Below are 106,011 nucleotides of genomic sequence, written 5' to 3' on the forward strand. Positions count from 1 at the left end.
GCAGCTTTGCATGAGATAAACACATTAGGACACACGTAAGATCAATGCAATTTAATTTTAAAATCCAGCCACAACAGTAAACGCTGATAAATAATATCGGCTAGGATAAGAGCACATTGTCCGGCAAAAGCAAAAAGTCTACAAGGCGCTGGAAAGGGAAGCCCACAGAAGGGTGTCATAGACGGCGTGGGGGGGAGAGTGTCAAAGCTATGAGCCCTTCTCCAGAAGACCAGCCTGTCACACGAGTCACCGCGACGAAGCTTCGGCTGGCAGTGGGAGACGGGCGGGAAGGAAGCATGAAGCGTCGCGATCAGACCAAAGGAGGGTGACAGTCGTAACGCCTCACCGCCGCCGCTCGGCAACCCGTTTCTACCGGCCCCGTCTCCCACACTCAGCCGCCGCCACTCTCCGACTGCCAACATGCAGCTGCAGAGGCGGGTTTCCTAGCCAACCTTTTTTCCGCTGGCGAACCCTCCGCGGGTCGGGTGACTTGCTTGAGTGCTCTGCCTCTGAAGCCGCCAGCAGACAAAAATCGAGGGAGTAGCCCGGCAGAGCGGATGGTGCCGCCGCCGCCGCCCTGTTGCCGGGAAGCCTTTTGTAGCTGGCAGAGGAAAAGCGGGCCGGGCTCTCTGCTGCCGCGACTTGAAGCGCAACGTGTTGCGTTTGGTGATTCTGCAGCTGCTCCTTCTTTCTGCTACAATGTCTGCAGCCGCTGCCCCCTCCCAGTCACCCTCCTCTCCTGGTGCAAAGAGGTCCCCCCCCTTCTGCTGCGGCTGCTGCTTTCAGCTTAGCCAATTCCAGATGTTTAATCGGAGACCTTAAAGGACCTCTAGCAGACGCGACTGCGTCCAGCCGATTCTTTCCTGTGGCGCTTCGCTCCCTTCTCTGTTTGGCTGCGGCTGCAACTCCCCTTCTCTAACTGCTCTGCACCTTGCAGCTGCTGCAGATGGAAAATTCCGTGCAAGCGCCAGAATAATTACTCCAAACAATTCCATCGCTCCTCCCTTATTTTGGGGGGTAGGTGGGTGGTGTGCATTATACGCAGGGGTGCAGCAGGCTCCCTTTTAGACTAAAGGGAAGATGCAACGGGAAGGCCAGTAAACAGCGGCTTTCCATCTGTCTTCAATAATCTCCATTCATTTTGCCGAGTCATCCTTTGGCTCCCTCCTCAGCTTGGGACCAGGAGAGGACCTCCCTCCCCGCAAAAAACTTCAATAAGGTAAAAGGACAACTCTCTCATTCGACACCCCCTCCTTTCTTGTTCTTTCTGTCTTGCAGCTTGCTCCTGATTGGCTTTTACCGAGCAGAACTCCACTTGCATCTTGACTGCCTTTCTTTTCCACCCCTGTCCGCCGCCCCGTTGGGTTGACGCTAGTGGCATTTTCCTGCACGCTCCTTTTGATTGCATCGCCTTGTGCAATTTGGATCGCGCTGCTGGCTGCTCACGCCCCGTTCTCCTTGCATCGCGCCTCTTGCAATTGCCTGGGGAGGGAGCTGGGGAAGGGGAGCGGGTGTGTGGGCAATCTCCTGGCATTGTTGCCGCAGTCTCACTAGGGACTGTGCTCTTGCAAAGGAAGATGGTGCCTGTGCCGCTGTTGAGCCCGGGCCGCGTCCTCCCTGCCTCGGTACACACGTGCGCTCTCATTGGTCTCAGATGTTTTTCTCATCCCCGCAGGCTGGGACCATCCGCGGCTCAGGATCTTTGGCGAGGCGGCGGCGACGGCGAAGCTTTCTCCGCTGGAGGAGCCCGGTGGTGAGTGCCATCCGCCCCGCAGCCGCTTATGCAACACATCATCGAAAACCATCCCGACATGGCAACGGCGCTGCTAGCTGGGGAGAAACTCAAAGAGCTGATCCTGCCCGGGCCGCAGGACGACAAGTCGGGCTCTCTGGCAGCGCTGCTGCTGCAACTCAAGCTCGAGCTGCCTTTCGACCGCGTGGTCACCATCGGCACTGTCCTCATCCCCATCCTGCTGGTCACGCTGGTCTTCACCAAGAACTTTGCCGGTAAGAAGGGCAGCACCCCAGCCCCGCAGAAAGCATCTCCAGTACCTCTCAGTGGGGGAGGATCCAGAGCAGACATGGCACCTTCAAACATTTATGTGGAAGGTCGAAATCTAGCAGTTGGAGCTTTTGCCCATAGCCCTGCCCCAAATTCGGGAACAACTTCACCTATGGAAATTGAGCCTCAGCTGTCAAAACTCCAGGAAGCTGGCTAGGGAGGAGGTGGGGGAGATACACAGGTTTACACACACCCTCCCAGAGTAGTGGGGTGAAGTGGGGCATGATTATTGCAGATAGAAAAGCACTGGGAAACAGTGGCCATAAACAGTCTAAAACTGTGATCCAGTTCAGCTCAGATGTGAGTGGAGCATTGCCAAGGAAGTCCAATACAGATGCACTGGACTTCAGAAGAGGAAATGTCTCAAAAATGAGGGGATTGGTAAAGAGGAAGCTGGGAGGGTTAAATGACTCCAGAAAGCATGGGACTTATTTAAAACCACAATAATAGAAGTTCAGTTGGAAATAGGGATATGCACAGACCAGTTTGAAAGTCCGGTGGTTCAGCCAATTAGAAGTGGGGTGGGGGGATAACTTTAAGGACTGGGGAGGGTGCTCTTACCCTCACCCTGCCATGTTTCCCCTGCTGGTGTTGTGTTAAAAAACAGTCTTGTGGGGCAGCAAGGGTGCCTCCCTGGTGCATGTTAGACTGCAAGTCCTCAGAGTGCACGTCATACACACCAGAGGCGTAACTACTATTAGGCAAGGGGAGGCGGCTGCCTGGGGGCCCCCACGCCTCGAGCCCCCCCCGAGGCAAGTCACATGACTATATATTGTGAAGTGTGTCTGTGTGTATCAGCGAGGGGCCCATTTTAAAATGTTGTCTCTGGGCCCACTCCAGCCTTGTTACGCCCTGATACACGCCCACTGGGTACTTCTGGTCCGACGTGACCGGGGCGGCAAGGAGGTATGCTGCTGCCCCGCAAGACCGCTTTTTAACACAGCACCAGCGGAGGAAACACGGGGGTGGAGCAGGTGTAAGAGCACCTTTTCCAGTCCTTAAAGCTATCCCCTCGCCTCACTTTCAAACCGTCCGTCTCTGGTTCCATTCGCATCCCTAGTTCGAATGTATACCTAGAACATAACAACAGACCTGCTGGCCCAAGGCCCATCTAGTCCAGTATCCTGTTTCGCACAGTGGCCCACCAGATGCCTCTGGAAGCCACAGGCAGGAGTTGAGGGCATGCCCTCCCTCCTGCTGTTACTCCCCTGTAACTGGTACTCAGAAGCATCCTGCCTTTGAGGCTGGAGGTGGTCTTTAGCCCTCCGACTAGTAGCTGTTGATAGACCTCTTCTCCATGAAGTTATCCAAACCCCTCTTAAAGCCATTCAGGTTGTTGGCTGTCACCACTTCTTGTGGCAGAGAATTCCACAAGTTGATTATGTGTTGTGTGCAAAAATACTTTGGTTTGCTGGTCCTAGATTTCCTGGCAATCAATTTCATGGGATGACCCCTGGTTCTAGTGTTACATGAGAGGGAGAAGAATTTCTCTCTGTCCACTTTCTCCACACCAGGCATGATTTTATAGACCTCTATCATGTCTCCCTGCAGTTGTCTTTTTTTCTAAACTAAATAGCCCCAGGTGTTGTAGCCTTGCCTCATAAGAAAGGTGCTCTAGGCCCCTGATCATCTTGGTTTCCTTCTTCTACACCTTTTCCAGCTCTACAATGTCCTTTTTTAGATGTGGTGAGCAGAATTATACCCAGTACTCCAGGTGTGGCTGCACCATTGTTTTGTATAAGGGCATTATATTATTAGCTGTTTTATTTTCAATCCCCTTCCTAATGATCCCTAGCATGGAATAGCCCTTTTTCACAGCTGCCGCACATTTAGTTGACACGTTCAACACGCTGTCCACCACGACCCCCCTCTCCTGGTCAGTCACCGACAGCTCAGATCCCATCAGTGTACACTTGATGTTGGTGTTCTTCGTCCCCATGTGCATCACTTTACACTTGCCAACATTGGACCGCATTTGCCATTTTGTCATCTACTTACCCAGTTTGGAGAGATCCTTTTGAAGCTCCTCACAATCTGTTTTGGATTTCACTACCCGAAAGAGTTTGGTATCATCTGCAAATTTGGCCACCTCGCTGCTTACCCCTACCTCTAGATCACTGATGAGTAAATTAAAAAGCACCAGTCCCGGTTCAGATCCCTGGGGGATCCCACTTCTTACTTTCCTCCATTGTGAAAACTATCCCTACCCTCTGATTCCTGTCCTTCAACCAGTTAGCAATCCACACATGTACTTGTCCCCTTATCCCATGTCTGCTAAGTTTTCTCAGGAGTCTTTGATGAGGAACTGTGTCAAAAGCTACCAAGGAGGGAAGGTCCCCCCAAGATCAGGAGGATGCCAGCGTGGCTAACAAGTAGAGTCAGGGAAGCTATAAAAGGGCAGAAGACTTCCTTCAGAAAATGGAAGTCCTGCCCAAGTAAATAGAACTGAAAGGAATATAAACTCTGCCAAAAGAAATGCAAGAAGTCAATAAGGGATGCAAAAAGAGAGTTTGAGGAGCAGTTTGAGGTGACAAGAGAGGATATGCTAAACTGTATTTTAAAACTAAAAACTAACAAATTGCCAGGGCCAGATAGCATCCACCCAAGAGTTCTGGAATAACTCAAATGTGAAATTGCTGATCTAGCAAAAATATGTAACTTGTCTCAAGAGGTCTTGGGGTAGTGGTGGACAGCTTGTTGAAAGTGTTGACTCACTGTGTGGCAGCTGTGAAAAGGCAGAGTCCATGCTAAGGTTCATTAGGAAGGAGATTGAAAATAAAAATGCTAAAATTATAATTCCCTGATGGTGTGGCCAACCATGGTGTGGCCACATTTGAAGTACTGCATACAGTTCTGGTCACCGCATCTTAAGGATGACATTGTAGAACTGGGAAAGATGCTGAAGAGGGCAACCAAGGTGATCAGGGGCCTGGAGCACCTTCCTTATTAGGCAAGGCTATAGCATCTGCGGCTTTTTAGTTAGGAAGAGAGATGACTGGGGAGACATGATAGAGGTGTATAAAATTATGCATGGGATAAAGAGAGTGGACAGAGATAAATTTTCCCCCCTCTCTCACAACTCTAGAAGCAGTCGTCATCCCATGAGACTTAAGGCCAGGAAATTTAGGACCAACAAAAGGAAGTACTTTTTCATACAATGCATAATTAATCTGTGGAATTCTCTGCCACTGGATGTGGTGATGGCCACCAGCCTGGATGGCTTTAAAAGGGGCTTAGACAAATTCATGGAGAACGGGTCTATCAGTGGCTACAAGTCACCTCCAGCCACCTCCAGCCTCAGGCAAGATGCCTCTAAATACCAGTTGCAGGGGAGCAACAGCAAGAGAGAAGGCATGCCCTCACCTCTTGCTGTGGGCTTCTCAGGGGCATGTGGTGGGCCATTGTGTGAAACGGGATGCTGGACTATATAGGCCTTAGGTCTGATCCATCAGGGCTGTTCTTATGTCACGGAAGTGGTGTCAGGCTGAAATGGTTAGAGAACAAAAACAAAGAGACAAAATACATAGAGATGAAAGTTTGGGCTGTATACAAGTTAGATAGATAGATAGATAGATAGATAGATAGATAGATAGAATAAAAGAGATGTGTCCGAGAAAATGGCTGAGAGCCACTAGCCTGGACATTAGTAGTGTTGCTGTTTAAGAGACTGAACTATGATTCAGGAGGTTGTATCTCATCTTTGCCATTATAGAACTTCCAGACAGGTAGCTGAGCTTGTTGCAGCAAAAACAACAGAGAGAGTGCTGTGATATCTTGAGAACAAACACATTTATTATAGCTTAGCCTTTCATGGACGAGAGCACATTTCATCAAATGCAGTCAATTAAATGAACTTTAATCTATGAAAGTTCATGCTACAATAAATTTGTTAGTCTCTGTCATTAGCACAATAAGTGGCCTGAGATAAATCCACCATTCTCGGTCTCAGTTCCCCCGCCTGCAATATTGGGTTGTTGTACAGACTGCAATAAGATAGCATATGTGAAGTAGCTTAAACAAAGCACTATCTCTGCTATTTTTATTATACTCGTAAGGCTCTTAACAGAATTGCAAAAGACGAGAATGACAACAAGGATAGTTGCAAACTCGAGAGCTTGAAGGGAAGGTGTAGTGTTGGCAAAGTGCCTCTTGGGAAAGTCGGTGAAATTGCTGCCTTGTGTCACTTGGGGGTCACTAGTGTCAAGAGCAGTAATTGTGGGGTGGATATAGTGGGCGTTAGAATGTTTTCCCAAATAACTCTTAGTTTATTCCTTTCCTGAAATCCTTGGTTGTATTATTGTTGCTGCTACTAAGTCTGAGAAGTGGCAACTCTTCTACCCAAGAGGAGAACTTGATAGTTGCTGGAGTATTTTGACACCACTATTCCAAATAAGTGACCCTTGCTCCTGCTCCTCATTCCCTGGGGGAGATTCAGATTGGAGAAAAACTGCATGGAGGGAAATAATTAACCTCCTTTCCCCCAGCACTGCACTCCCAGTCTGAATTGGGGACCCTTGTGGCTTTATTTAGCCTTTTAAAAACCCTGATCTGATCACAGTTCTCCTGCCTTCTTGTCCCTGAGAACTAAGCCTTCATTCTCTGTTGGCTTGATTTTCTTGTGCTGCCCACCTGTTAGTGGCTGATATAAATCGGCCCAGTAACACTGCTTGTGTGCAAGTTTCACAGATGCAAAGAAAGTGCAAATATTACACAAGAGTAGGTCCTTTGGAAATAATGGGTTTGCTCTTTGTAACATTAGCACAGTTTTTGCATCTGCACAACTTACATACATGCAGCGATACTGGGCTGACATACCCTTGCATGGTCTGTCAGCCACTAACTGCCGTCTTCCTGTAATCCAGTGCCATTTCTCTTTTAAGGCCATTCCAATTCATTAATGATCTCATTCATAATTTCTGTTTATCATTGGCATTTTCTTCTTTGGCATTCATAAAGCACTGTAAGAAGTCCCACCATGTTTTGGTTCATTTCATATATCCAAAGACATTCAGATGGAATAGATTGTTCTGATATATAATCAGATGATATCTATGATATATAATCATCGACTTCCTCAAGATCTGTAAATCTTCATGCATTGCTAGAAGTTGCAGGAGCAACCTGGTGTCTAAAAAAGTGTGTGTATCCTGTAGGTAGCAGAAGAAATAAAGCTATGAATGATGCTTACTAGGACATGCCTGCATATAGGAGATCTGCGGCTTCTGGTATCATTTGTTCGGCACATACAGTCCTACTTTATTTCCCCGCTTCAGCTATGCTGCTGTTCCCAAACCCACTGCCAGTAGCTACAGCTAACCATCTCCAGTGCACTAGCAGCCCAATGTGTGGGTATCACTTAAAAAAAAAAAAGATCAAAGGAATGATGTCCTTTGTATTGTTGTTGCAACCCCTTGCTCCTATTCTTGAGACAGAACTATGCATCAGGAAGTTATATGAACATATTAATTTGCTTTACACTGAGTCCAACTAACTGGCCTATCCGGGAGCAGTTGTCTATCTCTATCCTGACTAGTAGCAGTTCTCCATGAAGAGGACTTTCCTAGCCTTATTTGGAGCCTTTCCAGAGTGCCAACTTTAGTGCAGGAGGAAGTGGTCAAATATTGGATGGCTTAGGATGAGAGTAGTCAAGGTGGAAATAAACTGAAATAAACATATTCAGGCATAATTCCTACATAATATAACTCCTAGGGATGCACATGTCAGGTGGTACAGAAATATGATAGATAAAATAAATGAAAAGGGTATTTTTCATAAATTTGAAAAACTTTAACCGCCCTACAAAAAGATGGGGCCATTCATATTCCTATATCTTATGAAGTTTGGCTACAGTTCCTTACGTTTCTTCAAGCAGGGATTGTGCATACTCTCCCTGCTGTCCTTTTGATCTATTTTTGGCCAATGGGGTTGCAGAGGAGATGGGTGCCCTGCCTCTTCCTCCCTATTCGAATGCGCAGGTTGAGAAGGAATAGGTATGTGCGCATGTGTGGTGGAGAACCTAAATTCTTTTAAAACTTTGCTATTTTAAAAATCATAATAAAAGTTTGACTCATTAAAAAATGTTGTGGGTTTTGCACAAGGGTGCCATGTGTTTCTATAGCCAACTACAAGGTTTTTTAACATGGAAATGTTTAAAAAATGGAATATTCAATGGGAAATTAGGGAGAAAATGAAAGTTGGGAAGGACTGGCCATGGAGCTCTGAAACTAGGCATAGTTGTTGCACAGGATATAGGGACTCTGTGTGTGAAATTTGAAGCTGATCAGCCAATTGATTGATATTTTATTATTTTTTAGATGGGGAGGGTATTTCACTTTCTTTCTTCTTCTTTTTCTTTTTTAAATTTTCCCATAGATCTTGCACAAGACTGCAGTCAGCCACCAGGTGGCAGGCTTGTGCAAGATTGGGGAAGTAAAAAAAACCAGAAAAAGTGATGCATCTGTCTTAAAAATGCAATAAAAATCAATCAATTGACCCATCAACTTCAAATTTTATACACAAAGTCCTACTATCCTGTGCTAGAACTGTGCCTAGTTTCAGAGCTCCATGGCCTGCCTTTCCCAAATTATGATTTAAAAAAAAAACTTGTATTGACCTCTATGTTTAAAAAACAAACAACCTTGTAGCTGGCTATAGAGTGCAGCCTTGCACAAGACCCATGGTGAATCATTATTATTTATTTATTTAAATGAGTCAGGCTTTTCAGAATGGAATAATTTTTAAAATTAAAGAAAAAAATAGAAATGAATGAACATAAGTTGACTCTAAAGCACAGGAAACAAGTCTGCCCAGAATGCTATCGTATCAGTAGACACTCGGCAAAGCCTTACCTCCATCTCATCTTGATCTGCTTTATCCGTGGGGTCTTTCCACACATCAGAATCATACTCTGCAGAATGACAGACTGTCCCAGGTAAACATTTTAGAAAGTGCAACTATTTTTGGATGCACGTATTCCGAGTTAAGCTCCAGTTGTAAACCTGAATAATTCTGCTTGCTATATGAACACTACCTTGCTGTCTGAGTACTGAATTTGGGCTAAACCCCACCCTCATATGAACACACCCCAAGCCTCAGCATGCAAAAGTGCTGTAAACGCCCCATGCAGAAAAACTCTTAAGAGATGCCATGGATTGAACCTGAGACCTTCTGCATGCAAAGCATGTGCACGAACAGCTGAACTGCTGCCCATCCCCAGCTTTGAATCTTAGCTCTGTCATTAGCTGACTAGGCAGCCTTATGCAAGCCACTCCCCGAGATTTCAGCCTTTCTGTCTACAATATGAGCATAAGAAGTTTCACGTCTTGTGTAGGGTTTACAAGAAGATGATTACATGAACTTTTTTAACACTTGTAAAGGGCCAGTTCAAACGATACTGACTCCAGCACATGAAAAGAAGGGGGGGTCATGCCGAGAGTGCACCCATTGAGAGCTCCTCCGTGGACATCGCAACATCCTCTTGGTGTGTCTCTTGATGGCATGTGGGGGCTGTTAAGGGCATGTGATGGCCCTTAAACACCCACACACCCACAATAAGTATTTGTTTAGGGGCCATAACATAATAAACACCCCACACACAATTAAGAGTTGTACCGGGAGAGCATCGGGACATCTGTGGAGGATGTCGTGACAAGCGCACTCTTGGCCACCCCCTCCTCCTTCATGTGCACTGAAGCCAGTAATATTTGAACTGGCCCACTGTGTTGTACAAATGCTGAGTATTATTAATAGCACAGATAAACCAGCGGCCACACATGTAATGAAAAGCCAGAAACAACCAATGGACCATGTGAATTCAAAAATTATCTATATAAACATGAAAACTTTAAGAGTAATCAATATAATAAATGAATGATGTATTATTCTAAATGTACATATAATCAATAATGGTTCATACTCGTATATCCAAATTCCGAGGAATGTGCCACAAGCCATCCACAAATACTACACGTAAAAGATGTTTCAATCATAATAAACATGCATATTTCAAGAGGAAATTATACAAGTGCAATGTCCACTGTATGGACTAAATAACAGTGGCCATCCTCCTATATGCAATGAGGTAAACACTTCTCAAACTTCATCTGAAGCTCATGGAGATAACTTTTGATGCAAGTCATATTCCTTTAATATGGGCTTTACTCCTTTTTGGAGTTTAGTGATCTTGTGAAAAGTTTTTGTTCGTTTTTACGAGTTAAGAGATTTTATAGATTGTTGAATGATGGTTACTGATCCCATTGTAGAATATTCTTAGCAGTTTACCTTTGTCTCTGTTTCTTTTCATGAATCTATGTGGGTTGTTGATCTTTGCTCCGATCCCTTGAGTGAATAAGCTTGTTTCCTCAATAAGCTTGTTGCAACTTTGAGAGGAGTATCCGTGTTAGTTGGTTTTAGCAAAAACAGAAGCATGGTAGGGCACCTTCAAGATTCACAAATGTATTATAGATTCTCAAGATTCACACATTTATTGCAGCATAAACTTTTTGGGGAGTAGATGCATCTTACGAGGTGGGTTGTAGCTTATAAAAGCTGACGCTATAATATATTTGTTAATCTTGAAGGTGCCACGAGGCTTCATTTGATGATTTTCAATTAAAATGAAACAAACTTCAAAAACAGGTTTATTATTTTTCTGTTATTGGTGAATTTTTAATCTCTCTTTAGGAGAACCCAGCTCTTATATGAATGCTTTTTGTATGGAGGGTAGATGGGAACAATAGTCAGACACTCTTCCCTAACTATGGAAATTACTTTCTGTGACAAATGCTTTGGCTGTTACAGAAAGCTATATTGAGGCAGTTCAGAAGATAGTATTTTTAGCTGGATTGACCATAACATCCCCATTCAGAGCCTTTAGAATGTGAATCATTACTGTTTCCCATTGAAATCTTCCCATCTGAAGATATGAGTTTGCAATGATTCTGTTGAGTGATTCACATTAATCCTTTGGTATGTTGCTATTGTTGTTTTGGTCCAGTGGAGAGGGCGAGAAGACAAATAAGAGAAGTGAGGTGGGGCATTCCGTTGAACTGATTTCTGTGGGTTTGGTATGGTATGGTATAATATGCAAGCTTCCAAGTTGAAAAATTCTTATATCTCAAAAGGATGCACACTCCTGTGTGCATGAAGATTTATGTGTGCATGAGTAATGAAGATTAAGGCAAAGCTGTCATCTGACACCAAAATCTAGAAGCTAAGAAGCAAAACTTGGCTACATTATTTCTTATCTGTGAAAAGAAACAATACATAAAATATATCAGGATGACCAGGGAATTTCAATAAAATGGGCCAAACCAAACTATTATGCAAATCAGAATAAAATATGACGCTTTAATTTCGTGAATAGGTTTCATGGGGCTGCTTGGGTTGACACAACCACTTTGCAAATGCTCACAGACTTTTGCCCTGCTCCAGTAAACGCAATCTGCTTAGGGAAAATGTGTGTCAGCTGTACAATGCAAAAGCCTGCTTCATGGGGGACAACAGGCCACGTGCAGTTATCCCACAGGGACTGCCAAGCAGCAGCTTGTGTACAAACCTGGGCACTAAGCACCATTTCTCTGTAGGCTACACTACTTGTACATGCAGCTTTCTGCTGCCTCAGAGAATCAGAGTGTCTGTGTGGGGAAAATGGGTACAATCTGGTCAGGGGCGGAGCCACCATTGAGCAATGTAGTTCTGGGCCGTCGCCAATCAGGGGCCGTGCCTGGCGCCCCAGCCACAAACCCTGTGTCTGATGTCAGACACAGAGGGTGCAGCTTTGCTTGCAAACGGGGCCACACACCCCATTTGAGAGCATATACTGGCCAGCACTGCTTTTGCAGCGTGGCTGGGAACTGGTCTCCCTGCCTTTAAAGGCAGGGAGAGCATCCCTGGCGGTACTGTGAACGCGGCGCTGGCTGCTGTTTGCTCTGGGGAGCGGCTTTGCTCGCAAATGGGGCCACACATTTGGGAGCAAATACTACCAGCCAGCCCCGCATTCACAGCGCAGCCAGGAACGCTCTGCCTGCCTTTAAAGGCAGGGCAAGCAGCTCCCGGCCATGCTGCAAAAGCAGTGCTGGCCAGTATTTGCTCTCAAATGGCATGCGGGGCCCCGTTTGCAAGCGAAGCCACACCCCCTGCATTTGATGTTCAGGGGCGGGGGGGGGGGCGCCACGGCGTGAAGCCTCCAGCTGGCTTCCTCCACCACTGAATCTGATTTCAAATATAGCTGCAAAGTCTTGATCCAGAAACCAGCAATGTTGTAGCAATTGCATTTATGCTTGCTAATCTTGATCATCAGCCTCATCATCAAGGTTAAACAGTTGTAAGAGTCCCACTGATTAAGATGTAGGCCAAGCCTCCAAAATTTTTCTTTGGCTCTAGCAGCCTGCCTAAAATGTTAGACTGTCAGACTGTCCTCTGCTCCATGGAGTGGGGGGACTCACCACTCACCTACAGCCATGCCCTCTGCTCCATCGGGTGGGCAAGCAGGCTTGCCACCTTGCTTGCCTTTCGTGGAGGAACAAGGCCTAGACCTCTTGGTTCTGTAAATAAGCCACTGTATTGTAAGTTGTATTGATATTCCCAAATCTCTTCTTGTTGTCAATAAGCCCCTGTATTATTGCACTGATATTCCTAAAATTCTTCTTTTTGTAAACAGGATTGTATGTATAACTTGCCTTGCAAAGAAAACTGGCAGGGTCAAGAGTTCATGCCTGCTGTACCTTAGTTTCACTTGGAGAATATCAGTTTGACAGTTTGGTTTTGGAGAGAAGGGAACTTTGAATTACACCGATTGGGTTGTTTTAAAAACTATTGGAGCAAAATTTGTGTCTATATATAGACGGGTTGTTCAGTGAGGCAAGTTAGTTGAGTTTGGAAACTTTGAGAGGAAGAGTCCTGGAGACAGTCAAGAAGACAGAGTTGAAATGAAGCTGGAGTCTGGGGAGAGAGGCCACAGAACGGAAGAATTGTTGGCATAAAGCTATTAAAATCATTGACAGAGAGGTGTAATCTCTGCAGAGCTGAAATCACACAGAACTGGAAAAGAACAGAATCTGATGCAGAATTAAGGAAAAGCCAGAGTTGCTAAAGGTGGTCATCAAGGACTCTACATTAGGGCTCAGTAAGACTCAGGTTAGTGGATCATTTTTGACCACATTTTGTTTAGTCCTTATGCTCTTTGGTTAATGGGTGGGGGGGGTGCGCGCGCGCGTGTGTGAGTGCATGCTAAACTTGTGAAGCAACTTTTGATTTAAAATTGAACTATTTGCAAAATAAAATTACTTGTTTATCTTTAAAAAGAAAAATTGTAGCTTCTATTTACTTCACTCCACACCTATAGGCCATACCACTCCACCAAAGTTTGTTTTTGCAACAGAAATTTAAAAGACTGTTGTGGTAGATTCAGCCTAGAGCACAAATGTTTACTTGGTGGCAGCAGTTAAACTAGTAATTGTCAGGGAGATCTGTGAGTTGTGTGGGAAGCAGGGCGGATCCTCCACGTATGGTGGCGAGCAGTGGAATACGCAGCTATTCCTCCGCGACCCTGTTTGCTTGCTCACTTCTCCCGGTTGTGTCCATCGATCACCCAGCTCAGGCACTGTGGTCAAATTTCCAAGGATCATGGCTAGCTGATGCCTGGGAAGTGTCAAGCCCTGATGTAGGCACAAGTTTAATTCACCTGCTAAAATCAAGGAGACTTTAAAATGCTTAGCTGACTGAATTGTATTCAAAGCTTGTAATGCAAACATTGACTTCTGTGGCTTGTGTTCTGACAGTGGAATCTGACACTGAACAATAATGTGGAGTGGTTGTTTTTTAAAAACAAAGACAACCAAGAAAACACCACCACATTAATTTATAAGAACCATTCAACTGTCAAAAGAGAGTTAAAAGGCAAACACATTGTGAAAGATCACAAACCACTAAAAGGTGTTTTTAAAAACAAAACAAAAAACACCAATACAAACTTTGTCCAAAATATTCATACATGGCCCACATCACTAGCCACTTCAGAATAAATGAATACATTCAATAATTGCAATTTACTAGCATACATCCTGACGTGTTGTGTTAGTATAAAGGGTAAGGATATAGTGCAGTGATAATGTGCAAAGGAAGAACCTCTGTTCTGTCGGTAGTAGAAGATGTTGACACAGTGCACAACATGTTGCACAACCTTGTATATGTCCCAGAGAAGGACTTCCATTGTTGGTTGTGCAACATCATGGAGCACCACAAACAGCCTAGAGGCATATATCCTTTCACATTAGTGTGACACTAGTCTGGATGTAAGCCACTGAATGCAAATAAATACTCATGGATTTTGAAGCAATCCGTGCAAAATTCCAAATGTATTTAAACCCTGAGGTTTTCTTCAGTAGCTGGTAGTAATATAATGCAAATCTTCACTACTACTTAGAAGTTCATTCAAAACAAATGAATTTGTCTTCACAAATGTTAGAAATTCCTTCAGAACATTGGAGCAGCTAATGGAGCTTTCAGTCTAGAGATATCTCCATTTTTATAGACTTAAACAACTCCATACACTGTCATTAATCATACTGAATAAATCCTTTCCTAGAATATGCCTTTGTCCCCCTCAAGGTTCCCCCCCCACCTTCTCTAATATGGATTGTTAAAAAATTATTTTGACAGCAATAAAAATGCATAACAATATTTAGAACTGAAAGCTTCCACCTACAAAATAAGGGCATTGTTTCTAGAGTGCAACTGGCACTCTATATATTTACGTGTTATTCATAACTTTCAGATAATGGCCTGATTCAGAGATGAGAACAAGTGAGAAGGCATTGTATGACTAATACTATACATGGTTGTACACGTACAGAACTGCAGGTAATAAATGCAGATTGCAGATAAATATTCAAGAGATGGATGAGTAGATATATATAACCATTATGAGCAGGGGGAGCACAGATTTCACTGGTGCACATAAGGGCAAATGGATTTATTTCCGTTTGTATGAGTTCCTGGACTTTCCCATATGCTTTGACATCTGGTACTGATTGATGCACAGAGGTCAAATATCTGAATATGCCTGTTGGGCAGTGGGCTTCAGTGCAGGTTTTTGCATGTGCAGAACAGCTCTCCTGAATGTTCAAGACCTCTTAACATTTATGTAGAGCAAGACCTGATTGGGACAGGTGTCAATAAAAGGAGTAGCAGCATCTTTCCATGCTTGAAGCCCATCTTTGTGTGAGAGAGATTCAGAATTTCCATTTGTGTTTTATGGAGAAAGTTAAAACGTGCTCTTCTTCTCATGTAATTGCTGTGCATTTATCTGAATATGATGAGGAGGGGAGCAAGAATGGTTCCTCTGTGAAGAAGCCTTCTGTTCATACTCTCTTCCAGCAACTGCATGCTTGGCTTTCATGAGAAAGGACTTCTACCATTATTCTCCACACAAATGGAATCTGATGGGCTAAGGTTCCTATGGGAAGGGCCCCTTTCTTGTGAAGGTCCATTGTGTGGCCTCCAGGGAGGACATGGCCACCAGGCATATTAGCATCAAGGTGTGGGGCCAGAAGGAATTGTCTTGCTCTCATCCCCTCATCCACTAAACACATAGAGATGTGTGGTATGTGAGAAGCAGGCTAGAGTCCTCTCTACCATAGAAAGCACAATTAGTGTAACAGAGTTTTAAATCAGTTGTGGGAAATCCAGGTTGAAATCCCAATCTAGCCATGAAGTTCACTGGATGGCCTTGAGAAAGTTGCTTTCTCTCAGTCTAACCTGTTTCATAGGATCATTGTGAGGCTAAAATGCTACTCTGAGCTCCTTGGAAGAAGGGCTGGAAAGAAATGATAAGATTCTGAAGTTTAGACAGTGTAGCAATATGATCATTTTATGTTAGTTTCCCATTTTATTGATGCATTCTGTTTCAAAGATGTGCAATTGTGTATAATCTGAATACTAGTAGGATTTGCTGTGCAAGCCCAATAGTTGCCAATTTAGCAGCAAATGTAGTATCCTAATAATCTGCTTTTTTTTTTTTAAAGAGCAAAATAAAGTGCTTTAAAATCCCACCAATAGAAGGGTTTACTTATTATAGAAGTGAGGGACAAATTTGAGTTTGACACACTTCCAATGACATCATTGAAAACATGACAGGGTCTAAATGCCTCCCTCTTCTTTCCTTACCAGATTAACCTGTCCATGGTGTTATTAATTGAAGGTCTTCTGGAGATACTCCCTCTTGCCACACTGGGACTCTGGGATATGTAGTTTCCAGGATGTCCATACTAAGGACTTTTGGGGGGCCCTGGAGAACTTCATTTTCCAGGATCCTTCATTTTCCAGGATCCCTGGCACCTGCAGTGCTGTAGGACAGTATTGATGATACTAGGGAGGAGTGGAGGTCTTGCAGAGAGACCTCCAGTGAGACTTCCCCATTGATGCCACAAGGTAAATAGGGGGAAAGGGGGCAACTGCAGCAGCAAGGACCCATGAAGCCATTAGTAAACTGCACTCGTAAACTGCAAGGAAGTGGTGAATTTGTAAGTTTCTAAGTTGTAAGTAAACTGCAGGAAGGGGTGAATTTGTAAGTTTGCCATTTTAAGCCTGCATTTCCATTCTTCAGTGCTATCGTTTGTTTTGACTTTAGAGAGAACTTGTTGGGAGAATGAACAGAATTGTAAGGGGCGGGGTTGAAAGAGTAAACCAGGATTTCTGAGCTCAGTGGAGCCAATCATGAGAATTCATATTTCCCAGGCAATCCTGATCAAACTACTGTGGATAAATTGCATTTAACCAGGGCACTTTCCAGATTAGCTGCCGAACAGCAGGAAAATGCTCCTGTTCAGGCAAATCACATTCAAAACGTAAACAGCAGGGGGAGCCGTCTCACTGAAACTAACAACCCCCCAAAACAGCAAATTTCTTATGCTGGATATACAACATCATAACACTATATTGCAGCGATTAAATTCAAAACAAGGCATTGGAAATCTGAATGGCACCCTGCTGTCAGCGTAGGGACTGCTGTGTCACAATGCAGGAAGTGTGGAAGCACACTTCAGAGATACTACGTGACCCTGTTCCAGGGTCTAATCTGGAAAGAACCCTTGATAGAAAGCCAGGATCAGATAATGAGGCTATTCCCACGATCAAGCGAGATCAAGCTAGGGGAGCCTAGCCCGATTTTGCCTGACCGTGAGAACCACTGGGCTTGCAGGCGAGCCTGGTGGCTTCCAGGTGGTTAACCTGCCAAACTACCCCTCCCCTTAAATCGGGTTTGTGGAAACTTATTTTTTTAAATTGTGAGTTGCTCCTGGCTCAGGGGTCTCTCCAGCATGCCCTGCACGCTTGCCCCCAAACTTCTCAGCCCCTGCCGGCTCCGTGACGGAGCCAGCAGTTGTGTGGGGTGGCCACTGTGGCCGCCCAGAGCTGCGGCTCTGCTTGTCTGCGGGGAGAGCGGGCTAAGCTCCCCGTTAACCCCCTCATGGCTCTTCTCACTAATTGTGAGAAGAGCCTCAATATATACTGTCTTTTAACAGGACACGGGAGAAGGCAATGGTAAACCACTCCTGAATTCTACTAAGAAAACCACATGGCTGTGGTCGCCAGGAGTCCACACTGACTCGACAGCACAACCCACACAACAAAAGACACACAACTTTGATTATGGTGATTGCCACATTTGAGGCAGGAAAATGACCCTGGAAGTTTATGTTGAATGACAGCATGCAAACTTAGGGATAGCCAAACAACTTCTACAAACTACTCTATGCTAAGCATACTTTCAAATTGTGCAACAGAAATCTAAAAGAGGGGAGAAAAGTAATAATCTGTAGGAGAGGACACCATTGATAAGGAAAAAATGGATCTGTATCCTACTATTTGTTGACTTCGCTCCTTTTGTCTAGATGCTTGAAATGTACGTTTTTTAAAAATCTGTTAAAAAATATCAGTAGGTAGATTTATTTATTTTATTTATTTTTACATTTATATCCCACTCTTCCTCCAAGGAGCCCAGAGTGGTGTACTATATACTTGGGTTTCTCCTCACAACAACCCTGTGAGGTAGGTTAGGCTGAGAAAGAAGTGACTGGCCCAGAGTCATCCAGCTAGTATCATGGCTGAATGGGGATTCGAACTCAGGTCTCCCCAGTCCTAGTCCAGCACTCTAACCACCACACCTCGCTGTTCAGGTGCCACACTGCTTTATGAAGATATAATGATTGTTCCCTCCAAAGCATAACAAAAGTTACAAGCTCTAAGCAAAAGTCTTGGTTGTGTATTTTTGCTTATTCACTGAGTGTAGAGATGTGAAGGCCTGGAAATAAATGGGAGGTGGGGGGACTCTGGGAATTCTCCCCCCCCCCCGGAAATGTTTCTTTTCCCTCCCTCCAGTTCACCCCCTCCCCCCGGCCTTCACAACTCTAGCTGAATGTAGAATAGGCCTATAGAGAATGTGAAGTGTGGGGTTATGACAGCCCAGCAAAACCCATTGCCTTGTTCTGGTATGGTTGTCAGACCAAACGAGTGGTGACTGGTCATTTGCAGATCCTAGGGATGATGTGGAACACGGAAATACATATCTTCGGCACTACTGAGTCTGGACTACAGCTCCATTATAGGTTCAGTACAGAAACATTAAGGGAAGGTCATAACATACTATTCTGTTTGTTTCATAAGCTGCATAGTTTCTTGGTTTGGGTTTTTTTTAAAAGACTACTATACCATTTTCAGGCAGTTCTCGTCTGTTTTTTGTTTTTTTTAAAACCAGCTGCTTATTGTGTCTTCATTATTTATTTATGGCACCGTTAAGGAATAAATATTCTCTTAACTATTCATCACCTCATGTATTTCAACACAGTTAAAGCCTTGTCATTAGACACAGCCTGTTTATCCAAATCTCCTGATTATTCAGATTCTCTGCATTATCCTGCACATTTATCTATATCAGTGAATTGTTGCAGGCAGATGAATCAAGAGATTTGAATATCCATATGTTGCTGAGGACCACTTGAATGGGATTACACCATTTTATTGGCAAATAAAGAAAGCTTCCATGCTCTGACTAAAGGTATGGGCTATTCAGACGTTACCTCCCTCCCACCCACTTTCCTCCCATCCTCCCATGGAAATAATGCTACACATGCAGACGCACACACACACATTCCACTGAGAGGTCAGGAGCAGGTCGTGGGTTCTTCCTCACTCCTGCTCCCTGCTCTACAGGTTGATGCGAACCTCCAAACTGGGAGATCCTGCCATTATCTGAATGTAGGAGGTCTCTTAGTCTTGGTAATTAAAATCTCTACCCTGGAGTTCTTTAGAAGCCTATGAGCCCCTGGTGGCGCAGTGGTAAAACTGCTGCCCTGTAACCAGAAGGTTACAAGTTCGATCCTGACCAGGGGCTCAGGGTTGACTCAGCCTTCCATCCTTCCGAGGTCGGTAAAATGAGTACCCAGAATGTTGGGGGCAATATGCTAAATCATTGTAAACCGCTTAGAGAGCTCCGGCTATAAAGCGGTATATAAATGTAAGTGCTATTGCTATTGCTATCAGGGGCACCCCAGTGAGTATTAAAATAATGGGCACGCTTCCTTGACTACAGTCCGTACCCAGCAGTGCTGTGCTTCATCCGAATATTGGATGTTTTTCAGGATTCACCTCAAGTCATAAAGAATGAGCCCAGCAGACCTCCGTGGGATTCTGAGCAAACACACAAATCGGCTGTGCACACGAGCAGCCCTACCTAGGTTCGGGCAGACCTACCAAGGTAGGGCTGTTTGTGTGCAGCACCGGGATCAAGGCCAATCCCGGTGCTGCCTCCCTTGGTAACCTGAGTTTCTTACCTGAGCTTTTACCTGGGTTAAAGGGTGTGCCCTTTACCCCAGGTCTGGGGTTGTGTGTAGGCTCGGGCAGCAGGCAGCCCCAAGCCTAGACAGAGCCAGGCTCTTAGAGCACCAGGCTTGAGGGGGAATCCCTGAATGCTCGTGCAGTGCATTGAGGGCTGTCTGGAAGCCGGGACTCATTTTCTTGGCTTCCAACGAACCGCTGCTGGGAGGAGCGCAGATCGTGTAGGTGCACAAAAGTGCAACAGAGGAGTGTACAGATTGTCCGGTGGGGGGAGGTAGGTTCAACTCTGCCTTCCCCCTCCGACTGGACTGCCCTCCCCTCCCCTCCCAGCTACCGATTGTGTGAACACCCTGAATAATATCCCATAACGTTCTGCAGTGATCAAGAATTCTGTGCCAGACCATACCGTGTAGAATAGTCTCTTCCAACCAGGGGTGTTGCTAGGTAATTAATTATTAATTAGCCTCTCCTAACAATAATTACATGCAAGAAGTGGAATAGCGTGAAATAAGTGAACTATGTGACATGAACGGAAGTCATATTTACAATATGACTGTAAATACTAATCCAGAGATATCCAAGTAAGTCTTTTCTCCAAAAGGTTTCTCATTATTGCTGCCCTAATCCTGGATAGTGAAAGTCTTATATTGTTCTCCTTTGGGGGTTGGGAGCAGGGGTGTCATTAGGGAGTGGCCCACGGAGCATGAGCCCCCAATATATTGCTCAGAGCCCCGAACCTCATCAGCCACCTCCCTCCTCCGTGGAAGTGCCTGCACAAAACCTTACCCCTGCTAACTGAGTAGAGACACCTAGCAGAGAGCCAGAGGCGTATCTAGGGAAAGTAGCGCCTAGGGCAAACACTGAAATTGCGCCCCCTATCCAAGCATGTTGACTCCTGGCGACCCCAGAGCCCTGTGGTTGTCTTTGGTAAAATACAGGAGGGGTTTACCATTGCCATCTCCCACGCAGTATGAGATGATGCCTTTCAGCATCTTCCTATATCGCTGCTGCCCAGTATGGGTGTTTGGGAAACATACCAGCAGGGATTCAAACCAGCAACCTCATGCTTGCTGATCATTTCCCTGCTGCACTATTAGGTGGCTAGCAATGAGTAAATCAATAGTGAAGAAAAGTGTGAGGATGCCAGCAGCGACTCTGAGCGGAGCTTATTGCAAATTACAGTATGGATCATGTGGACCCTTTCACAGTCTGCGTTTCTTGCTTAGCTTGTTCATTTAGCTTATTCCCCTTACTGTTTCTGCTAGCAGTTTCCCACCTCTGTCCATTCCTGCCTGAGCTCATGAGGTTTGCAAGGGCAATGATTCATCATGAACCAAATCAGATCAAGGCAGGGTTTCATTTTCCTAGCAGTTCTGACATCTGCATGAAAGGAGAGATGTCATTCTGTCTCCCATGGGAAGTAATTTGGAATTACAGCATTTGAAAGATGCCCTTTAAGAGGCTTATGTGTAGATCCTCGAAAAGGACAGCTTATATAACATTGAGACGTGTGTCCAAAGTGATGATATATTTGACCACCAGCAGAAATTGCACAAGCATACCCCTTTTTCTAACGCAGATCTTCTTTATTTCTCCCAGTTCTTTTAAGAAGTTTGATAAGCCAGTCAATGTACAGTTTAATAAAAATGGCATGCTTTGGCTTTCTCGTTATGTGAAATGACTTGATTATACCTAAGGAAGCTCCTGAATACTGTATTTCTGTATCTCTTAGCAGTCACCTAGCTCAGCCCTCTACCACTCGTCAGCTAGAAAATGAGATGTAATGGAGAAGACAGTAAGTTATATGACTGACGCATCTGTTCAAGCTTTTTGTTTTGATGCCTGATATGTCATCATCTTAGTATAATTTATACTTTCAGCATGTGCAATTTCACATTATTTTCATGGGTTCGGCATCTCCTTATGCACTGCATTGTACAGGTGAAACTCGGAAAATTAGAATATCGTGCAAAAGTCCATTAATTTCAGTAATGCAAATTAAAAGGTGAAACTGATATATGAGACAGACGCATTACATGCAAAGCGAGATAAGTCAAGCCTTAATTTGTTATAATTGTGATGATCATGGCGTACAGCTCATGAAAACCCCAAATCCACAATCTCAGAAAATTAGAATATTACATGGAACCAAGAAGACAAGGATTGTAGAATAGAACAATATCGGACCTCTGAAAAGTATACAGTGTACTGTGCTTGATTGGCCAGCAAACTCGCCTGACCTGACCCCATAGAGAATCTATGGGGCATTGCCAAGAGAAGGATTAGAGACACGAGACCAAACAATGCAGAAGAGCTGAAAGCCGCTAATGAAGCATCCTGGTCTTCCATAACACCTCATCAGTGCCACAGGCTGATAGCATCCATGCCACGCCACATTGAGGCAGTAATTGCTGCAAAAGGGGCCCAAGCCAAGTACTGAATACATACGCATGCTTATACTTTTCAGAGGTCCGATATTGTTCTATTCTACAATCCTTGTCTTCTTGGTTCCATGTAATATTCTAATTTTCTGGGATTGTGGATTTGGGGTTTTCATGAGCTGTATGCCATGATCATTACAATTATAACAAATTAAGGCTTGACTTATCTCGCTTTGCATGTAATGCGTCTGTCTCATATATCAGTTTCACCTTTTAATTTGCATTACTGAAATTAATGGACTTTTGCACGATATTCTAATTTTCCGAGTTTCACCTGTAGGAAGATGCTGAAAGGCATCATCTCATACTGCGTGGGAGGAGGCAATGGTAAACCCCTCCTGTATACTACCAAATAAAATCACAGGGCTCTGTGGGCTCCAGGAGTCGAATTCGACTTGATGGCACACTTTACCTTTACCTTCTTATCCAACCTCAAGCTGCCTAATCCTGTGCATATTTACTCAGAAGTGAAGTCCACTGAATTTCTTATCTCAACTATGTGTGTGTCAGATTGCAGCTTTGTGCACAGCAGATTGAGAGTGAAACACACAGTCACACACATCAGTTTGTGCAGCTTTTGCTGGACTGCACCATTTGAGTCTGAAAGGGGGATGTCACATGATTGACTGCTTCCCCATATTTTAACAAAAAACCCAGCACTCTGTGCATGCAAAGTAAATATGTTTTGGAGGAGGACCCTAGCTTAGCCTGCTCCCTCACATGATAGCTTTGTATATGCAGCAGGTTTCTGAGATATGAGAAAGCATCATCCAAACATTTTGTTAGAGGTGTTCAGCCCAGCAAAAGCAACACTACATGATGGTTTGAGTATCTATCTTCAGAGTAATGCTGAATGTTTCATTTAAAGGAAAATGGTTTGTACTGCTAAAGTATGTCTGAAGATCCTAGATTAAGGATAAAAGCCTGCCCTGCACACACAAACACACACACACACACACACACACACACACACACACACACACCAAATATCAGTGAACATATCATTGCCCACTTTGTTGGAGAGCTTAAAATTAAGCTCCTGATTCAGCTACCTACCTTAATCATGTAGTAAAAATTAAGTGTTTGTGCTTCTCTGAGAGAAGCTTTAAACATGTGTGCACTGATTCAGAGCTCCACATGCATTCCTGTGTGCTTGTGGACATAAGAACATAAGAGCAGCCCTGCTGGATCAGGCTCAAGGCCCATCTAGTCCAGCTTCCTGTTTCACACAGTGGCCCATCAGATGCCTCTGAGAAGCCCACAGGCAGGGAGTGAGGGCTGGCCCCTCTCCTGCTGCTGCCCTACAATTGGTATTTAGCAGCATCTTGCCTCCGAGGCTGGAGGTGGCCCTATAGCCACCAGATTAGTAGCCATTGATAGACCTGGAGGAGGCTTTACAGACAGGGCTTCTACCCCGAATCTCCTTCGAGAGAGAGTGCGCGCATTCACACACCAGCCAAACTTACCCCAAAGTCCCTTCGAGTTCCTTGGACCCACTCCACACACAAATCAGGCTTTGTTTTGCAAATTCTAGCTTATCTAGAGGTATTTCTGGGTGTTTAAAATGCGGCTTTTAAGCTAATTTTTCTGAAAACGAAGGAGCAAATAGGGAGAGGCACTCACATAGAATCATTGGCATGATAAGAGGGATACTCTCTTTACAAATGTAGATGTAGCTCTTTAGTAATCTCTCCCCCACCCCCGCAATTGACTTGAAGGAAAACACGGACACCTGCCACGTGAACTTGCATCAGAAGCAAACCCGAGAGCAGAGAAGATGGGCTGCTTCCCTCAATGCCGTGAGCATACTTCGAAGTGGCGTCACTCAACATTTACCCTGCAGCATGAAGCCATGTGTGAATAACTCCCAGGTGTTCTTATGCAAATAGGTTGCCTGTATTCATAGAGGCAGAGAGAAAGGAGAGCAATGCACACACGCACACGCTTTAATTGAAATGAAAGGGAGCGAACCAGCCCTTGCTGGAGGCTGAGTTCTGTATACATCAAAAAATTAAAGACCAAAGTGGGTGGCTGGTGGTGGATTGGAATGTAGGAACTTGAAAAGTGGCCAGAATTGGTATACTTCATCTCTCTTCTTCAATATCCACACCTCTTTCTACACTAGGATGCTGTATGGCCATCTAGTGAGTATTCCCAACTTCTGTTCTCCAGGCCCTACCCGATATTTTTGTTGTTCCAAAGTAATTGGGCTGGGAAACATTTTGTAGTTATCTAGCAAGTTAAGGATGTGCTTTGGGGGTGTCCCTTGCCATGTTCACTAGGTAAAATACTCTCTTTCCTTTCCTCGGAAATAGCAAAATGGCATTTTTGTATCCGTTATATTGCCATTCTTGGATGCCAGAGACCTGTGAATGAAAAATAAAGTATTAATGTAGTTTAGTTTATTCACATCTAACAGAGTTCTTAAAAACTCTCATTTATTCCTAAATTGTCCTTTGATTCAGTGCTCTGCCTAAATAAGAGAGTGATTGTGGCTAATAGTATGAAGTGTCACAGAATTTAGAAATAATGATTTTCTGATTGGAGGACTATCTGTGAAAGGAGCATGATGTGATCAAAGCAATTCGGAATTGGGGCTCTGCCATTCCAAATGATAGCTGTAGCTTTGATCTATGCTAAAATTAGACTCTGCTCTATACAACTGCTAATTTTTTTAAAGGGCAGGAAGTTGGCTATATCTAGCCTACTTTCTCTACAAAAGAAAAGGTCCATTGGAACATATCATGGGTTTCTTTTTCCCCCTGTGGTTATTTCTTTTTCTTTTTGAACTGTGTCAATGATAGTGAGAAAACACTATCATGAAAAATGAGTTTTCATGTTTTCATTATTAATATAGTCCATTAGACAATACAGCAGGATTGGTCTTTATATGAGCCATGTATAACAACTCCATATAAATAGTGACTGGCATACAAAGCAAGGATACACCAGTGCAGCAAAAGGAGCAGGCTAACAGACCTTCCTAACTGACTGTAACAGGGAAGTGGTGATTTTTAAAGACCTCCCCTTCCCCAGGAAGTCCTATGTGCCACCTGAAAGTATATCCCTGAGGGTTGTACAGCCACTACCTGGGGACGTCTTCAAATATTGCCTCTTCCCCGGTGCACTTAGTTGGGAATTTATATCCTCCCCAAAACTTATGTCTCTGGGCAGCTATGACTAGGAACTCTATGAAGCTAGTGTTAATATGGGATATGTCTTTGCTGCATATGAAGCATTTCAGAGTGGTCCCATGTGGGACAGTTGCAAGCTTTTATTTGCCTTCAAAGCCATCAGATAAAAGTCCAATTCCATTGCTAGCACTTACAATATATGAAATGCAGAGCTGGCTTCAGGGTTTGGGAGCTTTTATCAGCAAAGGGCAGAGAGGATGTGATATACAGATTGAAAGAGTACCCCAAAATTCTCTGCCAGATTATTCCTGCATGCAAGCGAGACAAGCCATATGCCAAATTCTAAATTTGTCCTGGAGTTTATATACAAGATTAGTGTCTGGGTTTTTTTTCCACTGGGGACAATAATAAGCATAGATAAGATTAAGGGGACCATGCACTGTGTGGTATGTCTTGTTTGAAGGTTCTGCCTAGCTTCCTTAGACTTCCCCAGAGGGTCTCACAGCCCTGATCAACGGCTCAATTTTGACACCTTCTATAGCCAGCTATGTTGAAATGGTAACTGTGTGATGGGCTGTTTAAGGTTTGAAACCAGGTCAGTCTGCTAATAAGGTGTAGTGAGGTGGCTGCCTCGGGTGGCAGAGTGGAGGAGGTGGCAGAGTAACCATCCATGCCACCTCCAGCTGCCTGTCTTGCTGACCATCTTATGGGCAGGTGGTCCTCCCTACTTGCCAACAGCAATAGTGCCCCTCCTGCTACTGCTGCACCACCACTCTTCCTCTTCTTGCTTTTTCATAGGATCATAGGAAGCTGCCTTATATCGAGTCAGGCCATTGGTCTATCTAGCTCAATATTGTCTACATAGATTGGCAGCAGCTTCTCCAAGGTTGCAAGCAGGAATCTCTCTCAGCCCCAGCCACGGAGGGAAATTGGAACCTTCTGCATATAAGCATGCAGATTCTCTTCCCAGAATGGCCCCATGCCCTAATCTTACAGTGCTCACACATGTAGTCTCCTATTCAAATGCAAACCAGGGTGGACCTTGCTTAGAAAAGGAGACAATTCATACTTGCTACCACAAGACATGCTCTCCTGCCTGTCCACTCAGCAGAGCAGAATGAGGCATGGGGTCCTCCACATTCTTCCTTCTACTCCAATTCCCACCTCCTACCTTTTCAAAGGCAGGGAGTGGGATGAGGAGAGTGGCAGTGGCAGCAGCATGGGCATTGGGGATCAGCAGTAATCGTTGCACAGGAAATTGGCTTGTGTCATGGGTACGGTTGGAAAAGGGGAGGAATTGGTTGTACTGCATTCCTTGTACTGAAGGAATAGAGGGTAACTGCTCTCCATGCAACTTCAGGGAGGAGGGTGCCTTGAGCAAGACCTGGTTTGAAAGAATGTTATTTGTCATCTAGACCAAGATGGATTCCTTGATCCTGAACACCATCTATTTTAGATAAACTCATTTCCATGAACTCTGCTTAGGATCAGAGGACTGAGGTCTGCATTTAGCTGCACATGTTGTGTTAGAATATTTTCTCAGGAAAACTGTGTTCAAAACAGAAGATATTGGCCTACATAATAAGGAAAATTACTCAGAGTAGTCTCATTGAAGTTAAAAGGGACTAATTTCAATGGGACTTCTCTGAGTAATTTTCTTCAGGTTAGCCACTATTATTAACGGAATGTAATATGGGTACAGGTGAGCCTCGTTATCTGTCAGGATTCTATTCCCACCATTTTCTGCAGATAACAAGACCTTAAGTCAATGGTAATTTTGCCCCTGGAGGGCAAGGGTGGGGGTGGCAATTAAAAAAGCAGAAATTGGAGAAATAACGTACCACGCCATGCTCTGCAGGTCTTCATCTGTCCAGCAATGTCCCCCCAGACCCTCAATTGCCAATATTATCTGTGAAAAACCACAGTGGGTGGGGGGTAGGAAAGAGCCACAAAATAGCTCAGATCTGCAAAATGGTGGCTGAACTTTAACCCTTTTAAAACCCACTTATACCAAGGCTGGGTGCACATGGCCTGACAGCGGATACATGAAACCTCAGGTGCCTGTACCACATATAATGAGGTCCACTTGTACCCATTTAAATAAGGAACATATTTAGAATAAGTAGTACCACAAGTTACTCTTGGAGATTTTATCCCAAACTAGTTTGTATGCACAAAGCTTTGATAGTATAAGAACATGAACAACCACATGATCTATTGATTGAAATAGCATTTGCCATGTGAGTCTGCACATAGCACACTGGCCCTGCTAACTGAGCAAAGAGACACTTTTAAAAGTGGTAATTCTCTTAAATTTAGCAGGGGGAAAGCGACTGACCCTATCCAACCCCAGCACAGCATCCTTCCAGTAGCTGTTGCTGGTATCTGCCTTATGTTTCTTTTTAGCTTGTGAGCCCTTTGGGGACAGGGGACCATCTTAATCAATTATGTATTCTTTATTTTTCTATGTAAACAGCTTTGAGAATTTTGGTTGAAGAGCGGTATATAAATATTCTTATTCTTCATTGCCGTAGTCTACGTATCTCAGACATGACATTGTTTTGAGCATGGGGTCCTGCTTTGAGTCTGGACTCCAATTTTGATTCAGCAAAAGCAAAATCCAGGGAAAGCTGATCAAAGCAAATAAAAGGTAGATGAGTTAACAGTTCAGAGGTTGAATCCAGAGGTGTTCACAATTCAAATGTGAACCAATAGCTAAGAGATGCATGCAAGAGTATTAGATGTTGGAAGCTTAGGCTGGGAGCATGGAAGAGAGCTGACAAGAGAAGGATGTGTGAATTTCAAGGGGAAATCAAGGCAACAGGCAAAGCTAGATAAGATTTAAGGGTACAGACAGCAGAAAGCAGCATTGTTTGCTCAGACAAAGCCAGCCTTCGGATGTAACCCAGCCGTTCTACTTCCCCCTCCCGCCACTCTCCCATTAGGATCCAGACGTTCAGGAGAGCTCCCTCTCTGCAGGCTCACTGACTGCAAGGAGGAGGGGGAGTTGGCTACCTAGGCCTCTTTCTTTACTGAAGGCCAGCCCCAGCAGCCAGAGTGAGGGAAGAGCTTCCTCCCTCAACTCCAGCTGCAGAGCAACCAGACTACAGTCCCAGCGTTCAGTCACTGACACTGTGGAAGCAGAGGTCCAGGCAGAGGACCTCACTACAAACTGAAGGTACAAATCTCTGTTGCGGGAGGAAAACGGGTCCATTTTGCAGCGCAACTGCAGTTGCCCGCATTCGGACGTACTGAAAATGAATCCGGAGGTCCCTTCACCTCCGACTTCGTGTTACGTGCGAATGCAGCCAAAGTCTTACTGACTGACCACACCCTTGCTTGGATCCTAGCTGGCTGAGAAGCTTCTCCAAAAGTGTAGCCTCCATAAGCCCTGCCTTTGCACATAAGTGGCTGAGTACTAAGTAGATACCTAGATATGACACCAAAGTCCTCAGTTCGTTCATAGCACACTATTATTATTATTATTATTATTATTATTATTATTATTATTATTATTATTATTATTCAAGGATGCCCAAAATTTTGGTCACCGTGGCTAATGGGTTTGCTGTTCTTTAGCAGACAAATATGGGGAAAGCAGATGTAATTGTTGTGTGACAACAAATACAAGTTTTATTGAAACTGTTTTAACCTATTATAATTTATTTTCCAGAAAGAAGACAATGCAAGAGTTTTGTTTTGTTTCATTTTAAATCTGTTCACAGGAACAATGGAATACCTACTTTTTGTTCAGTAAATGATCAAGTAATTCACATGTTGTGTTTTTTTAAAAAATAAAAAATGAATTGTGTGCCTAGCATAAAAGAGTGCTTAGAGCTTTCTTTCTGACCTTATGTCTGTAACCTTGTGGTTACATATGTGCACAGTCCAACAGGTGTGTGCTCTTACACAAATCTCATTTTAGTGGGGCTTATACATGAAAGGCTTCAGATGGATTGGAAACAATGCACACTATTACATTATTTCCTTGTGTATGAGGCCTGTTCATGTACAATAGCTCTCTCTGTTAGCCCAAACTAACTGTGTACTTTTTCATTTTCCATGCTGAGGTCTATTGTCAAGCTCAAAGTTCCAGACTCTCAGTATTACGTGTTGCCATAAAATATGCTTAAAAATGAATAATGAATGCCTACTTCCTATGAGTCTTTGCCATGTAAATGATGAAGCTCTGCCCAGAGGAGCTCCATATGTAGGGGCAAACTATTTACCAAATGCCGATGATAGATGCTGATGTTCACAAAATATTTCATAAACAAATCTTGTCCTTTCCTGACATCCATGTATAGCCTGCCATACATTTTCTTGCTTTACATTTTCAAGGATTTCTCACTTGGAATGATGTAGGACATCAAGAGTAATTAATATACTATAGATAGCCTGTATTCTCCCATATATGTGTTTACAGGAAAGTTTACTCAAATAATTTGAAGGGTTTGGGGGCCAAATTGAAATCTCTCTACACGCATGAGTGTTCCTCTAAAACTCAGGGATGTCCTATGAAGCCATTGCACATTTCGTGTGTATAGCAGAATTGTATAGATGTTATGAATTCTCAATTAACAAAATGGAGTGGGAGATTTATTTTTTTAAAAAAAATTCTTAATACCAGAATCTCACAATTTCATCGGGGATGGGCAAAGTATTCCATAACGAGTGGCCAAATTGACAATACACTTATTGAGGCTGTTCCCGGAAATGTTTGTGGGGTGGGGCTGGGCAAGGGGAAAGCAGGGCTGAACCTACCTTCCTGCCAGATGATCACGGATGCACTATATGGTGCACGCCTTGTGCGCCCACACGTTCAGATATCCGGACTCCAGATATCCCTTAAGGCACTGCATGAGGAGCACAGTGCACTGGGGGATCTGCTCTCAAGCTGGGTGCTCTAGGTGGCAGGTTCTGTGTCTGCTCGGGCTGCCTGCAGCCTGAGTAAACACATGACCCCAGACCTGGGTAAAAGGGCAGGCTCGCACCCGTACCCAGGTAAAAGCCTGAGTAAAAAAACTCGGGCTACCCAGGGAGGCAGTGCTGGGATCATCCCCAATCCTGGCACTTCACACCCAGGTAGGGCTGTTCAAGTTTGGGTAGAGCTGCTCATGTGAACAGCTTCAGTGTGTGATTACATTTTTAAAAAAATGCAAACAGCCACAAAGGTGCCTAATCCAGATCAAGTTTTCAGGGGTGGGGATTTTAACTGTTTAGCCCTACATAGTTCCAGTCCAGATTGTGATGGACCTGTGGCTGCTATTTGCCCTAGGGGGGAAACTGATCTTCACAAAACCAGTATCCTATCAGCCAAACGTACTGGCCCAGTTCCCATGATCCAACAAGCCACATGACTGGGACAAACATTCAGCCTGTGTGCTCCCTCCCCTTTCCTCTTCCCAGAGCTGTTAAGAAAGAATGCTGACTTGTTTAACCACAGCTCCGATTGTCATCTGAACCTGGAATGACTTGTGTAGTGAACTGGGCCAGTATATTTGGCAGGTAGAATGTTGGTATTTCTCTCCTTTAAAATAATCTTCCAGATCATTCCCGTGACTTGATATGTATTAAATGAATGGCTCATACATGCAGTGGGCTGCTAGATGATCCCATGAGCCACTTTGCTTTCAGATCAAGTGATTCTTACAAAACACTGTAGACGTGATATGATTTTGACTGAGCCTGAGTCGGGGTATATGATCATAATCCAAGCAAGCTTGATCATCTTGGTATATGCACACACACCCCAAAGACTACTAGTGTTATTTTAGGAACTCCTTGTCAGAATCCAGTAAATAATTTAGCCCATGTACTGCATTCAGCAAAGAAGCATCCTTGAGCTGTAATGAATAGAGAATAGTCTTATCTAACTGATATCCAGCTCCAGAAAACATCACTTAACCAGTAATATTTCTTCCTATTCAATTTAGAAAACACTTTCAGAGCAAACATTGCAAAATCTTTTCTTGTACATATTCAGAGGCAATAATTATTCATAGTGCAAAGTGCGGTTGCTACCAAGAGAACTATATTCACATTGAAATCAATTGGTTAGATACCCAAATGAAACAAAAGACTTCAACCCCAAACAATCAGTATATACAACTGGCAAACTGCCTATAATTTGTACTGATAGGGGAAGTGAATTTTGGAGGGAGGGGTTTTTCTGTTGCAAGGATTGTGGGTGAGCTGCGTTGTCTCCCGTTTACTCTGTCTAGGGATGTGCAAAACCGGTTCAAGCTCAAACTGGACTGGCCATCCAAAAGGGGAGCTGGTCCAAGTTATAGCCAAACTAGGCCCAGTTTGGATCTAACTGGTTTAGCTCGCTTCAACCAGTTCTACATGCTTGCAAAGGGGAATCCAGTAAGGATTCTTCTTTGCAAGCAAGAGGGGGATCCCTATACTGCATGGGAGGAGGCAATGGTAAAGCTGTCCTGTATTCTACCACAGACAACCACAGGGCTCTGTGGTCTCCAGAAGTTGACACCGACCCGACGGCACACTTTACCTTTTACATTTAGCAAGTTATCTGTATGTACCATGAACTCAGTCAAGAAAGATAAGAGTGGGTTGGAGCTTTTCGTCTCCACCTGGAGAAATTTTTATCTTAAAAACTAGCAGGGAATCCAATTCCAGCATAAGCAGACAAGAATCAATATGCCAGAGGCAGAAGGACTGGCTGATGGGGAAGTACTGGATTAGGCAGATGAGGCAAGCCAAGGCTGTGTTGCTACTCAATGATTTGGGTTGCTCCAGTTGAGAAACTAAGCCTAGAGCAACTGTTATACAGAGCTAGCCAGGCCTCTATTGGTTCCTCAGGTTACCTGGGCTGAAAAGCGGCAAGAGTGCTCTTTTTCATGTGGAGGAGCCCTCATTTACTAAATAGCAGTGCTGTCCTATTTGTGCGCTTTCCATGGTTTATTGTGATGTATTGAAAGATTGTGACCAAGGGCTGGTTCAAACCAACAGCAGCCCCAAGTATCACATTGGGGCTGCTGCAAGAATGCACCCACCCTGATGTCATTAAAGGATGTGCCGACGCATTCTCAGCACATCCTTTAATAATGCCTGAGGGGTTTGTAGCACGTGTAGTGATTCGGATGATCACCTTCACACACAGTTAAAAGATACACTGAGAACACATTGGCACATTCTTTTTTTGACATCAGGGTGAGTGCATTCTTGACGTGTCCAGCCCTTCATCACATGTATGTTTGTGCAAATTGACCCCATAACAATTTTTGTATATGTTTCTGATACGCTTGATTCAATTTCATCATGGAATATTCAAACTAATAGATTTCTTGTGTTTACATAATGATGTGAAAGGACAGATTTAACGTTATAAAAATGCATCAGCTCTGTGTATTTGATGCGATTTAAAATATGCTTTAGATAAAAATTGATATAGTTTGTGAAATATTTATTTTGCAGAGCTCCTTTTGTAGGTTAAATGCACAGCAGTGACTTTTCTCTCTGTTATGCAGAGGAGCCAATATACTGTTACACACCCCACAACTTCACCCGTGACCAAGCCTTGTATGCCAGAGGATACTGTTGGACAGAACTAAAAGATGCCTTGCCAGGAGTAAATGCCAGCCATTGGCCCTCCTTGTTTGAGCATAAGTTCCTTCCATATGCCCTGCTGGCTTTTGCTGGCATTATGTACATTCCGGCACTTGGCTGGGAATTCCTAGCCTCCACCAGACTGACTTCTGAACTTAACTTTTTGCTCCAGGAGATAGATAACTGCTACCACCGAGCAGCTGAAGGCCGCGCACCAAAAATAGAAAAGCAAATCCAGTCCAAAGGCCCTGGGATTACCGAACGAGAGAGAAGAGAAATAATTGAGAATGCCGAAAAGGAAAAGAGCCCAGAGCAAAATTTATTTGAAAAATACCTGGAACGGAGAGGGCGGAGTAATTTCTTAGCCAAACTTTACCTTGCACGACATTTGTTCATCATATTTTTAAGTATCATCCCAATCACGTACTTGTCCACCTATTACGCTACACAAAAGCAAAATGAGTTTACATGTGCTCTGGGAGAACCTCCTGACAAAACCAGCAATTCTAAACTGCTCATCAGAGTGAACTGCAAGCTGCCGTCAGTTCAGCTACAGCGCATAATTGCTGGGGTAGACATTGTCCTCCTCTGCTTCATGAACCTGATTATTCTCATCAATTTAATTCACCTCTTCATAGTCCGCAAATCCAACTTCATCTTTGATAAACTGAACAAGGTTGGCATAAAGACTAAAAAGCAATGGCAGAAGTCTCAGTTCTGTGATATCAATATTTTGGCTATGTTTTGCAATGAAAATCGAGACCACATCAAGTCACTAAACCGCCTGGATTTTATTACCAATGAGAGTGACCTGATGTATGACAATGTGGTGCGCCAGCTGCTTGCGGCGCTCGCCCAGTCGAATCATGACGTTACACCAACAGTGCGTGATTCTGGGATACAAACTATAGATCCCAGCATTGATCCTGCGGAAATTGACCCTAATGAACCACTGATCATTAAACGACCTCGGAAGAAAATGAAATGGATCACAAGCAGCAATCCTCTTCCTCAGCCATTCAAAGAGCAGCTAGCTATTATGAAGGTTGAAAATAACAAGCCTGAGAAGCCTAAGCCAGTACGTCGGAAAACGGCAGCAGACAGTCTGGCTGCACCCTTGCTAGAGTCCAGTTCAAAGAGCTCTCAGCCATCATCAGCCCACAAAATTGAACCTAGCACCTTGCATAGCACAGGTGGTGAGAAGAAGCATACACGGCACTTTTCCTTAGACGTTCATCCATATATACTTAGCAGTAAAAAACCCAAGCCAGAGATCCAGCCCATTACCTCTATGGCAACATCCAAAAGCCAAGGAAGTGGATTTCTAAACCAAGATGAGAAAGTCATAGTACATGTCGCCTCTTCTCTCAAAGGTACAGTGATAATGTCATTTACATGTTCAATTGTTGTAAAGCTAAATGCAGAATGGGCCTACAAAACTGCTATCCACGTTCTAATTCTTTCCACGTGTAGTCTGGTCTCATAGAGACATGGTTGCTGTTTCCACATGCTGGAATCTCACACCACCGCAGTAACGTCTGTGTTCAGAAACACAGGTTGGCGAAGTCAGTAGAGAAAGATGTTACCACGGAGTCATGAGATTCATTCCAACCATGTGGAAGTGGCAACCACATCACAGGGGTCTATAGAATCCAAGCCTGTGATTTGTCAACAGGACTTCTGCAGAAGTTAAGGGTCATGGTCTTAGTTAAGCCATTACAATTGTGGCGTGTTTTTAGAATGTCTAAATTATTAACTGACAGAGTTTCAGAATATGATCGCATCAGTAGGAGCTGAGGAGGAGTTGCAGCAGATCCATATAGAGATTGGGAGTTAACCAGAGCTTCTTCATCTGATACAATGTGCAGGTGCCTCCAATTACAATTTTCAGTAAATCCTCAGGTTTCTAGTTTTTATATATTTTGCCACATATGCCAAGAAAGTTAGAATAATAATTTAAAAGTATCTGTGTAGTATTTGTTCTCTCACAAGATCAAATGCTGATACTGAGGACTGTTTATTTTCCCAAACGCATGTTCTTACCAGGTTTGTATCTTTGTAACCTGAAAGTCATGTATGATTGTAACTTCCAACTAATCAGATAGATGGGTTAGACTTGCTCTCATTAAAGTGTCATTTTGGAGGTTGGACAAATTGGCTCTGAAAGTTAACTAAAAATACCTAGTAATTAAGTTTCAACAATGTGCATCTTCCGCTCATTTCCTCATATACTGTACATCTTAGGACCAATTCAAATGTCCAATGTTTGAGATAGTTCAGGTGAGACTAGAGTAGCCTTTTTGTTTTCTTTCTTTTTTAATCACTTTCCGGGTCCCCACATGAAAGTTATGCCCTATGTAAAAGATGTAGCACTTCAGAGAGAAAGCTTAATAACCAGTCTTATTTGTTTGGCAACCTTTGACATGGAGTATAGTTTTCATGGGGTTGGTGGGGGTGGTTTTTTGAGACAAACAGGTGATACCTTTCAGAGTAATTGAGGTGGTAGAATCCTGTGGAAGGATTGTACCACCCCAGGCAGAAATCATTTGAACTGACCTTTTAAAGTGTGTTTTGGGGCAACTGACATGAACAAATATTACAATCGTGTGAATTAATTAAATTAATTCTTAGAGCATCTAAAGAAAGCAAGAATTGCAAATTGCTGAACCCCCTTTTTATTGTCATTCATTGATTACTGTCTGAGTGTACTGATGTATTAAATCTCAAGGGACTGCAACACAGAATAAAAGAAATGCCCCACAATTGTTTTGTATGTATGTCCCTTCTTGCAACTGTTACATAGATCTGCATGGGTAACACAAAAAAGGTAATGCTGTTCAAAATAAGAAAAGGGGGAGACCCTACCAATTTATTGGAGTGATTGTTTAGTCTTATAGCACTATGGTCAATATATAGAAGCAAGGAGAGCAGATACACGACTGATTTGTTTATCTGCTTTTCATGTTTCTGGAATAATATCCAAAAGGGGCACTCCCACAGCTCTTGTAGTCAGCTGTTACATCAGAAGTTCATAAAGCAGATGTGCAAGTCATATGTTTGCTTTCCCCAGTTTAATGTAATATTCCAAACCATACTCAGTCATCTTCCAGCATCACCCAGAATGCATCTATAGTACAAATTCATATCAGTTTTATACCAATTTGTCATAGTTTCCCCAAAGAGTTCAGTGAATAGTAATTTGATTGTGCAGAGAATTTTGTGTTGGAGATTCCCCACTCTACCCCTGCCCTGTTGGAGATGTGGTTCCTGATGGCATCAACTCTTAAAACCAGCAACCCTATTGTCCACTAAGGGCACTAGGAGTAGAGGTAGTGAGCAAGGGAATCCCTTCTCTGACTACGCTTTCTCTACTCTACTTCCCTTTTGTTAGACTGATAGTCTCAGGTTTCATTCTCTCACTTGGAGAGAGAGACTTCCGTCTTCTCCACTTTCCCCACTTCCTGTATGTAGCTAGCAATGAGGCATGCTAGGTCTTATCTATCTCCCAGATGGTTTTCCTAAATAAACTACTTTATTTGGAATTTTAACTCCATTGCTGAGTTCAGACATAGCACGAAACCAGAGGTTAGTGAACCCACTTTCAAACTGAAACATGCCACAGACATTCTTTAGACCACGGCCTGCCAACCTCCAGTTGCAAGAGAGGGGAACCCCTCCCTGCTACCTGGCTGCCGAGGCCACTCACAGCAAACTCCGCAGCCAGACTGTGGGCAAAGCGTCAGCACATCAGTGGAGTGGCCACAATTGGCCACTATTTCGAAGGCATGCCAAATAGGGGTGTGCACAAAAACAGTTTTCCCAGTTCAATTTGGACTGGACTCATACCAAACCAGGCATGTTCAGTTTTATCATGTCCCCAACCCCCACCGAGCACACCCCTGGCTTGACTTGAATTTGGTTTGAGGGTTTTACATTAAACATAATTTGGGGGGGGGGGGGCGGATTTTAACACTCATGTCTGGGTCGGTGGCAGCGGCCACGGGGTGGGTGGGTGGGTGTCTTCCATGTCCCCCTCCCCCCACAGCCTTCTCCCATTCTAAAAAGGGCTGGTTTGACCCGGCCCTTCCTCCAATGGTGGCGGCCATTTTGGAGGTTGCCACACAGGCCCAAAGGGCCTCTGCGTGGACTTGATGTGTACTTGATGCAATTCACATTCCCTGTGAAGCCTTGTGTGCACCCAAAGGAGATTTTGATGGTCCACATGCCATGGACTGGCCGCATGCATGGTCAGGGGAGACACTAGGACAGACTTTAAAACTCATTCAATATTACCAGTTTTGGTCTGGCGTAGTGCTGTATGCAGATCTGCCGGCATGGGGGTTCATGGAAGAGGGGAGCCCCGCTTTCCAGAGAACCCGGCACAGCAAGGTTGCCATTTCAGAGCAGGGGTGCACATGTCCACATGGCCGGGAAGACTGGCAAGCGACAAGCTTTGATAGCAACTTGGTAGCAGTTGCCAAGAGTTGGAGAACAGTCGCAGACATACCTGTCCCCACAACATGACTCATTATTGAGTCCCAATGTTACTCTCGTGAGAGAGAGGTCCCAGTAAGATCTTGCGTGGCAATTCTCTCTCCTCTCCTCTGATGTTTCTTCTCATTAGTTCTGTAGGGGTTTCCCCATGGCCTTACACTCTCATGATTAAGCAGTATACCCCTGGGTCGGGAGGCTCTGTCTTCACAACAGTTATGAAGACTGGAGCACTACTGACCCTGGTGACCGGCCTTGCTCATGAGTAAGCCTAGGGAGTGTAAAACCCTCAAAGGAGAAGGGGCTGGGCCCCCCTTCCCCAACCTTTCTGTGAAAAAAAGTAGAACTTGGCTGCTTCAGAATTCCTGCTTGGGACTACCTTTTAAACCCAACCCTGTGCACACACACACCCCAACCATTTGCTCCCCTCCTGGTATTGCCATGGTGTGCCTTGCTCGTGTTGCTTGCTGACAGCTGACTATCCCTCTCATAAGATGGCCAGTCTACTTGGGAGGACTGAGGGGTGTTTATTCCAGGTCTCCCTTTGGGCTGCATGCTCACATTTTTAGCTAATCCCTTCATCGGGGTTGCTGCTTGCATGGGGCCCACAACTCTCAATGGCAAAAGATTGTACTTGAGTGCTGCAACCTCCCCCTTCCCCGTGAAGCCTTGTGTTTCACTCATAGGGGATTTTGATGCCCCATGTGTAAGAGCCTGGCCACATGCACAGATGGGGAAAACTGGGTTCTGGGATGAACCTTTAAACCCATTCAAAATTCCCAGGTCTGGCCTGGCATTGCACTGTATATTATTATTATTATTATTATTATTATTATTATTATTTTACATTTATATCCCACTCTTCCTCCAAGGAGCCCAGAGTGGTGCACTACATACTTAAGTTTCTCCTCACAACAACCCTGTGAAGTAGGTTAGGCTGAGAGAGAAGTGACTGGCCCAGAGTCACCCAGCTAGTATCATGGCTGAATGGGGATTTGAACTCGGGTCTCCCTGGTCCTAGTCCAGCACTCTAACCACAACACCATGCTGACTGTCTGTATGCAGATGTGCTGACATGGGGATCCATGGGAGAGGGGAGTCCCGCTTTACAGCAACCCTGGGACAGCAGGGTCACCATTTTGGGGCACAGGCAAGGGTACACATATCCACATGGTCAGACAGGCTGGCAGGGGGCACACTTTGACATCTACTTGGCGGCAGTAGCCAAGACTTAGAAAACAGTCACTGAGATAACCATCCCCATGGCTTTCCTCCATAGAGCATTCTGGCTCAATATCAAGCCCCGATGGCCTGGCACTTTCATGAGAGCATGGTCTATGGGAGAATTGAGCAAAGTCAGTGCGTATGAGCATACCACCTAGTACATTTGTGCCTATTCCTCATAGACAGCTATTCTCATGAGCAAGCCTAGGGACTGTTAACCCCCAAGGGGAAGGGGCTGGACCCCCCTTCCCCAACCTTTCTTTAAAAAAAAAAAAAAAAAGAACTCAGCTGCTCTGAATCCTTGCTTGCCTGGCAGGGAGGAGCAAGGGACAGAGTGGGAAGAGGGAATGCCCATTGAGGGGATAACAAGGTTGCAATGGTATGTGGTGGTGTCCCTGTTGCTGGGCAACTCCATAGCTGCATAGGTGACAGTAAGGGTGGGGCTAGTTCTCTGAGAGGTGGGCAGCAAGAACTGCTGCTGGCATAGAGCAGCCATGCCCCTGGGTGGTTCTATGATGCTGCCTCTATGACAGGTTTGAAAATCGGCATGAAACCATGGTTATGGTGGCGTCCAGAGTCAGATGTAACACTTTGGTGGCCAAACTGGAGGTCTCGGTGGTGAACCTTTGTGCTAACTGAAGGTTCAATTTTGTGTTTGGTGAGGGAAACTGGAGGTTGCTTTTGCTGCAAAACTGTGATTTCACCCATTCGGATGTATTGGAGTTCCACCTCTGCCCCGTTTAACTCCAGTTTTGTGTATGTCTGAACTCAGCCCATGTCTCCAGACAATATTAATTAGCAGTGTTCCATTACCTGTGCATTTCTGCTGTAGTTGGGGCAGATAAAGAAATATCTCCTCCTGAGCTCTCTAACAGGGTTATGCTCAGGATTGGGAATGAACTCAAAGGCAGAGTAAGTGGAAAACCTGCTTGACTGGAAAGGAGTTCAAGAGAAATGCCAGGGAACATTTTTTGCCATGGAGACTGCAGCACAGGGACAGGCAGCGATCCCAAGGCTGGATGGATTTAATTTTGAAACATGATCATTCAGGATGGAGTCCATTCTCATGGCTGAAGGACTGGAAAATGTCCTGGAGGAGGACAAACCTGAAGCAGCTGGAGAAAAAGCAGCATAGGATGCCAAAAATAGAAAAGTCTACGGATTCATCTGCTTACACGTGAGTGACTCAATTATTGTTCATTTGAGAAAGACCAGGATATCTAAAGAAGCTTGGGAGATACACCTGTATGCTAGAAAGACAACTAATACTAGCATTGATCTGATTGTGAGACTATACAATATGAGGCTGAAAGAAGGAAATAATTTAACTGAGCATGTTAATCAAATTCTGCACATTTCAAGAAGGTGTAAAAGAGGAGAAGTAAAAACCCCAGATCAAATAATTATTGGATTTATTTTGAATAGTCTGCCAGAAAAATTTCAAGTGAAACATTGTGTTATGGAATCAAGGAAGCAGATTGATTTGGATTTTTTTTTTTAATTTCAAGACTTCAGGATTTTTATATGAGAGTTGCAGCTTCTAGTGAGCTCTCTGACCAAGAATCAGGTTACAGCTTTTCAGACCAAACAAAACAGCAAAGTGTGTTGGGTGTGTAGGAAGCCACCATTTGCAAGCAAATTCTTCTCAGAACAAAGGCCCTGGTCACATGCTGAAAGAAATTCCAAGAGGGATGACTCTTCACCCAGAATCTCTCCAAACCAGAAACACAGAGCTAAAAGAGATTCAAAGGAAACAGCAGAAAAGGGATATGGGGTGTTCTCAGAAAATTTCCAGACTGTTGAATCTGCTGAAAGTGATTAAGATGATTGCAGAAATGACTGTGGGAATCTAATTGTTGATAGTGTTGCAACTGCAAATCTGATTAAAGACAGTGAGCTGGACTTAAATTACAAATCCCCAATAAGCCTAGTAGATGGTAGAGAGATCACTGCAGAGGGCAGAGGGAAAGCAAAAAAAATAAAAAAGATGCAAGCTGAAGGGAAGGAGCATAATCTTAAGAACTGAGGGAACTCTTTATGTCCCTGCACTTGAAAGCTGTTTCATTTCAGTAAGATATGCCACACAGAGTAGAATATGCCACACAGAGTAGAATCAAGTAGAATTCACAGGTGATGATTACAGAGACAAACAAGAGAGAAAGCCAATGTTGCAAAGGAATGTCTGCATAAATAATGTGGACATTGTACCAGAGAAAATTTGGTCATAGAGAAGTTAAAATAATTTCTCAGAATGAGAAGTGGGGTTAGCAAGAGGCTTGCAAGTTGAGCCCTGAAAAGATAATGACTCATAATGTGTATGCTGTTTGGGAAGAAAGGGAACTAAAAGCTTTCATCAGAATACAGAGAAAGAGTCACAGTGCTCCCTGGAATTGATTTGTAGTGACGTCTGTGGACCAATGCAAGTTGAATCATCACGAGGAAGAAGATATTTCTTGACTTTCATTGATGACTACTACAGATACACTTTTACTTTTATACTAAAAGAGAAAAGTCAAGTTCTGGAGATATTTAAGGAGATTGTTCCAATAGTGAGCAACAAGTTTGGTAGAAAACCTCAGAGACTAAGAAGTGATAATGGGGTTCACGTCAAAAGAAATGGCTAATTACCTAAGGGAACAAGGCATTCAACATGAATGCACAGTGCCTTACACCCCACAACAGAATGGCATAGCAGAAAGACTCATTCCCTATTAGAGATGACAAGGTGCATGTTGCAGGATTTAGGATTAGCAAGCAAATTTGGGGGAGAAAGAGTCATGACTGCCAGTTACCTACAGAACAGACAAAGCAAAAGATGCACCTCCTTTTGAATTATGGCATGCGAACAAACCCAACTTGGGACATATCAGAATGTTTGAATCAAAAGCATATAATATATTCCTAACGCGAAAAGAAATAAAATGAACTGCAGATGTGAAGAAGGAATACTCTCTGGACATACACTAGGAGGAAAAAGATACAGAATCCTTGATGTGGCCACTGGAACAGTGAGGATACACACTGTAGTGTACTTTGATGAAAGACAAGGGCCAATCACAAGTGAAGTGTCAGAAATTGGACCAGAGATCCAGATGGAATAGGAACTAAAAATAGACGAAATTCCCATAAGCCTGGAGCTAACCAGTGAACCAGAAGCAGAAGGGGAAATGGAAGTTGAGCCACTACTCACAAAGACCCATCAAAGGGTCATCCAGGATACTCCCCTAAATGGCCAGAAAGGAAGAGACCCAGAAAAGACTGTCAACACATTAAGCATGTTGAAAGACTGCCAACATATGAAGCTGTAAGTTAGAGAAAAGCTGCAGAAGGAGAGATAGAATCTCTACACAAGAATAAAACTTGGACACTTGTGGAACTGTTTATTGGAAGAAAGTCAATAGGATACAAATGGGTCTTCAAAACCAAATACAATGTAGAAGGAGACACTGAGCACTACAAAATGAGATTAATAGCCAAGGGATACTCTCAAAATATGGTGAAGACTATGATTGGACATTTGAACCTGTCCTGAAGCAAACTTCAGTAAGAACACTTCTGAGCATAGCAGCAGCAAGAAAGATTCAAGTTGGTCACCTGCATTTCTGCATGGAGAAATAAAGACATCCACATGGAGCAGCCACCAGCATTTGAAGAATCAGATGTTACTCAAGGAGGGGATCACGGAAGGAAAAGCTGACCCCTGCCTATACTCAAGATTCAAAAATGATAGATGGACTTACATTTTGACTTATGTTGATGACTGGATTATTTGCTATGAAAAGAAAGAAGACAGTCAAGCGATTGTGGAGCACCTGAACAAAGAAATAGAAGTGAAAGAACTAGGAATAACAGATAATAGATAATTTCCTATTATCTTGGCATTCAAATAGATAAGAGGATGTAATCAGAAACAGAAGATAAAGGATCTCCTAGAATGCCCTGAAACTGACAGAAGCCAAAGAGGGCAGTACACCAATGGAGAAAAACTTCCTGAAACAAGATCAGGACAGTGAGCAATTGCCAGACAATACAGTGGTCCCTCGACTTACGTATTTAATCCATTCCGAACGCACGTTCGGAGGTTGAAATTTTCGTAAGTCGAAGTGCGCACCACGGAAGTCTGGAAACATTCGTAAGTCGAGGAAACCGCATCTAAAAATTCGTAGGTCGAGTAAGCTGAATCTAAACCGGCAACTACTTCCGGTCTTTTTTGTCGCTCGTAACTCGAAAACATCGGATGTCGAGTAGTTCGTAGGTCGAGGGATTACTGTAGTCTATACAGAAGAGCAATTGGGACACAACAGTCACATGGCCAGACATAGCTGCAGCAGTGGGAATTCTGAGCAGAAGAGTAAGTGCACCAACCAAGAATGACTGGATCATAATCAAAAGTCTGGAAAGATACCTGAAGGGTACAGCACACTTCATACCAGCAAGCAGCAACCCCAGACTAGTGAGATACATGGACGCAGATTGGGCCGAGGACAGAACCGATCATAAGTACACAAGAGGACACCTCTTTTTCTGTGGAGGTGGAGCCATCAGTTGGACTAGCTGGAAGCAGTCAGTTGTTGTGCTTTCATCCACAGAAGCAAAGTACATATCAGCTGGCCAAGCGTGTCAAGAAGCCACATTGCTACATGAGTTACTGTTAGACTTTGGAATTGATGAGCTAAAGCCAACTGAGATGTTTGATGACAACCAAGGGTGCATCCAACTCTCTCTGATGAAAAAGACTATGTCTTGAACAAAACACATAAATGCACAGTACCAGTATGTTCAAGAGGCACAAGAGAATGGGCTACTTAAGCTGAAGTACTACCCAACTCAAGATATGGTAGCAGATGGGCCAACCAAACGGCTACCAGATCCAGCTTCTTTGAGAGAAGATGGGAGTTGTAGATTGGTGCACAGGATGATGAGAAGGGGTGCTGGAGATGCAGCTGCTGCATGACATCAACTCTTAGCACCAGCAACCCTATTGACCACTAGGGGCATTAGGGGTAGAGACAGCCAGTAAGGGCATTCCCTCTTACCATGCTTTATCTACTTTCCCTTTGTTAGATTGATAGTCTCAGGTTTCATTCTCTCACCTGGAGCGAGGGAGATGTCATTCTTCTCCCGTTTCCCCACTTCCTGTATGTAGCTAGCAGTGAGGCATGATAGGTCTTACCTATTTCCCTGACGGATTTCCTAAATAAATTACTTTATTTGGAACTTTAACTCCATGTCTCCCGACAGTATTAATTATCTGTGCTCCCTGACCTGTGCATTTCCACTATAGCTGGAGCAGATAAAGAAATCTCCCTTCCTGAGCTCTCTAGCACGTCCCAGTACTACAGATCCTAGAGTTCCTTGGGGAGAGTGAAATCATAGTTAAAACAATTTAATACTCTAATGCTGATGTTTCCTTCAAGCTTTCATGGAAGGATTTGTGTCCATAATTAAATAGTTTACTCCTAAATAATCTCATTGGCTGCAGTGAAGCTATTTTGATATAAGTCAGACGTTACCAACCTGTGGTACTCCAGATGTTGTTAAATTACAACTCCCATCTACAATTTATTGTGGCTGGGAATGATGGGAGTTGTATTTCAGCAACATCTGAAGTACCACAGGTTGGGAACTCCAATAAAAGTAGCGTGAGGACTTCTTTACTTCAAATGCATATTCTGGCTCTAGCTAGGTTTACACTTATTTAATTTGTTAAACTGAAAGGTGGTATCAGCCACTGAATATCTTGCCACTCATTCTCTGACAGTCTCCACAAAGAATTCTAGATAAATTTAGTGGAATGCCATTTGCATATAAGAACAGCTCTGGTGAATGAGGCCCAAGGCCTATCTAGTCCAGCATCCTGTTTCACTCATTGGCCCACCAGATGCCTCTGAGAAGCCCACAGGCAAAAAGTGAGGGCATGCCTCTTTCTTGCTGTTGCTCCCCTGCAACTGGTATTTAGAGGCATCTTGCCTCTGAGGCTGGAGGTGGCCTATAGCCACCAGACTAGTAGCCATTGATAGATTTGTTCTCCACAAATTTATCTAAGCCCCTTTTAAAGCCATCCAAGCTATTGGCCATCACCACATCCCATGACAAGGAATTCCATAGATTAATTATGTGCTGTGTGAAAAAATACTTCCTTTTATTGGTCCTAAATTTCCTGGCCTTCATTTTCATGGGATGACCCCTGCTTCTAATGTTGTGAGAGAGGGAGAAAAATTTCTTTCTGTCCATTCTCTCTCTATTCCATGCATAATTTTATACACCTCGGTCATGTCTCCCTGTAGCCACTTCTTTTCTAAACTAAAAAGCCCCAGATGCTATAGCCTTTCCTCATAAGGAAGGTAGGTGCTCCAGGTCTGATCATCTTAGTTGCCCTCTTCTGCATCTTTTCCAGTTCTACAATGTCCTTCTTAGGATATGGTGACAAGAAGTGTACGCAGTACTCCAAATGTGGCTACACCATAGATTTGTATATGGCATTATAATATTAGCATATTTGTTTTCAATGCCCTTCCTATTGATCCCTAGCATGGCATTTGCCTTTTTCATCGCTGCCATGCACTAAGTTGACACTTTCAGTGAGCTGTCCACCACGACCTCAATATCTCTTTCCTGGTCAGTCACTGACAGCTCAACCCCATCAGTGCATCTATGAATTTTGGGGTGGGTGGGGGCAATGTGCATCACTTTACATTTGCTTACATTGAACCGCTTCTGCCACTTTGTCACCCGTTCCCCCAATTTGGAGAGATTATTTTGGAACTTCTCACAATCTGTTGTGGATTTCACTATCCTAAATAGTTGAGTGTCATCTTCAAATTTGGCCACTTCGCTGCTTACCCCAACTTCTGTGTCATTTATGACTGTGTTAAAGAGCACTGGTCCCAATACAGATAGCAATAGCAATAGCACTTACATTTATATACCGCTCTATAGCCGGAGCTCTCTAAGCGGTTTACAATGATTTAGCATATTGCCCCCAACATTCTGGGTACTCATTTTACCGACCTCGGAAGGATGGAAGGCTGAGTCAACCTTGAGCCCCTGGTCAGGATTGAACTTGTAACCTTCTGGTTACAGGGCGGCAGTTTTACCACTGCGCCACCAGGGGCTCTTTACCACTGCGCCACCAGGGGCTCCCTGGGGGACCCCACTTCTTCCCTCCATTGTGAAAACCATCCATTTATTCTTACCCTCTGTTTCCTCTCCTTCGACCAGTTACAAATCCACACATGAACCTGTCCCCTTATCCCATGACTGCTAAGTTTTATTTTGATATTGAAACAATTGTCCTCCGAGTCCAGAAGAGCAATAGTCCTCAATCTGTGCTTTCTCTTAGTCTCTCAGGGCTAGATCATATATTTGCTTTTTATGAGGCATTGCCTATATCCATGTTTCCAGAAGCTACTACAGATGCTCCTGGTACAAGAGCCACCACCAGTGCCCACTCATCATCACACGGCCTTGCTTTTGTCTAGCTGGAGGGAATGAGTAAGTCACTGCTCCTGCTTTCCTTTCTTGTTATTTCAGACACCAGCTGCTTTTTCTTGCTCTTTGCTCTCTCAAATGCAAGCAAGAGTAGTCAGCGCTGAAAAGAACATGGAAGGAAAACAGACAGGTCAGTGACTTGTTCCCTCTAACAAGAAAAAGTGAGTCACCAATGTAGGGATGTGCATGAGCGTGTTCAGCTTTCTATTCTTAGAACGCCGAACAGGTTCGGAACCTCTACATTCAAACCAGTTCAAACAAGGGGCAAGGTGGCTTTAAGGACGGGGGAGGGTGCTCTCCCCCCTTCCCCCCGCTGTTGCACTTCCCCCTCCGGCGCGCTGTTTGTAAATAGTTTGGCGGGCTGGCAGCATACCCCCTTGCCACCCCATTGTTTTCCTGACAAGAAATGACCAGAAGTATTGTTTGCGTGTTGCAGGCAGGAGGGCGCACATTGTGCATGTGATATGTGCACACGCGTGACACACGCATGCACACACAGCACTTTTGGTCACTTCTGGTCAGGAAAACAATGGAGCGGCAAGGAGGTACGCTGCCACCCTGCCGAACTATTTATACACAGAGTGCCAGAGGGGGAAGCACGGTGATGGTGGGAGTGCACCTTCCCATGTCCTTAAAGCCACCTCCGCCCCACCATTGGCTCGAAGAGAGCCAGTTCCGTGCACATCCCTACACCAATTTGAGGATGAGTGAGCACTGGTTGCTTTCTCCTTTCTGAGAATGCAGGGCAAGGCGAAGGCTAGAAGGAGACTTTTCAGAGTCTGCATGATTACTATGCATCTGTGATGGCCATTGAAACCAGTAGCTGCTTCAGGGGTGTAGAGACTTTGAGAAGCTAATTTGTGAGTTAGGAAGGTACAACACAGCATACATAGAAGTTCTGCCCACCTATGTCAAAGTGCCCATCCATGTAGGGTGTTGTGACTTTATGAGACGAACCAATCAAACATACATGGTACAGAACTGATCGTGTGGCAGGCAGTAGAGGAAGTGACTAGGTTAGATAATGATTTAATCTAAGCTTTTAATATGTTTTTCTTTCAGACTCTTCCCTACCTGGAAAAGATGCTCTGTACTCTCATGACACATGCAGGAGTGTGCCTGCCACTGGGACTTTCCTCACCTGTAATCACAAGCATATAGCAACTTCTGGTGCTGCAACAAATGTCACCCTGGCCCAGGTCAGCAAGGTAGAACCTGTGCCTGCCCTAAACTGTAACCCTGTACACCCTCTTCTGCACATTAATACACTGTATGAGGACCATGAAGAAGAGGTGTCGAATCTTATAGACGATTCTTTAGACAATATAATTCCCTCACCAACAGATGCTGGAGACATAATCTCCATACCTTCTGCAAAGAAAATCATGTTGGCAACATTTGATGAGCCACTGGCAATAGTGAACTCTGTTGAATATTGAAGATCCAGATGCTGATAAAAGCTTGAACTTGTTGGCCCGCCTCCCAGTACCACTGTAATGTGAACCATACTACACCACAAATGCTGCCCACTGCATGAGCATGGAGTGCTGAGATGCAGAGCATAGGTTTCACTAATACTCCAAATCGGTCGTTCAGGGTAGTGTCATCACTGCTATCAATAGCTTGCAAAATGTAATGACAATGGCAATAATGCCAACCAAATTATTGTATGCTTGGAACCAAGACACAAAGCACAAAGCCATTCACTGGATTAATGGATTTAGTGTAGATCATGACACCGATCCAAACATGTCAAGTGCTTGAGCGCATGTCACACAGTGTTTCTTATGTAAAGCACTTACAGCCTTGATACTCCAGCTCTCTGCATAAAGTAACAAAACACATACTTGTATGATACGTATTACTCCATTTTAAGAGGCAGGAGTTAAATAGTGTTTTGTCTATTTGAACACTATTGAACAGTTAGTTCACAGTTGAACGCAAGCTATGTTTTGGTTTCATGGGTACTGGGCTTGCCAGCCCACTGGCTTAGGGGCCAACTGGACTCACACCAGCATCCATGCACAGAGAGTTGAAACCTGTCAGCCTGCTGCACTTATGAACGAAAATACCAAGAGCTACGCCCTGCCTTTTAATCATATTTATATGTGCTGTGAGAGATGATGAAAACGAAGAGTTTATTTTTTTAAGTCTATTTGATTGTGAACAATGCGCTAGTTTGTCGAACCACATGCTATCTTTTAGCAAAGTGATGGGGGAAAGGGTGGTTCTATAGCTGCTTATTTTTGTCAGATTGGGTGCTGTCTGTGAACCAGGTTAGAAACTGTTTGAGGTGCTTCACTAAGGAGAAGAATATTCAAGTGCTGCTCAAAATACCCTACGGGAGCTATTTGTTCAAATGGTATGCAGTAGAAGAGGATTGCTTCTTGAGTCCTTTTAAAGACTTGTCTACACTTCCACTTACCACAGGTCAAACAAATTCCAGTGTTGACTCATCTAGTGTGTAATGCTTTTGTATCAGAACAGGTGTGGAGGAAGGCCAGTGGCGGCCGGGGTTCTGCCACTGCCCTTCTAGTCCCGCCCCCTGCATCAGACACAGGGAGCGTTTAGCCACTTCCCTCGCATCTGCTGTTAGACACGGCGGCTTGGTTTAGCCCCCAAACAGGGCTGCACGGCCCCATTTGGGAGCTAAATCATGCTCCCAACATCTGATGTAAGATGCAGGGGGCGTGTCTGGGGCGCGAGTCACAGCCCGAGGGGTGGCAGCCCAGGTTCTTTTAACCCGTTCGCTCAATGGTGGCTCCGCCCCTGTATCTGAACTTTTCCTCCTCTCGCTGCTGCTGAACGAGCTCACATAGTACAACCCTTATGTGGCTGCAGCACTTGAAATTGCAAGTAGGAGGCCACAGGTTTGAATCTAAGGGGAAGATAGGGATTCCATGGCCTAGCATGCCCATGGTCGTCCACATGCATACCAGCCTCCACCTGCACGAGTGCTGTTTCGTACATGGAGGAACATTTAAAGATGTAGTCTCTCATCTGCAGTCTTAAGTGGTACAGTCCAGGAAAGGAGGATGGTACCCAGAGGCGTTGCTGTGTTAGAATTGGTTTTTAGAAGTGTCCGTGATTCTAGTCCAGCACATACTTTCATGCAGCTGAATGAATATTGGTACAAATAACCATGTGCTGGCTTTCAGCCTGTCACCCTATCCCTTAATTTTGATGTACACAAGGAAGTTCTGTTGTGTATACACAGAACTGCTGTATTCACTGCTGTATCGATGGAATGCTCCATGCTTACAGTCGCTCCAACCCTTTCCTCAGGCCAAACACAGGAAACCTAGCTGGAGAATGCTTCTAGGATGTCAAAGAAACCTCCTTACCTTTCTTACCTACCTGCCACTGCTGCCCCACCCAGTCCAAATGGCCAGGATCCTGCACTTTTAAGCTCCTTTTTTCTACCCCCTCCCTCACAACAAATGACACTTGTTCTGGCAGCAGCTGTTTCCGCTAGGGGTGTGCACGGAACCGCGGAGCTGCGGTCTGGCACTAGGGTGGGGGGTTCCATTAAGGGCGGGGGAGGGTTTACTTACCCCTCCCGCCGCTTTCCAACTCTGGCGGCCATATTTACTATAGCAATCAGGGCGGCAGGATACCTCCCTGCTGCCCCTTTCCCTGGTATCCTGCCGCCCCGATTGCTACAGCGCAAAAGGCTTTTTAAAGCCTTTTGCAAGCAAGCGAGGAAAGGGGCGGCAGGGAGGTATCCTGCCGCCCCGATTGCTATAGTAAATACGGCCGCCAGAGCTGGAAAGCGGCGGGAGGGGTAAGTAAACCCTCCCCCGCCCTTAATGGAACCCCCCACCCATATCCTTCCGAACCTGAACCGCCCGTCCCCGGACCGGTCCGGAGGCCTATAGAATGGCCTCCGGACTGGTCCGGGCACATCACTAGTTTCTGCTTGAGACTTCTCATAGGCGGGCAGATGCTGCTGACACAGATGAGGGATTCTGAAGCAAAGCTAGAGTCCCTACCAGAAGCTAGTGGATTCTGGGATTAGAGCCTGATTCAGACATTATGCTGTGCGTATGTACAGACGTCTGTATACTCATGCATATGTTTGTGTGAATGACTGTACCTCTGTTCACTTTTAAAGTGAACCTGGGTATAGGCCCCTCAGGTGCATAGTACAGACAGGAAGCATATTGCTGTACCTATGTTCAACATAATGTGTGAGTGACTATACCTGTGTACAGATCTGAACCTGTGTACATTGTACACTCATTATACAAGTGTTGAACATGTGAATGGACTTGTAACAGCAGGTCCTCAAGCACAGGCCTGCGCAATGAAATAAATCTGCTCTAGAAGTGCAAATAAATAAACAACACTTACTGATTTGGGCCCTCAGGACGAAGCCCCACCCCTGTACAGACAGGGAGTGCTGCCTCTAACTCTGTGCAGGCCGTGATGAACGTCTGTACAAGTGGTGCTTCCTTCAGAGACTCAGGTGAGAACTCACCCAAAGCAGTAGGGAAGGAAGGAGGAGCAAAAGTGCAAATCTGCTCAGCCCACTAATGGAAACCATGAAGACAACGTATGGGGTTCAGTCCCCCTGCACTTTTTATATGGTATTAAATATAAACATGTCCATGGGGACACTTGCTGCTCATTTTAAACAGTTGCTGCTCCAATCATACAAATGCAGTTCTTGATGGCACTTGCACCCATTTCTTGACACTTCCCATTCAGCACTGATGCTGCCGGTCAGCTTCTGGCTAAACCCATTTCCGTTCAGAATTCACCTGTGGTAAATTAGTAGTGTAGAAAAGCTGGATGTAGCAGAGCACTTAAGCATACATTGGAGCCAGTGGGACACAAGTTGAAAAGTAAAATGACATGCATTTAAGCACCTTACTATTTCAGGCCATACATTATGAGGATAATAAATGCGCAATATATACTGTCATGTTCATATCATGTTTACCCTGCTTGGCCCAAAATATGTCCTCACGGCCTGTTTCTTCCTCTAACGTTGATGTGTGAGTTTCTTAGAAATGTATCTAGCATCATTTTTTAAAGGCACACTCAAAACCTAGCACGCAATAATAATTCTTGACAAACTTCCAATAGAAGGAGATATTTTTATGACAGCAACATTAAAGGAAAATCAAGGACTAGTCTTGAGTTGACTCAGCATTTCTGTATAATGATAAACAGATACACTGCACAAATTATGGGTCTACATTCTTGAGTGTTTTAAATTTATTTTACCTCAGCCATAAATATGACACCAGTATTTATTGAAAATAGCACTGAAAGCAAATAAATATTGTTCTCAATACATGTAATGTCTATTGTTTTATAATGAAATGATCATACATATTACAAAAGGGGAGAGAGGTATAACTTAGTATTATTACAAGTAGAACCTCCAACAAAATGTATATTCTCAGCACTTAAGTGTTCCTCTTCAGGGCTCCTGCCAGCCTGAAATAGATGCCATGCAGGGCTGACCAGGCCTCATGGAGGGTTGTTCCTGGGGGGAAAGGAAAATGATACTCTTCTTTCCCACTTGCTTGAGGCCTTCCCCTGCTGTTCTCTTGAGCAATAGAGGCCAGGTTTGGAGCACTTTACTGCTATACAATAGGGGAGAGAGAGTGGTTTTGGAGATAAGAAAAGGGAACAGATGTTTCCCCTTTATCTGAAACATCTCTGTGTATAGGGTATGGAAGGATCTTGGTTTAGTTAGATAGATTTAATCCCAGCACCTATTCCCCCTCCCAGTCCTAATCCTCTAATGGTCTTGGGAGAGGAGAGCTGGTCTTGTGGTAGCAAGCATGACTTGTCCCCTTAGCTAAGCAGGATCCACCTTGGTTACATATGAATAGAAGACTATATTTGTGATCCCTGGAAGATATTCCTCTCAGGGGATGGAGCCGCTCTGGGAAGAGCATCTAGGTTCCAAGTTCCCTCCCTGGCATGTCCAAGATAGGGCTGAGAGGGACTCCTGCCTGCAACCTTGGAGAAGCCGCTGCCAGTCTGTGTAGACAATACTGAGCTAGATGGACCAATGGTCTGATTCAGTATATGGCAGCTTCCTAAGAATCCCCCGCCACCCAGGATACTTGCTTTAAATTATTAAGGGCATGAGCAGGCCAGTTCCCTCCCTCTTCTTGCCCTCTGTTTTCTTTCTTTCTCTCTTTTTTTTAACCAGATGACATTCTAGATTAAGAGCCCTCAACTTTCCATAGGTCCTGAAAGTTAAATATCCTGGTTGTTCAAAGAGCCATTTCAACTTGCTAAAAAGCATTAAATTTACAAACTGGCACACTTTTGCATATCTAAGGAGCCACTCCCTAATATGTACAAACTGCTACTTTATTTTTGGGTAGCGGGTAGCCGTGTTTCACTTTCAGACTGATGCCACTTCTCCAGCTGAGTCTGTAATTTAGAAAGAATTGTCATTTCTTTCTCATTAAGGAAAGAGGGCGTGCCGGAGGTGACAGAGAAGACTGGAGGGGGTAAGGTAAGAGGTTTGGACTTTGCCAGCTCCTTTCCTCACTCTGGACTGGGAGATTAATTGCAGCCTCCCACCCCTCTTGCCCGGCCTGAACAGCCAGAAGATTGGCTGTGCTTGGCTCTTGCTCTGCTGCCTTCCTTAGCATTGTGGCCTTCCTTTCCTGATTGCCTGATAATCTACACCTGTGGGAGGAGGGACTCTAAGTTTCTGGGGCTTATAATGAAGGACGGTGCACTGGGGGCACAGCCAGCCTGCAGGCAATGCCAAAGCCGGCCATCAGAGGGACCAGCCTTTGATGCTGGTCCGGTGCAGGACTGAGGGTAGGGCAGAATATGTTATCTTATAGTTGTATAAGAAGCTGAAGCTGTTGTTGAGGGGGATTCTGTTGTTGAGTCTTGGGTGAAGTTAATCTACCATGTGTCTAGGCTTATCTGGAGATGGGGAAACGGGTTGTGGGGGGGAGGGGCGCTGTCCATTGACTAGGGTGGCTATTCCAGTGGTGGTGGGGAATAGAGGGTTGGTAGGTCAGCAGGCCATTACAGGGGTATGATATGTTTTCCTTTCTGGCTGTCATGCCAATTCTTTGACCTCAGGGAGCAGTGCCAACTACCCACAGAGCCTCACCTTGCTCCAAGTTGGTCCAGGATAAATCAGAAATCATCCATGATCTGATTCTGGATGAAGGGGCTGACCTGGTATGTATCACAGAGACTTGGTTGGGAGAGGCTGGTGGCCAAGTCTGGTCCCACCTTCTCCCTGCTGAAAAATAGGTGAGAAGACATGGGTGTGGAGGCAGAGTGGCTGTGGTCTATAAAAATAACATCTCCTTTACCAGGATCTCTGTCAAAGTGTCTGACCATATTGAATGTGTGTACTTAGGTTTGGGGGCCAGGGATAGACTGGGACTTTTGTTGGTGTACCGATCACCCCACTGCCCAACAGAGTCCCTAAATGAGCTGACGGACTTGGTCTCAGGCTTGACATTAGAGTCTCCCAGGCTCATGGTGATGGAGGAACTCAATGTTCACTTTGAGACCAAATTGTCTAGGGTCGCTCAGGAGTCATCAGGAGATTTGGTGCAGGGTGTTATCAGTATGATGATGACACCCACATCTATTTCCATCATCAGGAGAAGGCATAATCTTCCTAAATGCCTGCCTGGAGGCAGTGATGGGCTGGATGAGGTGATTGAATCCAAATAAGATGGAGGTCCTGTTGTGGTCCAGGCCTGATTTGTATACTAAATATGCTCATTAGCTAGCATACAAAATTAGGCCTGTCTCATAGTGTCACCAAGTGACCAAGTACTTTTATATAGTGACCATGTAGGACCTGGGCGCAAGGAAGAAAGGAGATCAAACCAATCCTAAATGATTCAATGGGCTATATTGAGTATAAAAGAATAACAACATCAATCTAACTGAACAGAAAGCAGAACATTCTATCAGTATTACTAACAGTATTTCAACCCTAACCAGCAACAATATTCACCTAGTGTTCCTAACTAACATATGTGTGTGTATTAAATCTTCCTAGAGCCTAAAAGAATTCAGATGGGGGGGGGGAGGGGGGGAAGGAAAGCTGAGGGCTGGCATGGTTTGGGGAGATCAGGAATTAGTAGAGGGAAAGTGGGGGGAGGAGAAGGAAGGTGAAAGGATGGAGGGATCCAAGGCTTGTAGAGGCAGCATATTACCAGGATCAGAGGCTTGAGAATGGTGGAGCTTTCAGCTGAAGGAGATAAGCTTTTGGCTGGAGACAGCAACTTTTAGATCAAGCATGCAGTTTGCTCAGAGCACGGCTGAGAGTCAGAGCACCATGGCTGGGGAAGTCTTGACTTCCCACTGTGCAGTGGAAGTCACAGACAGTTCCTGTCCATGGACAGAGTTCCTGCTTGTTGCCCCGCAGCTTAGCAGCAAACTCTTGGATTGCTCATGAGCAGATCTTGCATGTAGGCACAAGATTGCTAGTTCTCTGTCCAGTAAGCCTGTTCTTTATAGTTGTATTTTCCTTTGATCTCTCATAGAGTCTATTCAAATCTCCTCATCTTTTCCTGGGTCCCCAAAAAGGGGTGACAATGCTGTTACCTTCTGGATAATGTCTTTTAATTATTCAGGATATTGGCCAGTCCAGAGAGATCCGAATCCCATCTTCTGTAAACTGTGCGCTTAGAAGAGGGGGGGGGACATTGCCCAAAGCAAATCTGCATCTCTGAGCTGCAAATGGGCATCTTCTTGTCCCAGATTTGCTAGCCTTATCCCAAAAAGGTGTTAAAGTGTTAGTAAAGTAAGAATTAAAGTCTATAGGTGTTTTATTTGTGTGCATTTACCTATGTTGAATTTCTATAGAGAGCAATTAAGTGTAGCAGAGCAATAATTGACATGGATTAATATAGACTTCTTGCAACAGGAAAGGGGAGATCAGCCTCTGGCCTCTTCCACAGACATTATCTGGTAGTGAGTCACATTTTAGCATTTGGATTGTTCTGGCCTGGCTTTTGTCCTTCCTTGAGTACCCATTTCACAATACAATGCTGGATCGCCTCTTCCTTCACAGACCAGTTGAGATCTGGGGTGTCAATTCACCCTGAGTCCAGGTATTAATTCCTATAATAAAATGGAACTAGACACAGGCCTGAATTCCATATAGTTCTGGGTTGGTAGCTCTGGGTTGAATGTTGGGGTGCCCCTAACAGTACTTATTGTGCGAGGTCAGAACTCAGGAGACAGTTTTGATCTGCCAGCTCTGGATGGGGTGACACTTCCTCAGAAAGAGTCTGGGAGTGCTTTTGGACCCAAACCTCTCCCTGGTGTTTCAAGTTGAGGCAGTGGCCAGAGGTGCTTTCTATCAGCTTCGGCTGATATGCCAACTGCATCTGTTTCTTGAGATACATGACCTTGGAACAGTAGTATATATGCAGGTAACCTCCAGACTTGACTACTATGTGGGGCTGCCTTTGTACATAGTCCAGAAACCAGTTGGTACAGAATGCAGCAGCCAGGTTGGTCTCCAGATTATCTTGAAGAGACCATATTACTCTTTTATTAAAAGAATTACACTGGCATTCAATAAGTTTCTGGTCAAGATACAAGGTGCTGGTTACAACCTATAAAGCCCTAAACAGCTTAGGCACAGGGTGTTTAAGAGAACATCTTCTTCACAATAAGCCCTGTCTCCCATTGAGATCATCTGGTGAGGTTTGTCTGCAGTTGCCGCCAGGTTGTCTGGTGGATACACAGGGATGGGCATTCTTCATTGCTGCCCCAAGATGCTAAAATGTGCTCTGTGCTGAAATTTTGTTTGTTTGTTTGTTTGTTTACATTTATATCCCGCTCTTCCTCCAAGGAGCTCAGAGCAGTGTACATGGTTATTTTATAAAAAGCCTCTCCATCTCTGACAACTTTTAAACAGCTCTCAAAGACACATTTATTCACCCAAGGTTTTTAACTAGACTTGTGGTTTAAAAAAATTAATGTTTTAATTGGTTTTATTTTGCTTTAAACTGCCCAGGTACCGAAGTTTGGGGTAGTGTACAAATACAACAAATAAGCTAAAAATAAATAAATTTGTTTATAAATTATCCCATATTGTCGTAAGTGCTGTACAAATTGCAAATGAATTCTTGCCATAGACCTCGTGTAACATATTATCCATTGAGTGAAAGGTGATCCCAGTGCTCCAGAGAAAAGTGTATTTTCATGGCCATTCTTCCTCTGATTTCCATGTGCTCGTTTCTTAGAATCATATAGCATAATTTTTAGAAAGAAAATTCAGATTAATCGTGGCAGAACTTCAGTAAAATGCTTTTATCACAGCAAATTAAAACTAATGTTTTAATTTGCTTCTAATAAAAGCAAAGGACTTTGCTATAATTGTGCTTGACATTTCTGGCAGATAAATGCACTATATGCATCTACAAGCTTGGTTCTTTCTTTCTTTCTTTCTTTCTTTCTTTCTTTCTTTCTTTCTTTCTTTCTTTCTTTCTTTCACCTCATAAAATACAGTATGCCAATATTTACTGAAAATAGTGCAGAAGTTTAGGGTTCCCAAAACCTTCACTGGAGGTTAGAGCACATTATCTCCCCCAGTGTCCAGGCCAAATGTAAGAGAAGGGTCTGTTGGCTCTCACGTACAAACCAAGTGAGAGCCTGGAATTCTGTACACTGACTTCCAAAATGTTGTAGGAATACCCTTCCGAATGCCTGCCTTTCATGTGTACTGTTTTATATCAATCAATCAATCAATCAATCAATCATTTTATTTACAGCCGTAAGCCAAACAAAATCAAAACTTTAGACCGTTAGCATAGATAGATATACAGCATAAAATAACTAAAAGTTACACAATCAGCCTCATAAAACCCCATGACGAGAAGTCAGTTTCATAGCTCCATATAAAAATTTAGCAACCAGTTTAGTAATACCCACATTAACATCAGCAAGACATAAATTAAGATAAAATGAGTCGGGCCTGCCTGGGAACTGATCAAACAGAGGGGTCAATAATTCTTTCCTTGAGTCGCGGAACAGAGGGCAGTACAAAAGCACATGAGCAACTGTTTCTAAGCAGCCCTCTCTACAAGAACATAGCCCCGAAACAGGGGAATCCTTGCAAAACCTTCTAAGGAGCAAGGCAGAGGGTAAAACATTCAGCCTGGCTCTTGCAAAGGCTGACCTCAATTTAACCAGATGGAGCATGGAGAGATATTTAGCAGGATGATTTCAAGCAGGGAGGAAAATACCAAGATATATGGGAGAGCAACGTCTATTTGCTAAGGAGACAAGGGGTTGATACTCAATGTCTTTAAGATGTTGGGTCATGATAGTCTTGGCGCTGGAAAAACAGAGGGACAATTAACTGGAGGGAGAAAGCCCCAGACTCAGCACTTTTTTGGTAACCACAGATAACCAAGAGTTAGGGAAGTTGTCCCTCCACATAAGTTTAACATACAATGAACCCTGAGACCCCAGGCAAGTTTTATATTGAACTGGTTACCATATATTTGTTTGTTTATATTTTTATTGTTCAATTTTCATACCACCTTTCATAAGACATCCCAAGGCAATTTACAAAAGTTAAAATACAAGGAGTTAAAATACATTTAAACTCCATAGAAGTCACATTTAAAACCTTAAAATCAGTCAGTCAAAGAGTAAAAAGCATCAAATAATCTTTTAAAAGGATAACCAGGCCATTCACAAAATAACCAAGTCACACTACATTTTATACACTTGAGCCCAATAAGGAAGAGCAGCATAAGAGTACATGTTTCGATCCCTGCTATTATGAATTCAAGAGGGCATCCTCCTGATCAGACAACTCTTTTATTTCTCTATCAAAAGCCTGTAGTTGCTCTAGGAAATGGGCCTGCTCGTCCTCTGCCTGCTTCCATTAAAGTTTTGTGTTCTGAAGATTCTCTTTTAGTCATAGTTATGACTAAATATGCACATAAATTCCAAAAAGTTCATTGGAAACAATGTATGTTGCTTATCTATCTATCTATCTATCTATCTATCTATTCTTAGTAAGCAATAGCAAAACTGTAGCTTCAGTAGGAATTAGCAAACCTTTTTTCTGCATTCCTGGTGGCTGGTGTTGAAACAGGAGGAAAATAATAGTAGGGCATGGTTGTTGCTTTAAAAACAAACAAACAAAAAAACAAAGTGGTAAACAGGGGCTTAGACTTCTCAATTTCCAGGGGAGGGGAGCGGGTCACGAGTGGGGCACATGGGAGGAGAGGTCTTGTGGTAGCAAGCATGAATTCTTCCCTATGCTAAGCAAGGTCCACCCTGGTTTGTATTTGAATGGGAGAATACATGTGTGAACACTATAGGATATTCCCCTTAGGGAATGGGGCTGTGCTGCGTGCGTGCTTGGATGCAGAAACTTCCAAGTGCCTTCCCCTTCCTGGCAGCATCTGTGATGTATGTTTTACTTTAAATGGAATGGTTCGGAGGTGTGCTCTTCTAGCACACCTGTGGATCATGAAAGATACTTAAGGAGCGTGCCTTTTGGGAGAGGCAGGCTTTTGCATCTTGGGAGGCCTTATGTGGTGGCCTGCGTTGTCTTCATCTCCTCTCCTCCTTAGCATTAAAACTGTCCTCCATAAATACGGACTCTTGTGTGTTGGACTCTCTGCTACAACTTTGGGGCACAGCCTGACATTACATGGTGTCAGAAGAATGGATTTATTTCAACCCCTGCGACCACTCGTTCTGCAAGGTAATTTGGCTGAGAACTGGAAGCGATGGGATCAGTCTTTCTGTTGGTATTTGACGGCAGCTGGACTTGATAAAGTAGCAAATGAGCAGCAGATAGCTATTCTCCTGAACTGTGTAGGAGAGGAAGCAGTATTGATTTATAATATGTTTGTTTTTTTCTGGCAGTGAGCCAGATGATGTGGAGGAGGTGCTGGAACAGTTTAGAATATATTGTACTCCCAGAAAGAATGTTATATTTGAACGTTATTCATTTTGGAATCATCCCTGGAAACATGGAGATACCATAGACCAATTTGTGACTGAGCTGAAATTAAAGGCAAACAGTTGTGAATTTGGCTCTGTATGCAAGGAGTTGATTAGAGACAAGATTGTTTTTACTGCAACAGAGAAGTTAAAGGAGAGACTTTTGAGGGAACCGGACCTGACTCTTGAGAAAGCAGTGCAAATATGCCAAGTAGCTGAAGTGACAGCGACTCAGCTGCAAACCATGGCAGACTGCTCCAAGCAAGTATATGAAATGTCTATGGTAAAGAAGGATTATGAAGAAAAGCCCGTTCAGACACTTGGACATAAGAAGTCACCTTCTGGATACAGACATGAGGGTGCAAGGAATAAAGAATGCTCTCAGTGTGGCATAATTCATAAGCCTCAAAGTTGTCCAGCTTTTGGAAAAACTTGTTACAAGTGTGGAAAGAAAAACCATTTTGCTAACATGTGTGTCTCAGTTTCAATGAGTTATAATAGAGGACAACAAAAACATCAAGTGCATAATTTAGAGTTGCATAGTCTGTTTATAGGAGAGTTGTCTCAGAATACAATGGAATTTGATGATTGTCGAGCCCCAGGATGGTATGCAGATGTGAATTTAAGAGGGCTGATAGTAAAGTTTAAGCTGGATACAGGAGCTGAAGCAAATGTGTTGCCAATTAAGATATTTAATGAGTTACCAGGTCAGAAGGTATTAACCAAAAGCGAAACGACTCTTGTAGCCTATGGGGGAGTACACATAAAGCCGCTGGGCACTATTGTTATTCCAGCGTATACAGGAAAGAGAGAAGTGAAACTATTGTTTTATGTGACTGATATATCAACCCTTCCATTGCTAAGTAGGGAGGCTTGTGAGATTCTGGATTTAGTTCGTCGTGTTGATGTTATAAGATCAGTTGAATCTGTATCATGTGAACAGTTGTTTACATTGTATTCTGATGTTTTTGAAGGTCTTGGTGAATTTGAAGGTCCTTATCATATACATGTTGATACAACAATTCCCCCAGTGATACATGGCTGTAGGAAGGTACCATTTGTAATACAAGACAGGTTAAAAGAGACTCTAGAACAAATGGAAAATGCAGGGGTCATAACTAAAGTTGTGGGACCTACAGACTGGGTAAATAGCCTAGTTATCACAGAAAAGAAAAATGGGAAGTTGCGTATATGTCTTGACCCATGTGATTTAAATAAGGCAGTTCGCAGGCAGCATTATACAATTCCGACGATAGATGGTGTATTGGGTCAGTTAGCTGGAATGAATTTTTTTACAATTGTAGATGAAAAGGATGGTTATTGGCAGGTGAAATTAGATGAACCCTCATCACGTTTGTGTACATCTAATACACCATGGGGAAGATATTGTTTTAATCGCTTGCCATTTGGACTTAAATCTTTCAGTGATGTGTTTCAACAAAAAAATGGAGACTTTTGGACACATAAAAGGAGTATATATGATTGCTGATGACATGATCATAGCAGCTAGAACCTCTGAGGAGCACGATCAGATTTGGCATCAGGTAATGGAGACAGCAAGGGCAAAGAACATTAAATTTAATCCAGTTTAAAGTTGACTCAGTGAAGTATATGGGACATACAGTAACAGCTCAGGGGTTTAAAGTAGATGAAGAGAAAGGGAAGGCTATTCGTGAGATGCCACCCCCATGTGATAGACAAGGTGTTCTTAGGTTTCTAGGATCTGTCCAATATTTGTCAAAATATATTCCTAGGGAGGCGGAGTTGACTGCCCCTCTGAGAAATTTGTTGAAAAAGAACATGCTATTTCAGTGGATGCCAGAACATCAGAAGGCTTTTGAAGTAGTTAAACAGCAGTTGTGTCAGGCACCTTTACTTCAATATTTTGATGTCAAAAAATCAGTAGTTGTGCAGGGAGATGCATCAAAAGATGGTCTGGGAGCATGCTTGCTTGAAGAAGGCAAACCAGTGACTTATGCTTCTAGATCTCTTAGTTTATCAGAACAGAATTATGCACAAATAGAGAAAGAATTGCTGGATGTGTTATATGCTATGAGAAAATTTCATCAATATGTATTTGGTAAAGTTGTTTTAGTCCAGACTGATCATAAGCCATTGGAGGTAATATTTAAAAAAATCAATTGGAAGTGCTCCTGCTCGTTTGCAGCGTATGTTATTACAGCTTCAAAGATACCAGCTTGATATAGTATATACCCCGGGTAGACAGATGTATCTTGCAGATACGTTATCGAGGGCTGCAGTAGATCCACCTAAGAATGATGAAGAACAATTAGAGGGGGAGAGAGTTATACACAAGCTGAGTGCGGTAGCTATGCATTCAGGAGTATCTGCTATACAGGAGGCAACAAGTCATGATAATCAGCTCCAGGCAGTAGTGGCTCTTATAAGACAAGGGTGGCCACAATACATGAAAGATGTACCTCTCCTTGCAAAGCCATTTTGGCCTATGAAGGACTTGATACGCTATGAGGATGGTATTATTTATGTAGATGAAAGGATAGTTATTCCATTGTCCAAGAGGCGAGAAATTCTCCTTCAGTTGCACGAGTCACATCAGGGTGTCCAAAGGACTAGAACTAGGGCAAAAGAAATAGTGTATTGGCCTGGGATGGGCAATGATATTGAAACAATGGTGGGAAACTATCCAATATGTGCGCATTATGCATCCAGAAACCAAAAAGAACCACTTATACCACATGAGATTCCTAAATTACCGTGGGAAAAGGTTGGTATAGATATTTTTGAATATGGTTCCTTACCATTTCTTTTGGTGGTGGACTATTATTCAAAGTATCCAGAGGTGTTGAGTTTGCCAGACAAGACGGCAGGAGCAGTGATTAATAGATTGAAAGCAGTGTTTGCTTGCCATGGGATTCCAAGGAGAATTGTGAGTGACAACATGCCATTTGCTGGTCGTGAGTTTAGGCAATTTGCTCAGGAATGGGGTTTTGAACAATGTTTCAGTAGTCCAGGATATCCCCAGTCTAATGGGATGGCAGAGAGAGCAATTCGTTCTATAAAGCAACTCATTAGAAAGGCAGAAGATGCCCAGGTAGATTTATACATGGCATTGCTAGAATATTGGAATACACCTGTCACGGGCATGGAGTATTCACCAGTCCAGATGCGATGGGTAGAATGTTGAGAAGTAAACTCCTGGTGACTACTGATTTATTATGCCCGAAGATACCTCATGGGATCTATGAAGGTTTACAGAGAGTTCAGAAGAGGCAAAAATACTTTTATGATCGGACTGCAAAGTCTCTTAAGCCCCTGAAAGAAGGAGATGAAGTATGGGTAGAGAACAAAGAAGGGTGGTTTCCTGCGGTGGTAACAAAGAATGGTGATCAACCCCGTACATATCGGGTGATGACGTCCGAGGGACGTAGTTATTGGCGAAATAGGCGGAAGTTAAGGTATCGCAGGAGGAATGAAGAAGAAAATGATATGAGGGAGGATATCATACAGAGCATGCCTATAGTTGCACAGCATGATCAGTTATCAAACATGTCTAATGGAAGTATGGAAGAGGCCAAGTCAAGAAATGATGTAATAGACGAGACACAAGTTGTTGAATCTGAGGAAAGGAGTCCTAGGTATATAACATCATATGGTAGGCGTGTCTTCTCGCCAGAAAGATATATACCTGGATAATTGTTTTAATTTCTTGTGTCTTTCTTTTAATGTGTATACATTTGTATTCATGAATTGTATTCATGATTTTAATTGTATTCTTGTTTTATTTCTTTTATTTTTGTGAGAAGGGAGATGTGATGTATGTTTTACTTTAAATGGAATGGTTCGGAGGTGTGCTCTTCTAGCACACCTGTGGATCATGAAAGATACTTAAGGAGCGTGCCTTTTGGGAGAGGCAGGCTTTTGCATCTTGGGAGGCCTTATGTGGTGGCCTGCGTTGTCTTCATCTCCTCTCCTCCTTAGCAATAAAACTGTCCTCCATAAATACGGACTCTTGTGTGTTGGACTCTCTGCTACAACTTTGGGGCACAGCCCGACATTACAGCATCTCCAGAGAGACTCCTGCCAGCAGCCTTGGAGAAGCCACTGCCTCTCGGTGTAGATGTAGAAAATACATTCTCTCTCAACCTAACCTACTTCATAGGGTTGTTGTGGGGAGAAACATAGCTATGAACACCGCTCTGGGCTCCTTGGAGGAAGAGCGAGATATAAATGTGTAATGAATAAATAAATAATAGTTTAGGAAGTTTTTCTCCATTGAAACTTGAAGAGCTGCCCGTGAGAGTTTAGTGTATTAAGGCGGGCAGTTGATTTTAATGTGTCAAGACGAGTCAAAACCTAGAATTCAAAATATGAAATAATGATTTTATTTCTGATTATTCTATTTTTATCCAACTTTAGCAGGAAAACTCATTGGGATGAGTTACAATGTAACAAAAAAACATCCATACATCATACAAGCAAACAACATTGGAACTCCAGCTCGCGCTCTCTCTCTCTCTCTCTCTCTCTCTCTCTCTCTCTCTCTCTCTCTCTCTCTATATATATATATATATATATATATATATATATTCAGAAATATAGAAATGGTATTTATATTTATATTCATATTTATTAAAAAATTATAAATATAATTTTACCAAGGCAATTAATCCATTAAAGCATAGCAAAACAAGACTCAGTCTTAATCCAGTGTTCCTACCTTCTCTAATGGTAAAGATGTTATTAACATAGGAACATAGAAAGTTGCCATATACTGAGTCAGACCATTGGTCCATCTAGCTCAGTATTGTCTTCACAGACTGGCAGCGACTTCTCCAAGGTTGCAGGCAGAAATCTCTCTCAGCCCAATCTTGGAGAAGCTAGAAAGGGAACTTGAAACCTTCTGCTCTTCCCAGAGCAGTATATCTTACAGAGCTCACACATCTAGTCTCCCATTCTGATGCAACCAGGTGGACCCTACTTTGCTAATGGGACAAGTCATGCTTGCTACCACAAGACCAGGGCCAGTTTGGTTTATCCCTTCTCCTATTGAACCAGCCCATATGATTAAAAGGGGGATGCAACAAGAGCGCACCCATCCTGGCATCTTTCATGGACCTCCTGATATTCTCCCAGCTCATTGCTTTATTGAGATATTAGTTTAAACTAGTATTTGGATTGTGGGGCAATGTAGACAAACTCCCTCCCACACACACACACTGCCAATGCAATAAAGGAATGCACTGGGTGGACATCAGGGAATCTGCATTCTTGGCATGACCCCCTTCTAATAATGTGGGCCATACCACCCAAAACAGTCCTTGGCCATAAAAACCATGGTTACAATCCTATGCACATCTTACCTGGCAGTAAGTCCCACTGAATTCAGCAGTTCTGAGTAAACATGTGCCAGCCACCTAATGGCGTAGTGGGGAAATGATGATTAGCAAGCCAGAGGTTGCCAGTTTGAATCCCCACAGGTTTGTTTCCCAGACAATGGGAAACACCTCTATCAGACAGCAGTGATATAGGAAGATGCTGAAAGGCATCATCTCAGACTGTGCAAGAGAAGGCAATGGTAGACCCCTCCTGTATACTACCAAAGACAACCACAGGGCTCTGTGATCACCAGGAGTCAACACCAACTCGACGGCACACTTTACCTTTAAGTAAACATGCATAGGATCATTATCTGTCCCCTTGAAAGAAATGAAACTTCTTAGTCATAACTAACTTGTCCCTTTGGCTTCCCTGGAACCTGGTTGCCATAGTCGTAACTATAGGGGGCAGGGGGGGCACATGCCCCGGGCGCCACTTGGCAGGGGGCGCCAAAAAGTGCCCCCGCCAATTTGCCGGGAAAAAAATTTTTTGATTTATTTTTATTTTTATTTTTATTTGCAGAGCAGTCCCCCTCCCCTGGTCCCGGCGCCCCCCCCCATTGGCATTGCTCATCCAACACTGGGCACCGTGCCGTCTTCATAGTCCAAATCTCTGACTCTCACTCCCCAGCGCGTCCCGCCGCCCTGCCACCAGTCACGCATGCGTCGAGAGGAGGACACGCACCAGAGCAAACTTCCTGAACAACGCCCTCTTCTGAACAACTTCCTGAATGCCCGAACCAGTTCCCCTTTTTGCTCATTCAAGTCCTTCCTCCCCTATAATCTAACCACGTTTTAACTGAAAAGGTTCAGGGAGGGGGAGATGGGGGGACGTGGAACCTTGGGTTCCACGTCCCCCCATCTCTCCCTTTCTGGACTTTTTCACTATGTAATGCAAGCTAATTTAATTATATGTCATCATCAAAATGGATTAGCTGTTTCAGCCCATCAGGAAAGTCTAAACCTCCACCGATTTAATTAACCAGACTGAAAATCAGATGAACAGAGAATGTTTTAATGAAAGGTGGTATATAAATTTAACAATAAGTAAAACTATCATTAGGAGCAATTACTTAAACATTGGTGCTGCCAAGCAATTTGTAAATAAAACTAGAAGCCCTTTGAAAATAAGCTGGAATTAATTGTAGGTTGGGCAGGGGGTGAAAGTATATACTTTTAAACATTTATTGTTAAATTTATATACCACCTTTCATTAAAAACAACCCCAAAGTGGTTTGGTTTTAGTCATGGATTTTAATTGCTCTTTTTGTCAATGTGATGAAGATTAGTTAAATCTGAGTGGTCTTAGGCAACCAATGTTGCATCTGAAATGCCATTTCATTTTGTTTTGTCATAAATACTCTCCAACCAATTTAAATAGCAAAGGTGTATATTATTGCTTTATTCAATTGCAGGGGATCTCAAAAAAGCAGGATTTGCAACTAAGGCAGTGCATATTTTCTCTAAAATGGCCCTTTTATAGTTTTTCTAACTCTGAAATCGTAACATAAAACAAAGCATAAATGCTTCCCCCTCCATTTGAAACCTTTTCTGGTGTAAATAGCATGCGGTTTTGGAAAAGGGGAGTCTTTCTTTAACAGCGGGAGAATAAGGAGTCTTTAGCACTATCACCCTAGTCCCTCAAATTACTTTGGAGTCCTTGGTTTTCGTTTGTTAAAATACAGTCACTCACAAGGGAAAGTCAGGAACAGAAACAAGGCATGAGGGAGGGGCATCATAATCATCATAATCATCATTGCATCATAATTCCGATTTGAGATACAAGCCAACTTCACAGGGTTGTTGTGAGTTAAAACCTAAGTATGTAGTGCATTTTGAAATTTTTGGTAATTTTTTAAATTTTTAAAATAAAAGTTTTCTGAAACATGTGTGTCAGTCAGATGGATGTTGGGGGGGGCGGTGGGGGGACGCGGCAGGGGGGGGGCGCAATTTCAGTACTTGCCCCGGGTGCCGTTTTCCCTAGTTACGCCTCTGCTGGTTGCAGTTACCTGTTGCTGCCTCAGGACGATTGTTATCTGTTCTGCAGCTAGAAAAATCAGCTTGTCACACCAGCCTGTTACTGGTGACTCTGGCAGCTATGCTGCCCCTTTAAAAAAATTTTTAACTGAGTTTTTTTTTAAATGAGTTTTCCATTTTTTACATATAACTTTTGCAATAGAAAGTTCTATTGTCACAGTGGCGCCGTCTAGTCTATTTTTAGCCCCCGCCCATCTCCAGTTCCCAATAGGAACAACTCATATCTGTCAGCCAGTTGCAAAAGTGTGTTCCTCTGGAATTTCTGAAGCGCTAAAGCTTTTAACGCAGATGCTTCTATATTTGTCTGGCCTTGATATTTATACACAGAACACATGCACACATATCAGATAAGCACATCTCATTGCAGCAAAATAAAATGACTAAATATGCGCAAAAAAATACATAGCTATACACTATCATGTATTATGGACACTCCTAATCCCTGGGCAAACATGTCATGGTCATTTGATGTGTCCAATTATGAAGGGCATACTGCAGAACATTCACACATTCTGCAGAATGAGTTGATAGCATGTTGCAGAATTAGGTGGCAGAACCACTGCATATGAGGGGTCAACAGTCCTGCAGGCAAGAACCATTTCACATATGCTATTTAAAGCATGTTTGATGTTCCTTCCTATTGTTGTCTACTTGTGTGAAAGACAGAAAGTGTCAAATGTACTTGTATTCTTAGTCCATTGATGGTCAGAAAGAAAGGTGGAATTTACTATTGCATTTCAATCTTCGTGTGTGTTTCATTTGTGATCTTCTTATTACCAATGAATCTGTGGAGTGCATTTTAAGTCCTCTATCCATATGGAACGGACTGCCTTCCTTGCCTTTCTTCTACATTTTAACCTCTCCTCTCCATCCAGTAAAGGTCTCTGACTAGTAAATGCTGGTGTAATTTAAAAGTTGGGAAATTGTGTGATCATATTTTTGCTTTGCTAGCAACAGCTTCCACTATGACAATTCTGGTTTGCAGACTTCTACAAGGGAAGTGTGTGTGTGTGGTGTGAGGAGACATTTTTAAAAAACCCTGCATGATCAGCAAAGAGAGCACTACAACCACAAAATAAGCCATCTGTTGGAAGTTAAGGACTTTGCGCTGTCTCATCTCAGACAGTGGAGGACAGACTAGTGAGTCAGAGGGCTAGAGGGTCAAGACATTGGTCATCCCTTCTCCACTGCTCTGATACTATCCCTTTGATATGAAGATTGCTAATCTCAGGGACTAACTTCCTTCCTCTCCTCTCTTCCCTTCCTGCCCTTCTACCTTGCAACATGGCAAGCCTCTCTCCCTGCACCATGTGTGCAGAGAAGATGCAGAATCCATCTGCATCCAGCTAGATAGATAGATTAGAGATCCTAACTCCTCACTTTCCTATCTAGAATGGAGTTCCTTAATAAATGCCTTATATATTGATTTGGAACTATGAATTGGCTCCAAGTTACTTTACTCTCAGCATACACGCATGCCTAACTAAATCCACTGTGTTGTGCCTCTGTGCACTCTGCTATAATGAGAAAGGGATTCTCTCACCACAGAGGATTTCCAACAGGTTATGGGAGCCCAGAGATTTCCAACAGGTTATGGGAGCCCAGTATTTTGAGCTGCGTGTACTGCAACTAGAGAGTTAGGTTTGTTCCAGGAGATCCAGTGAGATCTAGCGTGGACACTTTGAATTGCTAATCTACAGCAACTGCCTTTTTGGAGCCAGCGAGGATGGCTACTTACCTAGAGGGAAAACTCAGGCTAACTATCCTGAATGCAGACAATTATTTGGAATGGAAAACCAGATTGAGGCTTGCACTGAAAGCAGAAGGACTCCAAAAAGTTACTGAGGAGGAACCCCCCCCCCCCGCAGATGGAACCAGATCTGCTGAGGAAACTGCAAAAGAAAACTGGCTGATCAAGGATGCGAAAGCTGGAGCTTTGATCGCAGCTTCTGTGAGTAAAAATTACCTTTATGTGATATGTGATCTTGGAACCTCAAAGGAAATGCTAAGCAAGATAGATTCCTTGCATATAAAGGGGTGGGCATACACCTTTAACTTGAGAAAGAAAATGCAGGATCTTCAGTATAAAGATGGGGACTGTTTTGCTACATTTGTGGGATTTCTGGAAGATTTCTTCAATTTAAAGAGGCAGGGGAACAATTTTCAGAGAGTCAGAAGCTGGAAGCTCTGTTCCTAAGCATGCCCCCCAGCTATAGCAGTATAATCGGCCAATTGGAAACCCACACCAATCTAAGCTTTGAGGAAGCAGTACAAACATTATCTTCTGAAGCAAACAGAAGAAAAGTTTTGAATTCACGCTATGAAAGTGAATTGGCAAGTAACTTTGCTCTTAAAGCAACAATTGGTCATTCCAGAGGAAACCCAAGGTGGGGAGGGAATGCTGCAAGAGGAAACCGCATGGGGCCCCCATATTTACATACAAAGAGATCTGGCTTCCTTGCTGCCAAGGAAACTCAGTCCAGTGAGAGAGGTCACATGACCACCAGCAGGGAGACTTCTCCTGAAATGAGGGCAACTGGGACTAATGCCTTTAGATGTTTTCTATGTAACCAATTTGGCCACAAGGTGGCGAACTGTCCCAAGAATCAGACAAAGGATTTTAAGCACACAGAAAGGTATTCGAACAGGAACTTTAATGTTAACTAGATGCAAAGCGATGAAAAGTTCATTTTTGATTCAGGTTCTTCTGTTCATATTTCAAATAATCTAGGTTTCTATACTGAACTGTTTGATATTCCTGAAGAGACTGTTTATTTGGGCAATAATACTACAATTAAAGCCAAGAAGAAAGGTGGAGGAATTTTGTATTGCAAGTTACTGGATGGATCTGTTAAACCATTTTTTCTTAAAGATGTTTTGTATATCCCTGACGTCTCAAGCTCCTTGATTTCAATATCCAAGCTAGAGAAACAAGGCTGTAAACTGTATATTAAAAATGGACAATGTGTTGTTACCCAGAATGGAGAAGTTTGCCTTGTAGGCTCTAAATCCAAAGGTCTTTATCATGTGGAGAAGCAATCTACAGACAGAGAAAGACCAGCCCAGTCTAAACCTGAGGCATACCAGCCTAATGAAGTGAACCTTGCTAAGTCATGCCTGCATGAAAATTGCTTACAACTGTGGCATAGACGCCTAGGACACAGGAGCTATGAGTCAATCCAGAACATGAAGGAAAAGGGATTAGCTAATGGCATTGATTTTGTACCATGTGACATTGTAACTAACTGTGTTTGTTGTCTTGAGTCCAAAGCAGTTAACAAGCCATTTTCTAAGCAGAGTGAAAAGACCGGAAGACCCCTGGAGCTGATCCACAGCGATATATCTGGACCACTACCAGCAACCATAGGTAATCAAAAATATTTTCTAACAATAACAGATGATTTCTCATGATACACGTGTGTATTTCTACTAAAGGAGAAATCACAGATGCTGGAGAAACTACAAGAATATGTAGTGATGGCAAGCAACAAATTTGGCTGGAAGCCAAAGATCGTGCGCACAGACAATAGAGGAGAATATATGTCCAGCGCCACACAGCAGTTCCTGAGAGAACATGGAATCGTGCATCAAACAACGGTAGCTTCCAACACATCACAGAATGAAGTGTCAAAGAACAGAACTCTACTGGACATGGTAAGATGCATGCTTGCTGACACACACCTCTCAGAGAAATTCTGGGGAGAAGGCATCATGACTGCTACATACATACAAAACAGAATGCACACAAAGCCTATAGGAACAACACCATATGAACTTTGGCATGGTCTTAAGCGATCCATGACGCATCTACGTGTCTTTGGAAGCACAGCTTACTCATACATCCCAAAGGAAAAAAGGACTAAGTTAGGGGCTAGGGCCACAAAAGGGATCTTTGTAGGCTACTCAGCACAATCCAAAGGCTACAGGATTCTGGATCCTGACACCAACAAGATAACCATAAGCAGAGCGGTGTATTTTGATGAGAATGAAAGAGCTACACCTTCAGAGGGGGCCTACACTGAAGCAAGCAACCAGACCAAACACCCTGATGACTGGATTATGCTTCCTGATCTCAGAGGAATTGAGGAGGAGGAGACAGCAGATCCAGAACCAACCACACTCGACACAGAGACCCCCAGCGATCCACCAGATGCACCCGAGGTAATGAGAGAGACCACAGAGGGTGAGGTGAGGTGATCAACGCGCTCAAACAGAGGTGTTCCAGCTCCGAGACTGTCCTACCTTGCAAGAACAGTGGAACAACCAGAACCTTCATCATGGGAGGAAATATCCAGCTACCACAACCAGAAGCCCAGAAGTGGAAACATGCTGCAATTGAAGAGCTTGAGGCTCTACAGAAAAACAAAACCTGGACTCTTACTAAGTTACCTCAAGGAAGGAAAGTTATAGGCTGCAAATGGGTTTTCAAACTCAAACTTGATGCTGATGGTGAGATTCAGCTCTACAAAGCCAGATTAGTAGCAAAAGGATATTCACAGAAATATGGAGAAGATTATGATGAAACCTTTGCACCAGTGGTTAAACATATCACAGTAAGAACTCTGTTAAGTATTGCTGCTAGCAAAGGAATGCATGTTGAACACCTAGATGTGAAAACTGCATTCTTGTATGGTGAACTAGAAGAGGACATTTACATGCAACAACCACCAGGTTTCTTAGAGAAAGGCAAAGAGGACTATGTATGCAAACTGCAAAAGAGCATTTACGGTTTAAAACAGGCTGCCAGAGCATGGAACATAAAACTAAATGATATGCTGCTTCAAGCAAACTTCAAAAGAAGCAACGCGGATCCCTGCCTATACACAAGGTGCATACAGTGAGGGAAATAAGTATTTGATCCCCTGCTGATTTTGTCCATTTGCCCTCTGACACAGAAATGACCAGGCTATAATTGGAATGGTAGGTTTATTGTAGCTGTGAGAGACAGAATAACAAACAAACCCTCAAAAGCCCAGTGCCCAAAGGTCAGCGATGGATTTGCATTGTAGTGAGGGAAATAAGTATTCGATCCCCTATCAACCAGCAAGATTTCAGGCTCCCAGGTGTCTTTTCACTATATGCAGGTAACGAGCTGAGATGAGGAACACCCTCTGTAAGGGAGTGCTCCTAATCCCAGCTTGTTACAGTACCTGTATAAAAGACACCTGTCCATAGAAGCAAGCAATCACTCAGCTTCCAAACTCACCACCATGCCCAAGACCAAAGAGCTGTCGAAGGATGTCAGGGACAAGGTTGTAGACCTGCACAAGGCTGGACTGGGCTACAAGGCTATCGCCAAGCAGCTTGGTGAGAAGGTGACTAAGTTGGCACGATAACTCGCAAATGGAAGAAACACAAAATAACTGTCAATCTCTCTCTGTCTGGGGCTCCATGCAAGATCTCACCTTGTGGAGTTGCAATGATCATGAGAACGGTGACAAAGCAGCCCAGAACTACACGGGGGGAACTTGTCAGTGATCTCAGGGCAGCTGGAACCATAGTCACCAAGAAAACAATTGGTAACACACTACGCCGTGAAGGACTGAAATCTTGCAGTGCCCACAAGGTCCCCCTACTCAAGGCAGCACATGTACAGGACCGTCTGCAGTTTGCCAATGCACATCTGAATGATCCAGAGGAGAACTGGGCGAAAGTGTTGTGGTCAGATGAGACCAAAATCGAGCTCTTTGGCATCAACTCAACTCAACGTGTGTGGAGGAGGAGGAATGCTGCCTATGAGCCCAAGAACACCATCCCCACCGTCAAACATGGAGGTGGACACATTATGCTTTGGGGGTGTTTTTCTGCTAAGGGGACAGGACACCTTCACCGCATCGAAGGGACGATGGACGGGACCATGTACCGTCAGATCTTGGGTGAGCACCTCCTTCCCTCAGCCAGGGCATTGAGAATGGGTCGTGGATGGGTATTCCAGCATGACAATGACCCAAAACAATCAGCCAAGGCAACAAAGGAGTGGCTCAAGAAGAAGCACATGAAGGTCCTGGAGTGGCCCAGCCAGTCTCCAGACCTTAATCCCATAGAAAATCTGTGGAGGGAGCTGAAGGTTCGGGTTGCCAAACATCAGCCTCGAAACCTCTCTGACTTGGAGAGGATCTGCAAAGAGGAGTGGGACAACATCCCTCCTGGGTTGTGTGCAAACCTGGTGGCCAACTACAAGAAACGTCTGACCTCTGTGATTGCCAACAAGGGTTTTGCCACCAAGTACTAAGACATTTTTTGTGAAGGGATCGAATACTTATTTCCCTCACTACAATGCAAATCCATCGCTGACTTTTGGGCACTGGGCTTTTAAGGGTTTGTTTGTTGTTATTCTGTCTCTCACAGCTACAATAAACCTACCATTCCAATTATAGCCTGGTCATTTCTGTGTCAGAGGGCAAACGGACAAAATCAGCAGGGGATCAAATACTTATTTCCCTCACTGTAGATGGCAAGCGGACTTACATTTTGGTGTATGTTGATGATTTGATTCTTGCCTATGTAAATCCAGATGACAGCAAGGAAATAATGCATCATCTGAACAGAGATGTGGAAGTCAAGCGACTTGGCAACATTGCACACTACTTGGACATTCAAGTACAAAGAGAGAAAGATGGAAGTTTCCTCATCAACCAAGTACAGAAAATTAAAGACTTGATAAACCTGCTCAGACTGGAAAATGCGAATCCTACACCAACTCCAATGGAAATGAACGACATAAAGCAAGAAGATCAAACTGAGCCACTATCTGACAACCATAGATATCGTGAAGCATTGGGTAAGCTTTTATACATTAGTACACTCACTAGGCCAGATATTAGTACAGCAGTTGGCTTACTTTGCAGAAAGACTGCATCACCAACAGTCAAGGACTGGAATGCAATTAAGAGACTTGTTAGGTACCTAAAGGGTACTGCACACTTTAAGCTCAAGCTACCAGCTAACAGTCAACCAAAACTAGAAGCATATGTAGATGCAGACTGGGGTGGAGATCTAACAGAAAGGAAATCCACCAGTGGTCACATAATTTTCTATGGAGATGGAGCCATAAGCTGGTCAAGCACAAAGCAAGACATAGTAGCATTATCAACCACTGAAGCAGAATATGTATCAGTTGCACAGGGCAGTCACGAGATACATTGGCTGTGTCAACTACTGAGGGACCTAGGTACAGATGTACCACAGCCCATACCAGTGTATGAAGACAACCAAAGCTGCATTCAACTCTCCAAACAAGAAGATGTAAAGGGGTGTACCAAACATATTGATGTAAAGTACCATGTAGTGAGAAGTCTGCAGAAGGATGGACTAATCAGGCTGATCTACTGCCCGACAAATGAAATGCTTGCAGACATACTCACTAAGCCACTACCAAGACCCTGCTTTGAAAAGCTGAGAGAGAAAATGAATCTTGTGAACTGAGTCACGAGACATCGAGAGGGGGTGTTGGAAGTTAAGGACTTTGCACTGTCTCGTCTCAGACAGTGGAGGACAGACTAGTGAGTCAGAGGGCTAGAGGGTCAAGACATTGGTCATCCCTTCTCCACTGCTCTGATACTATCCCTTTGATATGAAGATTGCTAATCTCAGGGACTACGGTAACTTCCTCTCCTCTCTTCCCTACCTGCCCTTCTACCTTGCAACATGGCAAGCCTCTCTCCCTGCACCATGTGTGCAGAGAAGATGCAGAATCCATCTGCGTCCAGATTGATAGATAGATTAGAGATCCTAACTCCTCACTTTCCTACCTAGAATGGAGTTCCTTAATAAATGCCTTATATATTGATTTGAAACTATGAATTGGCTCCAAGTTACTTTACTCTCAGCATGCCTAACTAAATCCACTGTGTTGTGCCTCTGTGCACTCTGCTATAATGAGAAAGGGATTCTCTCACCACAGAGAATTTCCAACACCATCAAGCTTTCTTTGCTTTGGCTTTTCTTTCCTAAGGATATCTCCATATTCACTGGGCCCCCAAGAATATATATCTAGATCTAGATATATAGTTACACACTGCTTACTTCTCCAAGTCATGAAAAGATCTAGGAGCAACCTGGGATTGGCTTTCTTTGGACTGGAGGAGAGATCACTGGGGATGAATAGTGAGTTGTAATATTTGCTGTATATATTTATTACTGAACATCAGGTGGAGGTCCTGCCAAGCAGCTTCTGCAGTCTCATATCAGATCCCTAGGAGATAACCCCATAAAGGATTTCTCGCTTGCGGTGCTGCAGACCCTGTCAACCTTCTTGTGAACAAAATCAACAGAATCCAAATCCTGGCAAGCATGAGACCCACATTTTGAGACTGAAATACATTTTGCACATTGGGTTTGGCTGTCTATGATCAATTTGTATAATTCCTGCAGTTCGCACAGTTGTACAACATTCTCTGTGGGTTTTGTCAGAGGGTTTTTAATGCCATTTGGGAGACCTATGCACACTGACAATTGTCAGATCTGATCCAATCTGACCTGATAGGAAAATTGTTGAGAGAAGCCAACAGGACCCCTCCCAAAACTGCCAGGTTGGACTGGAAATCTAACATTTCCCCAACATTCTGTCAGGATTTAAAAGTTAACTGGGTTTTCCCTTTAACTTTTGAATCTCAGCCGAACAAAAGAGAAGCCACTTCTCAGCTGAGAGGCTGCTTCTCTTGTCTGGCCAAGATTTTAAAATGAAAGGATTGTTGCCTTTAATTTTTAAATTCCAACTATGTGAAAGAAAAGCCACCTCTCAGCTGAGAAGCAGCTTTTCCTTTACCCAATTGGGTCCAACAGGGTTCTGCAATGTCAGGAGGTAATTATTCAGAGATCTGACTTTTGGGATTCTCTCCTGTTGTGGTGGATCTCCTTCCAGTAATGCCCAACACAGGGCATATCAGTTCTGACATTTCTGTTGGGCTGACATGACTGCGCAGCCCTACTCTTTCATTTTCAAATGATTTTGAAAAGAACCAAGAAAGGAGGTAAAAGCCCAACTGAAGTAGAAAGGGATAAACATTTCTGCAAGGATGGAGACAAATTGGAGTCATGGAGAAGGGCTTACAACTGAGTATGTAACAAAGGGGATGAGCTCCTGCATAACTGATCTTCACTTCAATGAATGAGGCAGCTTTATGTTGATAAGGATGCATGAGCAGAGCTGGTCCCTCCATTGGAGTGAGTTGGTTTCAGTGTATCCAAACCCAAGCCCAGGAAGGCAGCTGGAAGTATATGATCTAGGAAGCTGTTTAGGAGTCTGCATGAACCAATTCTGGTGGTTCAGTTCAATTTTGAGCTGAACTGGAATGGGACCACCGGCCTGCAAGGCTGTTCAAGTCGAACCAGCCTCCGGTTCGGTCCAAGTGTTGAACTAGTTTGGCAGTTCAAGGGGGCATGCCTGTAAAGGGGAATCCAGTGTGGATTCTCCATTACAAGCAAAAGGCGAACCCTGCCTCCCTTAAAAAAAAAAAAAAAATCCTAATGGGGCAGGCAAGAGGGCACCGGTAGTCTGAGGAGGGTAGAGGCAGCACGGCTCCTCCTCTCTAGACTGGATCAAATGCTCCAGCGTGGCCTGTTTGAAGGTCACAGAAATGGCATCTGTGCATGCACAGAGGCCGGAACTGGGCTGTGATGGAGTGCCTGGCCCAAACCAGATGGGAGGAGCTGTACCACCGCCCTCCTCAGACTACAAGTGCCTTCTCACCTGCCCCATAATAATTTTTTCCTAGGTAGGCAGTGTTTGCCCCACTTGTAAAGGGGAATTCCCACCCAAATCCCCTTACAGGCATGCACCGAACCAGTTCCAAACCAGTTCATTACAATTGGGAGCCAGTTCAGCTCAGCACCCCGTTTGAGGGGTCAGGTTCAGTTCAAGTTCAAACTAATCTAACCTGTCCAGTTCTATTTGAACCAGATTCAAATAGAACCGATTCTGCACACCCCTAGAGCTGTTGAACCAATTGATTAGAACTGGGGCCAGTTCGGCTCAGACTCGGACCAGCACCCTTTCTTTGGTGTCCAGTTCAGTTCGAGTTCAAACTAGTCTAACCAGTCTGGTTCTATTTGAACCAAGTTCAAATAGAACCGATTCGGCACACACCTAGAGCGGCTGAACCAGCAAAAACCTGGCTTCAGCTGAAGGTGTTCATAGCCAGCAAGAGCCCTGCTCCCTTCTAGATCCTTAGGCCAGCCTTGTTCTAGATGAGCTGCCTGAGCTACCTTCCCTTACTTCCTGAGTAGGCCCATTGGGAAGGTAGTTCCGAGAAGCCAAGCACGCATATTTCCTTTGGAGCTGGTGTGCAGTCCTGGCACAGCATCACCTCTGCTGTTGGAGACTTGGGGGTGATGGAGGGGGTCTAAAGACAAGTAGGAGCCCTATGAGCTGGGGGCAACACATCCACAGTGCTGCAGGGTTCTTCTGAGAGACAACCAACTCAGGCTATTCCAGCTCTGGAACAGATCTGGAGGGCTGTTGGGATTGGGGATCCAGGTTGAGGCAGGCTCCTCTCCTGATAGGGTCTCTTCAGGGTTGGAGTCTAGGTGAACCCTAACACAATGGGAATAACTTCTAAGTAAATGCATGTAGGATTTCATCTTTATTTATTTATTTATTTATTTATTTGGGCACAACAGCACACCCTATGGTTTTGCTTGAAGAGTAAATGAATCGAGCTGTACCTTTCAGATGGTTCTGAGTTTTTCTTCATTCAAATTTGGATCTTCCCTTAGCATAGGATTTTTCTGTGTTCAGTGGTAAGCCATGTCTATAAACCAACAGAAAGCATTTAATGATGAATAGCACATGGATTCAGAATAAACTGTAACTGCATTCAGTAGCCAGTCAAGCTTTATTTAATAACTAGAGTCTTCAAATAATTACCTTTAATGAGCTCGTAGCTGTGGATGTCTATCATATAATAAAAGGAAGAAACATATGGCTTTTGAGGCACATTGATAAAACTAGTTTAGCATGGATGACTGGTATAGAATGGTTTTATGACATCCAAGAAGCTTTAATTAAATGCAAATGGCAGGTTTTACAGTTTTGGCACCTCCGTATGAGTAAATTAAACAGTAGCAGTATGAAAAGATAGTAATGTATAGAAAAATACTGAAGTCAGCTGATGTGCAAACACACATGCACACACTAATAAATTTAGCTTTTATTCTGCAATCATATGTATATATCAATGTGTGCACAGATGAGATCTGTTTTATATTGTGGTTTGTAAACCACCCTTGTACCACAGCTGTTGGATTCAGATTACACACAGAGTTGTGATTTAACTCACCAGGATTCCTCCATCACAGCTCCTCACCAGAGGTAAGAAAGGAGGGGAGAGGGGTGCACATGGGTATGGAGCTCCTTAATCTCATGTTCATGATCCAAAAAACCAAGCTTGGATTGTCTGAACTGAGTCAAAGCATACTCATAGTGGAAACAGAGGTCTGGAAAAATAACATAATCTCTGAATGATCAAGGTATTAAGCAAGCCTAACTAGAACATGACAAAAAGACTATTTTTCAAGGACTAAGGAAAAAAGCCAATGATGAATTTAAATAATTATTTGTTGTGTCTTGAGAAAATTTAGCTAAATAACCAAACGGGTATAATCTCTTTTCCTATTTTCCTGTTGGGCCAATCCAGCTCATTTACTCTAGAAGAGTGAAGTCTGACACCTTGTGGCCAAAAATGCATCCAAGAATGATAGTAATCAAATTACACTGGCAGTGGGAGAAACGTACTGTCATTGTAAGCATTATTAATACTGATCATGTTTAGGGAACTTAGACCATGAATGACACTATTTTATTTTATTTTATTTTATTTTATTTTATTTTATTTTATTTACCGCCCTTCCAAAAATGTCTCAGGGCGGTTTTCTTTTCTTTTCTTTTTATTGTATGCCTTGCTTTGATTGTGTGCCAAGGTAGGACTGAGGATTTAAGTTGCACCAAGCAAGAACAGAAGGAAACGACAAGCTTTGCAAAAGAGTGGGAATGCTTTCCCATATAAAATTTCCCTATATGTGGACATCTAGCACTTGAAAAGATTGTGCTATAACTTTTATCTGTGACCTAACTACTTTCTATTTGTATGGCCTTTTGACATGAGAAGTCATTCAGATATGTACTAGGGGTGTGCAGAACCGGCTCAAATCGTACCTTGTTTGATTCGAAGCGGCCCAGTTCAACTGGTTCGAGCTCAGACTTCCCCCACCAAGCAGGGCCTCACAATCAGAAGCAATACAGTCCTGGGTGTCAGGTTCTGCCTCGGCTGGGGCTCCATGTGTTGTTGCCTTTTGTGGCATGTTGCTGCACTCCAGCACTCCTGGAATCCTTAGAGCCTGGCCTGGCCATGGCCAACGAGACCAGTCACTTGCGGTCTTTCCAAACAGGAAGGGTAAAAGAACTTCTTGCCTTGAAACCTGCCTTGAAATTAGCCTTGCATCAGTGTCAAGGTCTCCTTGCTTCTGGTGTGTCTGTTGCATGCTTGTGTTGTGTTGCATGCTTGAGTTCCTTTCCTTTTATTCCCTGTTCACACACTTTTCTTGTGTTGTGTTGTGTTATATGCTTGTCTTCCTTCCTGCCGCCTTGATTTGACCTCTGCTGTGTTCTTGACTTTTGGCTACAGCTGGTCTCCAAACCTACTACCTGGCTTGACCTGGTTTGTCTGCTTTGTTCTCTTGATCCTGCCCCCACCCCCGCAGTCCTGCATCCTCCAGGCTAGCTGCCCATGACCCATCTGTGACACTGGGGGGGTTATCACGTGTGTTTCCTGAATGTTTTCTGAACACTTCAAAGAATGGTAAAGTGATTGTTATCCACTCTAAAGAAAGAAAGAAAGATACTTTTGGTTTTTGCATTGTTCCATTGACATATCTATGTTATATAATATGCATGTGCAAAAAAAATGGGAATGAATGTAAGCTGAAGGTGTTTATGTGCCAGCTGCACTCCTCATCCCATCTGTTGAGGTATGCCAACATTTCTACTCTACTACTGTTGATCAAAGAACAAGAAACCAGTTTAGTTATTCTTTACATCTCTGTCTCACCCTTTCTTCAAAGAGCTCAGGACAGTGTGCAAAGTTTGTGTTCCCCGCCCCCACCACCATTTTATCCACACAATAACCCTGTGGGGTCAGTAAGATTGAGAGAGTGACTGGTCCAATGCCACTTAGTGAGCTTCATGTCTGAGTGGGGATTTGAACTCAGGACTCCCTTTGCGTAGTCTGACACTCTAACCACTACACCAGTGTTCCCTCTAACAGGGATTCCAAGATGTTGTGGACTACAACTCCCAGAATCCCCAAGCAGAAGCCATTGTAGCTGGGGATTCTGGAAGATGTAGTCAACAAGATCTGAAAATCTCTGTTAGAGGGAAGACTGCACTATACCACACTGATTTCTGCATAGTTGCTATACCAACACCTGGTTGTCTGCCACAGGGTCCACTCCAATCCATATGCCATTCATCAGCCAAATCTGGAGTCTCTCTTGAGAGGGGAGATTCTGGCTTATAAGAACGGAGGTGCGCCAGAAGTGCAGCCAGCAACAAGTAGCCAGCCAGCAGGCAACCACCAAAGCTGGCCTTCAAAGGGGGTTGACCTTTGGTGCCAGGCCTTCAGTGTGGGTCTGAGGGCTAGGGTAGGGTAGGATATGTTGTTCTAAGCTATGTAAGAAGAAGTATTGACGCTTTTGGACTTTGGTGCTGGAGAGGACTTTTGAGGATACCAGGGACAGCCAGGAAAACAAACAAAGGGGCCATAGAACAAATCAATCCAGAATTTTCACTTGAGGCACAAATGACCAGGCTCAAACTATCATACTTTGAACATATTATGTGAAGACCCAGCTCCCTTGAGAAGTCCATAATGCTGGGAAAAGTTGGAGAGAGCAGAAGAGGATGACCAGCAGCAAGGTGGATGGACTTGATTACGACAGCAGTGCATGCACCACTGAGAGACCTTACAGGCCAAGTTGAAGAAAGATCATCCTGGAGAGAATCTATGTGGTTGCTAAGTGTCGACAGCAATTTTATGACACTTAATCAATCAATCAATCAATCAAGAAGCTGCTGCTGCTGCTTGAGTCCTGAGTGAAGTTAGTCAACAATGACTGCATTTGCATGTAACGTGGGTCCATTGGTTCTGCTCCACACCCTCCACCCCTACTCTCCTGTCCAAATTTGGATGTAATGGAGAGCAGGCTCTCTCCAGTCAGGGAGACTGCAGAGGAGGGGGAACTGGCTGTGAGGACTACCTTCTTGCATGAAGGACAGCCCTCACAACCCTCAACTCTGGTTTCAGACAGCCAAGCTTGCAGTTCAGCATTCGCATGTGACACAGGCAGCTGTTACCCTTGGGTTGAGCAGTGAAACTCACTACAACCCGTGGGTTCAAACTAGAGTTTGGAGAACAAAACCTCAGGTTGCTCTCTTTGCAGGACCAGAGTTTCTCTGAAGTGTCATGCATTTGGATGTACAGGTTTGGCAACCTCTGGCCCCTTCAACTATGGGCCTATCCCAAATGGTCTCGACTGATACATATTGCTGGTCATATGCACAATTTAGTCTTTTATTCTGATCGGGGTGGTATCCCATGGGTGAGGACTCCTGTGATTTCCCCATTGTCATGGTTGGACCACCATCTGGTTAAGGTTACACTTACAAACATATCCTACCTTTATAGGAGTGAGGACCTATTAGGATGAGTCCACCTGAGAAGGTTAGTGGATCCAGTAGGATTCAAACAAGACTTGGAAGGATTTAGAGTTGGCTCAGCCGATGATTCTGTTGATGTCCTGGTGGAGAGCAGAAATAGTAAACTCCCGAGTGCAGTAGACATAATCTCTCCAACCTACTTCAAAATTAGCCCCATGGTATACAGAACTATGGGAGCTGAAGCAGCAAGGTAGATGACTAGAGCAAGTGGGGAAAGACTCAAGTGAAATCTGACAAATTACAACATAGAGCACATTTGATGATCTAGGCTCTGGCAATGCGTGCAGCAAAGAAGTCATTCTTTTCTGCCCGCAATGCATCTGTAAGCTCTCATCCAGCTAAGTTGTCCAGGGTCGTGAGAGGTAGTACATGTCCCCCCTCCTTCCCTGAATTTGAGTTTGTAACCCTCAGTTACCCATTATGACATTTTAAATGACTTTTCTGTGAATAAGATATCTCATATTTGGGCTGAACTAAGACTCCAAAATTATTGCAGAGTCCAATGTGGAGGTCTCTCTGTGACTCCTGGAGAGGCGGACAAGTTACCTGGAACAGTGCCTCTTGATCCTTGTCCAACATGGCCTATAATATTTGGCAGAGGGACTGTTGTAGAGGGCCAAGTAGATAGCTTAAACACTTATTTGAAGGAGGGGAGGATGCCTTCCTGACTCAAGGAGGCATTTATTCGACTTCTTCTGAATAACCCTGCATTGGATCCCTCAGATTTAAGCAACTAGAGGCCTGGTTGGGTGAGGTAATTGAGAAGGTGGCGGCCTCCCAGCTCCAGACAGTCTCGGAAGAAATTGATTATCTAGATGCATTTCAAACTGGTTTTCAGGTGGGCTATGAGGTAGAGACTGCCTTGGTCAGCCTGATGGATGATCTCCAACTGAGAACTGACAGGGGGTATGTGACTCTGTGGTCCTTTTTGATCTCTTGGTGGCTTTTGATACTATTGACCATATTATCCTTCTGGATCATCTTAAAGAGTTGGGAGTGGGAGACACTGATTTGCTTGAACTCCTACCTCTCAGGCAGATTCCAGATGGTGTCTCTTGGAGACTGTTACTCTTCAAAATAAGAACTTTTATACAGAGTCCCACAGGGCTCCATACTGTCTCCAACGTTTTAAAATATCTACATGAAACAGTTGGTAGAGATCATCAGGAGATTTGGTACAGGGTGTTATCAGTATGTTGATGACACCCAAATCTATTTCTCCATATCAGCTTCATCAGGAAAAGGTATAAACTCCCTAAATGCATGCCTGGAAGCGGTGATGGGCTGGATGAGGGAGAACAAACTGAGATAGAATCCAAATATAATTTATTGTGTGGGCTTGGAATTCAGGAGACAATTTTGATCTGCTAGTTCTGAATGGGTTACACTCCCCCAGAAGGAACGAGTATGCAGCCTGGGAATACTTCTAGATCCAAATGTCTCTGGTATCTCAGGATGAGGCAGTGGCCCGAAGTGCTTTCTATCAGCTTTGGCTGACACGCTGGCTGCATCTGTTTTTTGAGATAGACAACCTCAAAACAGTAGCGCATATGCTGGTAACCTCCAGACTTGACTACTTCTATGTGGGGCTGCCTTTGTACATAGTCTGGAAACTGCAGTTGGAGCAAAATGCAGCAGCCAGGTTGGTCTCTAGGTCATCTTGAAGAGCCTACACACACACACACACACACACACACACACACCAGCTACCAATATGCTTCCGGACAACCATTTCACAGCTGCCATTCATTTTAATGCTAAATGTACAAATATAAGAATATAAGATTTCCTTGCTGGAGCAGACCAAAGATTCTTGATAGCATCCACTGACATTGAGACAGTCTGCTGTTGCCACTATGTTCACTGAAATCTTAAGCTGCCAATGACAGAGCAGCCTTACATTAGATGTACAAACTGGAAGCGAAACAATAAAATTCCCGTTATTTTATTCATTATTTCTAATTGAATAGGAAACATTTTCAGTAAGAGGCAGCCAAAAAGTTGTAAAAGATTTCCAGGCAGTAATAAAGCTTTCCTGACATTAATATCGTTTTTTGCCTCCCACTGAAGGGACTTTTATGACTCATGCATGGAGAATCTCCTGTCTGGAGCCATTTTCCTGAGTTAGTCAGGAACAAGAAATCACCTTGCCTTAGCAGTAAGAGCTTATCACTTCAATGAGCAATACATGGTGATTCCACCAAAAAAAATTCTAATATAGACTCTTCTGATATCTAGAATGTGTGTAAAGGTAAAGTTGTGCCATCGAGTTGGTGTTGAACTGGCGACCACAGAGCCATGTGGTTTTCTTTGGTAGAATACAGGAGGGGTTTACTATTGCCATCTCCCGTGCAGTAAGGAGATGATGACTTTCAGCATCTTCCTATATTGCTGCTGCCCAATATAGGTGTTTCCCATAGTCTGGGAAACACCAGCGGGGATTCGAACCAGCAGCCACTTACTGCCTGGGCAAGTTACTTCCCCGCTGTGTTAAGAATTTTTTAAAAAACCTCTTATAGTACTGAAACAAATTAAGCCACATGGATGCATCTTATGTATGGTGTTCAAATGCCAAGTTTTTACAATTGAATTTGCTCACATTTATCACTTGCAACCCTTGTCTCTCCCTTTGTTGCTTTCCTCATTGGTGATTTTAAGCAGTAAGGTCCTTTGATGAGGGCAGGGCCCCTCATTGATGAGGGATAGGGCCCCAACTGGCCCTATCCAACCCCAGCACAGCATCCCTCCTGTGGCTGCTGTTGGTGTCTACCTCATGTTTCTTTTTAGACTGTGAGCCCTTTGGGGATGGAACCACCTGGATTTATTTATTTTTCTATGTAAACTTTTGTTGAAAAGCAGTATATAAGTAGTAGCAGTAAAAAGCGTATGTTGACAGTGCTCTATTAATAACCATAACAGAGCAACAGAAGATTGGGTTGCCTCTAACGTTGTGATTTGCTGTCACAAAGTGGTGATTTTGGCAAGTGTGTCACAAGTCCAAAGAACAAGGTAAAGTGTTCTGTCAATAACTCTTGGGAGTTATTCACACACGGCATCATGCTTTGGGGTAAATGTTGAGCGAACTACACTCGCAGCATTGAGGGCAGCAGTCCCTGCCCTCTGCTCTTAGATTTTGTTTTGAAACAAGTTCACATGGCATGCTCTGTATTTTTCTTCTAGCCAATGCGGCGGGGGGGGGGGAGAGTGAGAGCTTCCTTAAGAGCAATATCTGCATTTATAAAGAGAACATCCCTCTTATCATGCTAATGATTCTACATCAGTGCCTCTCCCTATTTGTTCTGCCGTTTTCAGAAAAAGTAGCTTAAAACCAGCATTTTAAAAATCTGGAAATATGTCAAGATAAGCTAGAATTCACATCACAAAGCCTGGTTGTGTGTGGAGTGGGTCCAAGAATCTCGAAGGGACATTGGGGTATGTTTGGCTGGTGTGTGAACACACACACTCTCCTTTGAAGTAGATTTGGAGTAGAAGCCCTGTGTGTAAAGCCTCCTGGTGACCATAGAGCCCTGTGGTTGTCTTTGGTAGAATACAGGAGGGGTTTACCATTATAGTTATAGTTTACCATTATAATGCATTATAGCTTACCCTCATAATGCATTATAGCATTGCCTCTTCCCGCGCAGTATGAGATGATGATGCCTTTCAGCATCTTCCTATATTGCTGCTGCCCAATATAGGTGTTTCCCATAGTTTGGGAAACATACCAGTGCGGATTTGAACCAGCAACCTCTGGCTTGCTAATCAAGTCATTTCCCCATTGCGCCATTAGACTGCACACTTATTCAGCCTCTCCGTCCTCAGGATAGGTTTGCCTGTAACTTACAGAGCCAAGGGGTAGGTAAAAGTGCCACACTAGAGAAGCACGCAGGAATGAAGGCCTGACTCTGCCATTACCAGTTACCTGAAGCCTTCCCATGCACAAGCCTTTCTCCCAAGCTGCTTTCATTTATATGTTTTTCTTCCAGTGGGTTACTTCCAAATACCCAGTCTGGAGAGGAGAAAAACAGATGGAGGGGGAAAGAGTGGGGGAGTGTGCTGGTAGTCCCCTGCTTTTCAATATGTGTACAGTGACTTATATTAATTTTTTAAAAAATTTTTTACCTGTAGCCCCTTTGGGGGGCTTCCTAAAGGCCATGGGGGAGGGTCTGCAAAGGGTCCTCTCCCACCGCTGGCCTCTAGGGCCTTGCAGGGACCATTTGAGCATGTGCAGTGGCCAATTTTTAAAATAAATTTTGTTTTAAAAAATGGCTGCTGAAAACAAAATGGCCACCGGGCATACTCAAATGGCCTCTGTGAGGCCTGTTATGGCCTAGGGGCTCACAGAGAACATTTGAGCATGCCCGGTGGCCATTTTGTTTTTGGTGGCCATTTTTTAATTTTTTAATTTTTAAAAATGGTGCCCCCCTTCAAGTGGCACCTGGGGCATGTGCCCTGCCTGCCCCACCATAGATATGCCCCTGACCAGGCCTAGAGGCCCTCCCATTCTTCTCTACAAATGTCTACTGCAGCAGTTTGGCCACTCATGCCCTAAACTCCTGTCATCCTAAACTCCTTAAGAACATAAGAACAGCCCTGCTGGATCAAGCCCAAGGCCCATCTAGTCCAGCATCCTGTTTCGCACAGTGGCCCACCAGATGCTGCTGGAAGCCACAGGCAAGAGTTGAGGACTTGGACTCTAAACTACTAAATCCTAAACTTCTTGGACTCCTATTATGATGCAAACATCATCCAAGAAGCCAGGTAATGAAGACATGAAAATATTGAAGTCTAAAACAAAACTATTAGGAAAAGGTGAGAGGGCAATTGTTCTCTTTCCTTGCTTTTTCTTTTCATCAGCCTGTCTTTTGTGGCAGATTTGCATTGCTATTGATTTTGAAAACAAGACGACATTTCAAGATCAGTAATTATGTATTTTTAAGCGAACGCTGTTGCAAAAAGCATGGAAAAGGCACATAAGGAACAATGAAACAGGAACATATTACATAAGGGCATTAAGAAGGAAGCCCTTAAGAAGGAAAAAAAATTAACAGGCAGCTCTGTCTCTTGACTGATGTCAAAGCTAGAGATATTTGTTTTGTAACCCATGCTTTTGAGAGACATTCTACTGCTTTGTTGGACTCAGTTGCTCAGTAGTTTTGGAGTGTGAGACCTTATTGTTCTTAACTGGCAGGACATAAATCTGGAGAAACTTGGATGGTTTCTGATTTCCAAGGGGCCAATAATCTCTTCCAGTTCTGCTTTAACAGGAGACACCATTTGGCTTCAAAGAGGAAAAGGGGGATTAAGATTGTGAATGGTGACATTGTCAGATGCTTCAAGCAGCCCTATTGCTAAGGGCAAGGATGGCAATTAAATCATAAGACATTTTTTTAGTGCATATTCCAAAAGCATATGAAATATTTGATTAGCTCTGGGGTTTAGTTTTTAAAAGAGCAACCTTATAGCCTGGGCTTGATGAAGAGCAGCTTGAAGATGAGTGAACAGCACTGGTGATCCTGAAAACGATACTTGGGGATCTCTGCAAAATGGGGGGTTGACTTACTCTGTGTGAGTTTTCCAGGTCTTTGAGAATTGCCCCTTCTGCCATTTTCCTGCTTAAAATTACATCCCAATGTGATTGTGTGATGCAAACAATTGCTTTGGGGCAAGTAACAGCTTGGAGGTAATTTTCAAAGAGCAAGTGGTGGTAAGGGAAGGAAAGGGATTTAAAAATACAATTTAAGCCCTCCCTCCTAGGCACCATGGTCCTGATCTGCATTGGGGGACCTCAGGTGTTTTTACTTAACAAAGAGATTTTCCTTCGGGTTTCAGCACACCTCTTATAAATATAACTAAGGGTGTTGGGAATTCTCTCTGGTAAGATATACCCTTCTATTACAGCAGAGGCAAAACACAGCTGAGTCTGCCCCAGCATGCGTGTTTGCTGAGAGCAAAAGAAATTTGGAGCCAGTTCATAGTTTCAAATCAATATAAGGAGTTTTTATTGGAGAACTCCATTCTAGATAGGAAAGTGGAGTGATAGAATCTCTAATTTAGCTAGCTAGCTGGATGCAGAGAGATGCTGCATGCATCTCTACACACATGGTGCAGAGAGAGAGGCGAGCGTATGTGATGATAGAGGGAAGGAAGGAAGGGAAGGAAGCGAGGGAGGGAGGGAGGAAGGGAGACAGAGGCAGGCAGTCTCTGAGAGTAGTAATCTACATATCAAAGGGATAGTGTCAGAGGCAGCAGTAGAGAGAAGGGATGAACAATGTCTTTACCCCTCTCGCACTCTGACTCACTAATCTGTCCCCCTCGTCACTGAGGCATGAGGTAGCGTAGAGTCCTTCACTTCCAACAAAGGGAACATCTAGTTTGACCCTAAGAGTGTGAGCTGTGAGCCAAGAAGCCCGTGGTCTCAGCCCTGAACTCACTAAGATGGTTTTAGGCAAGCCACTCTCTCACTCTCAGCTTAAGTCTGTAATATGGAGACAATGATATTAACCTATCTTACAAGGCTATTGTAAGGATTACTGAGGTAATGTATATGAAAACAGCTGGAATGCTCAAGAAACGTGGTAGCTCATATACTCTGCAGCACAAAGTGGATAGTTAGAGAACTACCCACACTGCTGCAAAACACAGCATCTCTCCAGTGGTTGTTGCTGGTGTCCACCTTATGTTTCTTTCTAGATTGTGAGCCCTATGGGGGTAAGGAACCATATTTATTTATTTATTTATTCATTCATTCATTCATTCTGTGTAAAATCTGCTTTAAAATTTTACAAAAAACATTTAAAATCTTAAAATCTGCTTTAAGGACTTTCATTGAAAAGTGGCATATACATATTGGTAGCGGTTCTAAAATAAACATATCTGTACTGCTGCAGAGGTGGACTGTTTCATTCCTACTACTGCATTTACCTGAATCCAAGGCTAGTTTCCCCCCCAAGTGCTTTGATGTTAGTAACTGGGGAATCATCTTACAGATAAAATGTAAATTTAACTGTATTTTTTAAAAGGGTCATCTTAAATTCAGAGTCATCGTCTATTATTTCAATATAAAACCATGCATGGTGTGGAGAAAATGGACAGAGAGAAAATTTTCTCCCTCTCAATAACAAATTGATTGCCAGGAAATTCAGGACCAACAAACAGAAGTACTTTTTCATACTATGCATAATCAGCTTGTGGAATTCTCTGCCACAAGATGTGGTGACAGCCAACAACCTGGATGGCTTCAAGAGGGGTTTGGATAACTTCATGGAGGAGAGGTCTATCAATGGCTACTAGTTGGAGGGCTATAGACCACCTCCAGCCTCAAAGGCAGGATCTTTCTGAGTACCAGTTGCAGGGAAGTAATAGCAGAAGAGAGGGCATGCCCTCAACTCTTGCCTGAAGGCTTTCAGCAGCATCTGGTGGTGGGCCACTTTGTGAAACAGGATGCTGGACTAGATAGGCCTTGGGCCTGATCCAGCAGGGCTGTTCTTATGTTCAGGTAAATAAGTGTTGTGCATTCACAGTTGTGATGCTACTTCCATTATTCCCAATGATGGAAGTAGCCCCAATATGTTTTTAAGAGCTTCACAGCAGTACAGGCAGCTCTCTACCTATCCACATTTTGCAGCAGAGTTTGTGAGTCACTATGTATATAAATGCTGAGAAGTATTCTCATTATCTGTGTATATATGTAGCGGTTCAGCCATGCTGGTGCCTATAAGTCTGAATGGGGCCTGAGTCTGACAATGTAATTCAAAAGGAACAAGAAGGATGCCTGCGCTGGTGCTTCTGGATTTTATAGACACGCATACAACATTGATTTCTCTTTGTGCTTTTAATTATTCTAAGTTGAAAAAGCCACTCACACAACAGTCAGCATATTTCAGCCCAGGGCACCACATAACTACTTCCTGACTTAGGCAAAGCCTTTGGCCTCCTGCTGTACAAAGCGATATGCAGCCTGGGTTAATCTCATAGAAAAGCACATTGTTTTATGAGTACAAGGCTGAAAGCCAACCTTGCAAGCCCTGTACAGAAGCTTATTATAAAGACCCAAACCAAACACTTCATGTGTGAAGGTGAGCTTATCATCATCATTTGCACAACAGGACTCTCTCGACAGGTCAGTATGTGGGATATGATGGTCATTGCAGCAGCAGCTACTTCCAGAGCTGTAGCTAGGGGAGAGGGAGCCCGTGTTTGCTCCTCTCTCCGGCTGCCCCTCAGAGTGAGGGAGAAAATGAAGAAAATACGGAGGGGTGGATCTGGGAGGCCTTTAGGAGCTGGGGGGCTTGGGTTGTTTGAACCCATCCACTCAATTATAGCTACACCCCTGGCTACCTCCAAACATATGCCAAGTTGGGTTGATTTATTGTCCACTCAATTGGACACATGGATGGGGGCTAAGAAGATGAAAGAAATTACAGGAAGTAGGCAGGATTGCCTGCGCGTCATTACTAATATCTCACTCACAAGTTTGGGTGAACAACTCCTCAGAGGACAGTCCACACATCATAAGGCATGGCTTGTTCAGTGATAAAATACTTTGGGGCTATTCTCATGATCTACAAAAATTGGGCTAGGAGAACCTAGCTTGATTTTTGCAGATGGTAAGAACCACCGGGCGCAGCTTACCTTGAGCAGGTAACCCGCTCAAGAACCCCTGCCCTAAAACCAGGTTTGCGGAGCAAGTGCTCTGCAAACCTGGTTTTCTAGATCATGAGTAGCTGTGGCGCGGCTTCATGCCACGCCTACTCACAAGGAGACCCCCGGAGGGGAGGCGAAAAGCTGCCTCTCAGCTCCGGGGGTCTCACCAGCATGCCCTGTGATTTCGCACAGGGCATGCTGGAGCTTGGGGGGGGGGCAATTGGCCCTCGCTCCCCCCCAGCCCCCGCCGGCTTCGTCACGGAGCCGGAAATCGTGTGGGCGGCCGATCCGGCCGCCCAGGGCTCCCTCCTCACTCATGTGCCAGCTCTCCCCGCGCACTGGAAGAAACCAGGTCTCACTGATCAAAGGCTTGAAATGGGACTGTGTGGTCTTGCTGGTACAAGCAAGCCATCCTGCTTTAAATGTCCTTTGATGATCAAGATGGTCTGGCTGTACTTATTGTTGCCTCAGCTGAGAGTGGGTTCCTGTTTGCTTCTTCTATCCCAATAAGTTGCTGTTTCACATGCCAAATGTGAGGCCATATCAAAAGCTGCAAATGAGGAAGCAGGCAGCCATCTGATGGAGCAGAAGAAACTGTGGAGTTGTTTAAGGAACAGGAGCTTCAGAAGGGATGGAGACTGGAAATCTTGGTTCAATGAAATCACTATTGTCCTTTTTGGAGAAATTTATTTATTTATTTATTACATTTATATCCCGCTCTTCCTCCAAGGAGCCCAGAGCGGTGTACTGCATATTATTTATTTATCTGACATATTTGTAAAGTAAGTAAAGTGTGTCGTCAAGTCGATTTTATTTTTATTGTGGTTTTTTGTTGTTGTTGTTAAATTTATACCCCGCTTTTCATTAAAAAAATCTCAAGGTGGCTAATTTCGACTCCTGGCACCGATAGAGCCCTGTGGTTTTCTTTGGTAGTATACAGGAGGGGTTTACCATTGCCTCCACAAGTGCAGTATGAGATAATGCCTTTTAGCATCTTCCTATATCATTGCTGCCTGATATAGTAGGATTTGAACCAGCAACCTTCTGCTTCTTAGTCAAGCATTTCTCTGCTGCGCCACTTAAGGTGACCTTGACATATTTGTATTCTGCCCCATACATACTTCTCTGGGTGGTTTAATCTAATATATACATTAACTTTCCATCTGCAGGAAGGTTTTCTTTTAAAACCTGTTGGGGAGTGCATTCAAACTGGCTTTCTGCAGTCTAAAATGATATAGTATAGGAAGGACTATACCACATGCTATTCCTGCTCACTTCAGTCATCAGAACTAGGCCTTGGAAATGAAGCCTGTCTTGCTTGCAGGCTCCCAGATCATGTGGAGAAAGCTTGTGTACATACTTGCCAAAGCAAAGACCCTGTGAACAAAGCATGATCTATGTTTGGAGGTCAAGGATGAGGTGTGCTCCCACCCTGATCACAAGTACCCTACTTCCAGTCATCTGAACTGGGCTAATGACTGTTAGATGGCTGGTCCGATTAGGTTTATATGTTAGTTTTCATTTCAGATCAACTGCATGAAGGCCAACATAGTGTAGTGATTAAAGTGTTGGACTAGGACTCGAAAGATCAGAGTTCAAATCCTCATTCAGCCAAAGAACTCCCTGAGTGACTCTGAGCCAGTCATTTATTTCTCAGTCTAACCTACCTCACAGGGTTGTTGTGAGGATAATCATAACCATGTACACTGCTCTGAGCTCCTTGGAAGAAGAGCAGGATATAAATGTTTTAAAAAATATATCTGTCTACTCCCAATTTCCAAAATAAGCTGTCTGGGGGCTAAGACTGCATTCAGTTTGTTCTCCAGCAGATGGTTCTCCTTTTGGAGATGACCTCGGCAGGATTGTCTCGCCAAGACCTATAGAATGTTACCATAATGGTATTTGTTGACACTCCAGTTTAAATACAATAGGCCAATGAATTTTTAAAAAATTGAACTAAGGACAATTATGAACCCTTGTAATCTGTAATAGTATTGTAATAGTACAATAAACACTCGTTTATGACAACCTACTTGTACATTTAACTTCCTGTAGTATTAAGGCTACTGCAATGTATATTTGCAAATCATGCGTTGGTTATCGATTGCAGTTTACTGTATACTAGCTTTTTTAAAAAAAAAGTCTCATAATTTAATTATGTTTGAGAAACATTATAAATTCACTGTTCAATTTTTAAAAAACCAAAACTATATGGGTCTGACAAGTCCTTAGGCCCTTAATGGGTCCTCCTTTGCTTATCTTGAGTGGGAGATAGGCATGGAGAAGAACACTGCTGTGCCTGGCTGCAGAAGCCACAGTCAACTCTTGTAACAATGATAACAATGGTAGTGACAGTACAGCTGCTATGACAATGGCGATGGCAGACAGCCGTGCTCCATCCAACCAGCAGCAAGTGGCCAAGCTGCTGCGCTTTTTCTCCTCCTGTGTTCCTTTAAAAGAGGAGAGAAGGTGGAAACACTGCACAATGCAACATTCCTCAACCCTGCCAAAGTCAGGCTTTATGGTGCGACTTTTGAATATTCTCCATCATTTGATATATATATGATGAATATTTATATACCACTTTTCAATAAAAGTTCCCAAAGCGGTTTACTTAAATATAAAATGAATAAATAAAATGGCTCCCTGTCCCCCAAAGGGCTCACAATCTAAAAAAAAGAAACATAAGATAGACACCAGCAACAGCTACTGGAGGGATGCTGTGCTAGGGATAGATAGAGCCAGTTGCTCTCCCTCTGCTAAATAAAGAGAACCACCACTTTATAAAGGTGCCTCTTTGCTAGTTAGCAGGGGTTTATATATTGCCTAAGCAGGATGATCATCCTTGACCTCACATTTCCCCTCCTTCCCCCTCTACCTGCGTACACCTAATTCCTGTCTTCCTGATTCACTGGAAACCATAATTCTAAAAGCAGGCAAACTGTAGTTTGCTTCCATACTAGAACTGGACACTATGATTTGCCATGAACCAGGAAGGAAATCAACATGCATGTGACACGGGGAGGAGCAGTGGCGCTGTTACCCCTGGTCTTTGGGGCTGAAGTCCACAGACTCCACACCCCCTGGGAGCCCCCCCGATTCTCTTTAGTCTGTCCTGGGTGGTGTGGTTGCCACTGTCCCGCACTGCACCGGGTGACCGAGAGTGTTTATGACCTGTGCTGGGTGCTTTAGAGACGGTGGGGAGAGGGGACACACATGTGTGTCATGGTGTATGTGTGTGTAGAGGGATGCTTAACCTGCACTGGTGGAAGGGGGCCTCAAGCAGGAGGGAGGGGGGCCCTCCAAAGGCCTGTAGGTCCAGGTTCCAAAATTACCTAGGTGCACCTCTGGGGAGGAGAACACAAGTCTGAAGTCCACATGAGTCTGACAACTGGCATTACATGTGAATTGACCCAGTAACTGGCTCATGTGCATCCGCTAAGCTTTCTAGGGATTTGAATCTGGTTTCCCCAGTCCAGGTCCAACATTCTCGCCACGAAACTGCACTGGTTCATTTATTCAAGTTAAACTTTGAATACATTATTTGAGATCAAATGAGGTTGTGGTGTTTATAACAGCTCAGCATAAGGAAAGATAGCAAAATCACGAAGGCGTATAAGTGTCAGATACAAATGACCAAGGAGGGAAGAAGAAATAAATAGAATTGCTGGATGAATGGTGGGTTTGATGCTGATTAGCTACATTTTGCCTGTTCTGCAATCTTATAATTAAAAATGCAGGAAAAACAGCAACACCATAATAAAAATTTGAGATAAGCTGCAAGCAAGGCAAGTTTCCCCTGAAAAAATAAATAGCTATGTATGTCAGCGGTGCTGTATAAATGATAAAGTGAAACTCTTGCAGTAAAGATCGAGATGGATTTTGAAATATAAATGAGAAGCAAAGGAAATATCATAGTCATTAGTCTATAAAATCAGTATGCAAAGAAATACTGATGCATCACATGCATCACATGGATGTTACCTTGAGTCCAGAACTGAAAAATAAATGTTATATGCTTTTTCTTTTTTGAAGTATGGCACATAGAAATGACTTGTGGCAGTTTGCAGAACTGTTAATGGGAGGGCAGGAAACCATTTGCTAGCGTTGTAGGGAAAGGAAAGAAGCAATGGGAACTCCAGTTTCCTGAAGTGGTGATGCACAAATTTCATTTTATAAGGTAAAGCCATGTATTGGCAGTTCTATTTTCAACTCTCATACAATCTATGTATCAAGGATGAATGTACAGATCTTTACATTCTGAATATACAGATCGAGGATGAATGTACAGATCTTCATCTCTTATGCTGAGGGTACTTACAGCAGTGACTTCCTATTTGCACAGTGCGTTTGAGGTTCCCTTTTAAAATGAACACAGGCACAGTCCTTCACACAAAACATGTACATGTGGACAGACATCTGAATGTATACACAATGTAATGTCTGAACAGGGCTTATGTGAAAGCTCTGTCTATAACTTCAGCAGAAGCTTTTAAAAAATGCTGTTTCAGTAAAATGCACCATGACATATCCAGGATATCAAGGCTTTATTGGCTTATAGCAGGAAGATGAGCTTAGCATACAGTACGTTGTAATGTGTAGATGTTAACTGCATATTAATAAGGAACACTGGCATTGAAATAGATATCACACACAATCAAGTGTCAGGTACATTCGCCATAGTGAAAAACGTGTGATCAGTGTGCACTCCTATACAAAACTGAGAAAGACTGTACAAGGCTCACTAATAAAATAGTAACATGGGTTTTGTGGTTTCCACAGGCATTTCCTAAAGAAGTTATTGCACATGGTATTTTCCCATGCACAGACATTTCTGTTTACAAATGCAGCATTTTCTTTCAATTGCAGCCATCAGTCTTTTAATTTACAGTTCTTGGATTTGCTGTATTGCAATATTTAGATATAGACATTGAATGGAAGGAGCTTCTGCTGATGGTGCATTGCTGTGCCAAAAGATCTGGATGCCACCCATTATTTACAAAAAGAATCAATTTTTTTTAACCAAAAGCAAAACACAAATCTCTATACAGCTTTTTGCATTGCATTTTTTCACCAACATAATAGCTAGTCAAAATATAGCTGCTTCCTTTTGAGTGATAAGCAGAAGCATAAAGTGTTAATATATTATCTTGGGCTGTTCAAAGGACCTTCTGGTTTGAAGAACAAACACTGTAACCTCTCCTCAGCCTTCAGGATATGACAGTAGTAAAAATAAATAAAAATTAAAATAGGCAGATCAGTTTTATATCTTCTTTTTGTTCCGCATCAGCGTATATTGTTTGTTCTCCCACTAGCTTTATATCACATTTTCAGTTTGCAGTAAGTAAAACTATTATTACAAGCAATTATACTAATATTATTATTATTTGATCTATTTATTTATAGGCTTCCACTTACAAGAGCAGCTCATAAATTAAAATACATAAAATAATAAATAATTTAACCACAATAATATTCTTCGTGGTAAGCAGAGTTTCACTTGAATAATAATGGACCCATGCCATATCACACTAACAATGACTCTGCAAATCAATAATCAATTAACAGCTAGTTACTCTGAAACAAACCCATGGCAGCTAATTAACCAAAGAACCTCTAACCAATGCAGAAAAAATATGCTAAGAAAAAGATCTGCTCTGTGCATATTACAGCATTTGGAAAGTTGTACCAATAGGTCAGCACAAAGATGGGCATCCTAAACCATTAGCTCATTGGAGAAGATACATCTAATAAACTTCATCCTACAGTATTTTATAAAGACTTTTGGTGAATCAAGCAAAGGAGTCTCTCTAAGTAACAAAAAAAAGGGGGGGGGGGGAGAAAACAAAACATAAAGAAAAGTCTCCTCCCTCAAGAGACATCAAGGTCTCACTTCTATATTGTTTTCAACTTATTTCACTTTTTTCCTTCCATTCCACCAGCTTTCCACGAATTGTTAATTTTTCTGTGCAGAAGTTTCTCTCCCTGCTAGTGTCAGTAATCCTGAGCTGCATGTTAAAGAGATATCCCATAATCACCATGGAAATGGAAGGATCCATATTTGCACACAACATCCTCCACATGTTTTCCTTTTGAGAGAGAACTATGGAAAATGTATGTGCTTGAGTTCTTTAGGATGGCAGTCGATATTGCTGTCCTTGAAAGTTGGCTGCCAGAGAGATTCCTAGAGCCTGGTTATTATGCTGGATGCACCGCACTGCATCACAAGGGAAGTGGGAGAACCACCATAGCACCATCTTTGAAGAATACTGAGATCAGCAGCAGAGCTGTAATCGAGCAGATGGGTCCAAAGAACCCGTCTGCCCTGCTTGCAGGAGCTGCCAAGCCTCCAGGAGGAGCCACCAAGCTCCCCTCTTCCCCTGGCCAGGGCTCCTGCTGTTGCTGGCAGCAGCAGCCACAAGCAGCAGTTGCTGCCAGCCTCCTTCAGCCGCTCCCCCTCAACCAGATGGCTGAAGGAAGGAGGGTGTGCATACAGCCCTTTGGGAGTACATGTGTGTCCTCCCAGTACATCAGCCAGGAGCCCAGCTGATGTAATCAGGGTGGGTGGAGGGCAAGAGGCAGGAGGAGGTTGCTGGCAGCGCGCGCGCGCGCGCGCGCACACACACACACACACACACACACACACACACCACCGGCCAGATTCTGCGCACTCTCCTCCCATCGGCCGGGTTCAAGTCCCAGCCAATTGAAGGAGAGTGCCCACACCCCCACTCACCTGGCTTCATCCGCTGGGAGCCCAGCTGATGAAAGGAGGACGGGCAGAGCCCAGCCAGATGAGTGGGGATACAGGGGAGCACGCACACCACATGGAGGGGGACCCTCTGCAAGTGGAGAGGCCGCCCATATGGGAATACGAGCCCCCTCTCCCCTCGCTATGCCCCTGACTGAGATGTGAACGGTGGGGCCATTTAGGTCATGACTGAAGGTAGTATAATAACAGGATCACTTTTTAAAAATATATACCAATATATTACTCAGACTGTTGGAGATGAACTTCCAGTGCATCGACCTTTTGCACCAACTGTCCTAATGACCACTAGGGGCATTGAGAGTAGAGACAGTGAGTCAGGGTCTCCCTATCTGTCCCTACTCTATGACCCCTGAACTGACTCTGCAGCACTTCCTGTGCTGAGTCACAATCCTTCCTTTCCTCCTAGAGAGCAGATGGAAACATCTCTCTCTCTCCTTACCTATCCACTTTGTAGCCCTTTAGATTAGAGATAGGTCTTTCCTATCTAAGTGTATTTAACCAATAAATGTTTAGTGTTTAGTCATACAAGGATCACCATGTGTTTTCTTTAAATAGCTGCAATATCCAAACCATCCTCTGCTACCTACTCTGTAACTGGACTGTGTGCTCATTCCTTAGTGCTCTGCTGTTTTACCTATTGTGGGTAAAAATCAACAACCTCTAACAGTAGACTGCATCTGAAAAGGAATAGTAATCAGCAGTTGCACCTACTCTAGGGGAAGGTCATATGTAATGAGTGTCATCCTACAGTTTTGAAATAAAAATGGTTAGCTAGTGAAGTTAGTCTCTCTTAGTGTAGACTTGCCCAGCCTTGAATTATTCATGTTAGTCATGAAGGCTCGCAATTTCAATTTGATACCAATGTAACACTCTGAATAATTCTGATCCTTTCAGACTGGGATTGCCAACCCTCCAGGATTGGTGTGGGGTCTCCAGGAATCGGTATCAATCATCAGGTGACTGTTGAAAGCAATCCTGGAGATTTTAATGGCTTGATATTATTTTTTTAAAATTGGTTTGATATTGTAAAATATATATTTGAAGGGAAATATCTCCAGAGTTGGGAACCCCATTTTAAACTAGAGAACTGAAATACAATTTGAAGTGGCTATATTTATACCGATCACAAAGGCCCATTCCTACAAGGCCCAAACTGCAATGCAATATCCTTTAAACCTTCCATCAGTGTCCTTTAACCAGTTCCAAACACCGTTGCCTTCTTTTGTTATTTTAACAGGAAACAGTAGTCTCTAGAGTTCCTGCCTCTTGCAGTTTGATGCTTTTGAGCAAATTGTTGTATTTCTTCCTTCTCCTAAAGCTCTCTTTTTATGCTTGAATGTATTAATCTCTTACTTTTCCTTTTCCATCCAAAAGTACTGGCTTGTCAAACAGAAGACCATTTTATATATCAAGGATCTAACAAAGAGATATAAACACATAAAGGGCTTTCAGAACTAAAAATGCTGCCCCTCAACAAAGCCTCCTCTAGTCCTGTGATTGATCATATGGAAAATAATTATGCTGTGGCTATTCACTTTCACACACTATTTAATCTAATATTCGTGTATAATTATGGTAACAGTACCAGGATTTATTCCAGCCTGAGGATTTCATATAATAGTCTTCCTGTGAGAAAACACAGAGGAAGGACAGCTGAAATGCAAGGACTGTGGAGGATAGGGAATATTAAAATTCTTATGTGTAGAGATTCTTATGCATCTTATATGGAAGCTCTTGGCCAAAGCAGAAGTACCATGTCTCATTTCCCATTTCTCAGCCAGCCCATTTATATAATTTTATTTTGCATGTGCCTAAAACCAAAACAAACAAACAAACCACCCCTCACTTCCTTTTCATCGAAGTCAACAGAGCCAAAACATGATCCAACTCCCCACATTTGTCACAACTTGGTATAGCACTGTGCAATTATCAGGTAAGGCTATGGAAGAGTATTGTAAAATCAGTCTGATATATAAAACTTTGGATGTGGTAAAAAATACTGATGTGGCCGACATCCAGATTCAGTCTGGATGTCAGCCAATGATATTATAATTTTGACACAAACATGCAGCAGATCTTAGCTTCTGAGTCAAAAGAGTCTGAGTCTTAGCATTTGAGTCATTCAAAATTAAATAAACATCGCTGCCCTGGAAGTTAAAATGCTGCATCCATAGAAGATTTTCCTGCTAGCCATTTTGGAAGAAAATACTGCCCCTTTCAGTCTTCTGTATTTTCAATGACTTTCCCAGGAATTAATATTTATTGTACTAAGAACTTACATAGGGCCTTTGAGGTTCACAGTCTGAAAGCTGGAATTACCATTTATTTTTGTAAGTTAAGCCCCTTCATAAAGCATCACAGCAATTTTACATCACACAAAAATACACCTCACCTGGGCATTTTTCACACAGCAGGCTTTACCACGAGTTTACTGCAAGACTTTACTGTGAGTTCGAAGTTGTCCCAAAAAACCAAAGCAAAAATTGGATTTTTTTTTTAACCCTGCATATAAATCGGGCTGCGCTCTTAACACACAATGAAAATTGTGAAATGCTCCCCGAAAGCTCACAGGTACTTTGGGGTAAATCTGGCCGACATGTGTATGCACACCCTCCATTCCGGAGGAGATGTGAGCTAGACGTCCTGTGTGAAAAACACCCTTGTCTCCTATGTTGAATGACAGAGAGAACCAAAAGAGCTAGTCCCTTTCCCTTTTAAGGTCTCTGTTAGGGGATCCTTAATTTCCCTTCCCTCTCCCAAAGAAAACTAAATAAAGGCATTCACCTGCTTTTGTCCCACGATACAGGAATTAATCTACTGACAAATCTCTGTCTCTATATTCTCCATATCTCTCTTCTCCCCACAAATCAGGTTCCATCTGTAGATACAGTGAAATGTCACAACAAAAGTCTTACCAGCTGCCCTGAGCAAAAGTTTGTTCTTTCCCCCATCACTGTTGGTGCAAGAAAGAGGCTTTAAGAATCCACACCCAAATGGAAAAGATGACAGCTCTGCTTTCCCTTTCAAGTGGAGATAATTCTCCCCCCCTCATTGTCGGTGAAGTGGGCAAAGGAATTTCAGGTAGAATTATATAACTGCTCCTCCTGCCAGTTCTCTGATTAGATTAAGGAGACTGCATTAGATGAATGAGGTGAAGAAATCTTCCAGTAGGAAAGCTAGGTATTTTTCCAACTTAGAGGGGAAGGATGGAAGCATTAGACAAGTTTTCTTGTATCAACACTAGAGGGGAGGAGGAGGAGGAGGACTACTTCATGAAAGATCTGGTGGCTGTTAGAGAGAGGGTGCAATGGGAATGATTGCAAAGATAATGATGTACCGTGGTAGTGCTATGCATGAGGCTAATCTAAAGTTGTTGGAGGGTTTGGTCCTGTGCCTGGCTGGTGGTGATGGAGTGTTTTGTTATTTGTAGAAAGGAAGGAGGACTAGCTTGGGGAGAGTGACTGGAAAATGGAAGAACTCAGTGCTGTGCCCAGGTAGATAAGCACCATATTCAGTGTGGAATGGCACCTCCGGGTGGCCCAGCATGTGGCAGAATGCGAACCGCCAGTAGGCAAGCCAGCACGATGCCCACCACTTGCAGAAGGGCCAGCCCAAGCGCAGCCGTAGCAATGTAGAACATGTTGTTGCTGACAAAGTTGTAGACCTTGCTGAAGCATCCATCACGGTAAATGCCCCAAGCATTTGAGGGGAGAGGGCTGTGCAGGCAACCTTTGCGTGCCCGGCAACAGCTTGCAGGGACCGAGTTATTGGGTGTCTGTTGCCTCATAGACCATGGTGAGGAAAACCAGTCGCGGTAACTCTCCACACCGCAGCAGTCCAAGGTGCGCTGGATAGAATCCAGGGCCTCCGCTTTCTCCTCATCCTCTGTATAGGAATGAATGGCCTCCCGCAGCCCATTCTGGAATCCTTCGGCAATATCCTTGTGATAAAACAAGCTAGAGAGCCCTGCTGCTAAGCCGGCCACCAACACAACCAGCTGAAAGCCCCCATAGGTGCGCAGCAGGCAACGGTGCTCAGTGGCAGCACTGAAGCAGCCTAGAAAGCCCCAAACAATGACAGCAGTGCCAGTAGCTAACAAGATGAAAGGGGTGTTGGGATATTCATTGGTGGACAGCACCAGGTAGGTGCCCAGTGATATCTTGGCCCAGATACCAATGGTAAGCATGGTTAGCCCTGCGGCCCAGAAGACAAAACTGAAAGCCATGAGAAAAAGCTTGAGCAGAGCCATGGTACCTTTTTGGTGATGGAAGGTAAATGTCCCAGGTGTTGACTGGTTCTGGAGCAGGAGATGATGCTCGGTTGCTGCTGATGGGTGCTCCTGAATGCCACCTGTAGGTAATATTTTGCTGCAGTCGTGCTTAATCTTTACCTGTAAACTGGGTTGTGCACTGGGGATTCCTAAGAAGTGCTGGATGCTTCCTAAGGATGATTTTGCCAGATGAGGATACTGGGCCACATTGCTTCTGGGTTTGGCAGCTCTTGTGTGCTGGTGGGTGCTGCTGCTGTGTTCCCAATCCAGCCCTTGCAGGGTGGGAACCTGTGGAGCTCTTTGCCCAATTGATATAACCTTCTTTCTCTTTATCGTTTCTCTTTACAGTTGCCTGCTGCTGCTGCTGTAGTAACTACTACCACCAGTGGCTGGGTTTCCTGCAGAATACAAGGAAGATCACACGCACCACAAAACCAGTCAGAGAGTCTCTGCAGTCAGATGGTTCTGCTAGTTGATAGGCAGTAGTAAAATCTGTTTCTGATACCCCAGAGGATCCTCAGAGGGATGACTGTCTCTTCTTTGGACTGTCACTCTGTCCACCAGAGACTCCTTTAGCTGCCTCTCCAGCTGCATGCCCCGCCTTGATATATCAGCTGTTAATTCACTCTCCATGGTCTCTAGGTTTTCCCGTGTTCTAGCAAGCATTGTGTAATAGTTCAGAGACTGCTTTTCACTTAAGTGTCACATAGCAAACTCAACTTCAGGAACAAACTGGTAATCTGTTCTTTTGAGCCTCCTCATTTCAAGAGCTAAGCATTCTTTTAAAATGTAACATACCTTTTTCAAAAGCTGGAAATCACAAGATTTTCCACCATCTTCCAACTAGTAGTCAAATACTCACACTGGAAGTTTTTCCCCGTTCTTGAGTTTCAAGCAAGCGAATTTTGCTACTTTTCTTGGAATGTGCTGATAACCTGCAGATGTTTATAAGAGCTGCCAGCACAAAATGTTTGAAAAACGTTCAGACAGTGTTGGCGTTCCATTACATAAAGTTCCATGGAGCTGCAGTGAGTGACCAGTAAGATAAGACATGCATAATAATAATGAATGAGAGTCTTGTAACCAGCTACTCTCAGAGTTTACTTCACTGAACTATTTTATTAATCAAAGCAAAAGAAAAATATGGCAGAAAACCAGGCTACTGCACTAAGATAACAGGGATTCTGAGCTAAATATCCAGTTCTTTCGCTCCTCTGCTACCGTTTCTGCATAGTAAGCAGTGCACTATGAAATTCCAGGAGGGGAAAAGAAATAGACCGTTCAGATTTCCCTGATAGATTTATGGCATAATAAATAGCAAGCAGGCTGTGCACCAGATCCAATTATTCACTCATTTCTTTGAACTGCAAGTCGCCAAAGACAAAATTCTGCAGCTGGTAGCAGAAGATTAAGTCTGGACACAATATATGGTAGTCCCAGATTACATTCAGCAAAAGAACTAATATTTCCTCATCACTGTTTTTGTACCCATATACAATCAATCAATTAATCAATCAATCTTTGTTATGGTCTCAGAGCAGCACAAGGTAAAAGGAGCATGTAACAGGTGATATAAAAAGCAATTAAAAACAGACAAAAGCGACAGCATACACAAAACTTGGCACAGGAAGTAATAGGTTTTATAAAAACAAAAATTGCAAATAATGTAGATTTTTATTTCATTTTACAATAGTTATCCATTATTAGGAGTCCCTCCCCTCAACCTCAGTACAGTGATTGCACCACTGGTTGCCACAGCGCTCAAAACAGAATCATTGCCTAGATTTGTTTTGTCGTGAAGTCTGCAAACGACTGGGCTAAACTGGAAGAAAGTGCTGCTACACTACATGGAAGACTGCATGAAAGTACTGAATGTGAAATTGTTCCACACAGTGGCTCTTTTCATGTAGTGAGCTATTCCTGTGAAGCAGCCCACTGCACTGTTGAGGCAGTTTTCTCCTGCCAGCACAAATCTTTATATTTTCGGTTATTTTTTCATTAATTTTATTAAAACGGTTATACACTATCTTTTGTACTGAAGCACTGTGTCAGCTCACAACGAGGAAAACAGAATACACACAAAAAGCATAAAATAAACAACAAATTCAGACCACAGCAGAAAACATAACACAGCATCTCCAGACTAAAAAGGGCCTTTATTTGCTGTGGAACGGTTGGCAGCAAGAGGGCACCATGCCCCTCCTCAGGGTAGGCGTTGTTAATGAAACAGCCCTGAGGGTGATTGGCCTGCACCCCTCATTCAGGCGAGTGTGGGGAATTTAGCTCAAAAGGGGAGACAGTTCCAATCAGCCTGAGTTTGTGCAAGCGTATGAACTCAAGACAATTGGCTTGAGAGAGAGGTTTGAATTTTTTTTTAAAGGAGTTTATTAAAACTAAAATCAGACTAAATTACTATGTGGCCCTAGTTGGGTTATGGAGTTAGGGATACTTATAGCCCAAAACGTGCCTTGAGGGCACATTTATTTTGTCCTGCTCTGCTGAATAGGGGAACCCAGGAAACCTTTTTTAAAAAAAAATGCATTGTGTTTTAGTCCTTCCTGGGTAGGAATGTGTGTGAATCGCCTATGGCATTGTGAGGACAATTGGAGTGCGCAGGTGCATTTAAATAAAATTCTGTGCTGGAGAGGGCTTACCAATAATTCTATCAAGAGTTTCGATGGGCACCTTTTCAAAGTTACATCACTGACTCGTCCCTATTCTAATGGAGTCCTTTGTCTTATCTTCCTTGCCTTCCTGGCCTGAGTGCTTAGTTAACAACAGGTGTTATCTCTCTTGAGGAAGAGGGGAGTTTAGATTTCATTCCGAAATGATCTTGAATGCCAGACACTTGCAGTTGCTAGTTCTGGAGTCTGCTTAGCCAGAGCCCATCACAGAACAAGGATCTAATCTCCTTTCCAATTTGTGGGGCTTGCAGCCAAATCTAGGGGTGACCAGTCCACTGCCAACTAAGTGACTTGTCCCCATGTATAACATAGACTGGGAGCTCACGCTGAGGTGCAGCTCCTGAGCATAGCAAAAATGCAATCTCCAAGCCTGGTGATGCAGTTGCAACCAGGGAGGCTTCTGGGAGTGAGCAGAATCAGCTCAGCTGGTAACAGCACTCCAGAGCCCTAGTGCCAAGAAAAACCTGTTGGAGATGAACTTCCAGTGCATCGACCTTTTGCACCAACTGTCCTAATGACCACTAGGGGCATTGAGAGTAGAGACAGTGAGTCAGGGTCTCCCTATCTTTCCCTACTCTATGACCCCTGAACTGACTCTGCAGCACTTCCTGTGCTGAGTCACAATCCTTCCTTTCCTCCTAGAGAGCAGATGGAAACATCTCTCTCTCTCTCTCTCTCTCTCCTTACCTATACACTATGTAGTCCTTTAGATTAGATATAGGTCTTTCCTATCTAAGTGTATTTAACCAATAAATGTTTAGTGTTTAGTCATACAAGGATCTCCATGTGTTTTCTCTAAACAGCTGCAATATCCAAACCATCCTCTGCTACCTACTCTGTAACTGGAGTGTGTGCTCATTCCTTAGTGCTCTGCTGTTTTACCTATTGTGGGTAAAAATCAGCAACCTCTAACAAAACCTTTCCTTGTTTTGGAGGAAATCACCTTAATGGTATAGGAGCCCACTCCAAGGGCTACCTTCCATGAGGTGAGAGGAGGCGATGTCTTCAGATGGTGGACACCAGAGGGTGGCAAGCATTGCCACTTCACTCTGCCCTCCTCACTCATCACAATGAGTACCACCCTACCTGTCTCTCTTTTATCTCCCCTGCTCTACTGCACCAGAGTGCACAAATCTACTTTTTGTCCACCATGCCCCACCAGGGCATGCTTTATGCAGGCACAGCTTGGCTGTTGCTGCTGCAGCTCCTCATTTCCACTCCTCCATCTTCCAGAAGAAAAAGGGGTCTTCCCCAAAACCTCACCTCCTTCACTTCCTTTTTCAGAAGGAGGAAGAAAGTGGAGACAGTGCAGTTGGTGGCTGCTGCAGTGGTGCTAATGGTGGGTGTTGCCCATTTACTGTGCAATCTGGCAAGGGGCAAGAGAAGGCACAATCCAGCAGGGAGTAGTAAGAGAGAGAAGGCACACCCCAGTGGGGGAGGGAGACAGAGAAAGGCGAGAGGAGGCACAAGCTTGCCTTGGCAGGGAGAAGGGAGAGTGGACAGGAAGAGTGCCAATGGAAGGAGAGGGGGAAGCATGCCCCACCCAGGTGGAGTGAAGTGCAATTCCAGAAGGGGGTGAGGATGTGCACCCCAGCAGGATGGCATTTGGCACTTTGCCTGAAGGGGCCACTCTGCCCACTCCACACAGTTAGTGGATTACACCAACTTTCCAGAGTGAAATTTTACACAAATTGAAAAAAAATGCTAATTTGGATATTTTAGAATTTGCAGTTTTGCATTCTGAATGTTAACATCTTTTGGGATTCCATAGTTTGGGGTCACAAGCAACATGGTCATCTTGAGTTTCAAACCCTCACATCTACTGTAGATTTAAAAAACTCAAATTTTCCTTGTTTTGAAACCACTCACTACTGACTGAATTCAATTGTTTTTAATATACCAAATTCTGCCTCCTCCCGCCCCATTGTGCATCACTAGTAGTAATAAAAATAATGAATTCCCTCTACTTCTTAGAATGCTATATTAAGCTGACTGGAACAAATTTAGCAATCTATATTTAGATCAGTTGTCTGTACTATTCATAGCAGAAGCAGATGCAAGAAAGCTGTGTGGCTTAATAATTTATATGTAATGCTTGCCTTAAACTTAAATAAAATACTTTTAAGCACTCCCCACTTCCATGCCATGAGACGTTCCAGGGTCAGAACTACAGGGTATACATTTTTCGGATGACAGAGGATGAGATTTGTGATGCCTTTGTAATATTTTCTGTATTAGGAACATAGGAACATAGGAAACTGTCATATATTGAGTCAGACCATTGGTTTATCTAGCTCAGCATTGTCTTCACGGACTGGCAGCAACTTCTCCAAGGTTGCAGGC

The 106,011-nt window shown here is 43.6% G+C and overlaps 2 protein-coding genes and 1 long non-coding RNA gene across 8 annotated transcripts; 2 read left to right on the plus strand and 1 right to left on the minus strand.

Moving 5' to 3' along the window:
* The first annotated feature begins 213 nt into the window (after nt 1–213).
* Nucleotides 214–48,402, plus strand: PANX2 (pannexin 2). Of its 6 annotated transcripts, none has more exons than XM_053253647.1 (4): nt 214–1,219; nt 1,676–2,007; nt 32,963–34,414; nt 47,310–48,402. In XM_053253647.1, exons 2-4 carry the CDS (start codon nt 1,782–1,784, stop codon nt 47,684–47,686), a joined length of 2,055 nt encoding a protein of 684 aa, XP_053109622.1. In that variant the 5' UTR covers nt 214–1,219; nt 1,676–1,781; the 3' UTR covers nt 47,687–48,402. The 6 variants fall into 6 exon arrangements, with proteins under 6 accessions (XP_053109622.1, XP_053109623.1, XP_053109628.1 ...); XM_053253653.1 differs by lacking the exon at nt 214–1,219 and adding an exon at nt 21,627–21,689 and having other exon boundaries at nt 1,875–2,007; XM_053253651.1 differs by lacking the exon at nt 214–1,219 and adding an exon at nt 21,630–21,689 and having other exon boundaries at nt 1,877–2,007; nt 32,910–34,414.
* LOC128326571 (tetraspanin-7-like) lies at nt 24,266–101,351 on the minus strand. The gene is made up of 4 exons (XM_053253654.1): nt 99,107–101,351; nt 81,257–81,376; nt 77,249–77,334; nt 24,266–24,701 (listed from the first exon to the last, which is right to left on the minus strand). The coding sequence occupies exon 1, from the start codon at nt 100,961–100,963 to the stop codon at nt 100,226–100,228; it is 738 nt and encodes a 245-aa protein (XP_053109629.1). The 5' UTR covers nt 100,964–101,351; the 3' UTR covers nt 24,266–24,701; nt 77,249–77,334; nt 81,257–81,376; nt 99,107–100,225.
* Nucleotides 74,512–105,799, plus strand: LOC128326572 (uncharacterized). Its single transcript, XR_008308117.1, has 3 exons — nt 74,512–74,689; nt 99,586–99,795; nt 101,333–105,799. It is a non-coding gene; the product is annotated as an uncharacterized LOC128326572 (long non-coding RNA).
* The last annotated feature ends 212 nt before the right edge of the window (nt 105,800–106,011 follow it).

The sequence above is a fragment of the Hemicordylus capensis genome, chromosome 5 (assembly GCF_027244095.1).
Source record: "Hemicordylus capensis ecotype Gifberg chromosome 5, rHemCap1.1.pri, whole genome shotgun sequence".
In the NCBI taxonomy this organism is placed as follows: domain Eukaryota; kingdom Metazoa; phylum Chordata; class Lepidosauria; order Squamata; family Cordylidae; genus Hemicordylus; species Hemicordylus capensis.

Coding starts and splice junctions, on each gene's coding strand:
- PANX2 (XM_053253647.1), top strand. CDS start 1,782: ATGCAACACATCATCGAAAACCATCCCGACATGGCAACGGCGCTGCTA. Junction 2,008..32,962: donor CTTCACCAAGAACTTTGCCG/GTAAGAAGGGCA, acceptor TCTGTTATGCAG/AGGAGCCAATATACTGTTAC. Junction 34,415..47,309: donor TGTCGCCTCTTCTCTCAAAG/GTACAGTGATAA, acceptor TTTTTCTTTCAG/ACTCTTCCCTACCTGGAAAA.
- LOC128326571 (XM_053253654.1), bottom strand. CDS start 100,963: ATGGCTCTGCTCAAGCTTTTTCTCATGGCTTTCAGTTTTGTCTTCTGG.